The following is a 144,179-nucleotide window of genomic DNA, read 5'->3' as shown; positions in this document are numbered from 1 at the left end:
CAACCAATGATTCAGAAACGTCAAAACGATGTAACAAATACAGACGTTTAATGCAACGCTGCAATCAGTTTCGAAAAGCTGTGTGGGTGGCGAGGGGGGGTCAAGCGTTCATAACGAAATAAACCATGACTACAGTAAAACTAGGCATATTTGTCAGCTACAGAGATTGACCAGCTTTTGCCATAGAGCAGCCCAACTCAATCACACTGGTGAGCCCATTCCATAAACCTGTGGAATACTAAGGAGGAAGTGGGAGAAAGAGAGGCAGGGAACAGAGCAAAGACGGTCTTTGTTTTCCACCTGCAGATTAATTGCACTAAGGGTAAGATGATAAATTAGACTGCTTACCAGTCAAACTGACAGTGTTAATGGATCCATACCACAGCTCATAAAAGTATTTCTCCTCCTCAATTCTCAAGTGGAGCTCTGTGAAAGAGTGAGGGTTGCTACAAAGTGTCGCCACTTTCACAACAAATGGTATTTAGATAGAAACTAAATAAGAAGCTGGTGTGGAAGGACTATTTTTTTCCCCCACAGGACAGGAAAATGTTAAGCGTCAAGAGAGTTGTCTGGTAGCTCACAGAGGGATATGAAGTGTTCGTGGAAGAAATTAGTTTTTCACACAGGCAGGTGGATCCTGTGTGAGGTGGGAATGTCATTTCACTGCTGAGATGCCTGGAGGGGCAGAAGTGGAGCTCAGAGTGGAGTTATGGCCCAGTAGGGTGCTGGGTGGGAAGAGCTAAGCACATGTCTTGGAGCTACGTGGGGATGCACCTCCCCTCAGCAATTTGAACCACAGCACCAAGGTCTTTGAATTTGATGCGTGCCGTCTCTGGGAGGTAAAGGAGGAGTGAAGGGGGAACTGGGGAAAATGCAACACATACTCTTTAATAAGTCAGCATATTATCAGTGGACCAGGAAGCAATGCTGTATTTCAAATAGGATATAGGCAGATTTAGACAGGGTTCTAACAAAAAACAAAAACAAACTGAAGCGACTTTGTCTGAGATACAAGCACTGCATTGTAATCAGTTGCCTAAAATCACAACTGAGATCCTTTGGTAGTCTGTGCAGGTGTTCCTATTGTGCTGTCAGTCCTGATAGAGAGGTCTTGCAGAGGACAGCATTTGTCAGGGCAGGACAATATCTCACTTTTGTCAAGGCTAAGTTCAAGGTGGTGGGCAGTCATTCAGCTGAATACATGTGTGCAGAAAGCAAAGTAACAGAGGAGTAAAAAAAAAAAAAAAAAAAAAGGTGGAGTGTCCTCTGCCAGTGATGAAGTTTTAGGTATTGAGGGTCAAGCAATAAAAGCAAAGGCCTTTTGTAAGAGCCCTGAGGAACACCAAAAGAGGAAATCCTTTCTCGGTATTTTCAATACCCCATAAAATCCCCAGGTTAGCAGGTTTTTCAGACAGTTTCGAAGGTAAAGAAAAGTCTATAGATGAATCAGGCAACACAGTGAACAAGCCTGTTTGACCCACCATCACATAAAAGCAAATTCATCAAGCCCACATGGATGTTCTCCTCCTGGAGCTTCCTAATTTCACTTTCCTTAAAGTATCGCCAGCTGTTCCAAATATCAGAATATCTTTACACGGTTTTCTTGCTTTGTTTTTAACCCATTTTTAAAAAATATTGTAGGAAGTAATATGGCATGTGTGACTGAATTACTGTCAGTGCTCACTTAGTGAAGCACTCCCATGAGTATTCCTGCCATATGTTAATTATAGATTACACTGTTATAACATCCACACCCATGGAAGCAAAACAGCAGTAGATATAAGTAAAAAAGTAAATGCTTTCCTTTGCATTCAAACATTCCAACTGCTGTTATGGTCAATTTAGAAGCACGTGCCAGCATATGTTAATTAACTCATTAAATGCTAATGCAGGCCTGTATGAATGGGTGACACTCATAATCTTCATAATAAGCTCTGATAATACAGTCGTCAGAGCTCAACAAACACACATCGCTGGGAGGAAGCAAGAGAGGACGACATGCACACACACACACACACACACACGTACGCATCACACACTCCAGCGTAATGTCATGATGATCCATCTGCCTCTCTTCATCCCTTGTTCCCTCTTCTCTTTCATCACACCTGCCATCCCTCCGTCCGTCACACATCCTTCCGCCTCGCAACATATCTTTGGCTCACTCGCTCTGTATAGTTCAATCTCTCCATTTCCTGCGGTCTCTCTCTCTCTCGCCCGCCGTCCCTTTTTTTTCTCTCCATCCCTCCATCTGTCACCCCCGTCTCTCCCAATTCTTTAACCCTGCTTCCTTTTCTCATGCCAAGCGATGTAGACTTCGACGCAGGTTTTATACACTCAAAGCCTGGGAACTGCACTGCACACGATGGTCAGCTTTGGGGTTTTTCCAAAGAAGAAGGAGATGCAAGCTTCATATTACAGGAGCTTTTCCAATGAGCCATAAATCCACTGGGGCAGGGTGCCAGAACATGTTCTGCACACCTTGTACCTTTTTTTTTTTTTTTTTTTTTACCCTTTTCACAGTTCTATATTCAAATGTTTCTGTTTTAACAATTTCAAGAAAACCTTAAAATTCTTTTAAAATGCATCATTTTGTCACTGAGTCACTTGAAATGTAACTAAACGATTTAACCCTTTGTGCCTTTTTTGATTTTACAACTTGTAATCATCATCCCTCAGAAGGGCTGGCAAAAGTAGCATTATGAGATAATTACATTCAATAATAATAATAATTAAGTTCAGTCTTCACAGATCGCCGATTTCTGTTCCTTCTCTACAAAAATTAAGCATCACTGCATATATTCAGCGTTTGCCAAATTTACAAAATTCCAAAGTGAGCATGCATTTGCAGCATTGCAGCATTTCTATTAGCTCTAGAAACACGCAAAATATAAATTGCAGGAGTGCAATGGAAACACTTTTTTTTTAGCATTTCCCTGTCACCAGAGATGAGGCAGGGGGTCATGTGACCAATTAATTTGAAGTCCATCTTCTTTAAAGTGAAGTCTCGTGTGACGAGAATTTAAGAGAATTATGGGATATCGTGAGATGAGACTTTAGGTGAGTTGCATCTCACTCTTCAATGAAAACACTTGCAAAGTGCGTTGAAATTTCAGAAATATCGCTTTTATTTTGTGAGAAACTGTAATGGAAATGCAGGTACTGTTGACACTGAACCACCAAATGCATTGCTCAACTCCCCAGATGCCACCAAAATTACAAATTCAGTTTTAAATTGTGATGTGTGAAAAACTTAAAGCCCAAGTGCATTCGTTAAAAATCTCTTCTCTCTGCATTCTGAAACCTTTAAGTTTATAGGTGTGTCTAGCCCATTTGTAGGGGCAGAACTTTGTCCCAGCACTCCTAAAAATAAGATTTTTTTTGTTTCTATTTTTTTTAAAGACCTGTCCATGATAAGATGCCTGTCTTTATTGACCTTCAAAAAGTTTGTTTTGCACTTATTGTTCCTACTCCAACTTCTCCTTTGAATGCAATTTCTTTTCTTTATTTTTTTAAACCAAATGATATCTTTGGGACACAGTAGTCTGACATTAACGCACCACTGAAGCTCTGACCCTAGAAGGGTATTCTACCGTTTTCCCAGGCAGCTGCAGAAAATACAAGGTCAGGTGTAACACATCCATGGCGGGGAAAAAAAGAAAAGAGAGATCAAACAGTTGAAGAAGGAGAAGTCCAACGCAGCGCATGTGACTGCCACATAGTGTTTAATACGGCTAAAGGCTTGTGCGCGTCTGGGTGTGCAACTGCACAGTTTTTACCTAACTATGAAGTTTTAATTATAATCACCCCTGTGGCGTTATCACACTTGTTATCACCTTGCGGGCTCTTTTCTCTCTTTCGGTCTCACACACACTGCTGCACTGCTGATTCCTGTCAGCGCCAGAGGACATGAAGTGCTAATGTCTGTATTCTCAGAAAATTAATTTGCTGGTCTACTCACAAGCTAAAGGTAAACGAGAGATGGACACGAGGACCGAAAGAGGAGAAAAAAAACTGTGAGAAAGAAAAAGAGAGGGCCCTTTATATAACGAAAGGCAGCCTGTTTTGTACGTGAACCAGAAAAATGAATGTTCCGTTGCTGCCGCCTTTTGAATCTTGTGTGCCCGGTGTGGCCTTTTTTTCCTCCCATTCAAAAGATTACGTTTCTTCCAATGTTTGAAATTCTGAACAATGCTTTTACTGTTAAAAGACCCTTTAAAAAAAAACACACACTGCTCCTCGGAAATTTCTAACGGAACATGCAGAGACTTTGTGCACTTTCCACAGCTTATTGTGTCATTTTACCCATTTAAAAGTAAATGTACAATATTATAAAGAATTAACTTAAAAAAAAGAACTGAGGGAATCTGGATGTTTTTCATGAAGTAAATTTGTGCAATTTTTTGCGATGTGTGCGTTCCTGCTGGTATTAACATTAAAATGCTCCATGCTAAATTTGTTGGAAGCCTTCAAGCGGCCAATCAGATCCTCATGCAAAACCTGGCATTTAGAACTAATGGAAAAAGATAGGCATCTCTCTTTATGTGTGAGCACCTGCGATTAGCAACCGGGGCGCTGAACACAGAAAAAAACGAGTAGGCACCTGCGGCGGAGGATTTTTTAATGAACACTAACTCAAGCGGATTACTTGTTGTGAACACAAATTAAGAGAAAATTATGTTCGTCTGTCATGAACTGCTTTGAGATGAATTGATATTTAGAGCTATTGGTGGTGACAAAATGTTTACTGGAAAATTACAGCGGAGGTTTTATAATAAGGCTTTTACACTGGTTACTGCAAACCCGCCGATTCATTCTTTTTTTTTTTCAATTTACAACAATGTGGCCAGCTGAATGTGAGGATGATTGGCAAATTATGTTAAGTTTTGTGTAACTGCGTTTCCACTGTAATTTGCCAATAATCAAAGTGTAACACATTTTACAGCGTTTATTCAGGAAAAATGGTTACCTCCAAAAAGCATGATAAATTTTACACTGGACTATACTAAACTTCAGCAGCAGCCTCAGGCACATCTTTAGCCATAAATTCATTAAAATATGCCAGAATCACAGAAAATGCTCCTCTGCTCTAAACCTGTTCACCATTATGTGACTGTGACAGTAGACCTACACTTCTGTATTGTATAACGATGTCAGCATTTCGCCATTCTAGCAGTGAGAACACCACTGCCACCATCAGGTCAAACTGGCTCTCTAATACAGTTGGTAAAAAAAAATAAAATAAATAAAATTTATGACATAAATGTATGTTTAAGCTAAAGGTACAGTGCCCTTCTGCATATAAAATGACTCGAAATATCAGTGGATATTTGATTATATGTCAGATGTCCTGAAATTAGACACAGAGAACCCAATCAAACAAATGAAAGTGAAACATTATACTTGTATTTTCTTTTATTCAAGAAAGATAATCATTTGTTCACAGCTGTGAGTTGCAAAAGTTTGTGAATCCTTCAGGATTACATTCTGGATTAAGGTTAGAAATTTGACGCGGACATTCCACAACATTGTTTTTTCCTTTTTTTTTTGGAGCGATTTGTGTGCTTGGGGCCCTTGTCTTTCTGCATTACCCATTTATGTTAGCCTCCCTATTACCTTCAAATTTACACTTTTCATCTTTAGGGTCAGTTTGAACCCAGCTATTTAAACTTCCAGAAAAATATAAAAATTTAAATTCTTACCCAAGTTTATGTGTCGGGTATTTTATGTTTGTTCACTACCTATACAGCTCTATACAGCAGTGGGTCCAATCCAAGTCTATCCAACTGTCCCCATATACATTTACACATTACATTTAATTTATGTTTACTCAGTTGTCCCTATTAAATTGGGAAAAATCATGAAGTATTAAACCAAAAAATATATGTTAATCCTATATTTAGAAATGTTAAATAGTGAATGAACAGGTTACAGGAGGGTTAAGATCCAGCTCACGGTCAGATGTCCTGAAAACGTCTTTTGGGTATTTGCTGGTATAATTCAGAATCCATTGGTCTGTCAAAAATCTGACGACGTTATGAGTCATTTTATTTATTTATTTTTTTAACGCAGAAATTAAGTAAATTCTGAGGGGCACAAAAATGCATGACTTCACAGGTGATGTGTTACGTTGATTCTAATACAAACCATATGAAAACGCTGAGCTGCACCTGGTAAATTACAATCAGACTAAAAGATCAGAAAGCTGGGTCAAGATAAAGTAAAATATCTACCTAAGACGATATAAGTTAAGATTTTGCAGCCTTTCTATTTTTCCAGTCCACTTCACTGCTGCTTCTATTTTGCCCGCCTCTATTTGATTTTCTTCATTCCTCCATTTTCCTCCCTATCTTTCATCAGACCTTCTGCTCTCCTTTCGTTTCATCTCCTAAGTATGCTCCTTACAGTTTAACCACATTGAGTTTCTTAAGCTCTGCCTCTCCCTCTCAGTCCCTACCCTCTTAAGCCCATTTTTCAATTTTTCCACTCTCTTCCCATCTCCTTCTTTCCCTCTGAAAGAGCAATATATTTGGTTCTGAATTGAGGGCTGAGCCTCTCTCTCTGTGCGTGACAGGCAAGTTCACGAGGCTACTAGCCGAAAGGTAACCTCATATAGCTGCTCACCTGTCGTTATCGCCTCGACACACACTTCCAAACCCGTGCTTGTTCTTCACTTGTCCCTTCCAGTCACATACTCAGACACTCATGCAAACTGATGCTGAAGAGGGGCCTGTCCTTGTAAGAGTGCTGCTGGCAGAGTATCTGAGGGGGCAAAAGACTTGTTACTGACTGGAGGTTCTGTGGAGAGTGCTAGGAAAATAAAATTTCACAAGGCGAGGAACACAGTCTGGGTTGGATTATTGATCACTGAGCACGTTTATTGAAACGAAAAATGCTCATTTGAACGACTTAGAGTTGGTCAGCGAGCAGAGCAGACTGGACAGTTGGTCCAGTTCAAAACTATCCAAATTAGAAGATTGTGGTTTGAGAGAGACAGGCAGCGGGAATGGGGTTCAGGATTGTCTTTTGTCTCTTCGACTGTCAGACTCTGTAACATCTGTATTTACACGCAATGTTTCAGAGTTTTCTTCTCAACTAAGCAAAGATACTCTGTTAACAATATGTATTCATTTCATTGTGCAAAATAATTGGTCGTTTTTTCAAGTCACATATATATATACGGTATAATGATACGTCCTCATTGTGTCACGTCTGCAGTTTGTTTTCTGAAGAGCAATAATCCTATTCCTGGGGTTTGTCATCATCATGATGTCCATGGAGGTTCATATTTATATCATATTCAACCTCTACCAACTAACTTTACTTACTTAACTTTGGTTGGTTTTTCACCAAACTGTTGTTATTTAGTTACTTAAGGTTGGTACAGCGCATGTAAATGTATTTTATACCCTTACTCTTATTCTGTTTCTTGGCTTACTTGTTTTTTGGGGATCAGTTAAGTCAAAGGACCTTGTCTTAGCAATGTCACACTATACACTGGCTTGGACTTCATACAAATGATGTTTCAATTATCAAATTAGAAAACTGCTGCCGTATATGTGCCACTCACAGTAGCAATAGCATCAAGTTTTTCTTTAATAGACTTAGATAAAATTAAGGAAATATGTTCACACCTGCTCTAGCAGAAGGGAGTCCACAATAAAATATACGAAATAATAAATGAATAAAAAAATCACATTATCTCAGTTGTTTCCCTTGACATTATGTAGTGTTATGCAGGAGCCATCAAAGCTGAAAATGATACAAATGTAAATCATCTATCTATCATGAAGCCGGCAGATGTGGACAAACAATGGGTTGTGCACAGTTTAGTGCATTTTGTAGTATTGAATTGCAATATCTTGTGAATAGCAAACTACTCTTTGCACACACTCACACATCTCCAACGCATGCCCACTTAACATATGTTGAGCACTGCTCTTTCACCTCACATGATTAACTCCACATTATATACAATTTGTACAGGCATTAGCGCCGGGCCTGCACTGGGTTGGAGTAATGAAATGTGCCTATCATCTGTAGCCTCTGGCTTGAAGGACATGCAGCACACTGCTCAGTTTTACTTACGTGCACGTTCTCAGAATTAAATTCTGTCAGAAGGAAAATTTAAATAACATCTGCCAGGTACACAGGATTATTAAGGGGAACATGGAAACATACCGTTGTTTGTGTATTTGCTGTGGACGTACTGCCGTGGACACGTAACATTTATGTAAGGTGTGAATGCATTTATAAGTGGAGATAATGGAAACATATGGCTGCAAGATGGGGTGCTACCAAAGAGAGGGGAGATGAGAGTGTACAGAACGTCATCCAGCTCTTCACCTAGGACTCGTATCGTGTGCGAAACTGTTCTCAGGTCTGAGGTAAGGCACGGACACGTTTTGTGCAAAACTGATTTCAGCACTTAAACTGAGACAGACAGTTCATCTCCTCTTTAATTTATTTCTCTCATGAAGTAAATCACAATGCAAACACCAATGCATACAAGTCTTTGATCTTAGACCGTAGATACTCTGCCCTTAACTAGATACACAGCTGTTAATTGAAACCACTTTTGCATTATGCATTTGTACTTTTAATTTCCATATTTTTGGCCACAGCATGGGGCCCATTACTCATATACACATGTATTTAGATCAATTCAGAAAGCATGCTTGCAGTTGTTATATCTTGTTGTCTGATCTGTGCCAGTACGGTTTTATGAACAATAGTAGCCTACATAGAGCTTCAGATACACACATCCATAATTGATTTCCTCAGATGCTGTGCCAGACCCGATTGTGTGGACACAAATGCTTGGGTCACGTTAACCCAGCCAAAAACATAGAGGGAGAAAAACAGACACATAAAAAAGAATACATAAAACCCAAGCTTAAGGGGAAATGAATTAATAAAATTTAAACCCCAAAAGTTCATTATTTGAATAGTTGATTTGTATGTGATATTCAGTGGGGAAATGTGAGTGAAGAATCACAGCTGTTTCCTTGGCTGGGAAACACTTTCTAAATTAATTGGGAAAATGATAGACAAATAAAGTTTGATGTTTTTTGGAGTAATTTATCAAGTTCTTATCTGTTTTTGCAACACTGTCAACAGAACCAAGTCATAAGTTTAGGTGACACGCAAGTTAAATCTGGGAGCACCTGTGCAAGCTTTTGTCTTATTTTTTCATAGATTTTTATTGAAATAAAGTTCTAATTTTTTATCCTGTCTTAGTGAAGATAAAGAAATATTGTTTCAGTCTAGTTTTGTGGGAAAAAATATTGAACATAAGATTCTCATATTTCTTAAAAGTTACACCGTTCTTATGCTGCTAACAGTTTTTAGCACTTTGATTTGTAAAATCGCTCCACCTCCACATTGTCAGAGAAGAGAGCTGCAGTCACTGTGTAATATCTTGTGGGAAGTGTGTGAATCTCTGAGCAAACTCAGTTTGGGAGTTGTTTTTTTTTGTGAAGAGGCCATTGTGGGCTGCTGCCAAGGTTATGTTTTTTATTATGCACTATTCCTCATGTACTTGTGTTCTCATGTCACGTAGGTTTCCCATTTTTTTTCAGATGCCATTCTCTCGCCATGTTCTCCTCTCTTTCCCTCTTTCCCCTCTTTCTCTGCCTTGCAGTCAACCACATTCACAACTCCGTTTCCGTGGGTATCTGTCTCTTGCTTGTCTTTCTGGATCCTAGGTTTGCTCTTTCCTTGTGAGTTTTGGGGCTGACTTTTGGTGTATCAACCCTGTTTTTAATGTAAAGATATTTTTGAAGCTTAATTGCTTTGCTGGTGCTGTGCCTTTTAGTCCATCTCAGTTGGCGTCAGCTTTTTTCTTCAGAGACCACACTTGTAGCTTCTTTGATTTCAGTGCTGGCTGGCCTGAACGTGCCACAATGCTTATGTTTTTGAGTGTTCCTGTCTGCTCCTCTGGCTATGGGATGGCAGCTCATTAGCAGGAAAATTCTTCTTTTTGGTCTCTTATACACACTGTCCCGTACTCTTAGGTCGTCCTCCCCTGCCACTCAACTCATAATGACCACCATGAGTTTCAGGTCAGTCATTTTCCAGTGAGTGTTCCAGGCAAATTCTCCTGCCTTACATGTGGAAGAAACACTCTTTAAAAACCTTCAAAAGCAGGTGTTTTCCATTCACTTCATTTCAAGATTTTCTTCAAGATTACTATTTATTATTATTATTATACATATCCTGATTGTGACTGGTTTTGCCTACAGCGTGGCCTGCAACATGATAAATCCATTTCCGGAGGACCAGGAGCAGCACTGTGACGCCTGCTTGAGCTGAGCACTCATCCATGGTGAGCATGCATTTGGATGCACTTGGAAGTACTCTCAGACCAAACATGTGAAGTAAGTTGTGGCGGCTTGGCTGAACAACTTCACTGAAATGCATACAGTTGCCCACCAGGAAATCAGGAAGCCATGTCGGAGCAATCAGAGGCAGAAGCAGAGCTGTGTCATGTACCGCTACCAATTCTCAGAGGTGTTTTCATTCTGTACGAGATGTCCCAGACCCTTAACCAGTGTCTCTGTTGGTTCTTCAGTTCATCAAAATAAGGACACTTGATTGATAGGTTTGATCCAGTCTTCTCATCCAGTCCTGTACAGCTGGGAATTGGAGGCCATTTTCCTAAATGGTGTGCTTGTGCACGAGTGCATCAAGTTTATATTGGTAAAGTGATTCACCCCGCAGAGTAAGTAGTGAGATTTTCTTTTCGCAGGTTCAGTGTCTGATTTTCATCTTGCTAGCTACTAGTACTGTTATTTAGGAAGGACCACTACACACATCTGGAGATAGATTAAAGCACAACACAGAGTTTTCTCAGCCTGTGCAAATGTGCCATACAGGTGTAGGGTCATGTCACATGAGATCTCATGTGAAACTCCTGGGCAGATAGGGCTTTTGCCTATAGTTTGGAACGAGTCCACACTCATTTCTAGGGCGTTGAATATTGCTCTTTTGTCTAAACAGCTGGCATCGGACAGACAGGTATATAGGCAAGATGTCCACTGGTGCCATGATGCACAGGGTTGACAGTTGATTACATTGTTAACCCTCCTTTGACAATATTACAAGCCATGAGACTAGCCAGATGTCCTAAGCTGCTGTCGTCTCTGTCACCACTTTGCAGGCACCAATAATTTTCCTATTCAAGCATGCATGCAATAGACTTGCTGAAGACCCGGCACAGCATCACAAAAAAAAAAGGTAAACCACACGTTGTTGAAGTCCATTGGTTCCAGAATTGCTCGAGAAGTCTCAACAGTGTGTTAAAAATGAATTTGCGATGGATAATTTAGGGTAGTTTGTCCAGTTTGTTTGTCATATGCGAACCCTTGATAATAAGGACCTTTGTATAAAAACGGTTGTAGTATATATATGTGTGTGTGTATACACATAAAATATTAGCCCATTTAGTAAATATATTTTGAAACTCCTGCCAGTGACAGGACATGGAGATCTGTCACATTGCCAAGCACCTCTATGTTTTTGTGACCAGTTACATGCTAATTGAAATACCCAAAACAGCTGGGAAATCTGGATGGGAAAAAAAGTGAGTAAGCCTCCCTTATAATATGGTGGTCCACTGCCCAAGGCACCGAATGCCAGCTGCTGATCTACTCACTGGTTAAGGGTAGAAAACTGGTTTCAGTTCAAACATTAGGGATGACAATAATTAGGAAAGAAAATATTACAGAAGTAAACCTACGACATACTATACATGCATGTATATATTATGTTTACATTCTTACTAAATATTAGCAACAGGGGCCTTCTTTAGAGGACATTTAATGGCATATTTCTATTAAAAACAAAACCTGCCAACAACACACCTATGACATGGTGAGGTGAATCATGTTGTTTCACCATTTTGCCCCCAAAAGAGGAACAAACACAGGTCTGTCTTGAAACCAAGCACCGATGGACTCTTTGACTGATGGCCGTTAAAATGTCATTTGTGGGAAGGGGATTGAAAGGGAGACAAAGGCATCGATTTGAAACTGGCAACAAAAGAAGAAAGAGACAATGAGAAATGGAAAATGATGAGAGCACTGAGGTAGGGAGAGGAAGGCTTCCTTTGTTTGTTTAAAAGTCAGCAAATATATAAAAACTTTACAACCGAGTGCAGTTTGAGCAACGACGCCTTCTGTAAATCAAACAGTATTCAGAACAATGCTTCTTTTCTTTTTTTTTTCTTTTTTTTGGGGGGAAAGTGTCGCAAATTATTGGCTTGTTAAATCTTAATGCTGTCATTACTGCAAAGTGTTTCCCCCTGCCTGTTTAAAGATCCAACGCCTTGAAAGAGTAGTTTCTTAGCAACAGCTCCAGGACAGGGATTTAAAGGAAACTCCGCTGTCATTCTAAACCATATAGGGTGAACCCTTTCTGTGGCTCTGAGCTTCACAGAGCAGCCTGTAGAAAGTGATCTCTTCAAATTATACAACAGCAGATTTATCTCAGCACAATAACCCAGCCTGCACTGCAGCATCCCTATATGTGTGCGTGTGTCACTGTTTTTTCAGATTGCTTTGCTGGTAATACAAGCTACACACACACACACACACACACACAAAACCCATACACTCAAAGGAAGCTTTTGGTAGTTGCAGGCTTTACGGAGCAAACAGCCTGATCCAGAGGCCTGAACGCTCATTAGAGCTCAGCTCGATCTCGCTATTACAGATGCACACAAAGCCAACAACGTGCACCAAGATCTGCGCAAGGAAAACTCTACAAATACACGCGGAACAGCATGCACATATCTCCAAAACATAGCATAAATCACGGCAACACACACCCGCCGAAGTGCACGCTTATGTTAAATGGCTGGGACATAGCTTAGCTTGGTGGCCTTTGAAGCCGAGAGCTAAAGCAGATATTAATCTAATAAGCTGATCTCTCGCTCGTTATCAATCTTCCTCTGTCAAACATCACCTGTGCCTGCCAGTCTTATTTGCCTTTGTCTCAACTGTTCCTGTTGTCTTCCCCTCCTACCTCTTTTTTTCCTCGCCTGTCTACCCCTGTCTGTCAAGCACGTTTTCTCCTAATGAGAGTGTCGGGGTTGAATGAACAACAAGGTTCTAGTTTTAAACCTTGTTTTTCATATTAATGACGCAGGCATCATGCATTTTTCATACTCTGTGTTTCATCATGTGTTTCATATTTTGTTTCAGGTCTGATGAGAAAGAGATTTGCATGACTGCTGTCATTTGTTTCACTCTCATCGACTCTGATTTATCTTGGTTTTAGCGAAAGCTGTTTAAATCGGTAAATCTGTCCATAAATTGCTGTTTGTTGGAGTCACAGTGTGAAAGTAACATGAGACAAGACACCAATCTTAAAGAGATACAAAACAACAGAAACAAGCACATTTGTTGTTGTATGAGTGACTGCTGTTGTTTACCATCTCTTTATTTAATTCTTGTTTCTCTGTAGTGGGGACTTGTTAATAGAGGGCACTAGGGCATCTAAGCAGGGAAAAAAACAATAAATAAACAAACATAAATAACCTAATAAAACTAATTATGAGATCTGTTCATTCATACTATGTGTCTGGCAAATGTTTTTTCAGCAGCCCCATTCCACATTGGTTTTATTTGGTTTCTTTGAGTGTGTGTGTAAATACATAAGTTTCAAGGGTGAGGGACACGAACCAAATGAGTGTGTATGTATGTTCTTCAACTTTTGGCTTACACATGACTTCATTCTGGTCTCCAATTGGTCACTTAAAGATTCTCCTCTGGGCCCAGTTCTCTGGCGAATCCAATGATTGATTCGTGACACCTGTCAATCAAAGTCACACACTGAGCTGTTTAGATCCCGTTACTCATACAAACTCGTGGAAGCTCCAGAGTTGGACGTATTTTAAGGAGACTTGGGTCTCCTGACCTTTTTCAGGACCTTTGACCTGACCAACCAGATTTAAATATCCAGCAGCAGGCAGGTGACCATGAATGCAATTCTGTCCAAGGATTCTCCCGCTTGTGTTGCGCCAAACACCACTGGCTAGCTAGATGAGATGTTAGCAATGCTTTTTATTGCTGCTTTACCTGCAAACCGGACGGAAGTTGTCTTTACAATCTTGACAATAGCTTGAAGAGCTTAGCTTGAAGAGTCTGAATGTATGGATCATCATTGGCATCCAAATTTTGTTTTGTTTTTTTATTGTCTGTTTGTGGTGTATTTTTGAATCAGATGTCATTTTGTACATGCTTTAGGTCTATTTTAGGGCCTTTGTAGTTGGATTTGCATGTCTTTATAGTCCTTTTAACGATTTGTGCCATGCAGTCGTTTTTGTAGTAGTTGTTTTGCTCAGCTGTATGCTTTTCAATCATTGAACCAACCGATCAACCCGTCATCAATAAATCAATCATCCAATCAATCAATCAATCTACCAACCAATCAGTGAAACAAAACTCTATGAACACACCAACCAACCAGCCAGTCAATTTCTCATAAATACAGGCATGTTTTCATGCCCCGTCATATTAATTAATCATATTACAATAAATATAATGGAAAGTGCTAAAAAGGATGTGACTGGGGTGGTTTATTCTCTGCAACCACTGCACCAGGCTACATGTTGGTTCATTGTCATACACCTGTGGTTAGCAGAGGTAAAATGTGACTCTTTCAAGGGGATTGTAAAAAATCAAAACATGTTTTTACCTTTGGGCAGAGACTTGAGTTTCAAGCTGCCAGCTCTAGTCGGCTGCATTTGCCATTCAACACAACTGGCAGCATTTGCGACGTGGAGGGACAGAAAAACACATTCTACGACCTTTTATATTATAAAGCTGTTATTAAATTCCAATCCAAATGGTCTGAAGTGCGCTCATTGGTGACTAGTTTCCTTTTTAGCATCTTTGTTCACTTTGTGTACTTATACCTCTCTTGTGGACATGCTTTGCCTCACACAGCATTAGGGTTTTATCTAAAAGCCATAAAGTGGCTTTTAGTGTATTTAATTCCATCAAGAAGTTCGCCTTTGAGCTTGGTATGTTTCCTATGTTTGGATAACCCCTCAAAATGCATTTTCTCCCTCCCCTTGTACAGCTTGAGATTGTTTATTATAGAAGTTTATTCTATATACTCCAGATGCACTATTTTTCCTAAAAAGCATCGAATTCTCTGGTACCCAGTTAATGATGTCATTTGCTATCATCTCTGTACTTACTGGTCATATTTTAGGCAATCTGGTTAAGTATACATTCATTTTTCACTCTTAGAAAAAGAACCGAAATAAACGAGTATGGTAGAGTATATAGACAAGTATGGAAGAAACAACAATGGTTTATTTAAAAAAAAAAATTCTTGTTAATCCTCAAAATGCAGAAAAATAAATAGCGCCAGCATTTGGTTATGTCTATACTGAACTAGACATGACTTTCAGTCAACAGATGGTGTGTTTTTTTTCTTGTTTTTTTTCCCATCTACTCTCAAGGAATAGTACACTGTAATAATCCAAAAAAGGAATACTAACGTGAATGTTTACCTGTAACTGATTCATTGATCCTGGGTCTCATTCTGTCCGCAGTGATGGATTGGGTCTTCTAAGGGGGCAGTGTTTCTCCAAGTTGTCGAGACGGGAACAGATTTGTGTCTGAAAGTAAGAAAAAGTAAGAGTAAGAAAGAAGAAATATGTGAAAACATTGTTGGCGGGTTTAGTTTCATTATTCCTGCCTTGAACAGTACAAAGATTTTTATAGAAACATTGTGTGAAATAATGCATTTTTTTCAGAGTGAGAAGACTAAAGAATAAAGAGGATTCAAACACTTTGAGGGGTGTATCCACTTGTTCAATAGAGGCACATGTCACTAAATGACTCTCGCTGCCATCATGTGGCATTTGGCTAACCAGACTGAGCTCCACCATTTGCTGTTGGTACTGAACTTGGGCTGATTTGGTCTCTGTTTACACAGGACACAGACAGCCTTTGGGCACAACAACAAAGACTGACAGAAGGGTAGAGAGGGAGAGCAGATGCAACAGTAACACTGTGTCAACTGTTTGTCCACAGTCCACTCATAAGCTGTTCAGACCGCTGTGATGTTAGCATGGCAGCCCTTCAAGGTTCCCACTCTGTAGTCAGCCAGCTGCACTCTGAGTCCTCCTGCATTGGCTTTGTGTGTGTGTAGCAACACATTCTCATACAATCTGTCAAAATCCAGTTGGAAAGTCAAACAACGAGACATTATACCATCACATGCTACTTGTAGGTAAAGTGCTATGGTATACTGTATAACAGTTGACAACAGTAAACATATGAATAAGATAAGGTGAGATCATTCATTATTTATCCCACAATGGAGAAATTTGTGTTGCAGCAACACACAGTCCAAAGGACAGTGCACACTAGAGATTGAAAAGTAAAACACTAAACAAACTTAAAATAGCGCATTAAATACAGTAGTAGTTTTACATATGTGGCAGGCTTGGTTGTACAGCCTCGAAGTAGGAAGGAAGAATCTGCGGTAATGTTCCTTCACTCATCATAGGTGTAATAGGTGGATGCTGTTATAGTGCCTGGGCAGCCCAGAACAAAGCCAGAATTCTTCACCAGTCTGTTCAGTCTCTTCTCCAGCAGACCACTTCGTACTGTTTGGCTGCTACTAACAACCAGTCAAAGACAGACCTTAGTAGTACTTCCTGCACTTCAAAGGAACTAAGTGACTTTAGCAGGTAGCGTCTGCTCTGGCCTTTCTCAAAAAGTGCCTTTGCATGGTCAGTCCAGTCCAGTTTCACCAATGTGTGTAGTGTGTGTTTGTTCCTGTGGAAATCCACTACCAGCTCCTTAGTTTTGCCCGCATTCAGCTGAAGGCAGTTTTCCTGGCATGAAAATACAAAGACTTGGATGAGTCGTCTGTATTCTCCATCTTCCTCATCCTGTTGAGTTATCTGAGTATTTCTGCAGATGGCAGCTGGTTGAAAGTTGTCTGAAATCTGTATTGTAGAGCAAGAAAAGGAGGGGAGCCAGGACAGTTCCCTGAGGGGCTCCCATGATGCAGACAACCACATCAGACATAAAGTCCTGTGTCCTTACATACTGTGGTCGCTGGAGCATGATTCTCAGTGCTACCAGCCTATTGCAGGTGAGAGAGAGAGAGATCTCTCTGGAGGTAGATTTTCTACAGGCCGTAATTGTCAGACATGAACTTTATTTTCACAATATTGCAAAGGAACTGTTTGAGTGTGTCCAACACTACCATATTACACCAGACTAATTCATCTTTTGTTACAGGCTATGTGGCAAAGTGTTTTAAGGTTGCTGTAAATAAAAAAATAATAAATATTAGACCCAAGTGACCCATTCAGTTATAGACCAGTATCCAACCTTCCTTTTATTTCTTCTTTCTTTGAGGATGTAAGTTTCAAGTACAACCCCAGCCTCTCGACTGATGACAGCTGGGATAAGTTCCTGAGACCCTAGTGAGGGTAAGTGGTAGTAGAAGAAAACTCTAGAAGTCTATAAGTCTAGAAGTACTCTAAACTCTACTAGTTTAAAGTACATCAGTACAGAAAGGGTATTTGTGAAAGATACTGATGATCTCATCATTGATTCAGACCAAGGACTTCTTGAATATTTTTCCAAGTTTCCTACTTGCTGCTTTTGGGGTAAATAACATGCCACTCCAGGTGTATTTCGTTTAATAGCTGTAGCTTCATATTTGACAGCGAAAAGTGTGGCAGCAATCTTCTCATCCCACTTTCAGAAAAAAAGTCAGTATGTACACTTCCCAACTTCTGAATCTTACTTATGGTAATTCTGATGTCATGTTAACGTAGCATTACACATAAACTATAATTAACATTTCTGTAGATTTCTAGAATATAACTACTAACCTTCCATGGAATCTGATGAGCCATTCAATTCAAGAGTGAAGTCATGCCTTGCACTTTATTATCATTTCACCTTTTTGAAATATTATTTTTTTAATTAATATTACTTATTCCAGGCAGCACAGATGCCTCCAAGTGAAAAGATCAGGCTTCGAGTCCGACTCAGGCATTTCTGGGTGGACTTTTCAGGTTCTCCCTGTGTCTGTGTTGGTTTTCTGCCAGGTACTTCTGGTTTCCTTCAGTTTGCTTCCACCTCCAAAGACATGCTCGTTAGGGTGATTGGTGATTCTAAATTGCCCATAGCTGTGAGTGTCAGTGCGAATGGTTGTTTGTCTCTTAGCCCTGTTATAAACTGCAGTGGTCCTCTCACCCAATGACAGCTGGGAAAGGCTCCCATGATCTTAGTGATGATAAGTGTTAGTAGAAGATGACAGGAGATGAGATTACTGATTAGATCCCAATTTTAGTGATTAACTGGGTTATTGTGCTGTAATGTAATGCAATGCTTTTTCTAAATAAATATAAAACATGCCGTGCATCATATTTGCTGTTAATAAGACTTTGCTAAGCAGAGAGAAAGGTACAAACAGTTTTTGTAGTGAATACTGGAGCTTAAAAGAATTAAACTCATTTTTGCGAGAATCCACTGCCGTTAAAAGAAAAAGTTCAGTCTTGCAACAAACTATTTCATCTAATTTATATATAGAATAATATAATGTAGTATATATTAGCAAGCACATTCAGATTTAAGGTTGGTTAAAAACCACAGTATGAAGGCAAAATTTAATTTAAAAAAACAACTAGCTTATTTTATTTCTTGTATTTAAGTGTGTTGTGTTTTAATCACCACCCCCAGACACTGTTCAATACTTGGCAACGGCAACAGATTAAATGTTTAGTTGTAACCGCATTTGCTTACTTCAGTCTGTATATTTGCAGAGCACATATCACAGCAAATTTGCTTGTTATAGAAAGTAAGATGATTTGGAGTGACTAAGTCACTGCCCCGTGGCGTTGTGTTGATAAAAAAAAAAAGGGCTATCGAACCAAGCATGCCCCTGGGAGCTATACGCTGAGCCCAATAAGGGTTGTTTTAAAGGTCAGGGTGAAGTAGTTAATCTGCGGAGAGCTGAAACAGAGGCAGTAGGAAGGCCAAGGAGAGCGTATACTGGCTCTCTCTCTCTCACACAATCTTTTTTCCTCCTGAAAGAGATGCTGCGTTGTGGACAGTGTGTTTGTGGAAAGCCAAGGCACGATTTCATCTGCACAGCTGAAATAGAGCATTGTCTCGTTCGCCAGCCTGGCCAAAGATACGGTTTTATTTGGTCTGAGTCAGAGAGACAGATGGAATGGAACATGGAGAAATGAGGCAAGCAGGACAGAGTCGGATTAGACTGTCACTGACACAACTAACTAGACACAATGTGAAATATCACTGACAGTCCACATTCCACCCCCAACCTGTCCAGCCTACACCTGGAAAGAATAGGTTGGAACTTTATTGACTGAGAGGACATAATGGTGTCACTGGTGCCAGAGCTTTCAGAGGTTAGGTTTCCTGTTTTGGGGTTGACAGTATTAGCTTTTAGCAGTATTACATTTCCTCTTATTATTATTTTTCCAGCAATCACGCAATGCATGTGACAAGTTAGACTAGTAGTTTCCTGAAAAACATCTTTAGCTTGAGAAACCGATGCATGGGTTTAGGGTTCAGAACGTGACCAGGTGGAAGAAGGACTCTGTGACCAGTGTGTTACTTAAATGCAAAGATAGAAGACAGCTAAGTGAGGCCAGGTACACAGTCACCAGTTCATCACTGAGACTGCTCAAGCTTTGTTTGGTGTTGTCCACATTCAATAAAGCACGTGCTGTATGACTGGAAACACACAAAGAATGAAGAAGCTACTTGGATGAGCAGGATGAGCAAAGTGAAACACAAAAGATCCATTCAATCAGCCATACTGCATTTGTTATTTGTCATGTGACAGTTACAGTATGTGCACATAGCTGTGGTACAACAAGCTGGCCTAATATTTGTAGCATCTTGTTGTTGAACACTACTTGAAATACAATTTCATGAACAAAATAAAAAAAAAGTTGCTTAATGTCAAGTTAAGACAAAAACGCACATTGCAGTTCACAAATGTGTTTCCAAAATCAGATTTGAATAAGGCCACGTTTACACAAATCCAATGGGTTGGGTGAAACCGCATTGGTCCTACAGGGTTCTGCTTTCCATTGGATCCAGTTCTTCCCGAGACTGGAAACACACCCTTTGGAATACAGTTGTGGTTCCTTTTTTTTTTCATTCGTGTGAACACCCTGTTAGTAAACGATGATGGCCACTCTCACCCCTCGTCTCCCAGACCCTCTAGCCCCTGACGTCTCATAACAACAACATTAATGGCGAACTACAGGCTTGCGACGGTGCTGCATCAGATACTGACCCTTGTTGGGTGGCTAGGTCCAATATATACTGTTGCTTCACCACTATGATGAGGTAAAAAAGGATTATGGACTGTTATCCAGCCTGTATGTTTGTACACGGCATGCAAGGTTGATGTGGATTCTCTGCCTCTTTATTTGGCTGAGGTCAAACAGTGCATGGCACTTGCTAATGCAGCACCAGGTAGTACTGGTGCTCAACCCTTTTTTGTACATATGTCTGAAAGAGGTGACAACTAACAAATTTGGCATCTTGGTACATATCATTAATTAATGGGCTCTAATCAAATCTCAGCCTTGGTACAGAATCAAGTAAACAAGTGTTATAGATAAGTGATCTCTCTCTCTCTCTCTCTCTCTCTCTCGTGGTTATGTTTCATGTTTAGAAGTTAGAATTACTGGTCTTTCCTGCCAAGATTGATGAGACTTGAGGTGAAGCATAAAAGACTTCAATATCTTAATGCTGAGACTGTTCTTCTTCTATCACTCAGCGCTTTGAGAAAGTGTGACTAATACTCAGAGTAGAGCAGGTGTTTATTATGGTAATGAAGGCACAGATGAATACAAACAGCAGGCGTATTTAGAATCTGTGTCCACTTGAAAGTGCAGAATCATTGCCAAAAGTGCTTTCCAGTGAAACTAGCGCAGCTATTAGCAGCGGTGTTATGCATTACTTTGCATCTCAATTAATTTCATGTAGAAACATTTACATAAAATAAAGTGAAAATGAGCAGGTTTCTGGAGTACTGTCTCAGCTATCATGACTGGCATGACATTCATTATTTATGCTCATTTAGAAGTTTTAAGTGTCACGATTTTCTTTTTCTTTTCTAAAGCCATTATCTCTGCCTGTACCATAAAATAAATCAGTATTCAAATTTATTAAATTAAATAAAGTATGATACAGACCAGGAACTTAACTCTGTCCTAGACAAATCTTGGTAATCACTGATAGTAAATGAATAGTAGAAACATAATGGAACGGTATTAAAAATAAACAAAGTTTGTCTGAACCTTGAAGAACCAGTCTATGTTGCAGTCAAAATTAATGTAAAGTTGTAAGTGCCCTTTGGTATTTTAACAATTTAGCATTTTGCTCAACAAAAAATATAGAGTTCTGTTTTTTCATGTAGTGCAAAGGTAACTTTAGGACTGATAGATGTAATTTATTGGTGAGATGCTTCATTTTGAATAGATTATTCACACATGAAAGGACAGTGGGTGTCTAGCCTTTTCATGTGTCGGAATAGGAGCCAGAAGGCTAAACCAACATGAAGGCCAGAAAATTGACAGTGACAGAAAAGTCATCTGTAAAAAGAGAAAACTTTATGAACCGCAGCACTGGAAACTGAAAGAGTGGAAAGCTCTGGAGAGAAAAAGAAACCACCAGTCAACTTCAAAATGGATGCAGAAAACAACAGCAAGAAATAACTGCAACTGAGGACAGAAAAGTTGACTAGAGAAGGAGGGTACAGTGAAGGATGCAACCCTCTTGTTGGCGGCAAAGGATGGATTAAAAAAGAAAATATATATATATGGTAGGAGGGTTCTGGAGCAAAGTTTTCTTGACTGATGAGACTAAAATGAACACTGAAAGCTAAAAGTGTAACTTGAGCTGCCTCACTGGTATTTATCGATGATTGAATTGTAAACCATTATTTCTGCAATGTACCAAGCAATTCTTCCACGTTCATTCATCAACTTCATCCTGCAACAAAACAAAGAACCAAAACACACTTGCTGTCAAAGGTAGCGCTTTTATTACTGACAAAAACTTGAAAGTGTCGGACTGAAGTCGGATTTAAATCCCATTTAGCAATTCAACTTTTTGAAGATTTGGAAAACCATTACCATGGTAATGTAAGTAGCTTATAGAGCAGACACCATCATTAGATCAAAAAGCTACTAGGTTTGTTCAGGTAAAAATGAAAATAGAAGCCTACAGTCAGTCTACTTTTGTTTCATTACTGTGTTCTGGCCTCAGGCGCAACTCAAGAATATGTACCAGAAAAACAAAACAAAAGAAACCCAGTCAATCAGTCACAACATTGAAACCACTGAAGGGAGTGAATAACATTGAATATCTTGTGATATTAAAATATTCTACTGGGAAACTTTTAAACCTGGCATTCATGTCGATGTTACCAGACCAGACACCCCCACCACATAACAATGACCCTCCTCGATCGCAGCAATCATCTCCAGCAGGCAACCTGAAAAATCGCACAAGGTGTTGACCTGGCCTCCAAATTCACTAGATCCCAAACTGATCAAGTATCTGTGGGATGATCCACAGAGACCCCTCCCCTCAAAGGCCCCCACTAACAGCATTCTTTTGCCAGATACGACAGGACACCCTCATGCGTAGTTTATACCTCTGGTTAAACTATTATATCAGAAGTTCCCAAGTAAAGCTGTGAAAAGATCCACTATGAACCCCTGGGTTGCACACTAACTGCAGATAAATCTGTGCAGGATTACTAACCAGTAGTTATTGCTCTGATCATAAAGAATCCATTTAAGCCAAGTTTTTTGAGCATCTTAGACCAGGAACTAAGGGGCAAAATGTTATATTTAATAGTTGTACCTCCAAATAAAAAAGCACCTGTAAGAAGCTGCAGAAAGGTACAAGTTTTATTTAAACCGTTGAAATAAGCTCCATTGCCGCATTAAGAGTCCACTGACTTCTCTAACCGTCCAAACAAGAGTACAGAGGAGAGGAATGTCAAGACTGGGTAAGACAGATGAGGAGAAAGAGAAGAGGACAGGGGAGACAGAAAAGGGGGAACACTGCCAAAAAAGAAAAGTGAAAGAGAGTCCAAAGAGTTGATAAATGCAGCCATATGGATTTTTCCTCATGCTCTGGAGGCAAAAAGTGATAGAGTGACAGAGATAGAGGGACTGAGGGACAGAGGGAGAATAACGCGGCGAGGAAGCTAATATAAGTGACAGTATTTTGCTCTGTCTCCAAACAGAATTGGACTTCAACCCTGTCCGGTCTGCTCCCGGAGGAGGGAAATTAACAATCTGTGTGTTCGTTTAGTGACTCGTCGTTTCCTGGCGCCTCCAGGCGCCTGCTAGGAATCTTAACAAGGACCAGACATGGCAGCAAGAGACAGCGATGGAGGGTGACAAAGGAAAACAGAAAGAGACAGAGGATTTAGGAAGAAAGGGAGGGAACACTGGCAAAGTGGTGATAGCCAGGGTCTGCTTTAATTCACCCTCAACCAAATCAAATTGAAAATGTATAATGTGACTACAGTTTCAGCCAAATATGTGTCAACACCCAGCCGATGGGGAGGGGAAGTGCTAATACAAGTAATATACAGTGCTGCCTAGAAGTTGGATGAGTTGTTGGTGCTTATCTGTCTGGAGAAAGTGCACTGTCACCCTGTGGATGACCAACAAAGACACATAAGGCACAAGTCTGAGAGGTCACAAAAGAACGCAGGGTAACTTCTGAGCAACTAAAGGCGTCTCCCACATTGGCTAACGTTAATGTTCAGCGTGGTACAGTGGCAAGAGCAAAGAAAGAACCAAAAGCAACATTTCTGTCTGTCTCTGCAGTTTGCTAAACAACATGTGGACAAGCCAAAACAGTATTCGGAAAATGTTTTGTTCATTGGTTTGTCCTTTTTCTGTAACTCTCCTCTAGAGGGTCACTATCCTAGCTGTCATTGGGTGAGAGGAGGGGTACACCCCAAGCAGGTCGTCAGTCTATCACTAACACAGAGATACAGACAACCATTTACACTCACACCTACAGCCAATAGAATCACCAATTAATCTTAATCTGTTTTGTAGACAGATAATACCAAAGTAGAATTTCTTGGTTTAACTTAAAGGCATCATGTTTGGAGTGTAAACACCACTTCATTTGAGAATCAAATCCTGTCTTATACTGGTGTTGTAATGTCTTTGTTTGTGCCCGTTTTGCTGGATCTGGACCAATGGATTCTGATATTAATTAGATTTTAGTTTCATTTGTTTAGCTGAGTTCTCTTTGTGTACTTTCGTGGACTTTGTTTTACCTTGCTGTACAAGGACACTGAAAACAAAGGTTCCCAAACTTTTGCAGCTCTCAGATATGTAATCTTGGCTCATATTTCTCATTAGAAAAAACAAATAGAATATTTCTGTTTAATTTGTTTGACCTTGTCTTCTCTCAGGACCTGCGGAAATCTGCAGCTCATTTTTAGGCAGCGATATTGAAAATTCTGAAGGGCACATAAACTTTTGAGCAGCACTGTGTATATATTTACAGCATATAAAGACACCCCACCATACGACAGAGCTTATTTCACATTGAGGCCATATAGAGAAACACTGTCATTCACCTGAAGTTATGAAGTTCTGCCGACATGATAAATGTATACCCAATATTCACTCTAGTTCAAGCACTATTTTGATTTTCACCAGCTAACTTCTAAACATACACACAATAGAGCTAAGGGGGCTGTAGATTCGGGTGTATCGTGTGGTGATGGCACTCGATATTTGTCCTTAAAGACCAGGTCCACATCTATAATAATCTGACTCTTGCGAGATATAATACAGTGACCTCAACTCGCTTCAGCACCAAGTAGTTTACTATCCAACTGCAAATGCAGGCTCAACATTAAACCCTCTTTTTGGGGGGAATTGTAAACTCCACAAGATGCCTGGGAGAAGAGAGGAGAAACTGAATTATAGGGAAAGAGTGTTTTATCACCTTTCCCCATTCAAACAACTGGCACAGAGGAGATATTAGAAAATGGATAGGGAGCTGCCAACCTGCTGACACACACTCGCTCTACTAAGTGACCATAGAGAGTGGCTGTGCATGCTAACAGCGGTTTTGTGTGGCAGCAAGAAGCACGAGAGTTTGTTTTCCGTCCGAAAACTTCGGTAACATTGTAACTCTGTTTAGACAAATTGCTCAACCTTTAGAGGCGTTTTATCCATTTAGAGCAAATTACGTTGAGGGGAAAAGTGCATTTTTTTCACATTTGTGAGATATGGCCATTACTATTTTTTATTTAAAACATCCCATCGTCAAATTAAATAACAAAAAGGTCTGCAGGTCTGTCTGTAGAACAAGGTACAAGATACTAGGAACAAGCAGCAGCAGTAGCCATTGTTCTTCCTGTCCAGGACCATGACATGCTGAACATAGCCGATTACTTTTACATTATGCAACACTTTTTAGAGGATAAGATATAACGATTTTTCAAAATAATGTGGTATTTCATGCTTGTACAGTCAGTCAGTGAAGGTCGAAGAGACAGGAGAGAGGGATCAAGTTCAACGCTCTTTGATTCAAGATTTGTATGTCTAGACTGGTGCTCATCACGGTGCTTGCGGGCCTCCTAATACAGCAGCTGAAGTCAGAAAGGTTAACCACTAACCACCATTTATTTTACAGAAATGGTTTAATTATTTTGTCAACCTCATAGAGAATCACTATATACATCTCCAGTCAATGTAAATTCAGTGGGAACTACTGAATCCCAGAACACTGAACCATCAGGCATCATACTGTATTAACTATAACACAGCAATCACCTTACTGTACGACTGCACAAATGCTGAAGACTAACAATGTTAAAAAAAAATTTAAAAAAAAACAGTGCCCCATCTCGCTTGGCTTTTCATGACATTTGTGCTAAAAAATCCATGTCCATATTAAGTAACTGTTAAATTAATTCCTATGTAAAACTTTATGACACAAGACACATTGATCAGCCATAACATTATAACCACCTTTCTAATATTGTGTAGGTTTCCCTTGTGCCTCTAAAACAGTTGTGACTCATCAGAGACTGGACATGGGTCTTCTGAGGGTGTCCTGCGATGTCTGGCAAAACAATGTTGTTAGTGGGGGCCATTGGGTCCTATGGGTTAAGGGATACTTGATCAGTTTATGATCTAGTGTCATGTCTATGAGGTTGCGGTGCCTGGTCTGGTCTAGGTGGGTGGTACATGTCTAAGTAACTTCTGCCTCTTCTTTCCTGATCCCTTCATTTACTTAAAGGCATTTTAAATATATGACAGCATACCGAGCAGTACTCAAACTTTCTAATTACAGTAGCTGTCGATTAACTTAATGCTGTGAAAATACAGTTGGCCGCTGCGGGGTTACTTTCAAGATATAAAGCACCAGAGAGGCTGATAATTATATAGGTCAAACAAAGCTATGTAAAAAATTACTGTTCTAATAACTCAAGGGCTCATACACAAAGGTTCCTCTTTTTAATGCATCATTACAGAAGAAATGAATGTTGGTCCCCTTTAATAATCCTTCTCTTGTTGTTTGTCATGCTTTGGTCATCACCTCTGCCCACTGTCCTCCATCTCAATAAAGAGTAAATGCTGTCAGAAAGTGTCCGAAAAAGAAAGCAACCACTCAATTGAGTTAAATCTAATTGAGTTGTCATATTTCTGGTTCCAGATGTGACCATAAATTCCATATTTGTTGCCGGAGGTGAGTGTTTCTCTTCATTTAAGTTGTTGTTAGTGCTTTTCACTCTGAATTACAACAACCCAAACTCTAGTCCTTGGGTTTTGTGTGTTTCTGTGAATGTGCACATCCCATTAATTATGTGCCACTGGGTCTCATACATGCGTGTCTTCTGCTTGAGTGCTTTCGCCCATTCATTCATGAGGTTGGTGTCTCGCAGCATGTGTTTCATAGCGTCTGTGAGTGTTCTCTTCATCCCTCCTGGGGCTTTAATTAGTTCTCCAGTGGTAATCTGTTCAGGTCTTATTAGTCTTGTCGTCATGGCAGCACCCTCACATACCAACGTCCTCGGAGGAGAGGGAGGGGTGGTGGTGCTGATCAGATGACTTTTGGGCCATGTTAAACTAGTTTATCAGATGGAACAGGTGGACCGTGGTGCCTTGTTAAGAGACCAGAGTACCAAAATACTTGACATCAACTTGGACATGTTTTTTCTTTCAGACATTTAATGTTAGTGATGATGATTCATTTTCTCTTTGTGACATACACCAACAGCCATAACATTGAAACCAATGACAGGAGAAGTGAATAACATTGACCATCTGGTGACAATTAAATGTTCTGCTTGGAAACTTTTGGACATGTGGATGTTACTTATTTACTTATGTCACTAAACCAGACCAGGTACTCCCACCCTATAGCGTGAGGTAGCCTGACACAGATACACACAGACACAAAAACAGTTTAGGAACAACTCAAAAAACATGAATAACAGCACAAGGTGTTAACCTGGCCTCCAAATCCTCTAGTTCCCAAACTGATCAAGTATTTCTGGGATGATCCACAGAGGCCCCTCCCCTCAACCCATAGGACCCAAAGACCCCCACTATCAACATTCTGTTTCCAGACACCACGGGACACCCTCAGAAGGACCATGTCCATTCTCTCACAACTCACAACGGTTTTGGAAGTACAAGAGAGACCTACACAATAAGGTGGTCGTAATGTTATGTCTGATAAGTGTACACCATTCTCCGCGTGTTGTTCAGGAGGCAGAGGGGACAGGTGAACTCAAGATGATGAAGATGCTGTTGTGGTCAAATGGGAGCTTGAACTTCAAAGAGAAGATCTCAGTCTATGGTCAGGAGCTTTGGGTAGTGACCAGTTCACACAGTGTTACATGGAGCTTAGACATTGTGCGGTGACCTTAGAAGAAGACGGCAGGCATCTGGCCAGTATGCTACCTGGATACTTCACCAGCTACCTTTTTTTCTTTGCTTAAACTTAAGCCTTTAGTTAGTGACCTTATTTCAGAAGGAGGCCTGATTCTGGATTTATGGAGCATGACCTTTCAGAAATATCGATGTCGTGTTGGATGCTGACATTTAGGCTTCAATAAACAACTTTGGTGGTATGATCTGTTTCATGTGGGACAGTGCCCTAACCTGACATTTTGACAACAACTATGTTTGCCATCAAATATTTTCAGTCTTCAACTGGCCTGCCTGCCAGCCTGCAGAGATAAGTGATGTGTTGGCAGCTATGGTAATGGATGTAATTATGTTGAGACTGTAACTGCAAATAATTTAAATTGATCTAAAACATTAAACAGAGACAACTAGACTTGTAGAAAGTCCTTTAATGTTATGTAAAGTTTTTGGGACATATCTTGACCTGGATGACTGAGAACCTTCACATGTAAGTTCAATTTACTATCCTATAGGACACGAAAAGTAGCAAAAGCTCACATTTGAGAAGTAGGACTTTGTGAAACTTTGCTGTTTTTATATGAAAAAAAGAATGCTTCAAATGATTAATATTAGCCTTTTATTAAATATAAGAAACCCCTGGATGAACAATCTAAGAAGAACAAAGATGAATTCCTGTGGCGGCTTCTCACTGGTGCATAAAACCCGGGGATATATATCTACTGCAACCACTTTTGTTGAGTAACATAACATATTTTATGTTGTTTACAAGAAAACCTCACAGGATTTGAAGTTGAACATCACAGTTGGTGTAACTCGTGTCTTTGTGGTAGATTACTGGTCACAGTATGCAACAATATGCATAGTAAATTTTTTTGTGTGTGTTTTTTCATCATCCAAGCTACTCTTCACCCCCTGGGGTACCCTGTCTGGAAATCACTGAGCTGAAGAATGGTGGTAAACATCTCCTGGCTTGCAGTAAAACAAGAAAGTTTAGATGAAAAGAATGAATGAAAAACTTTTATAGAATGAAAAACTTTAAAGCACTATAAATAGTTCTCAACTAACATATGTGACACATTTCAGCCTGAAGGGGTTCATTCAGACTGAGAAACATCATGGTCATTTTTGATCTCATGATCTTCACTTGGTCACTCTGCTACCAAGTGCAGGGAGTGTGAGGGTTTGTGGATGCAGAATGTATATTTTGGCCCAGGGAAAGTGGGTGGGGTGTAATTTATGTAATTGTTACTGTCTTTTGTGTTTTCTAAGGAGACACATTGTAACTTTGTTGTATGTGGACATGCAACGACGATAAAAGCATTCTGATTCTGATTCATTGTTGCAAGCCTAACTGAGGGGAGAAACTGTTGATTGCCTTATGCTGCAGACTTTTCTGGCACCAAGCAGCATTCCTTATCTCTGCTTTGTATAATTTATAAGAAGAAAAAAAATTGCTGCCACAATTGGATTCTCAACTTTCGAAGCTTTGGAATTGAAATATCCCCTTTTTGATTACACGGTAGTGCTGAGAATGCTGTAATCAGCACACAATCAGCATACAAACACATTTTCTCAAATGTTTTGCGGTTATTTTGGGTTCACTTGTTTTAGGAACTGTCTAAATTTCTTCAAACACAACTGCTCGGGGTTGCTTACCAATGAGTCATGAAACAATGAATATTTGATTTCAGGCAGACGAAATCAGGCTTCACATTTCTACCCCCAACTGGAATTACAACTGTCAATGACGCTGACTTCCTCAGCTGTAGCAAGGTCAGCTAACATGAAACATCAAACATTAGCTCAAAGATTTGGTTGAAGACATTCTACAATTAAACTTCAAACCCTTTTACCATGAATTGGTGATTTTTATTTGATTAATTGCAAAAGAGTCCAACAAGCCAATCTCTTCTTGCAACTTTCACTTGCAGCTTATGGACATAGGCAGATTGTTTCTTTCTGACAATGTGAAGATGCATTGCCATGGGTGGAAATAAAGAATTTTTTCCATTTCTTTTGATTTTATCAGGGTTAGGGTTGTGCTGGGAAAATTTGAATGTTACTTAGACTTGAACCACCCACCTAGACCAGACCAGGCACCCCCACCCAATAGCAACGCACAAAAACGGTTTAGGAAAAACTAAAAAAACAAACAAACAAACATGAAAAACAGCACAGGGTGTTGGCCTGGCCTCCATATTCACTAGATCTCAAACTGATTAAGTATCTGTGGGATGATCCACAGAGGCCCCTCACTCAACCCAAGGGACCCAAAGGTCAGTGTATTTGCCTTTATGTCCAAAGGTGCTTATAAATGGCATCACATCTGTTGACGATCAACGTGACATTTCAGAGCACCATCTAGTGCTTACTGGTGGTATTGCTATATGAGTTGAACACCAAAAACCTATTGTTCAATGCAATGTGACAATGTCTAGTTATCTCGCTTTTAATCTACATAGTGAATTGTTCACTGGAGCCCTTTGAAGACAAGAGAGATTTATCAGGAGCCACCGCTGCTTTTGAAATTCTCCTAGGAATACACATTTGGGCTGCAAAATAGCTCATGTACAAACAGAACATCATTTTTCATGTCAGATATGAATGTGAGTCTATATATCATCCTAGGCGGCTTTACTTTCCTCTTTGAGGCTTTTGAGTCATGTTCAGCTTAAAAAAAACACAAAACAAAGAAAGGGTAAGCATTATGGGAGAGATGATTAAATGCTTTGGACTTAAAATGTTTTTTTTTTTTTGTGTGTGTAATAGCTAACCATGGAAACAGGGATATTACTACACACAAGATCATTTGCTACTGTTGTAATTCACACAAACACTTTATTGATGCAGATAAGGGATGAATCAGGAAAGGATGATGGAGATGGGTGGATAATGCCTTCCTTAGTTAATACACACCAACCAAAATGACTGCAGAATATAAAATAGGTAGATTAATGATTTTATCATTTTATGTAGAAATTGTCTACCACAGTGTTAGCTTAATTTAATGCTATGAGAATTGTTTTTCCAAAGTCATATCTGAAATCCTGACTCTGAGAAAAACAAACAAAAAGAAAAAGTAGGACAGACAGTCACACTTTTTATTTCACAAAAGTTAAAATTGTGTGTTAGCCTCAATAGATTTGCTATGAATCCAATGTGTTCTTACGTCTACGTCAGTAACTTCAGGTTGACAAGAAAAAAGCTGCTGGAAGGAGTTGATGGATGCTCCCATAACACAGAGTTAGATAAAACTTTGCACTTTTCACATCAGGTCTACAGTCTTTTCTTTTCACAGGTTTTCTATATTTATTCAGCATTTAACGAACTGTAGGGCTTGCCATTTGGCATAGTTATTTTAAAGGATGCATCTTGGTGACTTTGAGAACAAGTCAAGGTATTACCAAACACTACTGTGGCACTGTGTTTTGTAGTTATGAGTAAAAAAAAACCTAGGAAATGTCCCTCAGGATGAATTTAAAATGGCCCTTTCATTCACCCACTAGCGCCATCATCATCAAATTCTAATAATTTGACAATTTCGGCCGACCTCATAACATAGGTCACCACCACAACTTGCAAATCACATCACCTGATGAAAAGAACACCAACTATTAAGCACAGTGATGGAAACACTGGGTTGTATGGCAGCTAAATTTCAGAAAGTTCTGTATTCAAGGGTCAAACACATCAGGATAGTCAAACAGCAAGATACTTTGATTCTTCAACAATGCGACAATTGTCTAAAGACAAATTATCAAAATTCACCATGAACTACTATGAGAAATACAAAGTTGAAATGACCCTTATAATCCTTTGATAAACATGGCATGTCCCATGTTTGACAAAAAGGTGTTTTAAAGTCATATTTTCGGGTGGGTGTTAGTTTATAGCTGAAGTTTTACATACATATATATAAAATACATTCATTAACAAATGAATAGTGCTTCAGTTTCTAGTCTGGTTGGTGTAGGGGTGGTATTCCTTCTTTTACAATAAAATAAAAACTAAATCTTCTGTGTGTTGTTCCTGTGAATGGACCCTTTGTTGGTCTTTTGAATAGTCTGCTGACCACCAACCAGAGAACTCCTTTTCTATGGTACTGTTGCTAGGTTAGAGCTTTTCAAATGCATTGAAGTAGAACAGCATTTAAATGTATTAATTAATTACCAGTTGTAAAAGCAGCTTTGATAAGATAATTGCATATTCAATCACTCAACTAGTTTCATGAAATCACCATCTTGAGCTTTAACAGGAGTGTTCTGTTTTCTTGACATCAACCTTTTTGTTCACCAGCCACTGTGTCTAGTTGTTTTCCAAAGTTACTAGCCACTCAGCATTTTCACTAGCAGCAGTTTTGTTGTTCCCTATCTAATACAGATGCAAAAACTCCATAAAAATAATAATAAATAAATAAATAAAAAATTACAAACTTTTTAAATGTAACTGACCTTTTATATGAAAATATGCAGTCTATAGTAATAAAAAGTTTGGTTTCTTATCACATATTAACCCATAAGGACCCACGGTGACACGGTTGTCTCACGCCCTATCAATGCTCTGGATGGTTCCATGTTAAGTTAATCCTTGATTTTTCACTCATGAAGTCCCAGAGTAACACCTATAGCGCATTTATGATAGGTCATGTGACCAGTGGGGTGATCATGTGTCTCCATACCAACCGACTGAACTTGACTGAAAGTTGCATGTGGAAAAACCAGCTACCTAGCTGATTTGAAGCTGCTCTTTCTGAGGCTAAAAGTTAAGATTGATTCAATTCAAGGATTGCAATGTTTAAATATGATGCTGTTTGTTAAAAATAAACTATTGTTTACACATTTCTTGAAGAACTTTGTATAAAATGATCAAGTAAATATTGGTGTGACACAAATGTCACATCGGGCAATTAGCCTAAAAATGGTTGAAAAAAATTGTTGTGACTTATGTGTCACAATAAGAAAACTAATCATTATGCGATCAGTTTACTTGGCTCATTCAATTATATTTAGTTATATATTGTTTATTCTAGTTTAATTGAACCAATATCAGTTATATAATTTTATTCATGGGTTGCAAAAGGACCTGTTGGGCACCAAGTAGTTAGCTACTAAAATGGCAGGTCTAGGACTACATCATGACATCAGCTGCAAGGCATGTTTACCATTTTTTCTCTCTAGATGAACAGGAAAAAGAGATGGGATTGGGATAAGTATAGCCAGTTGATTCTGGACATGATTCAGAATGGAGATGAAAGTGAGATTGAAGGATTTGGTGGTACCAGCTCAGATGAAGACAATCCTGTTGAAGATCCAGATTACACTCCCTTGAATCAGGAGTCAAGTGAGTCTGAATGTGAGTCAAAAGGGGAAATACCTCAACCAGAAGGGGAAGTGTCTCAACCAAGAGAAGTACCTCAACCAAGTACCCCAACGAAGAAACATCCCACTGGCCAAGAAAATAAGTTCTCTTGGAGAAAGAAACCTTTTGAAGGCCCTGACTGCACTTCCAAAGGAGAGAGTGTAACACCTCTAGACAAGCTTCCCACTCCCCTGCAGTACTTCAGGAGGTTCATTACAAAAGAGATGATAGAGTCAGTGATGGAGCAAACCAATCTGTACAGTGTCCAAACCACTGACATGCTCAAGAATGTGAACATCACAGTCAAGGAGCTCAAAATCCTATAAATATATAAATACTGCCTTATTGGGCTGCGCGTTCCTCTGAAAGACACCATTTGCTCACTGATAGAGTTGTACTCTTCAGGGGTGATCTCAAGACATTGTTTGCGGAACATATCAAGCCATGGACGGATCTTCCAGCATTTGTCCCCTTCTTGCCTGTTTGATGAATCCGTATTGTCAGCGAAGTAAAGAGATGCGAGGAGGGTCTGAAAATGGTTGTGTGACATATTATCAGCTACCATGGCACACCTTGTGTTGTTTTCCCAGTAGGTATGGTTTCCTGGAAGCTGGCAAATACCCATGTGCAGGTACATGCCAACTAGGATTTCCATACCTGCTCTGGCACAGCATCATGCTAGCCCTGGTCAACGCGTGGCTGACCTGCTGCCGTGACTGCAAGCTGCTTGATCAGAGGCCACTAAATCAAAGAAGATTCAAATTCCACAAATGTTGTTGAGCTTTTAGGTTATTCATTGTGGAATTACAAATGTTATGATTCTGGTGAGCTTTGACACCCCGTAAGAGAGTAGAAAAGGATCAATAGTGATCAGTGGTGTGAAATGGAAGGTAGGGAGAGTGTTATTGATATAATTTCCTTCCATAATTATTAAGATAAGCAGCTAAACCTACTCTTTGAGGCATCATGTGTTTTTCATTGTTCAGATGGTACTTTTCTTGTTGTTGATCTAAGAAAATGTCTAGACTAAACCTACAAAGAGTTTTTTTTCATTATTCAGATGGTATTTATGTTGTTGGATGTTGATCTGAGGATATACAAATAAAAAGACAAAGAAATACATTCTCAGGCTGATTTATTTAAAAAAATTTAAGATTAAGGTTTAACCTATAATTTAAATATTTTACGCCCGGAGTGACATCTAAGTCACTTTTGAGATCTTTGCCAGCTAGTGGCAGAATTTTGAAAATTTTGTGAGAAATGTGTTCTATGTGATCTATTTAATCTGTTTTATGGCCCCCTTAATTTTCCTTGCGGTAGAAATGGGTCCGGGTCTTTATGGGTTAAAAGCCTGCAAGGAGATTTTATTCATGTAAAATTAGCTTCCTGGTTATTTTCACCTCTCTTAACTGTTCTGCGCTCTTTTCTTGTAGCCATATATCTAGTGTTTTGTCCTTTCTAAATGAATTAAATGTTATATCAGGAAAGTGCTCCATTTTCCTAGTTATTAAGTGGGTTAAAGTTGGGTGTTGTTGGTTGCCAGGGGCAACAGTGTTTTTCTCATTGCCATGGGCAGCGGAGGTCCATCGAGAAATAATCACTGTTGAATATTGCCGATTCACCAATCAGAATTGAGTATACAAGAGAGCCTTGTTCTAATTTCCGTTAAACAGCTTTCTTTTGTCTTTGTCTCCCCATCCTGCGTTTCATCTTTAGCTATTCTTTTGTTTGTCCCCTCCTCGGGTTTTCTGACACCTTCAATATGCATAAGGCCTCTACATTATCGCTTGATTATTGCTTCGCGAAAATAGTTGTGAAGAGAACACCTGACTACAGTGACATCGGTCACGTATGGACCAATGTGCAAACACTGTGTCGTAGTCTCACTTTGCAATTTCGTTTGTGAAAACATACAATTAAAAAAATGTATATCAAATTCATCCCACCAAAGTGGCTAGTGGGAGTGGCTGTGCTACCCGCCACTGCTGAAATTCACCGGCATTTGGCGGGTTGGTGAGTGTCAATGTCAAGCCCTCCCTGGAGGCTGGTGCTGTGTTTTTGCAGAGTCACCAGCAATGGCACATCCACACATCCCAGATACTCCTCAGTGCTTCAAAATGGGAACCAACTGCCAATACCATTCATTCACCTTCCAACACCCACTAAAGGACAGCAGCTGGAATCTGAAATGTGGACTCATTTCAAAGTCCAGCTTTCCACAAGTCAAATGTCAAGTCCTTGAACTTCTTGGGCCAAGTTATCCAGTTCTTCTTATTGGTCTACTTTGGTATCGTTTTCTTTGCAGCATTTGAACCACCACACATTCTCCTCCCAATAGTTAAATTATAGCATTCATGTAGATTCTAATCAGATCCTATGATCCTCTGCAGCAGAGGAAACACCTTCCAAAGTTCTTGAAAGATGACTGCCCTTCATTTCTTGAAATTCTGAATGGTCCTTGCCATATTCGTTTCATGAGCTCCTTCCAGATGATGAGCTAGATTACATATTGACAATAGGGAGCAAGTCAAATACTGTGATTGGTTTGTTTTGTCCAAATAGCAATGTACCTAAAAAGTGAATAATATTAAGCAAACAAAGCTGTGTTCTTCAAAACCTCTTCACTTCTAACTGTATGACATTTAGCTGCGGTATGAGATCTTTGCTGAGTTTGTTTTTGCAAAATCTGACATTTTCACTGCTCATGCACACCCAATAAATTCTCAAAAAGGAAGCTACTGTATAAAGGACAAGCTGACGCAGATGCGAACACCACCTTAATGCGATACCCACATATCTGACAGCAGTTCCTCGGCTATTTGGACAAAAGAAACTACCTGTATTGGCTCTGTATGTTTTTAGTGCTTGGCATTTAACACTTTATTCTTCATCAGCAATATACAGCACATGCTGAGTAATACCAAGGTCACTGGTTGAGGGTTAATTTCAAGGTTTTTGAAGATGTAACCACTGACTAGTTTACTAGACAAAGCTGAGCTAGCTTGTATAAATTAACAGACAAAGGCTTAGTCTGTGGAAATAGTGGAACACAGATTTTGGTGTGAATACTTAGTTACTGAAAAAACAGTCACTCACTTGATCTCTTCAGGTGCCCTGTACATATTTTATAGAGGATTTCATTATGGGGTCTGGCCATATCAGCATGGTGTTATCCCGCTGAAAAGCCAGATATATTTGTACATTCATTAAGACACCTTGTTTTTTCCCACACTTCACATGTCAAGGTCATGAGATTCTCATTCTCATCTTCTATAACCACTTGTCGCAAGGTTGCTGGAGCCTAGCTGTCATTCGGTGAGAGGCACCAGTCTATTGTAGGGCAAACATCATTCACAATATGGCCAATTTATAATCACCAATTAACCTAATAAGCAAGTCATGATCTTATGCAGACAAAGGGAGAATACGCAAACTCCACACAGTCGGACCAATTGTGCTGCCCAGGCCATGAGACATCCTCCAATTTTCACTGACAAGGTGGAATGGTTTTGTTGATGTCACTGAAATGACCCGTCTTGTGTTTATTTGTAAGTCCACCAGTATTTCTGTCAGTTAGTCCTGAGGTCTTTAAATTGGTGCCTTGTGGCTATAACTGTAGTCTCAACAGATGAAAAGACAACCTTTGAACATAACCTCTATATGCATATGAGGCCAAATTCTTGTTGGCTTTTGATGAAAGCATCGGCTTATTAAATGTCTGCATTACTAGACAGCAGTGTTACAGCCAAATCCTCCTATGCTTCTTTAGGGAGGCTTCTGCCTTCCAAGTGGGATAAGAAGGCATTGTGAGCAGTCAAAATGTTCCATCAAAGTGAAATATTGCTTTAAACCTCAGAGAAAGGAAAAGTGACGAGCAAAAAGTAGCGCTGTGCCACTGTGTATACTGGTATATATGAAAAGCCGTCGTAATAAAGAGCTCCCAGTGACTCAGCGAAAATTAAACAGAAGATGGCAAAGAGCTGTGAGAAGCGGAAGAAAGTGTGACATTTTATTCAGTCAGTGTCGGGAAAAGAACGATACTGCATACAAAACGAGGCCAGTACACGAGCAACTCTGTAACAAAACACCTCCAGCCTGGAGTTCTTCCTCCACAGCATCATAAGAGACACTGATATCTTTCTCAGCATCCTTCCCATTAACGATATCAGATAATCCCAAAAGCCCTACTCTGCCACCACTGCTGTAGATAATGGTTCTTACAGTCTGTGTGGTGTAAAAGTTGCATGGCATTACTTATTAATGAACACATTTGAGAAGAAGTGTGAGAGGTGGCACTTGTATCCACCATATTTCTAGCCCTCATGAGCCTTCAACTTCCGGTATGGACCGTAATCATTATTGGTTGTTATTGTGACTTTAAGCCAGTGGATTACTTCTGTTTTAAGCATTGTGGCATTGAGATAACTGAACAAAAACAAATGTCCTGTTTCATTATTGTCATTGAAAACAAAAGAGTAGCAACGGACTTCAGTGATTTGCTCCTTCTATCCAATGAACTTGGTACCGGGGTGAGCATAATGTTATGTAAATGACTTGCCAGCAAGTACAGTAGGTCATGCAACAGGTTATGTGTGTTCTTATTTGTTTTGTGTTTGTTAATGTCACTAAAAGATCAGGCCAACTTTTAAACCTATGAAAATAACTATCAAAGTGTTTGTTTGTGTTTGAATAGACACAGTTCACAGTCAACAATGCATCACATAGTCACTTGCCTTTTGTCTCCATCTAGTGAGCTATAGATAACAAATACAATATTAGCCATCTTGTATGGAACGCGAACTTTGCAAAATTGTGCAACATAGCTTGTTGGCTCATTTCCTTGAGGATTTGCAGGCATGTACAACTGAAATTTGATGCTGTACAAGCCAAATAAAATGACCACAGTATAAAATCCGTGCATATTGCCTCCTATTGTGGGAATCAGTTGTATTCCGTTGCCATAATCCTTTCAAGAGGTGAGAACCCAATTTGGTCAGTGGGTACTGTGGTTGGCCAAATGGTGAGTTTGCGTCATTTTTCTTTCTTTTTTTTCTTTCTTTTTTTTTTTTACCTGAACCTGTGTAGAATATGTGTTGTTTATATGTACTCTTGCTACAGTTACAATCTATAATCTAATATTTGAGAGATTTTTGGCTATTACTATGACTGATACAGCCACAGTAATAGCAACAATGTCACTAACACTGGGAATCCATTCTTTGGGGTCTTATCTATTCATAGAGACCTGGGTTGTGCGTATGGACCTGAGCTATTCCTGATTACTAGGTTGGAAGAGATTAAATAACTCGGCAATGATGGACTAGCCACCTTGGCATCTCACCAGTTAAGACGATGATATTAAAGCGTGGATGAGATCTCTTACACGCAGTTAAGGTTAATATTGTTAGTAAGTGTTATCAGAACAAGCATTACAGTAAAGGTATAATAATGGTCCAGTGAGGTTGCATACCGAAAACTTTGATAATTGCACCATGTTGTTCTCCGCCTTACCAACTCAGCAAGATCCAGTAGAACTACGAAATGAGTCTGTTTGGGTGCTGTGTGTGTAAATGTGTGTGTGGTGTTGTTTCCCCTTGTGATCTCAGAGGCTGGTAATTGGAGAGATACAGCAAGATTGCTGACACATGACTTGTTCTAGCTGGGAGGGCTGGATTCTGCCTTTCTTCCATCCCTTCATTTCATCCATGTCCACTGGGCAGGGGAGCATATACAGGAGAACAAAGGCTGTTAAATCACACAGCTCCACTTTCTTGCTGTGCCTACTTAACCAGCCTTGGATTGAAATGCCAGTTAGTTCACTTGGCATAATATGACACAGGCTTCAATTCATATAATGATGGGGAAATGGCTTATTTTACTTATTATCAAAGGTAGTTCTGTAAAATGAATGTTAACTAAATACATCTTTTACTTTCCATCTTTCTGTGGAATGTAGTTCCAAGCAGAGGCACAGAAAAAGCCAATACAGAATGACTTTATTTAATCTGAAGTTAAGTTTCTGGCCACCTGACAAATGTCAAGTCCAACATTTACTGTCTTATGGCTATGTCCACTCTCTACCGAGTCCTGGTGGAAATATATGTCCTAGTCTAGCTATTAAATGGTCAAACTTCTTTACTTTACTGGAAAACCTGTCTTGTTGAGGCGGACAATGAAGCACATTTTTCTATTTTAGCTGTAGCATGTAGCTGTTGAACTGTAGTGTATTTGTGCCACTGGTTTTCTACGGTAAATCATAACAATAGTGTGGATATAACAGCATACACTATAACGAACATTATCGAACATATTTCCAATCATGGCTTTTACTCTTCTTTACAGTGTTGATGTTGAGATCTGTGAGAAATCGGTGTTGGCTGTACTAGTCGAACGATCCGGAAAAATAAAACCCAAGAAACCCAAACCCATGTGAAACGTGCTGTTTCACTTCTGAGCAAGCGCAGAGCATGGCAGCGTTTCCAAGTCTCAGAGGCTCACAGTCATTTCTAGGCGAATGTCATAAAGTTTAGGGTTGGAGAAGAGTTGCAGATATTCTCTCTGTCGCTCCGTCTCCGAATGAGTCACCATCCAGGCTGCAGCACACGGCAGATAATATCCCACACGGCCTACCAGGGATCTCATTACAATGAGTTAAATGCATGTCTTCGCCCTACACCACCTCCTCTCTGCCTTCACCCCCATACTACTTGTCTCAACCCCTGCATCCCTCTCCTCCACCCACCTTTAATACATCTTTCCTGCTGCCTCTTACTCATTCCATACTCATATGTGATTCAATATACTTTCTTTCCCTCCCTGGTGCTCCGGTCTCCTCTTCTGAGTCTGATGCCATTGCACATCGAGTCATTTAGCTAGTGAATAAAAGGATCCCAAAAGTCCTGAGACGTTTTCACAGACGACATGTGAATTCACCCTTTTCCATTTGCCTTCTGGATTCTCCCTTTATTCTTCTACTCATCTCCCTGTTCCTGCGCTTTCTCACAAACCCCATTGTCTAACTCTGTCTGATTCATGGCGTCATTGTCTGTCTCCTCTTGAGCCTCACGGCAGACTTGGGAAACATCCCCTTCTCCCTCCCCTCTCCAGCTTCCTGTCTTACTCTTATCTGCCCACCCTCATCTTATTTCTTTCAATGCAAAAGTCTGAACAAAATATGAAACTACTCATGCCCGAAAGGCCTGGATATCTATCTCGATGAATGTCTGCGTTCATAAAGTTTGTGGGGAAGAGCAAGCAGATAAATGCTGTCAAATGAATTAGTGCTTGCATAAAAACATGTAAGAAAAATTATTCTTGTCTGTTTCAGTTGAATCAGTAATAACCTTATTTACATTTTTATCACGTGCATCCCAAGAGGCGTCCTTCCTCAACTTTGCAAAATGACACCTGTACACTACCAACTACACAGCTTTCCGCAGTATAGACAGCATGACACTGCATGACTTCTTCTAATATATATAGCACGATTGGTCCTGACCACCCTGGAGCCCTAAGCAATATTCTGTGAAGGAGCCCTCCTGCTGACCCGTGAGCCTTGTACCACAAACATTTGCCACTGCTACAGTCACACCTGGTACCCTAGTGCTCTCACTACAGTCCAGTCCCCTTTAAATGGTTTACACCATCTGCCAGTCTACAATTAGTAGTACTAGACCTATACAGAAACATGTGGGCTACGAATAAAGAATTTTTATTGAATGTACGATCGATCGAACAACATTACAACCACTGACAGGAGAAGTAAATAGCATCGATCACCTTAAGACAATTCAGTGTTCTGCTGGTAAACATGTGGGTGTTACTTAGACATGTACCGTCCACCTAGACCAGAACAGCTCCATAGCAATGACACTCCTTGATGACAGCAGCCATCCCCAGCAGGATGACACACACACACACACACACACACACACACACACACACACACACACACACAAACCGTTGAGGAACAACAAAAACAAAAATGAAAGACAACCTGTTGTCAAGTATCTGTGGGATGATCCACGGAAGTCCTTCCCCTCAACCCACATCCTGTTTCCAGACACCACAGGAAAACCTCGGAAGACCCGTGTTCATTCTCTCACAACAATTTTGGAGGCACAAGGGAGACCTACACAATCTTAGGAAGTTAGTTATAATGTTATGCCTGGTGGATGTTGTCTATATAAACTTGAGGTAAGTGGATATTAACACAACAAGGGTATTCAATGCAATTTCATTTTGTGCATTTTCAGTCATAAATTACTTTTTGCACCGAGGATGAGCTGAATACCTTAAAGTTTTTGAAGAACATTATGTCAGTATGTCCAGCTAATCAACATTTTGAATTAACCATTGCACTGATAGTCAGTTGCCTGGTCAATGCTTTCCATCTAAACCTCCTTGTCCTGCTATAAATCTATATTACACCCATTTCCATTTTGCACTGGTCCACATTGAGGTTGCTGTCAGAAAGACAGAAGCTCTTTTGTGCATTTGCATATGAATGTCTGCGAGTGACCTGGCTATGTTATATACTATAAGCTTTATCGTTGTATTATACATGTAAGAAAGCCAGCAACACCTTGCATATTGTGTTCTATACATTACACTAGCTAGCGTGTTTTGAAATAATGAGGCCTGAATAATATAACTTTTTTTTATATCAGTTTAAGCTCTTAAGCATTTGGTTAACGGTGAGGTCACCTTCTTATCTATAAATATCAACAGTAGGCTCAGCATGATCACTTAATTTTAGCAGTAAATGTTAAAATGACATATTCCTATGTTGTCTAGGGTTGATGGAAACCTGTGCCAAAGCTTTCCTGTCAACACAGATTTTTTTTTAGAACCAGTTCTTCAGACATGCCATCCGACCATGGCCATTACAAGGGAAGATGTACACTCTTCAGCAAAAAAACAAACAAATAGGGAAACTAATTTGGCTACCACTAATTGCTACATTAGACTGTGAACGTAAAAAAAATGTATAAAAAACAGTGTACTTGAAGTTAAAACATAGCTAGAAAGACCAATACGACACCTGCCTGTGCACAGTCAGAAAGTGCGGTTCAGACAGACTATAAGCGTTCCTATCAACACAGATTGTGAGACTGAGACAGTAACTGTGAGGGAAAGTCCTTCCTTAAGTAGTGTCTTTCCCCTCACCTTTCTGGTACGGCAACTGTGGCTCAGGTGCTAGTGTGGGTTGTCCACTAATAGCAGGTTTGGCAGGGTTCAATCCCCAGTCCCTACAAATGTCATAGTGTTTTTGGGCATGACATGAGCTGACCACTGGTGTGATCAGGTGTTTTAACGCTTACATAGCATTCAACTGATATCCTAATCATGTGTTCTGAAGCAATCAGGTTCTTTGAATGTAATTCCATTGTAGCAACATGGGAACTAACGTGGTAATCAACTCAGATATGGAGTTGCTTTCAAGCTATGATTGATTGGTATTAAGGGGCCTTAAGAAAATATTTCCCCACATCATTACACCACCAGCAGCAACCCGGTCTGTAGACACATAGCAGGTTGTGTCCATGGATTCATGCTGTGGACAGTAAATTCAACAGACATTGAGATTCATTAGACCAGACTGCATATCTCTGCTGTTCAACTGTCTGGTTCTGGTGGGCCTTCACTGCAGCTACAGATTTCTTTTCTTGGCTGACATGTGTACACATTTTGTATTTTGGTGTGTTATATTATGTAGTCCCATCTGCCCGTCTACTCTCATCTTATCACTAATCCAAACTGTTTGTGTCGTAAAATGACAAGCGGAAAGCTTAAAATGCATAACATGACATGTGCCTGAAGGGCTATGCTTTTTATACGCAGCTCCTAGATATTAAGAAACAGACTCAACTCAAATACAGGGCTTGATCAGCAGTGTTAATGCAGCACCTGTTTCGATTTAACTCTTAAACTCTGATCTCATCCTTTGTACAGTAATTAAAAGATGGCGGATTCGGTTAGTTTTTTGGTTGCAACCTTCATTGTTGCTGTGGAGCCGGGAAAGCCAGTCCTCCTGGGTGAAAAAAAAGAACAACATCTAAAGATGCTATGTCATCACTGATCACAAGGTACAGACATCCTTGGCAGCTTTCAATGAGCTCTTCAACTTCTATACATTCATCCAAACCAGAGTTTTTAACATTTATGTGGGAAGTGCCAAGGAAAAGCTGCAGTCAAGGAGCTAAAAAGCAAGATTTTTGCATGAGGCTTGAGGTGATGAATATCCTTGGATGCAAATATGTTTTTTTGTTATGTCTGTAAGGCACACCATAAAAGTTCTGCATTGCTTGGTCATCATTTAAGGTCTATATCCTGTAAATACATTACATTTGAAATGTGGACAGCTGAGATGTTGTTTATCATTTTGCACCTATTCAGGTTTCAAGAAGCATCTTATTAATTGCCATACAGATGTTGCTTTGACTAATACTCCTGACAATGGGCACACTCAGAATGAAGTTGGTCAGCTTTACAGGCAGTCAGTACAGACTCTCCATTAACTACGCAGCACATGTTAAAGCACTGTTAAGCACAGTCCTTACTACACAGTTCTTAGCTGTACTTCAGAAAATTAAAGCACAGATTTGGAAAAGAAGGTGGAAAGTGATTTGACCAACTAGAAAATCTCAACCTTGAACACAAGAGTCAAGTGACACAAGTTCTTTGAGGAAAAGTGAGAAATTTTTGAACCTTGAATATAAAAGGAGAAAAGAAAGAAAAATCACTTGTTTTACCTGTGCAACAGGTGTGTTCATCTTGGTACCTAACATGTTGTACATGGTTGCTTCTTCTCTTCAGTGAAGCTGTTGTCTATATAAAACTGTAAAATCGTACTCTACTCTTGTAAAGTGATTGATCTGCGCTGTTCTGACACTATCCAGTATTTCAGTGTTAGATTGTGTTCTTTCGACAAACATTTACTTCCTTTAACAAGTGTACTGGAAGCTTCAGGTGTGTACTGTACCTTGCATGCTGTCAACCATTTTCTGCCTTTGACACACCATTAGGCAAACACTACATGTACATACCAGACCACTGTTTTAAATACTGCTCACAACCTTTGTCACCTCAGCTCCACCTTCCATGTCACTACTTACTGTTTTTAATTGACCGATGAGGCATAAACACCTTAAAAACAATCTTTGGAAAGTAAACAGTTGCTCTACTTTTAAGCCAAAAGCCTGACAGCAAGCATTAATCACACAGATGAGTCTCAGAGGTTTTAAGATTACTCATCTTGTCTCAGAGAGTCAGCCTCTTTATTTCATAAATCGTGTCCTTTTTCACATCCACACACACACACACACACACGTTTGACTGGCTATCTTTCTGAGGATACTCATTATGCATTCCCTAGCCCCTTACCCTAACCTTCACCCTCTCAACAAAACACTTAACGCTAACCATATTGTAATTGTAACCTTTACCCTAAAACTGAGTTTTATTCCTCAAACATCCTTGTGAAGAAGTGAGGACCAGGCAAAACGTCCTCACTTTGCACAAATGTCTTCAATCTGATGGTGTAAAACAAGTCCTCGGAAAGATAGTTGTACAAGTACACAGCCACACACACCCACCAGGTCCATGGCATAAAATCAATTGTCACTTTTATTTTTATTCCAAATCAATAAATGAAACAGCAGAAAACTGTACTCCCAATATGACAACCTGAGACCAAAGCACAGTCAAAGAAACATACAAATGGCCTCAGTTGTGTATCCTGGCACGCTCTCCATGTCCAATTAGTGTCAGTGTTTGCTTTGGTCTGACTGCAGTTCTATTGGTCCCACTGAGCAAGCCAAAATCCATCAGTTTACCAACTGTTCTGAATCCATTTTGATGTCTCTCTGTACGTCTCCTCTCGATCAATCGCTTTCATGTTTTGAAGAGTTTAGGAGCTTACAAGTTGTTTTTGCTGATATTAGATGAGCGTTTAGTACTATAAAAGGTCACAGCCATGCTGACGCTGAGCTGCCAGATGGAAACAGTGGAGGAGGTTATTACCAAATCTTAACCCTGAGAGGGAACATATCTTTAGTACTTGACCAGAGGAAGGAATAAAGAAAGAAAGCAGCTAAGGCTCTTCAAAGTTCGCACACAAATTGGAGAGAGTATCTTCTTGGCAACAGTGGAAAATTTCCACAGTTTGTCTACTAGTAAATGTTTTTACCACACTCTGTTTAGTCAACATAGAGTTTAGACACCAAAACCATGTCAATTATAAAACTGTCCATTCATTTCATTTGGGATTCTCTAGCCCGATATAGCCTGACTCAGTTCTTAGTCTAATAATCTTCACTTCACAACTGTAGTTCTCTCCAAGCACAAGGCCAATGGGTTGCTCCCCCGCAAGTCTGGGGCTTCACTGGGGCTAACTGCAATATAACATTTCAGTTTATTTTTATCTGCGATATTTCAGTCTCGGTACTTGTGTTCTCGTGAAATGTCATCAGTTGCTACCCAAGTACGCATCTGACCAAGTACAGTTCACATGCCCATGGGTACTTGCCCATCCGTTTTATCGAGGATAGATCTCTTCAAGTCCAACCTACCAAGTCCCTCTGAAGTTCACTAAATGCCCTGACTCTGTTTGCTTTCCATAGTAATACTGGCTGTGGAAGCAGATGATTAATGCACCAACTTTGACAGTTCTACTTTTAACAGAACCACGTTTCATTAGCAGTAGCTACCTACCAGGTACCTGCTCTTTCCACCGACAAACAGCATTTCGTTTACAAGATGATTAGTTGCGGAACCTCGGCAGCATAATCATATTATACGGTTCAAACACTAGAATTAGACATTATTGACCCCAGAGAAAAATTCATGTGTCAATAGCAGCAAGAGTTTCTGTATGTTTTTTTTTTTTTTTTTTTGTATGCGTTTTCTTATCTCCCCTGTGTGCGTTCAGGCGCTGCCTTTCCATCATGCTGCAGCAGGTGATTGAATGCACCTGATGCCACTTGTTTATCAAGGGGACATTGGACTGGCAGAGAGCCATTAGCCAGTGGGCTATTTTTCCCGTGTGTTGCCGAGCTTGGTATCATTGACTTTCTGCACACAGAGATGGGGTGTTGCTGCATTTCATAATACCTTCTATTTTATTTGCAGTCTTAATTTTGATCTTGGTTCTAGTTGGGTTATGGTTTAGTTGATATTTGTTCTATGGCATTTATAACACTGCAAATAAAACAAAAATATCACCATCATCATCATCATCATCATCATCATCATAGTCGTCTAGAATGGTTTATTTGTAATTTTACCACAAAAATAGAATAGAAGACTATGTCAGACGCTGTGCAACTTTAAAAACTAAGTTTGGCCCAGGGAAAGAAACTTCCTTCTTCTTCTTCGTCTTTTTTGTGTTGTTTATAATGCTCTTAATAACACCTCCCAGATGGCAGGAGGGCAAACAGTTCATGTCCGGGGGGGGGTGGTACTATCCTTAATGATGTTATTGGCTCTGCTAAAACATGGAGGGCTGGAAGCTTCCTCCAGGGAATGCAGGGGTCAGTTTCTTCTATTTTTTTGTTTTTTTATTTATTTATTCCCAGACATTTTTATGAGATTTCTGCATTGTCTCCTTGTCTTTAGCCGAGCAGCCAGCGTACCACGCAGTGATGATGCAGCATGTCAGCACACTCTCGACAGAAGAGGGTAGAAGGACACGGGCAGATTCTTCTATCGATTGTTCTTTCAGAGCAGTCGCCTTTGCCTGGGACTTTACTACAGTCGTGGCTTTTGCAGACCAGGAGAGGTCTTGGGAGACGGTGGTCCCAGGAACTTGAAGGTGAAGGGTTGTCTCCGTCTATACAAAGTGGGAGAGAATCTGATCTGATCTGCATCTTTTGAAGTCCAGTATCATCTCTTTTACTAGTTTTCCCTGCTTTTTAGTGCACGCTTCTTCCTTGTTCACCATTTGGACAGTTTGTGGCCTGAGGTAGAGTTTTGTGTTTATTATCTGGACCTTAATCCAATACAAAAAAGTACTATACATGGAACCATCCATCACCTTGAACTGAAAAAAAAAAAACAAACAAAAAAAACAGCTTCTATTGAGTAGTAGTAGACATGCTAACGGGCTTAGTGAATGAAAGATCTCCATACAGTCACTGCAGGTTTCTGTATATGGCCCCTTGCCGTGTTGCTGTCAGCGTCTTCCCCTCCTTTGTTTCCACTTGTGAGCTCTCAGGAGGAATCACAGGGAAACAGATTCAGGATGTTGGAGACAAGGAAAAAAAAGAGTGCAGTCTGTCCAAGCTAAAGATATCTCTGTGTCAGTCTCCTTCTCACTTTTACTGTCACTGTCACTTTCTATATCTGTCTCCCTTTCTTTCCCTTTTGTATCTCCAACCAAATAAAGTTCGGTTCAAGAAACTTCAAGTTTAAATGAAAGTCAGCCGATGTCTTTTGGTTAAAACATCATGCAGAAAGTCAAGAAACTCAAATATATGACACTACTTATACAAACTAGGTTGCAACTGATTAGCATAGCTAATTCATTCCCAATTCCAAGTTATTTTTCATGTCAACATGTCGTCTTTTATTGCTAAAATCTTTCCTTCAGTGCCTCTAAACAAAAGCAGAAGTACTGAAGTGTTGTAGCCAGTAGAATCTCAAACATTGAAGCATTAAAGCTACTTACTGTAAGTGTTGTTTGTCTTAGACTCTGCATGACGTATTAATTGCTTATTAACCCATGATGAACTGACAGCTCATCCATCCTGTTTTAAATAATATGAACACAAATTCTAACATTTATGGAATGGCTCATCTTGTTGAGTATATAAAACATTGTGTGCAGGAATACGGTGGATTAATATAGATGTGTTGAAGTTGTTTCATTTGAGTTTCTGAGAATAGTTTTCCAAATTATTCTGATAGATTTATGTATTGAGGGTAAAGACAGGTCAATGTTTCAGTCTGAATCAGACTGACAAATCAATGTTGCTCTAAAGTGTTTTGAAATTTTGTACAAATATTTGTGGCAGCCAGAGGATGAATCATGCTGACCCCAGTGATCGAAACCTCGAGTGAGAGCAGCAAGTCAAAGTAATCAAAAGTTATATGATGGTTTTATTCATGGCGACTGTTCTAACAAACTTCAGCAAATTGCAGCTGTACTTGTAAGAAGTTGCAACGCATTGCAAATTAATGTATATTAATGTTGGTTATTAGTAAAACTTATTGTCACTACACACACACACAAAAACAACTTAATACTTACTTTCACTGAGTGAAAGAGACTTCACTGCTTGTTCTAACATATGGAACACATGACACACACACACACACACACACACACACACACACACACACACACACACACACACACACACACACACACACACACACACACACACACACACACAACTAACAGCTCTTCTCTTAAGTGCTGTCTGGGGACATGCATTGTAACATCACCGATCACGTGACAGTAACAGTATGGACATCTGAGAGAAGACAGGTGAGGAGTTCAGTGGGTCATTGCAGCAAACTAGCAGCGGTTCATTAGTTGTGTGGAAATACTTCACTAAAGATGAAACCCACACTATCATGACATGCAGAATATTACAACAAAAGTAATGCTGCAATGAACACTCATATTAAAAGGCATCCACTAACGCTAGCAGAGGAACAGCCCAAATACTCTTGACAGCAGTCACTTGACAACTTCACCAAATGCCCCGTGGTAACAGAGAGAAGGAGGCTGCAAATCGTCAACTGGCTGGTGAATTTCACTGTCAAAATGATTAGACCTTTAGCTGCGGTACACAGAAAAGGCTTCAGAGAAATAACCCATTTTTTTTATGTATTTTTTTTTATCCCAGCTATCTGTCCTATCTCACAACATGATGTGAATCACTTTAAAAGTTACTGAATGTAGCAAGATGCTAAACATCTGCAGTGCACAATATTAATAAGCTTGTGTTTTTGCCCAATTCTATTGTGTACTATTAGTTGACATTGTTGCTGTGGTTATAAAGCATGTTTTTTCCTTGATGTCAGTAAATGCACCACACGAGAGACGCAAGTTATGGAAGAGTTGAGAGTTTGCAGAGCAAGAGCTGCATATTGGTGTCAGACTGATATTTATGGTGGTGGCATGGGCTATGTCAGACAGCAGCCCATGTTCAAACTTCAGTTACCTTGCAGAAAACCCTCCATATCTTCCTTTGTGCGAGGCGCTACAATATGTATTCAGGTCAGTAATATAGATATCATTGTTGCAAAGCATTACTGTCTGTGTTTTTATGTATGACGTCATCGACTAGTCAATTTTGACCATTTTCACCACATCTTAGTCGACTTTAAAAAATCTGAAGTCTTTCAACCCATTGTGAATACAGATACTCAAAGCTGCCATCTTGTGATCAGACCACCCAAGATGATAATGTCTGAACAAGGCCTAAGATAAAGCTATCCTTCTGAGGAAATAAGCTTTGACTTAGTTTGTGACTCTGACTTTCTGAATCTTATTATCTGGGTCTGAAAATGAGTAGTGCCTGTCATGCTACATTTTCCATTGAATCAACTGGCTTTATTAAGGTTGAGGCATAAAAGGGAAGAAACTAAGCACTGACGTCCAGTCACAGGGCAATAAAAAAAAAATAGAGCTATGAAGCAAGATGGCTTCCAAGAGACAAAATGTAATGTCACTTAATGTGGATTTATTCAGCAGCTGATAGCATTAAAGTTAACTGTAGACCATAGGTCTATTTTACACTTTACTTTTTATGCTTATTTAAGTGCTTGTCTTGTCTTGTACCACTGAGCAAAGTGACCAGACTCAAATTCCTTATACATGCATGCATGCTTGGCCAGTAAAGCTGATACTGGTTCTACCCTAAGGGGTCAGCGGAGGTATTACATGTGGGACGCAAAATCTTGACTCGACATATATTTTTCCCCATAATTTTCACCCACAAACTTGTTCTTCAAAAACACATCAAGATGAATCCAACATATTTTAGTAAAGGGGTAGATGGAGGTAAAAGACATCATCTTTCAGTCAGCGTACCAAGTGCCACACTAGCCCAGACCTGTCAATCTAAGCCTCCTGTACAGAGCCACTGCTGAGCCAGTAACAAGACCGCATATCACACACTGACTCTGTCAAGTTCTCCACAATTCACAGTCCCGAGGGGTAATCCAGAAGCACGCTGCAATATCAGCAGTAGAGAAGCTAACAGTGCAGCTCGCTACCATCAGCCAACTACTGAGGCCAAAACAGATCGCTTTGTCACTAGAACAAAAAAGTCCAGAAACACAGGAGTCCAGCTCACAAACCGACCGGTCCGGTTACCGATGCCGAAGGACCACCTGCCACTACAGCTGATAAGCAAAAACGAGAGAAGACCCAAAAATATATCTGAAGTTTGGTTCACTTTTCGGGAGACAGATGTCATCAATTTTCCAATGTGTCACACATATGTATGTACTGTATATATATATATACACACACACACAGTATATTTATGTCAGGTACGTTTGCACAGCCACCCTACTGTTGTACATGGTTGAAATGAAAAAGTGAATATTTGTAACTGTGTATTATTTGAATAGCATAATATTGAATGCAAAATGATAATGATAATGTATATTTACGAATAGCACTAGGCCAAGTTCAATATAGAACTTAGACTTAGACTCTAACGATCCGCAAGGGAAATTACTTTGTCACCGTAGCTTTGTTTCATATACAAGCAAACACACAAAAAAAGATAAAATGAGATTAAAGTAAAATAAAAAGTGTAATAAAAAAAATGCAGAATTAGAAATTATGAAAAAACATACAAAAATAGTTAGCAAATCAGTGTCTGAGGTTGTTTGGTCAGTTGCACAGCAACAGCGGCATGGATTGTGTCATCACATGGTGTTCCTCATCAATGGTGTCTCCTTGTTGTCCGTCGAGGGAAGGATGTAAACGCCAACAGAATGTGTCCACCCGTAGAGTCTGAAGCCGGGGACAGATGTACTGTGGTCATATGAACCAGGTCTCCAAAGCTCCTCTCAAGACACACTCCCTCTGGGTCCCATCAAGCGCACACAGTCCATCCATCCCGCTGCCAAAGATCTCACATTCCCCTTGAGGACAGACAGCACCACTGACTCCTTCTCCCTCATCCACCACCGACTCCAGTCTGGAATCCCCAGGACTTCTCATGAAGCTCAGCGGGACTCTCAGGCCTTACTCCGGGCAGCTCCGGGGACATGGACAGTGCTAGCAGGATCGCAGGAACACCAACAGAACACAACGGGCGCTCCGCCAAACTCGTCGACCAACGACCAATGATACAGCCAAAAACAAAATAAACAGCGCAAAAGGACAAAAACAACCAAAAACCATTTGACTGATTCAAGGCACAGAAAAACAACAACATGTCAGACAAAAAACAACCATTAACATGCTCAGAATAACCTAAACAAGTTATTCTTTGCGGAGCTACTGGTGACGTGCAGCCACTTTTTCAGGTGCATTTTTAGTAGGTAGAGGGTCCCTACTTAATCTCTCCATTAATTTGGGGTCCTTGGTCTGAAAAACGTTGAAGACCCCTGGTTCAGACTAACAGTGATGCCCTATACTCTGTATTTCTCAGAAAACCTTGAGGACCAGTTATCAAATGTGCTTTAAAATTAGAATGAATACCAAATTACTCCCAGAAGCTGAAGAATCCCTGCTGTTTGTGGCGTTTTTCCATGCTTCCATTACAGAAAGAGGCCAAATTCCAACTGCTGTTAAAAAAATAAAGCAAGATTAAATGTTTTCTCTCCCATTTGAACCATGTAAGGCTTGCAGGCTTCTACCCTTCAGACCAGATGAACTCATTAGTGAAATCAGCAGGCTGTTAAAATGCCTGCAGACTCAGCAGCTACAGAGCTGATTCCATAAAAAGAGAAACACAGAACTCATTATGATGTTTTGAGAAAGAACACAGGGCAATATGTTTTTCTTTTGCACTTGAATCAATATTTTTACTTTTGTTAATCTAAACATGGGGAGTGTAAGGACACCATCCAAGAAACTGGTTTTCTAACCATTCTGAGGTTAGATGTATAATGGGAATGCAGTTCATAAAATATCTCTTAGAGTTCCCAGAGGCCTGCCTCAAAACAACATTTTAATTTTATGGTAATTTCATTCATTAGCCATTACCATGGTGATCATGTTACAGCTTCGATACAATGTGCACAGTTATAAAGTGCACAGATCAACAATGCAAACCTCCTGTATGGCCTCACAGGGACAGAAATGTGTTAGAAATGTGTAACAACTTTAAATGAGTCATTCCGCATTTTAAATCTGACAGATCCTGCACACTGCATGCATTTTTAGTGTACGATGACACATGCAGGAGCACACCATAGCTAGCCATTTCATTTACGTTAAAGAGGAACAGAGACAGTGTATCGGTGCAGAATGGCATTTGCTAAAACCCTCCATACAACAACTTCCTTTCCCCGGTCATGGCTTGGCAACCATGACCGGGGAAAGGCAAACCAAGGACAATGTTACTTTGCATGCAGCTCTCTCCTTGTGTCTGATTTTCCTACAGGTCTGTCGGGGTCAGATCTAGCTGTGACTGGGCCCCCAGGTCTTTTATGAATATTAATATAAGCATGGGCTCAGCGTTCAGGTTTGATTTTTCATAATTCTGTTGTGGTTCAAGTCCAATTTTGACCGTTAATAATAAATTGTCTGTAAAGGTAAAATCGTAATATTTGTATTTGTCTCACCTAAATGCACCAACAAGTAAAGACTTTTGTCTGAGTTTTTCACAAGGCAACATGTATGAAGTAATCAAAATGACTCTCAACACCTATTTAGCAGAGAGCGACTTTCAACTATTTCATGTTGGTAACATTAATTAAAAAGTTAGCCACTGGCATTCTGTTCAAACCTGAATTTCTGGATCACTAGTAATCGAAGGGGAGAATTTCTTATTATTGGGCATAGATTCAGTGAGCCTAATGCAGCAAGGACCATACATACAAGAGGGAATGATTTTAATTTCATCTAGAGGATGGTATTCAGACAATGTGTTTCCACCTCCGGTTAAACACATTCAATCATTCTAAAAATGCAAAGGCCACCTCAAGCAAGTGTAATTAAATGTGGAGTGCCACACTGTTGCGATCGAACAATTATTATTAATATTTTTTTTTTAATCAAAACTGTCATTTCCTCATGAAATAACCACAATTTTCAATTAATATGTATATTTTATTCTTAACTGATGGTAAATAAATGAGTAAAATACATGTGTCATGTCATGCTTCGTTCCTGTAATTTTATCACTGATGACTTGAGATTAAGCTACAATTGCAGATTTACCGTTGACAGGCATTGATTTTATTAAATGGGAACTGGCTGTACCAAAGGGAAACCTCTATGATTGAGACTCTACTGGATTAAATGCAGCTTTCAGGCCTTCTTCACAGTTTATTTATTCCCTCGCACACCAAGGAAACACACAGACAGACACGAAAGACAAAGAGAGAATAATTCAACAGCAACTATTTTGAAATCAAAGACACGTAAATGGATGACTTTCTAATCTGTCTCCTCCTCTCAGTCAGCCTTGATTAAGGATTAACTGCGCCGTATGGATATACCGTCTCGAGGGAACGGAACGGAGGTAATTAGGAGAACAAAAAGAAGAATGATAATAAAAATGATGGAGAAAAAAAAGATAATCCAGAGATAAAGGAGCACACTTGAGGCAGATATCTATACATCCACTTATACCTCTCGGCTGCAATCAAGTCTTTACGATTAATGTATTTTGCATCATAGCCAGATAACCTGTCTACTGTGTGTTATCGTTACAGTCAACAGGTTCGATTTTTCCTGTGAAAGAAGTCTTTGTGATTTCTAAGGTGGTTGTTCAGAGCAATTTGTACCTGTTGGCCTAGCGACGCAGTGGTACAGCAACAAAATCATGATATTTTACATTCTGTACATTCATAGCAGCCACCTGACACATTTAACACACATACGACCCTTCGTATAGTCCCTGGTGATGCTCTCTCAAATATACACTTCTCACATCCTGTTCTGTGGCCTGTCAGTCTTCAGGCTGTACTAACAACTGCCTTTGACAGCCTTAACACGGTAAGATATTTTTAACAGTCATCACTATCATCTACAATCACATAGTGACTGGATGGTTTATTCCTCATTGACAGGAAACTCTTAACATTCTTAGCAAACTGAATAAAGACAACCATAGCGCTCTGGAGTTTTGTCAAGAACCTACATGCTTTTACATGATTAATCAATGTTGAAGGAGACTTTTCAAGCTTTGTCTACTCACAGCTCCCTATGCGGGCTTTTAGAGAGGATCTAAGATATTTAATGTATGTTCCATAAGAACAAACCAGACATTAAAGGTGTGCTGCTACTGTCACAGTACCAGAGGATATAAAAAGGGTGCGGATGCCAGCTCTTAACGTCTACTGAGCAGTGCTGTGTGCCCCCCGATGTACTTCAAATACGTGCTATGAACAGTCAATGTCAGGCTTTTGTCCATCACTCTCAGTCTGACAAATCTGTCCTTTCCTCCACCCACATGGTTTTCCCCTACCCGTGCACACCCTCAGTCGACAAGTAAGAAGCACCGTAGGAGCACTGACTTTCTGAATTGTGCGGTGCAGCCGATTCACAAACACAACAGGACAGCACTGCTGAAATGTGACATTTATTGGGTGGATCGAGGATGTCATGTAACGTACATCAACCTGGAGATGATTGGAAAATCCAATTTAATTTACATTGTAAATCATTGAGTAAAAACACGCTTGTGCTATAATACCTGTACTTCACTAGCAGGATTCATGCATTCTAGTGGCGGGTTTGAAAAGCTCAACTGTTAGGGCAGGTAGTTTTATTCATGCTGGGGAGAAAGGTAAGTTAACAAGTTAAGCGAGTGGACATGGTTAAAGTGTGTTAGAGAGGCTTTTATCTGACCAGGAGTGTACAAGACAGGCTACGCAGAGGAATATTGTCTTCTCTTCTTTGTGTTTCATTATTTTAGTATTTCCTAGCTTTCTTAAGTCTAGAGTGCAGGATCCCTCTAGTAATGTAATGTGTATAGGTTGTGGATGTGTAGGTGTAGGCTGGTGGCTCAGCTTTAAAGAAAACGTTGTATCATTGATCCGTGGCCACAAATGATAGCTTTCCCAGGATCTTAATGATGTGTTTGTTTGTGTGCTGAATTTTGTGTCAGAGTGTTTATAACGCACAATCAATGTAACAGGAGGGAGGTTTACGCTGTAGGGAACACACTCCTTGATGCATTCAACAATAATTGCAGGACAGACAGCTCCATTAAGCACCAAGTGTGAAAAGTTAGTAATTCCTAGAAAGCAAGAAACATCGCTATTGACTATTACAGTGCCTGTCTTCACCGCCTCAATGCTGAGTTTTAGCTCGTCTCTTAGAAATAACTGAACATTGCTACTTACTTGTGTGTGAGTTGTGTACAGGAAGATCTTTTTCAATAAATGACAGAAATGCAGAATATGGCTGGGGTGGATGATGGATGTGTAAAGTCCTGAACTGGGAAACTGAAACCTAAATTTAAGGTTTATATTGATTAAAAGGTAATTAAAACATATTGAGGTTGCCATTGTGATTATGTATTTGCTCCAAGAGAACCTTTATGTGAAGCCGCTGAGCAGTCTCTGTGGGTTAGTTTCTCGTAAGGATGCCCTCTGGCCGTCCCCCTGTGGAGCTGCTCAAGCGTCATTAATATCGAGGAGACTGTAAATTAGACCGCCTGCCACTTGACTAATATCCATAATTAACAGGTTCAAAATCGCATGTAAAATTTGAATAAGACGTATGAACCATGAGTAAGAATACACTCTTTGATACAGCAAAGCCTTTCCCAGTCGGCAGTCGTGAGTATCTTGCATCAGTGATCCTAAGTCGGGGGAAGTGTGAATTGTCATCAAGGATCTCAAGGATACATCATTTACTCAAATGACTTTTCTCTTCACTGCTTTGCTGTAGTTTTATTAAAAAGTTACCATTGTTTTATTTACTTGGAGTTGGACTTGACCATTGTCTGAAGTAAACAGAGAAGCTCAACATATGTGACTTCTAAATGATTTTGTGGCATAATTATAAAGTGATGCTGACATACTGGTCCACAAGTATGGACACTTATAATAACTAGAGTCAGTTTTGTAGGCTGTGGCATAAGCTTTGCATAAATCTGTGGTAGAAGTATGTACCAACCCTTGATGTTGTGGCCTAACTGGAAGATCAACAGCATATTAGGGGGAGAGGGACTGGTAGATTTAAATTTCTACAAAACTAAACGCAAAAATGTGTGTGTTCAGATACACTTGACACTGTGGGCCTCCCATTAGGTCTAGCAGGGCAGTAGTCATCAGAGATGAAAAGAAAAACAAATACACTCGGATAGTTGCTTCTGTCTCGGGTGTCCTGATAACAAGCTGCCCTAAATACAGATTGACAGACCAGTTATCCCCCGAAGGCTCAGATCAGTGGAGAGCATCACATACAGTACAACTGGGTTGTTAATACTGTCACATAACTGATCACAGAGATACACAAAGACAAGGGAATTGCTTGCAACTTTCGCACTCTACACAACAATGAAAAGTAGTGAAGAATAATCTCCTTTTACCTTTGCTTTGAGGTCTTGATCATAATTAAAAAGTCCTTTCAACAGAAATGTGGCATCTTGTTTTTAACAACATTTGTAGGTTGATATTTGCATGTTTCTATCAGCCTATAAATTCTGAATAAATTATAATGATAAATAAATACACCATTAAATTCAAATATTAATAAGCTAACCAATGTACAATTTACACACCCAAACATTGTTGTTTAAATGAATACCTTTAACAGACATACAAACATGCACAAGCAGTTTTTGTGAGTGGAGTGTGGATCTTTTGGAATACCATATTTTTTGGATCCGTTTCTTGCACATGTATGATGGATTTTCATTTTTCTAATTTGATTGAATGAAACTTGACATGGAAGGTTAGATTTGGGGATGCAATTCAGCCACCTTGCAGAAAATGGCCAATTTGTTCCAGTCATTGAGTACAGATGCAACAGCCCAGTGTTTGCAGTGCATTGAGGTAGTTTCGCCCTACACTGCACTTTCTACGTGCAGTCAGGTTACTAACCTGATCAATTTCATGAATTCGGTCAATGGAGCAGATGTGTCATCTCTTATCTAGTGGGTTGCCAGAGTGAATCACTGAGTGTATTGATGATCCAGTGCTGCTGTTGTTCTGGTTTTCCAGAAAACTAAAGCAACTTTGTTGCACAAGCAGTAACAAGTAGTGCAAAGCAATTATGTACATATACTCAAGTATGATAGTTAAATAAAAGTTAGTATATTATTTTATGCTACTTTAACCTTTGACTACACTATCTACACTATTGTACATTATACTCTACTACATGTGCACCCATCGACAGACACACTAATACTCCCACACAAACCTCAACGTTGTTGATTGTATTTAAATAAATAACCTTTGTTGATAACCTGTGTCTCCCCGTTTTTTTGTCATGGCGGTGGGGGCTCATTCGCTCATCCATTCATGTTCTGTTGCGTCATTGGTCTGCAACTTTTTTGGAATGAAGCACTATGTACTACGGCGTTGTGTTATCTGTGCAATTGATTTAGAAGCTTTGATTAACTGAGTGTGCACATTGGTTGCCGTTGTGGAGATGAGGTGAGTCCTAAAGGTCAGGTAAATTAAGTTGAGTTTAACGTTCGGCTGGAGGTTGGGTGAATGTTGGCTGGTGATCATGGTGCGTGTTGGAGCCTTTTTCTCCTGTCGGACATTAGCAGCGTTGCTCCTTTGGGCTTCGCTGGTTTGTTTGTTTTTTCTCCGGTAGTGTTCGGGTGAAAGCGGTTAGAGCTTTTGTCTCGGGAGCATGGCCGGGGTTATGGGTTTGTCGCCAGTGAATGGTCACTTTTCCTTTGCCAGTGGTCTCCAGTGCATAAATAGCCACTGCAAGTAGCCTCATGAAGACTAGGGGTGAGTAAGTTTGGTTTTGACAGGTAGTTCAGTTAGAGAGGATTGTGTGCTCTGTTTGTGGTCCTGTTTGGCCTTGTGTTGTGTTTACCTTGCATTCACTTTGTCTTGTGTTTAAGGGAGGTAACTGCAGGGTTTTGTTTTTTTCCTCTGATAGGCTTGCCATGGCTGAAGTGGACCACGTAGGCCATGCAAAATATGTCAGGAAGTTCGATTAATTGAAGGGTTATTGGCAGGTTCCCTTATCCAAGCGGGCGCAGGAAATTTCAGTGTTTATAATGACTAAGGGCTTGTTCTCTTACAAGGTCATGCCTTTTGGGTTACAGAATGCTCCGGCAACCTTTCAAAGGTTTAAGATGAGGGTACGGGAGATATGGAAGGGTGTTCAGATGGTCCCAACATCTTGAGTGCGTTCAGGCCTTGTTCAGCCGTTTGGTTGAGGCTCATCTCACCTTCAACCTCACCAAGTGTGAATTTGCCAGGGTGATGCTGATGTACTTGGGTCGGGTGGTTGGTTGAAGTACCTTTCGTCCTTTGAAAGAGAAAGTGCAGGCGATGTTATCCTGCCCCAACCACAAAGACAGAACTTATGCGTTTTCTTGGTTTAGTGGGCTATTATAGGAGTTTTTGTAGGAACATCTCTGAAGTAGTAGCATCCCTTACCGACTTGCTGAGAGCAAAGGTAACTCTTGTCTGATCTCCTGTATGTCAACAAGCTTTTGACTGAGTAAAGAGTATGATGTGCAATGCTCTGGTTTTTGCAGCTCTGCAGTTCCATCGCACATTCTCCTTGCAGGTGGATGCCAATCATGTGGGTGTGGGGCTGTTCTCCTGCAGGATGGTGACTTTGGGGTAGTGAAGCCTGTAAGCTTCTTTTCCAGGAAGTTTAATGCTTACAAGGTAAATTATTCAACCATTGAGAAAGACACACACACTTTGACGTGTATATGGAGGCCGGTGTTGTGCCTGTGGACTACACTGACCACAATCCTCTGACATTAATTCCCTTAAGTGTCTAAATCAGAGATTAATCCGGTGGTTCTTGATGTTGCAATCTTATTGGTTAGACATTCAGCACATTAAGGGCTCCGACAACGTGGTGGCGGATGCGTCGCCCGGAGAACCTTGTCACTAACTTTGAGGTGTAACTGTTTAACTGTCATGACTGATGCAGCTTGTTTAATCCCTTGTGTCCTTGCTTTTCCTCTTTCCTCTCTTAAATCGCTTCCCTTGGTACTAGGTTGCTGAGGGGGGAGGATGTGATGGCAAGCGCAAGAAGTGAATGAAAGCATCCGGTCAGTTGTTGTTTTGAGAAAAAAAATGTTCTCCACTGCTTAAATTTAGGTTAATATGGTTTTGTATTTTGTGTACAATTTGCACAGTTAAGTAAAGGTGGGATTTTCTATGTTCCAGTTATGTACTTTGGTTGGATTCTGGGGTTGGAATCCATTCTTATGAAAGAGGGTGTGGTGGCCGTCTGCTGCTATAGGGCCTATTTTGTGCTTTCCCCCTTGTCTTTGCGTGTTCTCCTGCAGGTTCCTTAGTGGGCGGGTCTTAATTTGGATAACTGGGAGCACCTGGCCAGTCTCCCTGAGAACTTTAAGTTCACATGTAATTAACAGAAATAATGTTTTCTTTCATGCTGTGTAAATTTGGAATAACTCTCATTCTAATGAAAAAACTCAAATTCCTCCCTCCTGTAAATGGATCCAACTGGAGCAGTAAATCCCTCCAGGAATGACTGCTCCTCTCCAAGCATCAGTTGGGCTGGGAGGGGGGAACCACCGGGACAATCCACAATAACTAACGAAGTAGTCCACTCACCAGTGTATTCTTAAAGGCTGTTAATATTTATTTTTCTAGCTAACCCTGTACTAATTTCAGGTCCTATGTTAAAGGTCCCCATTTCTTCTATTGTCCTTTCCCAGTACCCTGCTTCTCCGCCTCCACATCCTCCTTATATTAACTAATTTTCTGGTTACATTAACAATAAATCAACATATACATTACAGAACATATACAGAACAGCTCCCACATATCATACCCCTCATTCTAACCTGTAAAAGAAAACCTGCCATTTTCCTATATTGGCTTTCAATATCCTGCCTTGAGGACAACTCAGTCCAATGTATTTTTCCTGGTGACACCTTGACAACAGCTTGTAAAAGCAGTTTGCACATTAACGTAACAATAATAATGGTGTAAAATTTAAGACCACAATGCAATGAGGCCCCATTCTGGTTTGTACTGAATACCTTAAAACTACATTATAAATATTTCTACTTATACATTTTTATTTTTAAACTGCTGCTGTAAAGAGTTCAGTTTAATAATAATAATGCATTGGTTTATACGGCGCTTTTCCATTTTAGATGCTCATAGCACTTACAATTGAATGCATTATTCATTCACTCACACAGTCACACCCTATTGGTGGAAAAATACCTCAGTAGTCACAGCTGGCCTGGGGCAGGCTTACGGTAACGTGGCTGTCAATTCGCGCCTACGGCCTCTCCGACCACCACCAACATCACTCACTCGCAATCATCCACCAGGGAGCGTAGACCTGGGGGCAAGGTGGGTTAAGAGTCTTGTCCAAGGACACAACAGACAGACTAGGCACAGGGCACCAACCTTTTGGTTACTAGACGACGGCTCTACCTCCTGAGCTACTGTTGCCCTTTGATATATCGATAGTTTGATATTCAGGAATTGGACATGGAGCAAGTGCTGTCAAACAATGGTAAACATGCTAGCCCTCTGGGTTAACATTAGTAAACAGACTGATATTGGCAGATATTTAAACTGAGAGTGGTAATCTTACATTCTTTTTTTATCATATGTTTAGCCTCCTGTTTTTGTTTTTTCACTACAAAGTCTCACAAAGTTCTTCTTGCATCACCACCACCTACAGGACTTGATTTGGAAGGGAGTGCCATTTGGACTTTGTTTTGTTTACTTTGATTAACCTATGAGATCATATGATGGGTGCATTCAACACCTCTTAGCACAATAATATGCCATGCGCCGATATTTCATTTGTGCAGTCTGTGCAAATTTGAGAGTAGAATATCTGCGATGACTCTCCTTAAGACTGTGATGCAACCTGATTTAAAACTTCAGGCACCTCTTCCATCACTCTTCCTGACCTGAGCCCCTATTTCTAATATGTTTAATTTCTCACTTTAATAATTGCTGTAGCAGCACTTCTTTTTGCCAGGTACTCTCCCAGATCTCAAGACAGTAAAACCCTGGGGCTTATAATCCACTTAGCAGCTGTCAGATTAGTGCGTGATCTGAACGCTTCCAAATTAGCCGCGGTGTAATAACAGCTCTTATAAGGTAGCAAACAAAATACCTGGAGCCATTAAAATGCAACTGAAAGGCTGAGTAATGTCAAGTGACTGGCATGTCCAGATTCACTTTGTCAAAAAGCCTCACCCTCAAGTGGAAGTTCTCTGGCTGTGAGGCTATGAGCAGGATCACTTGAAAAACTTTTTACTGATGAAAGGTTTTGTGAGACAGAAAGCCAAAGCTTGGATAAAAACTGCTTCCTACACAAAACCCAACACTAAACTACATGCAAATGATAGAGAGACGGGGGAAAGAGGGAATTAGAAGTTGCCTTGTGGGGATTAAGACAAGGCAGAGAGTAGAGGTAAAGAGAGAGAAACGAGGTAAAAGAGGCAGATGAATGGAAAGGCAGAGAGAGCTGACTCATACAAGGGAAAGTCACAAGGTGAAAACACACACACACACACACTAATCACACTAATGAGGATCCATTTTAATTGAAGCAGGTAATTCATCAGGGTTTGAGTTTAATAATCTGTTTGTACTGCTAATTCAATAGCACACCCATTTGAATAAATATGCCTATTACGGACACACACACACACACAAAGTCCAAAGCAGACGCTGGACCAAATGGATTCCATGATTGCCAAAGCCCCAGAGTGAAAGTCACACCAGCAGCTGCTGGCCTAGATACAACTCAAGTACGTTCAGCAGTAGTTCGTTATACCCTAAGGTCCTGTGTGTAGAATCTAAGGGGGTCTAAATACAGCAATATAATCTAGTTGTTTTTTTTTTTTAGCATAGAATATGATCTTTGATATCTACAGAGGGAGCAGGTCCTCTTCCACAGGGTCTGCCGAGGGCCTGTAAAACCTGAAGTGCCACCATAGATTTTATATGTATGGAATGAGGGCCATCTATTTTATGTCTATAAAGTCTTCAAAACATAGTGTAAACATACACTCCCATACACACGACTTGGACATGATTAACAATATCCATCATAAACAATACAACCTTCAGCTCACTTTCCTTGACCAGTATCCTTTTGACTTCTGGCCTCTGATCATCAGATTTAGAAACATCTGAGTTTTTATCTCTTCATCTGTGAATTTAGGATGTTAACCTATCAATACATACTCAGTATTGGTGTATGCCCATAACTTCATTCAGCAGTAAGAAAGTTCTACAGATAACAGGACGGGCTCTGATCAGATTGCTCCGAAAGAGGTCCATCATATGATCCAACCACCTGTAATACACAGGAGTCAACACGGGCCTCAGAGTAATCAGATCTGACACCACTGCAGAGACTCGATTGCCAGAAAATCCCTCACCTAACACAATGGGCGTAGGGTGGGAAATGCCGCAGCAGAGTACTCTCTGCAGGGGTCGAGATGTGTGTGTGTGTCGTTCACATAAACGCTCAAAACACAAACGTGAAGGTGCAATCTAAAGCTATTAAAAGACGCATGTGCGTGTCACTATCACATTTGCATATTTGATGAAACTTTACAAGGAAAGCATGCACGACAACTTGCTAAAAAGCGTGCATGCCGCCATGGCCGCACACTCTTCATGCTACACTACACAATGTTCCAGTGACAAAAAGGAACACTGAGAAGCTACTGGAAGCCATGTTGTCATCACTGATAAATCATATGAGCCAAAGTCTGTATTTACTGTGTGTGTGTCTGGGGTTGGCGGGTCTCTAAAAAGCCTGGTGAGCTGGCACATGAAAGCACAGAACATAAAGATAATGTGTCCTCAAAAGCCAAATATGGTCAGCTGTCAGGATACTCAAATCAAATGCAGTGCAACACAAAACTGAATAATGCATGCAGTCGAGCACACTAAACACTAAAGGTCTAATGTGACAGTGGTGTTTGCATGTTCTTTATCCTCTATCCGGCTCTTAGGTTTGTGTGACTTTCCCTTTCCATTTCCATATTTAAACTACTTTGGGAAAGAAAATAAAGTGTAAATAATTGCAATGTATGTGCAGTTTCCTGGAAAATATGTTGTTTTACATAAGAACATTTTAGGAAAATTAGTTTCCACAGATACATTTGTTGAATTGCAAAAACTAGAGAGGAGCCTATGTTGAAGCCAGAAGAGAGTCATGTAGAACACACCAATCAAGCATAACATTATGACCGCCTTCCTAATATTGTGTAGGTCTTCTTTGTGCTTTCTTTGTGCCTCCAAAACAGTCATCAGAGAATGGACATGGACGTTCTGAGGGTGTCCTGTCGTGTCCGGTAACAGGATGTTGTCAGTGGGGGTTGCTATGGGTTGAGGGGAGGGGCCTCTGTGGATCATCCCACAGATACTTGATCAGTTTGGGATCTAGTGAATTTGGAGGCCTGGTCAACACCTTGTGATGTTCTGTTAGGCCTCTAACATCATAATCTTGTGGCTGATCGGTGTATATCACATGCCTACAATAGCATTGCACATTTCACTAATTAATACCACTTGTAGACAAGTGACTGGGGATGATATTTAAAAATGCTATTTCCCTAAGTACTGTATACTCCAGCACCTCATATTATCTGAGGCTGACTAGTATTTTCCACTTACAGAGAAGGACTTCAGACTTGTCAATAATCTGGCACCAAATCAATCACACAAAAGCAACTGACTCAGCTAAATTTCTAACCATTGGAGCATATTTATGCAACAGTCACTGCAAATTGCAGCAGTGTGTGCAGTCCGCCTGTGCATGTTTGAGTTACTTTCGCACAATCATAGTAGACTCTCAGACGCACTCTCAGCAAGGCCGTTAGTCATTCTAATCATCAAGAGAGCCTGGGTGTTTATCTGTCAGTTGCAGTGTTAACATTGCTTAACATGCACACAGTTCTTGTCATTGTTTCACACACACACACAGCAAACAGCAAACCCATTTACTGCTGTTTGTAAGTGCAATTTTAGGAAATATTAGACATATTAACACTACAGAGTTATTATTCTCCTATTCTCGACATCTACAAGTTATCATCATCAGTATCATGACAAAAACAAAACTTCATTTTTTGGCAGTGGGGTGGGAGGAGCAGTAAAGGAGCATTCATCTGATCGTCCATGTCAGATTCAACCCCACAGATTTCACAAAAGGCAAATTACTGTGGCAACTACAACTTGACACATACATATATAAACATACGTACATATACACACACACAACGTTTTTTTTTGTTTGTTTGTTTCTTTTTTCATGCAGCAAATATAAATATAAGACATAGCTAACACAAGTGTTATTATCAAGGGAAAACAAAGTCCAAACCAACATGGCCCTGTGTGAAAAAGTGTTCCCAGGAGTGGCCAGCCGACACAAACTACCCCAAGTGAGCAGCAACATCCAAAGAACGGCATCCAAAGAACTGCAGGCCTCACCAGCCTCAGTTAAAGTCAGTGTTCATGACTCCACCATAAGGAACAGACTGGGCTAAAATGGCCTGTATGGAAGAGTTCAAGACCGAAACCACATCAACCATCCATCATCTTAGTTTTGCCAGAAAAATATCATGATGATTGCCAAGACTTTTCAGAAAATACTCTCCTTTACACACCCCTGTATCAGTCTAACTGGAAAGGTTGAAGTGACAGATGGGTTAATTATCTTATAAAGCAGGGGAATAGTGTGTGTACTTTGCGTTTCATAAATGACCTCGCAACTTGGTACTATTAGATTAACATACAAAGTACTGAGGTTTCCCCAGGAGGGTACTGAGAGATGGCCTTGTAATACAGAAGGAAACCAAGGAAAACAGGGTTGTTGGCAGGTATGAAGACATCCAGCATGGATGCAGGCGAATTTCACTTGAGCATGTTAGCAATGTTAGCATGCTGATTTTAGTATTCTGCTGTGCCAAGGCACCATATCTGCTGCTGTGGTTATACACACTTAAAGCACGCTTCATTCTTTGATGGGATTAGCATCATTTAAACACTGGGAAATTATAGAACATGAATATGTAACATTTGGACATTCTGCACAATTATACGCTAAACTGATAAATAGTTAAAATAACAAGCAGCTCATCGTGTTGGCAAAACCTCTTGACAGGATTTAAATTACAAGAGGAACAACATTTTTTTTTTTTTTTTTGTCTTATCTTATTCTCATTCAAAAAGGTTCAGACGTCAATGAAAGTGGAAATGTGTTGAACACAAGATGTCTCTCATTTAAGTCAGTCATCTGTGCCTTTTAATCCTAAAAGCCTGGAAGACTCTTACAGTGATGGCACATATCGAAGGAGTGATTGCTGAGTTGAGTGCCCATTCTAATTGCAAAGAAATGTTTCTGTACCTTAAAGTATTTTTTTTTTCGTGTACAGTACAGATCATTTCAAAATGAGTCATCACCAAAATACAAAACCAGAAAGTGTGTTCAGCCCCCTAACCATGCTCTTGAATTTAAAGTGGTTCGAGGTGAGCTAAAGAAAATCTCCATTTGTCAGATTAGACCAGAACAGGCACTCCTTGATGGCAGCAGCCATCCCCAGCAGGATGAAGCCCGACACAGGCAGCACAAGTTCCAAATTCACTAGATCCCAATACTGATCAAGTATCTGTGGAATTGCCTGTCTGGAATTGCTTCCATGTTCCCAGCTATGGGCCGCAACATAAATGGGAATCTGGAATTGCTTCCATGTTTTCAGCTTTCTCAAGTATTGATTGAATGTTTTTTTTGGTAGAGGTTTTGTGGGAATTCACTCAAAGTGGTTCTTTTCTTCTTGTCAGGGGTCATCTCAACAGCTGTCTCCCAAAAACTTACCTGAGCCCCCACTGCTACCTCAACCTCCAAACTCTCCTGGAATACCCTAGGAAAACTTCGTTCTGAAGTCCCCTAACAATTCACCTCAGGGATCATCTCAAGGTCTGCCACCCAATCTCCCGGCAGAGATTTTTTCTCAGGTGTCAACAACGCCTCTTCAACCTCCAAACACCGAAGTATCATCTTGGGAAAGCTCTCTTCCTGGGTTACCTCAGTGTCTGCTGCCCAATCTCCCAGCAGAGACTGCTTTTCAGGAGTGACCAATGCCTCTAAAACCTCCAAGTTCTGTTGAGTATGGGAGATTCCTCTCAGAAATAACAGAATAAAAGAATAATTTGAATCCTATCATGAGTAGACTGGACAAAGTGGAGGAGAAAGTTTGAAGCCTTTTTACGCCTCCAAACACCCCTTTCCCTCTATCAGGGTCTGTTTTTGACAGATGGCCATATCCTATCTATCTTAACGAGGCTATCAGGTGACCACCGTTGAAAAAAGTGGTCATAAATGTCATAAATTTTTTGTGTCATGTGAAAAATCGCTTGCTGCATGAGAACAAACTCCAGGTAGCTGACATACACAAGATGCTGCGTGAGTTCAAGAGACTGCAGGCGAAGTGGGGAAAAAATACTGGTGTCTCATCGGCAGCAAGTGCTGAGGAAAAACACAGGTAAATGGAATCTGTGTATCATGCAATACTTAATAGAAATCACCTTAGACAAGGATCAGCTGGATGCTGGGCAAATGGTCCATTTCATGGAGATGGCCAAGAAGAGAATGCCTCCTCTGTTCGGTGCATGTAATGTCTCATTCTCTTGTCCCTTCACATGTGTTGCAGCTATTCGTGATGCCAGACTCTGCAGTGCCACAACAGAGTAGTGTGCTACATTTTGGAGTACCTGTCCATTTGACTGGAAAAAAATCAGAATCCTGGTAAGTATTTTCCACAGAATGATCAGCATCGTCGATGAGACGAGTTGGGATGAGTTTAGACACCAAACTGCAGGATCAGAAGTTTTACTCAGTTCCTAACCATGCTTTTGAATGTAAAGTGGTTTGCGGTGAGCTAATGAAAATCTCCATTTTTCAGATCCAGGCACTTCTTGATAGCAGCAGCTATTCCCAGCAGGATAAAGCCTGACACAAGCACACAAAAAAACAAACAAAAAAAAAAAACAGTACAAGGTCCAAATTCATTAGATCCCAAACTGATCAAGTTATCAGAAGGAAATCACAGAGGCCCCTTCCCTCAGCCCATATGTACAGTACAGCAAATCACAATGACAAATTATTAAACAAAACAACAAAAGAGAAGCGACAACAAGATTAACCAAACCAGAAAAGGTAGGTACCAGAAGTCCCAGAAGTTGAGTACCGCCAATAATGCTATTAATTAATATTTTAATGCAGGACATGGAGGACAAGGATATGACATGACACAGGATATGCTGTCGACAGTTCACAACATTAATATGAGTCTGCGTACGTTGAAGAAACATTTAAAAAAGCAGGGTTGTGTAGACGATGCAGCTATTCCCCACTTCCTGAGGTGAGACGTGAAATTGTGACCGACCAGGGCAACTGTTCAGTTATAACTACGGTTCTCCAACAAAAACACAGGCTTCACATTCAATGTGATGTAGTAATGAGGTTATTTGAAAACACGCAGGAGGTTTACAAGATGTATGTATCAATCCCTGGGTCCAAACTACATATGACATGTAGATGCCTATGGTAAACTGAACCCATTTGGCCTGGCCCTCTCAGTACATATAGATGGCGGTGCCAGGGGTATTGTCACACTCTTTCGCATGTATGAACGTACGCATGTAGGAACAGAAAATGATCCTGCACAAGAGGAATTTTTCACCTCTTGTATGAAAGAAGCCACTTTGCATATAATGTATTCCCAGATCTCAGTTTTGGATGGACTTGTTTGGATACCAGTGAGACTCCAATAATGTTCTGCAGCAAGACCTGGATGAGTGTACAGACCTATGGAATAAGCACAAGATTGGACCAAGCATACTTGCATCATAGCCAGGAGGGATTCCAAATGAACTTGATCTCTTGCCTCACATGTAGTAATGATCATATACATGGCAAAATATGCAAGGTGTTATGGTACAGCCTAAACTACGATATATTTTGACTATTGTACATATTGGGGTAATCTAGTCTTTAGAAGCTATCTGTCTATAACATTGTTTCTAAATTTCTGTATATCAGCAAGCAAACAAATCTAAAAATGACCTTGTTCTTTATGTCGCTGTCTCATCTAATTTTGCAGATTAGTTCAAGGGACTGTGGGTTCACTGTTGAAGACAGAGAACTGGATGCGTTTTCTGAGGCAAGTGATTAATTTGTATGGTTGTTAGGGATTTATGTTTTTTCCTCACAGAATGAGAGCAGCCTTCTGAAGAAGCATGAAGTTCTCTAAAATAAGTACGCAGAATTCAGAGTTCTGATTTTTAAGTAAGTTGAGTAAAAATACAACCTGGCAGCAGTGATACTGGATCTTACAGGTACCCAAGCCCACACACAAAGTGTCAGAATGCCTTAACGCATGATCTTAAATACCCTTTGGACTAAACCATCTATAAGATGCAAAAGTTGAAATGCAAACAACCAAACCAAGAAACAACAAATATAAATAAAGCATTTTTAAACCGAACCTTTAAACCTTTTAAATACAATGACTGCAACACAAATGTTTTAATTAATATTAATAGGCTTAAAAGAAAAGAGAATACAAAAGACAGCAATGCCTCTCTCTCCCTCTCTAAGTACTGTATATTGTGTAGTCCAAAGTGGAAACACTTGGTGGATATATGGTGTTCAAGAGTGAACACCGGCTCCACATAGGAAAAACTCGAAAAAGAGAATGAATCAAACACCAATGGAACAAATCTGAGGGGAAATATATTAAGTAAAAGTATTAATCAACTAAACAGAATCATGTTTAAGCAACACAGAACTATTCCGAATAAAAGTGAATGTTCAAACAAATAAACCAGGAGCTGACCTGACAGGTCAGGGAGTGAGTGCAGCTCCCTCACAGCTGGGATCCAGACACTGAGGAATACCTGCAGCAGGCTGTGGAACAAAACAGACTACAAAACAGACAGCCACAAGACTAGAAGACAGACAGAACTGTACATAACTCTGAAGGAAATTGTTAGACTATAGACATGGTCATTTGGAACCTGTGTTTTTTTTTTTTTTTTTTTTTTACCTTTCTTATGTATGCCCCGTAAACACTTAACGGAGACTTAAGACAGTATTTTCCCGATTTAGTGTTTTGCTTTAATGCACCTTAATATGCATCAGTAAATGATTGGTGGACTATACATGCCTGAGTTTTGGAAAACACTTCCCATTCAGAAATTTGATCTGACATTTACAAATTGCTTCAAGGGATAAACTGATAAACAAAAATCAGGGCACACCTCTTAAATATTTATGGGTAAGATCTGCAAGTAGCTAACTGCACAGATTCAAACAATGCATCAAGCCCTCACACAGGTAAACAGTCACTTTGGCCCTTTTTGCATGGGTTTAGTTTTACCTGGGGACCTCTGGTAATTTCTAACACTCACACTGTGATTTTATTACTTAATCCGAATTGTCCATGTCCATGATTTGTAAAGTAAAAATTACACCGCAAATTACGTACCATAATTCTTGTAAGACTGTATCTGATAAAACTAATACAGTGCAAATCAACATCTCTGTGATTTATCTGTGATATATTCTACTTTTTTGAGATTTTTGTTGGATTTGCAGCTTTTTTCTGCCTCTTGTTTCTTGAGAATTATGAAGGATGTGCCATAATTCAAAGTTTGGACAGATGTTAGTCGAGATGGTGCTGAACTATTCTCCTGTTTATACGGATGAAACCATTAAATCAATCAAGGCTCTTACAATGAAAATCTGGGTTGATGTGGCACTTAAAATGTAGCTACTGCCATCTGTGGCACCTGTCTGTTACTACATCTATAACTGGCTGACTAGTGCACCCACCTGTATTTGAGGCCGGCCTTTATTTGTTCGTGTAAACAACGCCCCCGGCCATTATAAGAGACCTGGCTATTAATTGAATACCGGACACTATTAGAGGAAATAGGGTAATATGGTCATTGCACAGAAACCCATTAGTACAGGCAAAAACATATTGGTCACCATAAAACTGACCCTAACATCAGGCTTACTTTTAAGATAGAATAGAATAGAATAGAATAGAATAGAATAGAATAGAATAGAAACTGCATTTGTCTTTAGAAACAAAAAAAAAAAAAAAATAGACGATGTTAACAGCTACTTGACAGTTGTTCATTCTGGACTTTACTAGTTTTCTTTGCTTCCATTCCACAAGAAAACGTTTGCCTCTCTTCTGTTTTTCTCTTTCTATAACCCAGAAAGGTCCCTAGAATAGGAGGTTGAATAGTCTGTGATTGTGCAGGGAAGCACAGGAAATAGTTACATCATATTGACACATAAATACAGCAGTAACCTACAAGATCAAATTAAGACAACACATTCTTTTGCAAAATAGTGGTGCAGTTTTGGGGACACAAACAAATTGAAGCAAGAAGGTAAACAAATGTAAAAACTACACACTTTTTCTTTTTCTGGCCTGCAAATTTCTAAACTAAAGGCTGAGGTTGCTTCATCTATCTCCAGTTTCACTGCCTGTAACGTGCACTCTAATGTTACTGACCACCCAACATACTCTAGCCGCAATAACATGTTTTTATTTACTCGGCAGTGGCTTATAGCAGAAAGACGCAGGATTACAGTTTCATATCTGTGTTTGGTGCAGATCATAAACATCATAAAAATGCAAACGTATTTTGAAGTAATATCTAAAAGAGGTAAACACTGGTGTGAGCTGCCGATGGGTATTTGTTGCCACTGTGCTAATTCCATCAATGCAGCTCAGTTCTTAGTATGAGAATTGATATTTTGCAGTATGCAACTTGCTTTTGCTGAGTCCCCTTCTGATACATTCTGCATCATGTGTTTTTTTCATATTTGTTCAATAAAAACTAAAATATCAACTCTACCTACAAGGCCTCAGCAAATCATTTGAGATGGCCTATGAGACGGCGCATGATTGGTTGAAATGTTTTCTTTCAGCCAGTGTCTGAGTCAGCAAAATGCTAAACAGTCCAATTGATTTATACAACTGAATCTTCACAGAGTTATTATTCTCTTCTGCTAGACCCAGCTGAACTCCATTCTCTTTTGTTCTGCTTGGGGAGTCTGCAGCCTTGTTGACTTTGATTTACGATCAGCTAAATATTCACCATTCACATGGTAATACAGAGAGGAGTGTCTGGAAATGCGTAGATACAAGTTGCACAAGGAATCAGAACTGACTTAAGACACAGCGGAGCTCAAGCATGGACACGCATGCACCTGCAGCACGCATATACACGTAGATTCATAGCCAATTCTGTAGCTGGAGGGCAATAAAAACTCTGATACCATGTATTGAAATTTTACTGAGTGAAAGCACAATTTCACAGTGGAGATCAAATAATTAGTAGCCCTACAGAAATTTAATTAGCTACTATGTTCAGTAACTAATAGTTTACAATCTATTCCATAGCTTATTTTATACTTTATAGCTTTTGGGAATTTCATAGCTGTATACAGTTATTATTTCTAATATTTAACAGGTCAAATCAATAATGAAATTTATATTTGCAACCTTTTAAAACAATAAAATACTACAGGCCATTAGGATAAAGTATGAAAAATAGGCAATGTATGAATTTTGGACCACCAGAAGCGCTACTGAGCATTTATCAATACTGATATGGACTTCCATATTTGGTAGTTTGGACTCGACAAGTCTTGGAGTTTGGAAGGATGCAGTGTGGTCATTCTGTAAAAGGAGAAACAGTGACGAGCTCCTGAAATGCATTCTGGGATGTCATTTGGCTATCCCAAGTACATACAAGTTACGTCTCGATGCTGCCTCAATAAAATGGGCAGAGCAAGAGCTTTTTTGGAGATGTGGACCGTACTTGGTCAGATGTGTACTTTGGATTGGAACAGTGCTTTGGCAGCGAGTTAGTGGGGGTCTTAGGTGTTGAGGGGAGGGGCCACTGTGGATCAGGCTTGTTCCAGTGCATCTGACTAATTCTTGATCTGTTCGAGATCTAGTGATTTTGGAGGCCAGGTCAACACCTTGTGCTGTTTTGAGTTTTTCCTTAACAGTTTTTGTGTGTGTGTGTCAGGCTGCATCCTGCTGGGGGTGGCTGCTGCCATAAAGGAGTGTCTTTGCTATGGGGTGGGGGTGTCTGGTTTGGTCTAGGTGGGAGCTACATGTCTAAGTAACATCCACACGAATGAATACCAGCTACAAAAGTTTCACCAGCAAAAACATTGTATTGTCACAAGATGGCCAATGTTATTTACTTGTCAGTGGTTTTAATGTTGGCTGATCGGTGTAAATGTTCATTTAATATTCCATTGAGAATACAAAATTTTCCATCATTTGCTTTTAAAAAAAAGTGTTCTATATTGGTATGGATAATAGGAAAAGAAACAGGATTAAATTTATAAAGGTGTAAGCTTTAACATGTGTTTTAATGCCTGAACCTAGACATAGTCGCAATCCATGTAATCATCAAAGCATTTGGAGTGAGCTTTTAAAATGTCGTTTAAGAAAAAATAAAATGTGAATTTGTTCAACTGGTTTGGCAATAATAAATTAAGCATGATGTGTGAGTGTGGCAATATAGGCAATGGCTGTGTAATATTCACAGTAAAATACTTGAAGAAGAAACAAAAACTGTTGCCATGTCCTTTTTACAAGAGGAGAATTAGAAGAGAGCTTTGGGTATGTTTTGATTGGGCAAATTGTACAAGTTGCATTTATCTTTCCTTTCTAGTTCATGTTTCATGCTGCCTGAAGACAAAGAAAAGAAATGTAATCATTCAAATGCATGCAGCAAGTTCCCATACAAGAGCAAAGGGAGCCTCATATACAGCTGGAACAATGTCAGCATCATCTTTTCTAGAAGCTGAAGCAGATAATCAGTCATGAGTTCATTAACAAAGAAAAAAGGTGTTTCTATCTCCCAGCAAATACGTGAACGTCAGATGAACAAACAACTTGAACAGAGCATGCTGCTGTCACCGCGGTGCTGCAGCTGGTGGTTTAGTTGAATAAAAAGAACCCCACACGCAAAGACGTACCTGTGGCTACTGCAGTTAGCTTAGATATCTTTCATAAACTAGATCATTTAAGAGCAGATGAGCAGCATGGAATTGTAATTATTGAATCATAATAGTAATTATAATTCATACATTCTGTCTGCAACCAGGGAGGCACAGTGGTGGTTACCACTGATGCTATGAAGTGTGATAGTGAAAGTAAGAGCTTTTCCACACATACAGCATGAAGGGAACTCAAGGGCTTGGGACTGAACAGCTGTGTACCCTTAAGAAAACCACTAATCAGTGAGGCAAACTGGGAAAAAAAGGCTTCAGTTTGCGAGGGAGTATAAAGATTGGACTCTGGAGCAATAGGAGAAGGTCGTGTGGTCTGATGTTTCCAGATTGATCCTGTTCTAGAGTGATGGGGCATCAGGATAAGAAGAGAGACAGATGAAGGGAGGCCCCCATCATGCCTAGTGTCTACTGTACAAGCCTGTGGGGGCAATGCTATGATCTGGTGTTGCTGCAGTTGCCCAAAGAATGAGGTCAGCCGACTACCTGAACATACTGAATGACCAGGTTATTCCATCAATGGAGTTTTTTCCCTGATGCCAAAGGCATATTCCAAGATGACAATGCCAGAATTCATTGGACTCAAACTGTGAAAGAGTGGTTCAGGCAGCATGAGACATAATTGTCACACATGGATTGGCCACCGCAGAGTCCAGACCTTTACCCCATTGAGAATACTTGGGATGTGCTGGAGAAGGCTTTGAGCAGTGGTCAGGCTCTCTCATCATCAATACAATATCATAGTGAAAAATGAATGCAACACTGGATGGAAATAAATCCTGTGACATTGCAGAAGCTTATTGAAACAATGCCACAGCGAAAGCATGCTGTGATCAAAGTTAAAGGCGGGCCAATGAAATATTAGAGTGTGACCTTTTTTTTGGTGGTGACTTTTGCTTTGGCCAGGAAGTATACATTAAAGCTGAGAAAATGAAAAGAGGGCCATGGCTTCCAAAAAGTGATGGATAGTCTAAAACTCAATCGTAATATTGTGTTTTGAATATTCTCTGCAATCCTGTTCAGTTTTCTTTGTGTTTCCTGTTTTTACTTTTAAAGTTTCCTCCTTGGAGTTTTGTGTCTTGCTTCTTGTCTGAGTTTTCCCTCCTCAGTAGTCTGAGCCGTGCCTCCTTATCTCTGTCTTTGTCCCCATCCCCATCCTTTATCAGTTGGCTGTGTCTCTTTGACATTCCCTGCTCGTGTTCTCTGGCTGTGTTTCCTGCATTTTGTGCACCTTGGCATTTTGTTCTTTTCAGATTTCAACTTGTCCTAATTTCTCCCTTGGATTACTTCTTTTGTCAGACTCTTGTTTTTGGCAAACCTGCTCATCACCACGATTCCTTTTGTTATCATACAGTAGGTTTCATTAAAGCGGTTTTGTTTTCTGCTCCTGCTGTCTCCTGTGTCTTGAACTTGGATCCCCCTTCTCTCTGCTAGACGTCGTGTGAAAGTCTTAATTTGTGTTTCTAAATAAGAACCACTTCATCTGGCAACGCTAGCAAGTCGCTGATGAATACCGTGCCTTTTTTCCTCAACCAAAACTCGAGGGAAATATGTGCTCCTTTAACTGGCTAATGCTTCAGAGTCAAAAAGCGGAGAGGATTAGTCTTAAATCAATGTTTGTGAAGAAACCAATTCAAAGGTGGTAATATGATTGTGTGGTATTTCCTGCATGGTCCTGGGTTCTAAATCATCTGAATTATATAGTTATGCTTTAAAAAAAGAGCACATTATTGCAGAGCTAATGCAAAGAGACCATCAGGTGGTGGCACCAGCTTTGATTCCACTGAGTTCTCAGAGTTTACCAGTTCTCAAACTCATAAAGTTTAGTTGCTTTTAACATTGTAACAATAACATGACTAAGGACAAGGTGGTAGGTAGGTAGGTAGGTCAGTGTGTCTTTGTAGAAGTAGCCCACAGGCACCCAAGGGTAGGCACCCTCGATCTACTGAATATGCAGTAGATCAAGTCGAGGAGGACTACATTAACATACATGCTGTAAGTGAGATTTCCACGTGAAGTTGCTGACAACCAAAATGCAGCGTTCATTGGAAAGATATAAATTTGTTTACCAAACCATCCTCTACATCACACACAGCTCATCGCCCAAGGGACTAAGCCGGGAATATTATTTTCGAACAAAGAAGATGAAATCAGTGACCCATGGCTCCTTGGTTTTGTCTCCATTCCACTAGAATTCTGACACTGACCCAGATACAGACAAACTAAATGCCGGCGCTGGGACTATGATTGTGTTCTGAATATATCCCGCAGTTGTGAGAGCTACTTTTCTTCTTTTATTTCCAGTACACTGAAAGCTGAGTTTCACAAGTGTCACGGCAGAGCAGCCATTGATTGGATATAAAAAGTAACAGCTCTTTGTCATGACAACAGACGGGAAGGGAACAAGCACCCTTCATTTCAGAGGGCCTTTCTATTCTGCAGCACAAATCCCTTTCAGTTACGAATGTGACACTGAACATTACGCAGCCTAAAATAACTTGTTTGTCTTAGAAAGTGATAATGTGTGTGATTTTGAGCAATTTGCGACACATTGTATTCGCATCTGTTAATGTATTTTGAGCGGCTTGAAATATACTGTATGCTGCTGTATCCAGCTACACAGAAAGTTCTTTACATAATGTTGCACATTGTGTTCCACATCGCACAAGAGAGGACAGCTTTATTAGCTCTGAGACACATGTCTACCAAACATCATGCTTGTGGTGTCCAGGTTGTTCTTAAGTGAAGCAACTGCTTTTTACTGTAGCACCCTTCAATTTTATTTAACATCCTCTCAGTGTGAGTAAAACCGATTCACAAATGAATAGCGGGTTGCACAAATCCATGTTTCAAATGTTTATCCCTCAGGTGTCTGGAAGCAGTAGTCCCTCTGTGTAAATGTTGTTTTGTGCCATAGACTGTAAAAAAAAGTGGATACCATGACAGCTACTCAAAAGTGAAGCCAAAGCTGTAGAGCTCCTCTGGTGGCTAGCTGGAAGTTAGGTCATAAGCTCCAACCCTTCTATACTAGTGGAAGGGACGTAGGCCAAAAAAAAGTACAAATTAAATGATCATTGTTCTTCAAAGACGGTATGTTTAGTAGTAGTAGCAGTTAATATAATGCTGATGTATGTTCAAATGTAAAAGCCATCAATATGCGAATTACTTTAATGAGTTACAGATACCTGCCCTGAATTTACTGAATGTTTTGGAAATTGTTAGTGGCTGAAATGCTTAATTTGTTGCACCAATAGCAGTCAATTTCTAGATGCCCTCAGTACTTCTAAATTTCTAACCTTCAGCCAAAATCCTTCACGCAAGGAATGTGTCTGCCTTTGAAATCGACCTTGCTAATGCCAAAATGTACATTTACCATGGTCGTAATCTCTGACTAATCTCATAACTGCCATACCTGCGGAAGATGAGAGGGCCAAAAGTGTGATTTTGTGGTCACTGTGAATACTTAATCTGAACTTTTAAAACTTTTAAATATTTATGTAAAGTAGGTATTCTTGGTAGGCATCCCACCATATTGCACTGAAGTCCAGTCTCTAGAAAGGGATTCAACAAAGTCCATGCACATCCGTGTGAGTGTGAACAGTTGTTTGTCTCTTTATGCATCCCCAAAAACCCTTGAAGGATAACAGGTTACAAATAATTCCCCAGAGTGTGGTCAAAAAGGTGTTCCGAGAAAGATAGGACCTTAACACAAACCTTATCACAAATTCTGTTTCTGAGGTGTCTGTAGAGTTTGTTCCCCAAACATTTCACTGTATTTGAGGAAAACAAAGAAAAGTGTAAAATTTCCATCCCAGCAGTACGGCAAAGTTCACAGCTTCAGCAGCTGTTAGAGTGCTGTTAGCACTGTCATGATTGTATTGCCAACAGCTAAACACTGAACATGTTGATGGAGCTGTGTACGTGACTGAGAGGGATTGCCAACTGCTGCATAGTGTAACACAAAACTGAGTTCAATCTCATTTTCAGCCATCATCGGGGAGCATAGTGTGACTTTTTAATTCCAGGTGTATTATCATTCATTCATCTGCAAGTTTACTGATTTGAGTACTGTTAAAGCTGCTTTTGATTCCAATGAAAGCTGTTAATTCTAAAAGCTAGGCAAAAAGGGTCATTCATCAATGGTGAGACTGCTCTCTAGGACTTTATTATTAACAACCTTTTGATCACATCAGATGTTATAGTGTATGGTGTGCGTCTAAATGGGCACTGGAGTGTGGGTATATGAGCACAGAGCAACAGATTCTCTTTCTTGCACACATGTTTTGGCACAGCTTGTGGTTAATTATGCAGTCCCATAGAGCCAGCTTATCATTTTAGTGAAACTCCCTAAATTAACCGTAGTGTTGAGTCAAATTATCGTCCCCACAAAAAACTGGCAATACCACAGATTTATGCAAATGCAATCAATTACTTTCAGTTACTTCTAAAAACAACAAGTGCTGTCACAGCTTAATGTCCATTTTTCTGCAAGTGTTTGTACATAACTGTCAGCAATACAGTTCGGACCAGGGACTGCTAAGCAGGTACTGTAAGCAGTGTGAGAACTATTGTGGTTCCACCAACAGATCTCACCCTTGGACTGTATATAAATATGGACAACGCATACGCACTCCCTTGTGAAAATCACAGGATGGGATACAGCAGGCTTCAACCAGAGTCTGCACAGGGCGGTCGGAGACTGGACTTACATGAGCCTGTAAAATGGTTTGTAGCCGTATCGCCTCTTCAGTCACGGAGCTGTGTTCTCCTCAATGTCCCGTGCTCATCCATCACCATTAAAAGTTTCATATTACTCAGAAATAGTGAAAATTAAACTAGTCTTATTGTTATTTAGTACTGTCATTAGTATTATCATTATAACATTAGCACTATAACCATAATAACTTAATAGTAATCGAGGCAAAGTTGCATGTCAATTAAATGCTATTTTTCTAAGCTTTTAGTCTAGCTAACTAGCTACCACAAGGCTAGCATAAGGCTTGGTTAACCTCAAACTTAATTTGTAAAGTGGTGTTGGTCTTTTTTGAGATCAAAGTACACATTATGATGGTATTTTGCTCATATAAAATCTTAACGAACGTCAAAGAGAGACTTTGACTCCTGTGCTGGAGCTGTAGGCTGAGCACTGTGGCATATTTTAACTTTTAATCCAATTTTATTTTCTGTTTTTGCCTCTTCTCTATGGGTGAATATTGGTTGGGATAGCTCAAACGGTCCATTCCCTAGGTGACCACACTCTCTAATACCTGCTTGGCTTTTCTTTTGAGGAGCTGTTCCATTGTCCATCTTATGATTTTACCTAAAAGATGCATTTAGCTCATGAAATGTTTGCATAAAATGGATGCATCATGTAAATTCTCATGCTGATTTTAGGGCCTTACTCAAGTTGCTTTGCATGAATTGGATAGTTGTTCTTTATTTTAACTGGGCTCTGTATGGAACCATGATTGAACTTCATTCAAAAGTTCAACCAAAATGACAAAATTGCTTTGTATGCTGGATTTTTTTTCCAAGCATAAGTCATGATGTACTAGATGTGTGTGCTTCCACAATTTTGAGCTCACATAGCCTGTGATTTAGTGTCCTTAGTGTCTAATCAGTACAAAATGTGTTAGCAAAGCTGTGTCTGGAATCCCTCCCTATTTATTATGTAATACATTAGTACATTTACTGACCAACACTGTGTGTGTGCGCAACTGGCTTTGAAAATTATTTGCATGCCCTAAAAGGCTCTACAGTGTGAGAAAAATCAATGCCAAGTATATGGATTAATATTCCAAAACTTTAACAGGTTCTGTGCGGTGTCACATTTTTTTTCACTGTTATTAATAACTTATTTCAGTAAGTCTCAGACATTTTTTAAAAAATTTCTGTGAGTTTGAACAGTTTCAAATTATACTGTACAGAATAATTGAACTTTACAGAGAGCTAAAATGACCATGAATGGTATAAAATTTAAAAACATGACTTTTCCAAATGTATATTGAAATGTGAAATGTACCAAACTGATCAGATTTTGCTGTCAAAAGAGTCATTTTGAAAGGTCTGTGATACCCAGAACAAATATAGCAACTCCATTTCGAAAGATTGCAAGATCACATTTGAGAGATCTGATTTCTAAACATATTTGGAGGTCTGGACCATGTGTGCCCACATTCTGTTGGTAGTTTGACCATGTCCCGAGTCCCATTAAAGACCAGCTGTACTCAACAGATGAGCTCCTGCGTCAGTACCGTGTTGCCTTCTTCAATCAGAAAAAAACAAAACACATACTGCTATTACAAATGATGAAAAAGAAAGAGCACCACAGGTGATGTTTGTCTTTATTTACCTTTATTCCCAGAGAATATGGTGTGTTTAGAAACTTCCAGAGTTATAGAGACATAATCTGAATTTTGTGGAGGTCTAACGAACAAATAGTAACTTAACGCGTGTGTCCAAGTCATGATGCACAAATGCACAAACAATGTTGTTCTCAGGAGCAGCGGTACAGATCCAATAGTTGTGTTGAATATGTGTACAGTCAAGTGGAAAGAAATCTCCCTTCTTGGACAAATCAAGTCTAAAACATAAAGCTAGTCAACTGTGATCAGATAGCTCAGAATAGATCTTAATGGAAGGTTTTAACAGGCCCGAGTCTTTTTAAGGCCCCCTAAACCTATGCAGTCCATTTACGTTCAAAGCCATGAAGTAAAAGTTTGAAACAAGTTACCATGTTCCAGTACATGTCATACAGTATAATGGTCAGTCATTTTTAGCCAGTTGAGACAACATGTTTATAGAAAGAAGGTGGACAATGTCTACAGCTTATTTAATGAGATGGGAAGAAACACATGCTAATAACCAGTCCACTACCATCCTGGAAATTCCCCCACTTCAAATGGAACACACTATTAAGTTCATGGATGGATTAGAAGATATGAATATGACGCCACCTTGCAGCCAATGCTCTGCTAGCAGGCATACATGCTGCATTAGAGCTGGAACCATCTTCATTTTGTTAGTGTTTGAATTATGCATTATACGCCTTTGTCCTCTCTCACATATTTATCCCAAACAAGAACGCCACAGTGTGTTTTATTGTACTCCTGGGCTCTGATTCAGTTGCCACTTCTATTAGATGAAATATTATATTGTCCACCACAGACCTATAAATGAGTGCCCACCTACACAGTGATTCAAAGTCAGCTGATAAACCCTGGCATGCTGCATCACATGTGCCTCGTTTGGAGTGGGCTAGGTTTTTGTCATTTGTCACTGAAGCCAGTGCTTGACACGAGGTAAAATAAGAGGGGAGGAGGCAATGCAGGAGATGAGAAGACACTGATGAATACAACAGTAATACACCTCTTTTACAACAACCTATAACCTGCAGCCTGAACGATTGGATTGTAATTGGATAGAGCCAAGACCGATGCAGGTAAATGCATCGCCAGGAGGCAGAGAGGACTGAAGAGCATGTTTCACCAGAGAAATGGATTTAAACCAAATGGAAAAAGGCGGAGAAATCTGATAAAATTACTGCTCAAATGTTATAGTTGGTTATACTCTCTACATGAATAATGGATTTATTTGCTTGAATTTTTCTGTAGGTTTACACTAAATGTTGGCCTGGAGATGCTCTGTTGGAAAACGGTTATGCTCTGTCAAATGGCTCAGATTGGTTGTAGGTCTATCTAATTGCTTGTAGAAGTATTTTTGCCCTGCGTCACTTAAAACACACCCCATAATAAAACCCGAATACTATGTAACCAGACTCCAGACCACCTGACAAGAACTGAGCCTTGCTAGCCTGACTAAGTAAAAACGTTATGCAATGGCAGACTGTTGTTAAAATGCTGTTCTCATCTACAAAGTGTGTGTCAAATTAACACAAGATACATTTTCTTGCTGGATAGGACAAAGATATTCATATGTATTATATATATATTTGATATATATATCAAAAAAATATCCATACTATTAGATATAAGGTGTAAGGAAAGCACATTAAGGGGAGGAAGCAGAATGAACTGAGGGTAAGTGATTAGATGAAATAAGAACAGAGAGAGACAGAGGAAAGTGTGTGAGCAAATGGTGGAAAAAAAATGTAGCAAAGTGCATTCAAGTGGGAGAGGAAAAGACGGAGAATGAGGGGATAACGAGACAAAATGAGAATGGAAAGCAGAATATACAGCGATAAAAGATGCAAGAGATATATTTATGAACATGCAGCAGATTATGATGTTATCGAGAAGAGAAAAAAATGGAGCTAGAGATATGGAGACGGGTGAGAAGAGAGGAGGAAGAGAAACGGGGTCGGGAGGAGATGGAGATGATTATCAGGCGGCGAAGAGGAAAAGGCCACATGATGGTAGAGAGGCAGAGCATTCGGTGGGTAGAGATGAGAAAGGGATGAGAGGGGATGAAAAGGTGGAGTAGGTAGGAGGATTAAAAGAAGATAACTGGAGTGTGTGTGTGTGTGTGTGTGTGTGTGTGTGTGTGCGTGCATGTGGTTCGATGGGGATGATTTGGGAAATGGGAATGAAAGAGGGAATGAAATATACGTTGGAGGGAGTGACAAGATGATGGAGCAGAAAGGAGGATGTAATGAAAGAAAACAGAGAGAGGAAATAAAGAGAGAGGTGGAAGGACGGGTGGATTAGACAGTAAGAAGAGAGGGGAGAAACATTGATTTCCAGCTGATGGATCTTGTCTGTAGGTGCAACACTTGTTCTCTCACATCACATTGAGGGGAAAGAGGCAAATTAAGTGAAGCTGCTTCTACCCAGAGGGACCCGTTTTATCTTCCACTGAACATCCGTTCACAGAAAACAGGCCACAGGGAAGACATGTCAGTGAGTGTCTGGAGAGGGCAATCATTTCATAAATGCAAAAGAAACATAAAAAAAACTGCATAATGAGAAAGATGGGCTGTTTCAGTTGATACTTGACTTTAGAAATATGTGTGATTAGTAATGGGTGAAGCCAGAGTGGCTCTATTTCAACACTGATTTGCAGAAGCAGCTTTTGGATAGAGTAGTCTTTCTGCTAAATTTAGATCTGTCTGTATGAGGGCAGCACTGGGCACGTGCACAAAAAGTCAGTACAGTGTAGACAATAAATCCACAGGGATCCATCTTCATAAAGACCTCCACCTACCAGCAATGTGACGGATGGCTCTACCATCGTCAGCGCCAAGGGCCGAGGATCTACGCGTGGGTGTGTGAAATTCCAATTTTTGGCCAAAGGGACCAACAGGCGTAATACACGCTCTATATGGCTACACACACACACACACACACACACACACACACACACACACACACACACACACACACACACACACACACACACACACACACACACACACACACACACACACACACAAGGTAAGCGACTGTCAAGAGAATCCATTTATTTCAATTGCCCATCCAGTTTGCCAATTCACTCTCCACCTCCCGCGGACACAAAGGCAATAACGGTGTCATATGGAGCCGAACTTCCTGCCTTCGCTCTGCCATGAACCTGTTAGTACAGGCATAAAGCTGGTAACTATGTGTCTTTGTGAATGTACATGGCTACTTAAATGACATTAGAGACAACGGGCTGGTAGTGGTGGTGATGGTGGGGCATCATCTTGACTTCCAAAGCAGGGAAAGCTATCCTAAATAGCATTGGCATCTAAGACTATCTTAAAGCTGGTTGATTGAATGTAGACAAAGGAGCTTGGTGCAGTGCTTCTGCATACACAGGGAGGTAAAATTCAATTGGATGGTGTGTTTTTTGTTATACATACATACAGATTTGCCCAAATCTACAGTACAGAGACAACTTGAGTGCTACTCCAAAACAAGTCATTCCCCAGAGAGTGTTGGGTATGTTCAAATACCCAACATTACAGCTGAAATAAACATGTTTACTGTCTGGTATGAAAACCTGTGTTGGTCTCTGTAGCTAATTTCCCCAATGACAGGGGTATTATTTATATAAATAACCTTTTTTAATTATATCAAGTTTTTAAGTTATATCTCACTAACTGCCTGTTATCAACTGCCCACTTCAACTTAAGGGAGATTTTGCGGAGGCAAACTTACTGCAATGTCCCAGCAATAACATGGCTGTCTATGTGAATATACGCATGTCAATAGGGACTATACGTATGTGTGTGGTTTAAACTGTTCTTCAGTTGCAATAAAGTCCAACAAACTCTGAAATCATAACTCTCCTGTGATTTTCTTTGACAAACTCCACTAACACTCTGCATCTTTGAAGCGAAGCGAGGAGTGAGGTGGAGTCAGGTCTTGGCATCACGGGCCATCATGAGACCATTTTCACCTGACATGAACATATGCATCCAAGTAACTTAAATGAAAAACTTGAGACCAGGATTGGTCAGAGCATCTCAGCCAGGTCTAAGTAATTTCAAGTGCCTAACTGTGCTTCTCCAAACTGAAGAAAGTTCCATAAAAGCTACAGTAATGTTAGATCAGCAATCTAAAAGCTATTAAAACAATTACAAAAGCATTGCTTTCCTTTCCTTGTGGCCACATTCTAGATAATGAGAATGCATTTTAATACAATGTGCATCTGCATAGAGCCATATGGATCTGATGTCAGTACCCAGATGATGCATAAATGTACATGCTGGATACCAGGTGCAAATGGAGCACTAGTACTTTGTTGTGAAATAACAATGTACATGCCTGCATTCATGCGAGGAACAATACAAGTACAGCATATTTTTGAGCAGGGTGAGGGTTTTTGTGCCATAGATGGGAGTGAATTGTGAGACAGTATGCAGAGTCTGTTCCCAGTCATTTATTAAGAACTTGACAGAAAATGTGGTGTCAGAAGGAAAGTTACAGATGAATACTAGTTATCTGCTCCTGTATAACATATCATCATCATAAGTCCACTTTATACCATACGGTTTTTGTCATGTAGAAAGGCATTTGCTGCTCTGATTTTCAGATTATCTATCACATCTTTAGGCTGCAGTTTAAAGAAATTCTCATTCCAACGGCGCAATCCTCTGAAATTCACTTGTGGACCCACCAACTGGGTGAGCAAGTTTTATAAATGTTATTCCAATAGTCTAATGTAATCTACAAGTATTTCATTGCTTTTCCATAGCTGACAGTCTGTGTCAGTTGACATTTTGTGCAAACACGAAAAAACACTGACTCAACATTGAATGTGGGAAGAAATGACACCCACTTACATCATCCTTTACTTTGATTTACACATTCATACAAATTGCCACGGAAGTGTGTAGCTCCTCTTTGACAACAGCAAGGAAATGAGTGGTCAACTGAAACAGCACACACACAAAATAACAAATGAATGTACAGGACTACACACCATACAATTATTTTTCACATGCGGATTATGGAAAGCGCTGAGTTCCAGATACTGCAATTATTAAAATGTACACTAAAATATTGAAATGGTGAACTCTGTCTTTAGTGTGTTTAAAACAAACAATAAAAAAATAACTATGAATGTCTGAAAAGTTTGAAAAAGTTGCAGGTGTTCCCTCTGCTGCTTGGGCCTTTTTTTTCAGCATTCTTGAATAGACAGACTAGCTCAATGGTTAATGAAGCCATATGGAAGAGGTCAAAAACATTGGCATCATGTCTAGACAAGAAATGAGTGAAGGAGACAGAGGGGAGAGAGAGAGAGAGAGAGAGAGATGTATAAGAGAGGCTTAGCTCTGCAGCAGTACCCCTACAGAAGGTGAGTATCCCTGAAGGATGTTGTTTTACCCTTAGGAGTCCTCCTGAATGTCACCAAAAGTTCCTAGCTAAGAGATTCCTTACAAAGTTCCTGAGAGCAACTTTTTGTAAGGAACAAAAACCTCCCCTAAGATAAGACAAGGCAGTGGTCAGACATGTTTGCACAGGATGGCATGTTTCAAGAGTCAATTTCCTCACAATGTTTAGTGGTTGGTTGTTGTGTTGATGGCATGTTGGGTGGGAGGGTGGTTGGAGAAACTGAAATATTGCTGGTATTGTCTAAATACCACTACTACACCACATCTCTAGCCTTCGGCAGATGGGTCCGTCCATATGAGCTGAGTTCTGCTCAAGGTTTCTTCCTGTTAAAAGGGAGTTTTGCCTTGCCACCGTCGCCCTCAGGCTTGCTCTGGAGGTTGCAGGCTGGTTTTTGTGAAGCGTCTTGAGACGATTTGTACTGTTATTGGCGCTATATAAATAAAACTGAATTGAATTGAATTGAATTGAATTGAATTGAATTGAATTGAATCTCAGACTGCATATATTACATTAAACCACACAGTCTAAATCTTAATCTAGTTTTGAATGAGGTAACACAATGGTGACCAAACCTACAGTTCACTAATGGATTCATTGCACTATTGACTATGTATCAACACTGTTACAGACTGGATGTCTGTGGTGTCAAAATGCTGTACTAAGTTATTGTTAATATAATATCTATAAACATAACCGAAAGGGACAGAAAAATGCTAAAATGCCATCAAATGGTAGCTGATGGATTCAGAGACTGCTGCTAATGCAAACCAAACAGACAGCAGTCTGCACACTGTTGACCTCTGTGATGTAACCAGCTCCTTTCACTGTGCCCTGCTGTTCACAGACTCATGCCATATATCCTATGAAATCAGACCACGATGGTTCACAGCATTATGAAATAAGGCCAATTATTGCATTTTTGCATTAAAACAGTTCAGTATGCAAAGCCTAAAATCCAGTTATGTGTATTCCACCAAATTTGTTGTGATGTCCAAATACTAGGGTATTGCCAAATCAGCCAGGACAGAAAAGGTTGATTTATGCAACAAAGCGCTGTATCGGTCATAAACATGCAACATTTTTTTTCCAGTCAGAGATTGAATACCAAGCCCCAACAGATCCCAGATACCAGCCTCAATAAAGAGCTGCTGACCTGAGAAACCCTGAGAGACCTCAGAAGCAAGATCATGACCCAACTAACCCCCGACAAATACCAAAGCTGAGTTGTCAAGTACCTTCAGAAGAATGAATGCTGCACTAATGACAATGCCTATGGGGACCATCACTGACACGAATGAGCTGATGTACAGTACAGCAACAGCAATCCTAGAGATGCTTAGGTACAACATGGGCTCAGAGCATAACAGGCAGTACCATGGAAGATGTGGTTAGAGGCCAAGATAAAAGCAACGTGGAATTATTCAGTTAACAGGGCTGTAGAACATGGTGAATAAAGGGGTACCCAAGAAGTACAACAAGTTCTCCATATTGGAAGAACTTGAAACTGTCAAACAGAGACTAAAAGCTGTGGCCACCCGGTTGAAGAGATACACCGAGGAGGTCAGAGGCCAGCTAACTGCTCTCCATGAGCGCCTGGGAGCACAGATGTACCAACTTCTGAGGGATGCCCCTACATGGCATGTACCGCCGTCAAATTGAAGAAGTGGCTGATATCAAGAAAACCTACCAATGGCTGGAGAGCGCTGGACTAACAGACAGCACAAGAGCAGGCCCTAAGTACAAGAGTCATAGGGGTCATGGTCTACCAGAGTAGATCAGACCCAAGGTGCAGACTGTGCAAAGATGCTCCTTAGACCGTCCAGCACATAGATGCTAGTCAGCTCATTGTACATGGAGAGGCACAACTAAGTGGGCGGGATAGTGTACAGGAACATCTGTACCTAGAATTGAATAGAACCAAGAAGTCCCAATGGGCTATACCGCAGAAGATGGTCGATAACAACAGGGCCAAGGTTCTGTGGGACTTCAGGTTCCAGACTGACAAACAGGCCCTGGCCAACCAACCAGATATTGTGGTAGCGGACAAAGAGTAGAGGAGGGTGGTGGTGGTGATTGATGCCCCAAGGTTTACTACTTGTAGTAACTATTTATAGATATTAATGAATATTTCCCTCAATCATTAATATTAATTGCCAAAAAACAAATTGCGCCCCCTACTGGAACCCAATATAAATGACTGTGGATGAGATCAACTGCTCTGCAAACTGTAGTTTGCAATTTGTAGTCAAAGTATTATTTTGACGGTGATGGTACCCATTTTTGCCTATGGTTCTCTCTGATATACACTCATTTATCTGCCTGCTTGCATTAAACTAAACTAAACCCATAATGCGAGCGGTGTTACAGAGTCCTTTGTTGACCATAACCTAACCTTACCGAAGCAGACATACAGATCAGAAGTAAATGGTCTTGCTCTTATATAGCGCTTTTCTACCTAATCAAAGGTACTCAAAGCGCTTTTACAGTCAGAGACACATCCACCCATTCGCTCACACAAGCACACACACATTCACACACGGGGGTTCAGTATCTTGCTCAAGGACACTTCGGCATGTGGCACATTCAGGGGATCGAACCGCTAACCCTTCGGTTCATGGACAATCCGCTCTACCTACTGAGCCATAGCCGTCCCCTAGTCATTGCTTGATTAGACGAATACAGCAATAGATCATAATCTAAGTTAGGTGCTTACTTCACTATAGTTTTTCTCCTTTATTTTATCCCACAGTGTGGAAATTTGCCACAGTGACAAAACAAGGCTGTATTGTTACAAACCAAAGTTGCCAAAGTTCTAGTATCATGACATGACATTTTAGTATCACCCTGGGAGGAGCTGGTTATAGCCTCAGGGTGTTTTGTGAATGCAGCCCCCTGACCTACTGATATAGTCCTTAGGCTGTTTCCTGTTTGTACGACACATAGTACTGGAAAGGACATTTGTGTGTGTCACTGACAGTTGGATTCTTGAACTGTTGTGATACAGTACATTCCCATACTTCATTTGCCACAAAATGATTACTTCTAAAAACATCACCACTCACTTTTCATGTAGCATGGTTTCTATAAAAACTGTTCTACAGAGACAGGTTCTATTCCCAGTTATTTATTCATACAGACCACAGGGTGTTACAAATTGACATGCCGAGTTTGTAGGATTTATGAACAGAAGCAAACTGCATGGAGAAGCCCAACCTGCATTGTATCACTATATCAGAACGAACACCTAATTTTAATTTTTACTGCACATAAATTCTTGACTTTTTTTCTTTGCACACTGGCACAAAGCTGCAGGACATAGTCCAACCTGAATTTATGAACACAGGCCTGTTTAAATAAGGTGCAGCGTTTGTGACATGTCCTTGAAAAATATGCTAAATAGTGTCAGACACTACACTGTTTAATAAAAATAAATAAAAACAATAAAATATACAAATAGTTTCTTTGTCTTGTAGTGAACTCACATATTTTAATGAAACCAAGACAAAACAGCTTGTAACTGTCTACACATGAATCTTTCCAATATTAGCATTCAGATGGCACAATGTATCCATCATCTATAGAGGTTTGAAGGTCACTATCAATCAATCAATCAAATTTAAACTATCAGTTTCACAGTAAAGCTACAAAATCCTCAGATTGTTTTTTTTTTCGCCTCATGCTACGATTTTTTATGCTATCCAATGAATGAGTCCTTTATAAAATATATTTTTCTTTTAGGATAATATTGCTACAACCATACAGATAATATGAATGCATGTATTTGACTGGACCATTTGCTTGAACAAAAAAAACACAAGTTTAAAAGTATTTTTCTTCTCTACATTTGCACATACATTGCATTGTATCCGCAAATGCATGAACTGAAACGTCAGTTGAAAATCCCTGGCCTCTCCCTAACTGATCTCTCACATATACTTCCTCTTACATTGACTATACTAGAAACAGTTAAGGAAGAACTTTGTAGGAGTTCCCTTTATCAACGTACAATAGAGCAGAAGAAACAGCTATCTAGTGGACAAATCAGAAATGGCAGTTACTTTTATTGAAAAATTGCAGTTAATGTCTTCAATGCAATTTTCGCACTTCGCAAACTCATCCCGCTGGCCAGACTAGACTCGCTGGGAGGCCTGCCCTGGATGATCATATTATTTTCTCCTCTCTTGAGTTTCCTTTAGATCTCTTTCAGGGAAATAAAGAAAAATAGGCATAACATACAAAGTGTGAAAAATAAAATTAAGCCAGAAGGTGACTAGGTATCCAAGACCTTACTACTTTGTATGTAACGGTAGATATCAGGTGTCCTGGGTATGTGCAGAACTGTATTAAACAGGTACCCTACCCCACTTGATTCTCTGTGTATCATTCTAAACAAAACAAGAACAATAGCACCCCCTTAAATCTCCATGAAAAGAACATAATACAAGAACTTTCTATTTTTGACTTTCTTTTCCAATCCAGAAAACCCACTACATGCAGATCCCATTTCTAACAAGGTCTGGTGGGAAAGAAATATTACCAAATTTTTGTCAAAGAATATAATTTAATTCAGTCAAATAAAACTGCATTATGAATTAAAAATGAAAACTGCATTAGAAAGAGGGCTGGAGTGGAGCAAATTTTTCGAAGTGTTGCAAAAACTAAGGTCACAGTGGGAAAGAGACCCTGTAATACATCTCACTATGGACTGGTTTGGTTCATACAGAACACTGTAGCTTTCTCAATGAATTGAAGGAAATCGTGTGTCAGAAAAACTGGTGCCATTTGCTTTGGCACTGCCTTCACGTGAAAACATTTTGGGCAAAGGCCGTATGTTCATTATGAGTAGGTTATCAATTCATGTAGTGTGCCTCTTTTGCAGAAGGGTAAACTGGATATAGGAGGGAAGTGATGAAAACAGTCTGTCCCAGCTTAGAGTACTGATCTCGCAAAATTAAGGACATCAACAGATTAAGAGGTTAAAGCTCTTCTGGAGTTTAATGGTAGCCTTGCTGACAGTTATATTATTTTTTATTAGACAGATGCATGTTTCTGAAGATTTCAAATCCTGCAAAAACAAGTTCTATATGGTCCATAACATAACAAAGCACAACACCTCAAAGAGCTGCACGGTTGTTTTATCCCAATTACACCAGAAAAGAACAGGAAGTCAACCGGTTCATGCTCTCTCCTGGCTCCAATCGGAGAAAGATGCTAATGAGTATGCAGTATGGGCTCAAGATTATGGAAATGTGCAGAAAATCCATGTACCTCATGAAGAAAGCTTGGAAAATGTAATCCAACATTCACCTCTTGATACATTCATGATCTCTCCTCCTTTTTTTTCCTTCCTTTAAATATGGTGAGGGGAGAAGCTGAATATGAAAGCGCAGCTTAAGGAATCACTTGGGAAAAGAAAGAACCACGGTAAACCGGGTTATCTGAATTTAGGTGGAACGATTACTTCAGGGTCGTCTTAGGAGTTGTTCAAAACTAGCTCCATAAACTAATGAAGAGCAAAAAGATGAAGCCTGTAGCGAATATCAACTCAGATACAATGCATACAACCTAATAAGTAACAATGAGAGTCACCGACATATTCATTCAAATAATTCAAAGATGTATGTGAAGATGGTTGGAAATAAAGAAATTTTAAGTTGACATGATGCATGAGATTGAATGACTGATCCAGGTCTGTCATACTGCACAAAAAGCCAATAAGGTTTATCATCAAGGGTGTTTTGCTGAAACATATTGTCTCCTCACGGCATGTTAGCAAATTCTTTTCAGTTCGGCACTGGAAAATGAGGCCCTGCACTCTAAACCAAAGGAAAAATAGTGCACAGGTTCCATTACTTTCTAGTCACACTGACTTATAAGAAAAACAAAGACAGAGACAGGTATCCCACACTGCTCCAGGGGCCAGATATCCTACATTTACACAAGGAAAAGTTGAAGACCAGTTATCCATTGACTTTTAGAATTCTATCCAGGGAGTAACAAACAGAGTCAAGTGGACCCAGAACATATGGCATTTAATTCGACATCAAAATGGGAATTTGTCATTTGAACGCTGATTCTTAATTAACAATTAGCAGGTGAATTTGCTGGAAAAAATGTATGCATTTTTTTTTTTTTTTTAGATCTTAGAGTTTAATTAGCATAGCATTATCACAGTTTTATGTGGATTGTTCAGCTGCACAACACTGTGGTGCTAAAACCGGAGCAAAGATACTGAGCCGGCACAGGAAGACACATTAAATGAGATTTACGTCTGTGAGTCCATTGTTCCAGTGCACCTGCCTCATGTAACCACAATCATTAACACCAATCAAGAGCCAATCAGGAAAGATAACTCCATCCCAGATGAACACATTATTTCTCCATTCAAAAAGCTAATGGGATGAGAATTAACAGGATTTATTCTGGACTGGATCAGATACTTAGAAAGAAGGCCAAAAATGTGAGAAAAATACAATGCACATGCAAATAAATCATATTTTCTGGAAGATAATGGCAACGCTAACAATGCAAATGTCCAATTTACCTGATAAACTCACCTGTTTGGAATGACCCGTAGGTTCACATGGCAGATTTCCTATTTTAAGAATCTTTCTCTGAGGACATTCTGCAACACTGCAGTGGCTTTAACTTTACAAGAAAATAATTTAATGCAAATGGGGTTTCTCTGGCTGCCAAAACACACACTCACACACACACTCCATTTTTCAAACATTTACTCACAGCCAATACTGTAATACCTGTCAAAATGAAATTAAAAAACACACACACATACTAGGGCACATTGCTCATGCAATGCAAAAACAACCTGTCAAAGACAAAGAAGCGTGCGCACGGTCCACACACTCGCAGACCTGTCAAAGAGTCATACCTCGACACAAATACAAATTCACACACACAAATCGAAACCACGTTGCTGCCTCTCGCAGGCAATGATATACACGCACACGAGCACACACACTCAAAACCAAAAATCACGGACGGTTTCACAGTATCTGGCTCTCATCGACGAGGAGTGTCTGTGTGTGCTTGGTAAATATCAGAGGAAATTTGTTGTCCAGCCATGACAATCAGGCCATCTGTCTCTCTGAGCAGAAATAAATCAAATAGTACGAGACGGAATAGATGGAGATATAAGAGCTGTAGCTAATAGGAAAATAAACAGTGGGAGAGGTTGGTTATATCAGGAGAAAAGATGAAGGAAAAATGCAGGGTAAAGAGTACACAGTCTGTGAATGGTTTGAAGGGTTCAAAATAACAGAAAGATTGACATGGATTTCTGCAACTACAGCACCTTGACAGATTCAACTTTTGTATTGATCCTGAAATGTTGTAAGCAATATAAGTTATTAAAAATGAATCAGGGCAACAAAAATAAAGCAAAAATCCAATTATCCCCAACACTGGCAGGAGGTGACTAGAGGTTGAACAGCTGGGTTAAAAGTGACTACCACTGGAGACACAATCTGTGAAGTCATCTTTAATGGTCTCACTCATTAGTTTTATCTCAAACCGTGTATTTAGCAAAACCTCTTCATTGTCACAAGCAGTCATTTTACTTACCATTTATTTCACATTTCTCTTCACTTAAGTTTTGTTTGCTTTTCGTAAAACAAAAACATTCATGATGGACAATGCCAAGGTGGTCTGGTGTTTTTTCTTTTTCCTTTTTCTGAAACTAGCTACACCAAACAAGTTGTAGGAGAAAGATGCAACTGCAGCAGACTAGCCTTTTACACACAGACAGGAACGGAAAAGATACTGGAAATCCAACAAAAAGCTATCAAATCCAGCATGGGAGCGGAAAGAGAAAAAAAAATAGATAACTAAAAGTAAATGCAGTTTTTGGACCACTTTGTGTTCAAGGGAAGACTAGAGGTTTATTTAAAAGTAAGTTGTTACCAGAACCAGCTGGGATCTACTGAACTTTTCTTGGAGAAATCCATGGTTGGAATTAATCCCCAGAGTTGATTTGAATGAACAATCTCTCTCCTTCTCTTATACCCTCTTCTTCATGTTCACATCTCAATCCATCTTCTACCTTCCAAGGGCATGAAGGCTCCTCATATAGGCTGAATTGAACTGCATTAATTCTAAACTAGATACAAACCATTTTCTTCCCATTCCCATCCCATGTGTTCCCTTACTCATTTATTTTTTCTCTGTAGAATGTTAAAGGTTGTCAGGTTTTCACAAGCTGATGTAACCGTCAAGCTGATTATTTTGATAGAATATTTTTTTTTTTTTTTTTTTTTTTTTGACATTTTTAGGACTTCAGTGTGGGCTGTTTCACCATTAACCATAACTATTAGATTTAATAGTTATGTGGCTTGAATACATCTGATGAAGTTTACCAAACTGAACTGAAATTGGTTGTGTTTTCCTTTGTTTGCATTTTTATAGCACAGACACAATTTAATAACTAGGACTCTGTCCTAGTTATTAAATTAAAAATGCCTCGTTGAGAATCATCAGGTCTCCCGTCTGGTCATGCCATAGAAGTATGAAAGATATGTAAAGTTTAGCTTGAACCATACTTGATAAAATACTTTGCACCATTAGACAAAAGTCACTTTTACCACATAGGGTGCTTTGCTAACAGAACTTGCAAGCCTTTAACTTGAAAAACGAAGCACAGCTATTATTTTATACATTTTAGCATGCCCTCGCAGTAAAAAGCACCTTTTAATAACATTAACGTCATACAGATGTATTCTTCAGGAATAAATTAATCTGTAAACACATTTTAAAGTGATTATACTAAATCAATATTTGCTGCTCTCAGACAGAACTCATAAGCTTGTGGTTACGGTACTGTACTCAAGAACTTACTGAATTACTTCCCACTTAAAAGATTGTGTACACTACAAGAAGGGGCCGATATTACGGAGATTACTCATAAACCTGGTAACTAAGACACCATTCAAAGACAGCGATTTGTTGAATCATTGGCTTTTAACCCATTACTGTTGCTCTAATAATGCCGTGATGGAGTCTTTTCTCCTTTGTCAGCATTGTTTAGTGGTAAGCCCGCTGTGTTTCCTCACCAAAATGGAGTCTGGTATTCCTAGGAGGTATGGTTTAGAACCCTTGCAGCCACAGAAGAGCAAAGTATGAGTCTATGATATTAAAGATGATTCACCCAAAGTTCCTGTAGAAGCAAATGTTGACTAGCTTGTATTTATGTCCTGGTACTGTTGTCCTTAATGTTAAGTAAAACTGGAAAAACTTTATTCCACACGTGTCATCATTTATTCATTAAATTGTTTGTCTCATGACAAAAAGCAATACAGGGCAGGACATGATAAGAAAAGCGTGTGTCCACCGCTAGTCTGGGATTCACTACTCAGGTTAACAATACCACCTGAGCCAGAGTGCCAGACAGCTGCCTCTTAAAGCTACAGTACCTCAGTATTAAACTTACTTATCAACGACTATTACCAATAACTTCAAATCCAAAAGTCACAGTATAAAATATATGTAAAGAAGCTCATTCTTGCCTCATACAGTTCCCATCACTCTTTCCAAAATTTCTTCAAAAATGTTATGTGGAAATTATGTCGAGTTATTTTGTACTACATTTTGCCTACACAGCTTGAACAGTAAATGGTCTTGGTTTTCTATAGTACTTTTCTATCTGTTGGTACTCAAAGCAATTTACACTCACAGACACATCTACCCATTCTTTGGCACAAGCACACACACATTCACACTCCAGTCCTACACACCGGGAGCAACTGGGGGTTCAGTGTCTTGCACAAGGACTCTTCTGCATGTGCTACATTCCGGGAATCGATCCAGTCTACACAGCTACATTAACACAACCATGCCCCCAACCATGCATTTGCACCTAATGTGATAGCCCGGAAAGCTGCTTGGTTTTAGCTCTTTCAAGTTGCATGACAAACTGTTATCCGGGTCTTTTCCAGCAGAAGAGGTACTAATCTATTTGAGATTAAATCAAGGTTGCATTACTTCAGCTCATAAACTGAGAGGTCCCAGGAGTTTGTCTGGAAACCCAGCGTATCCAAACCTATAGCAGTCACACTGGTGTTCCTCTCTCCCATGGGATCAACAGAGTCATTTTTGTGGAAAACTGGAGGCAAGGAAGCCATAGCTTTTTTTTTTTTTTACCTGAAAGTCATTGTGAAAAGCAGTTCCTCGGTTATGTTTAAGAGTCATTAGTGGTAGCTACTAAAGATCATTAAAGCAACGAGAAAAGTAATCAATTGGACAATTACGGTAAAAGCAGTCCTGAACAATCGAATTGCAAATGGGCAGCTTAAGGTACAGGACGCATTTGAGATCCGTTCACTCAACCCACATTAGGAGCGGCTCTGGGCTCTGGACCTTCTTTCACAAGTGTGAACATACAATGTATGAATGCAATCCTGGGTCATATTAAAGACCCACTTGTTCAACTGACATCCTCTTTTGACCATTTCATTCAGAAAAGTCACTTTTGTATCTGATTAAGTTGGGGTATGCACCAATTTCACTGACTGAAGTGAATGGATAATCTAATGCATGTGTCAGCTGAGACACAGTATAAATGGTGTGTGGAAGCCGCATGCTCTGCACCACACTTGGCTTGGTGCTTTAAAGATGCAGAAACACACAAAAATGAGAACTCCATCTTGCCCCGAGGCCTAAGATTAACAGATTGCACACTTCAGCTATTCTCGGTAAAAACTCATGACCCATCTCAGACTGCTGACAAAGTTTCAGAGAACCCACTTGAAATGTGCAACACAATGGAACTGGTGCGTTTTCTGAAGGATTTAAGGGATTTGTTATTGTAGAAATGTTTTACAGTCAAATAAACCCATAAAGGCTAAGGCAGGAAGTTGCACACATCAAAGATCAGGGTACTTACAAACAGAAATGGCTCCAAACCCATGGACAGGAAACCACATGGACAGTGAGGCCTGCAGGTGCTCATGGAGGAGCTAGGTCAGGTGACTGGTCGGGGGAGGGTGCCCAGTCGGGAACTCAAAGGCGGCAACTGGTGGACATATGTCAAATAGCAGGCTCTGGAAAGTTTCACAATGCATGCGAGGCCAAATGAAGAATGTCAGTATAGTCATATTGGGCTTATTCTAAAATTTTTTGTGGGTAAATTTGCATCTTACTTTTACTCAAATAGAATGTGCCATTAAAGATAAAACCAGTGGTTTACAACCTTTGTCAGAGGTTGAGGTTCATTGTGTAATTCCAAATGTTTTGGCAGCAGTTCCAGCACAGAGATATCTATTTTAATTTTTTACATGAGTTCCTTTAACTACTATCAGCAACAGTAAGGTATTTCACGAACACAGAAAAAACAGCAATTAATTAATTAGGAATTTGAGCAGAACTCCACAATTTGGCAACATAAATGTGTTTTTTTTTTTTTTTTTTTTTTCAAATTACAAATTCCAGACAACAGTTATGTCTTTGGAGGTCACCTGTTCCCTAGCTCCCTTGGTAAATTAGTTAATAAAACTGAAAATTGATGCTGGTAGCCTTTGAGCTCTCAGACGTTAGACGAAGAGAGATCATTTAAGCATTTTGTACATTCCCAAAAGTCCAAGGCATCAGGTAGGATAATAAATCATGTGGTAAGTGCGCTGTCATCTGTTTGTTCCACACAGTTTTCACATAAAATCTGCTTTTTGTAAACAAACACACTGTCGGGACACATTTTTCATTGAGTTTTCATTGTGTGAAAAGTGAAGAAAAATGTTTGAAGTGATACTTTTTTGTTGTTTTCTTTTGGCCATTTTAGATAAATCTATGCATTTCTTCTACTGTCAAATATTGTTGCCATGTTTCTAGGGGTGGCAGTAGTTCAGTCTGTCTGTTGTGTCCTTGGGCAAGACACTTAACCCACTTGCTGCTAGTGTGAACTCCACTGAGCGAGTGATGTCATAGAGGCCCTGTCGGCAGCCACATTTCCGTCAGTCTGCCCCAGGGCAGCTGTGACTACCACCACTGTGACTGTGTGAGTGAATGAATAATGCGTTCAATTGTAAGTGCTTTGAGCATCTAATGATAAGGTGCTATATAAAACCAATGCATTATTATGATTATTATCTGGCTATTGTGCCCCTGTCACCTCTATTTTGGAGATACAATACACGAGGAGTCACATGAGGTGTAAGCAGGATGTGATTAATGGCATGTTGCAGGCAAACTTTCAGAGTGATGATGCTTTTGTAACGTCAATGTCAGCTCCTCCAATCATTTGAAGCCAAACTCAGCAAGTGTTGGATTATTCACACACTATTAGGGTACTGTGACGCATTTCAAACTAAACTTTTTTAAATACAGGATTTGTAATAGAGTACTTTCACATTTTGGTATTGGTGCATTTACTCCCTGAAATTAACTTCTTCCACCACTGATCTTCTCTACTTAAAGTGTAGTGGCAGGTTAGTGGGATCATACTGTAACAGTAATTGGTGAGATGGAGGAGTGGACTGGGACTTTGTGCCTGTAACTGGGGCAGTTCATCAGTGCTTCATCCTTCCCCATCTTCATCCTAGAATTCTACAGTACCTGACAGACTGACTCACTATACGTGAGTATAGATACATTGCTTTAAAAATTCAGTCACAATTTACAATGTCGAAGCCACAGTCAATACTGCACCACAAACACTATAACTTTCTTTTTCTTTTCAGTTTATTTCAAAGGGAGCCTTTATAATACACTTTGCCTATGCAGAGAATATACTTTTTTCTTACGCCAGGCATTTTCTACTCAGTGGTACACAACAACTTGAAGTTAAAGCTAGTATGCACACTGGCAAGTAGTTACAAAGAAGTAGCTGAGGGTGACGTTAGAGCATCCACCTTAAAATTACTAACATCTTCCAACATTAACATTACTCTATTTAAGCTAACGTTTCATGTCCATAGAGGAGCTTTGTGACAGCGAACAGTTCTAACTTCTCTAACTTCTGCTCAGAACTTCATTGACAAGATGTGGAAATGCCACCGATAATTAGAGTTTTGCTCGATGTCTCTTTTGTTCCTGTCTTTTTGAGCACATTTCCTCTTGGTCTAATGACGAACTCTGCATAGTTATGATAGATGAAAAATGTCACTGCTGCATCTCCAATTTTTCTATTTCGAAACCCCTCACCCACAAGCACACACACACAGTTCCTCTCTCTTCCTTGATGATGAGAGTTAGAGTAGACCAGTGCTGGAACCACTCTCCTGTTCTGTCACTCATTAGTATCCCCTTGCTACTTGGTGTCTAGATTTTTCTCACGTCATGATAGATGGGTCAGGGCAGAGCGACTGCTTGCTAATCAATCTGCCTGTCAATAAAACCTGCGGGGTGCATGCAGTGCTGCCTGTGAAAGATGGGTGTCGGTGAAAAGAAATAGGAAACTGAGTATATTATTGTGGATGATCTTAAAGGCTGCATTGCTGCATTGAAGGTATAGAAGTAATTTATACGTTTGCTATGCCTGGTCCCTTCTAAGCCTGTAGGACAGATGCAGATGCCAGCACTACCATCAGTCATGCACACGCAAAGGTAAAAAAATTAAAAGTTTTAATTCATCAAAGTATCACTTTTTGAGACTTTGAACTCAAAACATGTAAATAGATAGATAGAAATTTCAATTTTGCTGCAGCAATGTAAAAGCACTCAGCATACCACACATAATTTATATATAGAGAAAATGACTGTCATGATCTACATTAAATGTATACAAAAGGCTTGGTGTTCAATTAGTAATGCCAGTCATAAGTTCTTACGATAATTACTAGACAACCGTCGGCATCCAGAAGTGTCTGAGTCAAGTTTAGCAAGCTAATACAGGGTAACAGGCATAATGAACAACTCCAAGTCCGAGGTGCTGCGGAAAATGGTGGATTGTCCCGGTGGGTTGGGGGTGAGTTCCTGAGTTTAAATATGCCAGGGTGCTGTTCACAAGTGATGGTACAATGGAGAGAAAGATGGACAGGTGGTGTTGGTGTGGAGGCTGCAGTAGTAAGCTCAGCTGTAAGGCAAAACCTTCAACTGTAGTCATGAACTGTTGTTGAAGCCATGAAAGAATAGCAGCGTGGATACAAGCAGCTGAAGACAGGGTCCTCTGTAGGGTGGCTGGGCTCTACCTTATACCTGTTTCACATCAAAAATACGGTGTTAACACGAGATTTTCAAACCCAGGTCAACCCACCTTAGGTGTGTTTTCACATCGCCAACAGTCCCCGGTCTGATGTTCTGCTGTGAAAGCTGCATGCCTGTTTTTTCCTCTCTGTCATACGTCATCTCATCGACAACATCATTACACATTTAAGTGCACCAAATCTCCTTTTCTCCATGGATGCAGAGCGGCTCACGGATCTCACGGTCTTGCCAGTGAGCTGCCATGATTGATAAAAAGTGTGTCATATCGCTGTACAAGCTGTATATAAACAAAGTCACACACATGCAGTTCACATCAAGCTTCCCTGGTGCGATTTCCTGATCATAACGTAGGGCTTATTCACCTATGTCCATTAATGATCGTGTAACAATACATTTGATTCGTTTAATTAAAAAAATGGACAAAAATCTCTGCCCTTCACAGATCGGTCTCCTATGGGAGTGGACCAAAACTTTGCTCTGTTTTTGAGCTGCTCGCAGCCCTGGAGCTTCTACAATGACACAGTCTGACAGGCAGTGACAAAATCAGAATGTGACAGGCAGGTACATCAATTTCGTTCAATTTCTAAGTTGAGGTGGTTGAGGCATCCAGTGAGGATGACACGTGGGCACCTTTATTTGGAACCAGTCATGATCAGTAGGAAGAAAACACTAGGGTACAATTTGAAGGAGTGATTATATATCTTGTCTGGGCTTGGAATATCTTGGGATGATGACAATGTTTTGCCAAGGAGTAGGACGTCCTTCCTTAGCCTGTTCCCACCACGACCTGACTTTGGATACGCAGAAGAGATTGAATGGAAAACTATGTAGAAAGCTCTATACAACTAAATTACAATATAATAATTAACCACTGGACCTTACCTTGCTTATACTCGGTCTCTACTGTTTTTAAATACTCCTTCTTTGCCAGATTCTGTAGCTTTCTAAAGAAGTCATGGCCAAGGTTTAGTGGGTACTAAGTTTTTAGATTAAACTTTGATATTTAATGTACCATTACGTATAAACTGTTCCTTTTTATCAATTACTTGGGGTCATTTAAATAAAACAAACTTGCCCAATAAATAGGGATGATTGAATACTCAAAAAACACACAGACGTTAAAAAATGTAAATAGTGGTCTTTACATGTTCATATTTTGCCATATAATTTCAATTTCGTTGAATTTCACAGGATAAACAAAAAGATTTAAGGATCAGAAAGTAACTTCAGGGGGTTTTGCAGTTATTTTAACTTAGGTTTTGGGTCAACCTTCAAATTGCTCTCTTTTCTTTCCCTCCTTGTTTTTTTACTCTTTCATTACAGGAACTAGAGGGATAAGAAGTCAATGCTTCCTTGGACAGTCCACCACCCTTAGTCCCATTTCCTGGGTTTGCAAGAGTCTAGACGACATCTTCACTCTGCACTTCACCTCTTTTACTCTTTTCATCCCTCCATCCATTTCCCTGTCTGCCAGTAAACGTCCTTGCATCAATGAACTATTTCACTGTTTTTGTTATTGAAATGATATCTTGGATGTGAGTTGCTAGAGGCAACCCTCAGCAGATCCCTTTAAACTTATAATGGAGTGTTGTGGTTCCCCTCTTGCTCCATCTGTCTTGTTCCGCTAAATACCTGCAACGTGTCTTGATCATTTTTTAATTTCAAAGATTAAACATGTTTTACAACCCTACACTGAACATACCTTTGAAGAATGATCTTCAAAGGTTAGCATTTCATCAGATTCCACCATTCAATTTATTTTACAAGACGGCATCTTCAAAGCTCTGAATGCTGGAGTATTTACTGCAGGAACTGTAGACAAATTGTAGAGAAATTGGACCATGAGACGAGTCCTGATCTTGTAAACATCCAATGATCAAAGCTGATGTTATTCGGTAAAGCAAGAACTTTTATGCTTTGACACATCTATATTTGTCTCACACCTGAAGTTATACTTTGCTGAATAAGGCTTTGCATGGGAAAGTGATAAATGATCCTGTCCCGAAGACTGAATATTGTTCATTGTATCAATATAGAATAGAATTTGGTCCTGCAATTCAGTGTACCTTAATTCAAGCTCAGAAATCATGTACAAGCCCAATTTAGATGGCAGAAGATTTACGAGCCCATCCACAGATTGTGACTGCACAGTAGATCAGGCTGCATTGCCATAAATCTGTAGGACCTTCAAAAACGCAGTATCATTTAGCCTCCACCTAAATGTTACAGTAAAATTGTGAATAACTGGGGACCTCCCAGTCATTTCTGGCCTTACACCACTGATCCCTGTCATTGTAGATAAACAATTAGACTTGTCACTGGTGTCACTGCACTGTTTCCAGGTTTTTTAAATCCCTGCTGACTCCATCAGCAGCACCCATATGAGAAGTCTGACACTTTCTTGCGACCTCAAACATCTTAACTTCAACATTTTCAGGATTATGTGAAAAAGCACACACCAGAGGTCATTCACTACTCTGTATCTGTGAGCCAGTGTATTATCCATCTAAAGACTTAACAATCCACCTATATTCTGCTGATGGACAAGCACATCAACTCCTACTACTGCTGTAAAATCCGGCTGCTGGTTTGACCTAACAGAAGAGCTTGCTTCGTCACCCATTGCTAGTGTGTAGACTTTTGTTCATGTTGTGTTGACTGACCTTGCAAGAAAAATCAGCATTACTTCAACCAGGATTTTTATTTAATAACATGCACAATAAAAAAAATGTTAAAGGCTTTGTCAATTAGACATAAATCGACATACATATAGTGGACTTGTACAAGTACCTGGGTGTTCACCTGAACAAAAAACTGGCCTGTACTGACGATACTAGGGCACTTTATAAGAAAGGCCACAGCAGGTTCTCCCTGCTAAGGAAACTTGGGTCCTTCTATGGTCTGGAATGACCAAGCTTTCACAGAATTCTGTGACGTGGTCTACTGGAGCAGCAGCATCTAACCAGCAGACAAGAAGAGACTGAACAGACTGGTTATGTAGGCCAGCTCTGTTTACATGGACGTTAAAATTAATGATTAGGATATAAGTGTTCATGCCCCAAAACATAATTCAAAATGAAAGTTCTCTGACGTGCACAAAGTGATTCTGCTGGAGCAGAAGAATACTTTCTCCAACTTATTAATAACATTGAAATAATATAACATAAAAAGAACACAGAGACGGGGCTACGTTTCTGCCCACATCAATTCTAGCCATGTTCATCCTTTATTATACTTATTTTATAACTCATTCTTCATGATTCTGTCCCTCCTTTATCACATTTACCACAGTTGCGACAAACGTACACAGAAAAAATGTATTTGTTCCATCTAGAAAGACATGATGGGAACAACCCATGGTTGCTAGGTGCTAATGGTTTCCAATTAAATAGATTATGGAGGGGTCGCACCATGAAAGATGGAAAAATAAGTTTAAACACATTTTACTAGAGGTAACAAGTTCTTTTTTGGAAAAAGAAACAGCCTTAAGTGTAGGTGAGGGTGTAAATGAAAGATGACAATTTTTAACAAGCTCATTGTCTTCAGCCAGACTGTCTGTGACACAGCTCTCTAATGTGATACAATTCTCCTGCTGCCATTTTCCTGTTGAAACATGTGAATCCAGTTTTCTCATACGGGCACTGTCTGTTAAAAAGATTAAAGCAGTAGATTAATAGTATATTAATGTCATGTTTTGCAGTAACAGATAGAGAACTAAACACTACAAATTGATGAACAAAGGGAAAGGGTGTGGAGTACAATTAGAGATGAACAATAGGAGTGCAGGAGGAGAACCAGGGTGCAGTGGGAGTGAACTTTGACTACAACTTCACGCTCCACTCCTGTAGGTTTAAAGAGAGCTGTCCTGCAGGTTTTCAGTGTGAGCTTCAGTTCAGTGTGATTTATTGGCATGAATAAATCAATCGGCTGCATGCACTGAAATCAAGAAAATAGGAATTCATCTAACAGGAATAATGGTCATAAATAAGACGTGAAATTATTCCATAATCGGGTACATTTAGCTGCATGTCAAAAAAATGTCATTACATAGCTACCCTGACATATTTAGCATAGAATTTTCAATACCTGGGATTAAACTTTATTTCATTAATTTTTCTTCCAAGAATACATCAATATGCGACATATTTGCATAGGTTATACTAAAATATGGATTTAATATAATAATTAATATCTTAATTAGTACAGCAGCAACTACGACTTGGTTCCTATCCTTCGTTTTAAAGAGTTGGTCAATACATTTGGTACGTTTGCAAACGCCACAACTCTAGACAGACTAAGAAGAAAAATCTCACACACTGGAGAATATTTGTCAGGCTTCTGTTTTTACACACTGGCTTTTTTTGTACAAATCGGCAAACAGCACAGCCAGATTCTGAAACGAAAAGAAAAACAAAATAAAATCTTTCTGCCATGAGGCTCTGGCCGAGGCTGGAAATCCACTTCCCACCACTGAGGTCCCATAATGAATACAGAGGCAGGGCGATGAAAACAAGGGCTAAAATAACAATAGAAAAAAGGGCAAATGTTAAATCCCAGGAAGAAAATGCTTTTCAGCGTGTCATGGCAGAATGCGTATGTTGGGTGTATGTGTTTTGTATGCCGAGCGCCTGAGGGGGATTGATGGAGTCAGCGAAGTGTTTCATCTAAATGGTACATTTTTCACCTGTTATCCCACGTGGATTAGGTTGTGTGCACAGATATACATGCAGGCCTTCCCTGGAATTCTCTGTCCAGTTTCTACTCCAGGTAGCTGTGTGTTAGCGCAATTAAACTTTGACATCGTTCTGCCTTCCTTTCCCCTCTCTCCTCCCTGGTTTTCTACTGTGCAACTGCAAAAAAGACATACAAGTAAAGAAATAACAGTTAGGAATGCATGAGTAAATGTAAGACAACATTATCTCACAGTTTTATTTTATCCTCTTCATCACACAATAGCAACGTTTCAGACAATTTTAAGCAAAGTACCATTAAAACAGATTACTTTGTGCCTTTTTAATAATTTGATAGGTCTTCAAGTTTGACAATATTGTAGATAGATAGATAGATAGATAGATAGATAGATAGATAGATAGATAGATAGATAGATAGAATACTTTATTCATCCCCGAAGGGGATGAATAAAGTATAAAGGGTAATGATGTAAAGCACTTTTGTTCAGTTGCTGTGGGCTTCAGAGTGGCTTCATGTGCCTTGCCTCGTGTTTTGCAGAGGGGAGAGGTGTTGGTTGACGCGTAGTTGCATATCCCATTACGTCTTACCTACTGCTGTTGGCTAGGCTAGTCAGTTGGTGTCTTCTTGTTGGTAGCTTTTTTTTTGGTAGTAGTTTTTCAGTTGGACTGGGCTTCTAAATGTTTTTTGCCTTGGATCTTGGCACAAGGGACTGTAACGTCTCGTCCTGTGTAATAATCAATGCTACAATATCACAATATCACATATCCTCTTGTGCAATACTACATCTTGGGCAATACTACTTTGACACTTTAACTACAATGACACTTTAATTTTTTGTTTGTTTTTTTTAACCACGCCTCACTTTATTTATTTGTCATACCTTATCTGCTGTTGGTCTTGATATTATTTTCCACAATCCATCTCTCTTCTGTTCATTTTCTTTGTTTGTTTTTTTGTTTTTGTTTTTTTTTTGTTTGTTTTTTTGCCCACTTTTGCAATATCTATTTTTTGTTATCTTATTCTCTTGCTCTTATTTTATGTACCACTCTTCGCCCTCCTAATTGCCCTTCAGGCATTAAGTTTTTTCTGATTCTGATTCTTACAATGCCGTTCATCAGCTGATTTAAAAACAGAAAAAGATTAGGAATCCATTCAGAGCATGTTGTCTGAACATTGAAAATGTGTGTCCACAATAGAGCCTTTTTAAAGATGGAGGATCACATCTACTTCCTGAGCCCTATTAGTACAAACGTACAAGTTGACTTACAAACCAAATGTCAAAATTAGTTAGCCAGAAGACATCACAAATGCACTCTCCTGGAAAACATTGGCCTTCAGTTGCTGGCAGCCATGACTATTAATTTTGCCTTATGAAGCTGGAGCAACTGTATTGAAATACTGACTTTATTTTGTTTAAAGTTAACTTTTATTTATTTTGTAAATCCCTTAAAGGTCAAGGGCAGGGACAGTAAGGATATGAGAGAAGAATGAGAATGGAAAAAACAAGCACAGCAGGCGAGGAAAATAAGGAAAGAGAAAAATACTGGCAAGAGGCACAGAGAGTCAAATTAAAGGGATTAGACAGCTCATTCCCCCTTAATTCCCTTATCACCTCCTCCCACAGTGGATTGGGTTGCCACGGCAATGTTTACATGACCCCATATCCTGCTGATGCCAAAACAGGCATGGCCCACATATGCTAAATCTCCCATTTACCTGGCATAATCCTTCGCAGAAAAACAGTCTGCAGCCTGCTACCTGGAAGCCGACTGCCTGATGAGGTTGTGGGCCGTTTCCTGTGGGAGAGGAGATGGTCAGCACTGGTTATTTGACTCTGCTTTGTAGCCATGCTCCCAAACAGGAATTTATATGATACAGTTCACTTCATTTTGTTCTTTAAATCAATAATGTGATATTTATTTTTTCAGATCAGGTACAGTGAAAATGTGTAGAATTTTCACTGTTTGGGAAGAGGAGATGATTTTCACAAGGTATGGGAATGAAGAAGTATGTATGGCGCTTTAATCATTATTATTACTATTATTATTCACTAGATCCCAAACTGATTGATTGCAACATTGAAACAATATTTATCAGTTACTCCTTGTGATGTTCAATACCACTGATTTTCGTTTCGATCTGATACTGAGTAAAATTCAGGCTGATATTGGCGATACCGATCCGATGCCAATACGTTGTGCAAATATACCCTAATGTGTCTGGCAAATCTAAAAAAAAAAAAAAAAAGTTTCAAACTATAACTTCATAAAGACATAAGACACAATTGTATAAAATCTGTGAAAATGCTGTTTCAAACATTAAAATGAATAAGTGAAATAATGATACCATTAAAATCAACTATTGTTTAACTATTAAGAACTACAATAAAATTTGTTGTGTTGCCACAACTCAATAGTTTAGTTACTTTCCACTGTGTTCCTCTTAATGATATACATTACCTTGAATCACTGAAGTTTGATTTGAGAGACGATTTTAACGCATAAAGACCTGGTATCGGAAGTACTGATATTTCAGTATTGATGCACACATTAACAATTACTCCCTGAATCAGAATGAAATAAAAGTACGTGCACATAAAAGAAATAAAAGAACCACTAGTCTTGTATCTGATTCTGCTGAACGGGACATTGTTATTCTCTAAATCGCAATGAATAGAGGCCACAAACAGCGGCACAATTTTGTCACATCGATTTGTTAGGTAAGGCCTTATTCACGCTTAGTATTTACATACATCCTGTGAAAATCCTGTGTCAACATGGTATGTTCAATGTGAAAGGGGTAAAACAGAGGCCAGAAGATAAGCCAAAAACTGAGAAGTCAGTATAGAAAACGAAGCAGGGAACTCAAGGAATCCAGAAGGGAAACTGCAAGAAAACACAGGTACCATAGCGCTGACAAGGGAGCACAGCAGGTAACATCTGGGAAAACAGAGCAGAAGAGCTGACAAGGTGGAGAGCCAGGGCTGTATGCACACACGTGTGTGCTGATGGGTAAGAAGAACTGGGTGAATCTAGGAGCACACACACAAGAGATAAGGCAAGACAGGCGTTATCAATCACATGGGAGGGAAAAAGACAAAGACAGGAAGTACAGCTGGCTAAAAGACAAGGTCCAGTATTGAAAGAGATAAATAATAACTAATGAAGCCCAGTCTTGTAGTTCTGTTCCTTTATGGCTCAGTTCACCAGTCAGTGGCTTGGTGGTGGCTTGTCCATTTACACCAACATGTTTGTGGACACACTCCCTTTGTTCCTGTGGAGTGTTGCAATCAGAGTGATAACAAAAACGACTGCTTGAATTTCAATCTTTAGTTGCTTCACAGCTGTGTGATAAATGCTCCAACAGTGTGATGCTCAGTGTTGCGTTGCAGATTCCAAGCATGCTGCATCCTGTAAAAGGTAAAACCACACTGCCACTGTCAGATATTACCATATGACCACACAAAACATTTTCACAAAGAATTATTATATTATATTATATTATATTATTATGGATCACCACAAGGACAGAGTTGTAGATGACTCCTGTGCGTGAGAAAGACGTTTGATTTAACAGTACGTCGAGAGTTGTGCATCTTGAAGAGCCTGTGTTGCATGGTGAGCGTGGAAACGAATTTAGCTGATAGGAGAAGCACCGAGTGTTTAAATGAGCCCCGTGCCTGTGAGGGATACTCTTTCAACTGTGTGGAGATGGCACATTCAAAAGACTTTAACCCAGCAGGGTTCCTGAAGCTAGATTGATAGTTGAGTGGTTAGATGTATCCCCCCAGGGTGCCTCCTAAAGGATAGGAGTCCCAGCACAGTGTTTTTTCTCGCATTCATCTCCTTTTAAATGCAATTCCCCCACTGCTCTCCGGTGTAATGCCAGATTCACACTACATGATATTTGTGTCTGATAAGATTAGGTGATTATGAAGTTGGAAATAATTGGAGTGTTTTGGCCAGTCACAGCTTGAGCCCCGCAAGGAAATGCAAAGAAATAAAGCAAAGAAACACTGGTGGCTGAAGCAATGTGCATAGGACTGGCTATGCTTTTGCTGTGTTCTGAAAATCCTGTAAGTAGATCGAATAAAACTACTTCAGGTAATTCAGTGCCTAATCCCCATTTTTTGGTTCACCTAGTCTTGGGTTGGGCTATTATGCAGTCAGTCTGGTTCACCCCACAAGATATCAGCATAATTAATGAATAATAATTAAAGACTGATAATATGTTAGAAGATGTGTCCAGTAATGTTTGAATTAAACTCATCTACCAGATCATTTAGCACCATATTTATAAAGAGGGGCCTCTTACATAGAAAAGGAAGGGTTTATAGTTAAACACGTATACTGAAGAAAATTGAAAGGAGATGAGAGGGCAGAAGTACTGAGAAAACAGAAAGAGATTTACAGTGTATAAAAGCCTTGAAAAGCTATTTACAATTCAACAGAGGAAAACCCAGGTGGTTATATACAAAATGCCATGTTTATTAAAATACATAAGACAACAGTTTTGACATTGACCCTGTTGCAGCAATATTTTAAAGAATCCATCACTGTAAATAAATGAGATGTTTAAAATTCCCCTTGGGCCACTCTGTGTGAGGCCTCGGAGTGGAGGTGGAGAAGGCCTGTATAGATGGCACGTAATGAAGTGAAAGAGAACTTGACCTTGAGATGAGAGCTCCATTTGAAACGGCAAAAAAGGAGGAGATGAAGAGAATGATGCAAAGGAGGAGGGAAAAACGGATGAAAGGAAATAATAATATAGATGGCACTTAGGTTGACTGGAGAGGAGGAGGGAGCTGGGTGTGAAGAAACACGTTGTAAAGGGAACCTTTTGATTATATTACATGTGTACTAGGAGAGACGGAGGGAGAGGTGTTGAGAAATATTAGCAAGGGTTTTAGGACAATTTCTTTTATACCCACAAATAACAACAGAAGATATGTTGCAAACCCTACCATCCCCACCGAGGATAACACATGGTTGGTGTTTGGCTTGTTAGAATCAACACCTCAGAGGTTATACATGATCACACAGTGGAGCACAACAACTGCAGGATTATGCAAGACAGCTTCAAAGACACTCACAGCGAGCAAAAAGATTACAACAACAAATTGACGCACAACTGTCAGCAGATTGAAATTCAACCTACCACAAGTAAGTAAACACAAAACGACGAAGTAGCGGTACAGAACTACCTCAAAGAAGCGTAACATTACTACAAAAAGATGAAAAGCTGAGTGCAAAGCGAGAAAACACTATCAAAGTGATGCAAAATCGTTACAAAAAGACACAGATGCTTATATGGAAGCGATATGTTATGGGTGGTGTGTCCTAACTAATAGACTGTAGATAAACAGAGAACTTGACATACTTGATGACACCACTATATATATGTCATTTTTAAATAGATAAAAGACAGAACTTCTACTGATCTTCTACAGAAAATGCAAAACAAGAACCGGACCATAACCCTTCACTTATACTTGTCATCACACGTTTTATCACAGCAAAACATACACACTTCGACAGGTCACAAATGTAGCAGATAAATCTGATTATCCTCATGAGAATGGCGAAGGTCTGGGATATATTAAACGCTAAGTGAACTGAGCTAAACTGATGGTTCAGGTTGTTGAAGGAAACGAGTGGGTTTAATGACCCGAGTGACTTTGACAATGGCCAAATCATTACGGATAATGACTGGGTGTTGTGGGGGGTATGTTAAAAAAAAGTCTGAAACACAGCAGCTTCAGCTCACAACTTGCAGCACTTAAAGCAGCTGCTGCTAATGTCTTGCTGCCAGAAACCACAGGCCAGCTTCAAAGGTCTTGCTGAGTCCATGCTGTGGCAAGTCATTTCTGCAATGGACCCACAGCAAATAGGAAAATGTGGGCATAATGATTTGGCCCATCATTGCATTTGGTGTAGGGACATTTGAACTTTAAGAATATAAATTATGCTCTCCACATTTAAGCATATGACTAAAATTGTGTGTAACCCAGAGCAGTCAAAGTTAACTACTAAAGTTACTATGACTATCTGTGCTCTGTGCAGTAGTGACTCCGTGGAAAGTAAGCAGAACCTAAAGTGTGTCACAGTAAAAAATTGTACCCTGCGGAGGGCAGTGCTACACCCTGTAGCGTCAAAACTGTCAAATATCCAAAACGAGGCACAAGGGTAAGCAAATAGAGCCGAACAAGTTGTAATTGCTGATGATATGGGTTTTTTGAACGGCAAGTTCAGCTTCAAAACCCTGCCAGATGGTTCAAGACCAAAGTCATCCACATTTCCTGGCAATATGAATGGAGTTATGAACTGAGCAGGGTGCTGATATGTTAAGAACAGTGATATTAAGTCTAGATATATTTAGAACAGATATAAAAATGTGTGATTAATTTGTGCTAACATGCGTAAACTACGGAAATCAAACAAGATTAATCGCAATTAAATAATCACGATCAAAACTGAATCTATTGTACAGCCCTGGTTTAAACTATTTTTGTGACTGCTAACCAGAAATATGCCTCACGGGTCAGATTTGGAGAGAAATCACCTTAAAACTATATAAACAGTCCGATTTATTATGTTCTTTTATTACTTTCTTAATTAAATTAAATAATGCACTGGGTTTATATTGCGCCTTTCTAGATGCTCAAAGCGCTTATAATTGTATTGTAAGTAATTGTATTGCTCACACCTACCTCCTGAGCTACTGTCACCCATAAAGTTTGTGTAATGTCAAGGAGTCATCTAAAATGCTCAGTGTGATATTTTTATATAGTTGATCCTAAATCCAGGCGGATATTGAAGATTTTCTTCAGAATAATATGTGCGTGTGGGTATGTATGTAGTTTGTTATTTATTTTTTACTTTATGTCATTCTTGAGTGAAATCAGCAAAGACAACGCCAACACATGTCACCACAACTTGTTGCCAAAACAGTGCATGTTGTGAAGAGTACACCGTGAGGGCTACTTCAGATGTATACACAGAGGTGTCTTTCAAATACATCTCGAGTACATCCTCATAAACGAGAGGTTTCATGTATCAGGGACAGACAGGGAGAAGCGTGATCGGAATAATGTTATTTTGTTGCAAAAAAGAAAAAGGGGCAGAGCAGACGCGAGGAGAGGGAGAGCGAAAAGGGAGACTGGTGTGATGAGAATATTAATTGCGCAACACTGTGGGTATCTTAAAGTCCATTACTGCCGAAGAGCTGTCACAAAACTATTAATGAGAGCATGATGGAGGGAGAGGCTGAGAAAATGAGAACTGCGCAGACTGAGCGAGAGCGAATGGAGGAAGGAAGGGGTCATGTTCCTGATTTGCCGTGCTAATATGATCCCGAGGCGAACAGTGAAGAGAGAATCAAACTGCAATTAAAAGCTGATTAACAAAGAGTCACACTGCCAAAGCAAGACAGAGTAGGAAGTATACTACGATGTATAGTACACCAGGTATACCAAGAAAATAAAGCCTTGTATGACACCTTAATACTAATTGGAGTGAATGTTGTTTCAGGCTAATGCAGTTATGGTAGGAGCTAATGTTCGCTAATTAAAAGGCGGTGGGAGATTGCTTCTTCCCAAAGACAGATACCACAAATGCCTACAGAATTTAACCTGGTTGAACAGTGCCTATTTGTTCAAGCTAAAACCAACACCAAAGTTCTTCCAGTGCCTCAGAGTAACAGCAAAGACTGAAGACTCAGACACTCTCTAAGCTAAATTAAACTCCCGTGTGGGGTCTGTGGATTCACGCAGTTCATGCTAAATTCTGAACCTAATATCTGCATTATCAGCAAATTAATTGGATTCAACTGTTGAGTTCTGGGACCAATTTCTTTTGTTGGGAGCAGGGTTGGTTTTGATGAGTTCTTCTGCTGTTGTATCCCATCGTACTCAGCACTAGATGCATTGCGCTTTACTATATCTATTTATATAGTAGAAAGCAATATGTGGTCTTGTGTTTGTTTCAAAGCGCTGTACAGTCACACTGTCCCACTCGTTCCCACAAACCCACACACGTTCAGCAACGTGGGGTTCAGGGTCCTCCTCGAGAACACTCCACTAACCCTCTGTGACGTGGACAACCCGCTTTACCCACAAGTGACTCTTTCAATTGTTTCAATCGGTGAAAATAACATAGGGTTAGCGGAACTGAATGGCAACTTTAACAATGCTCTTAAAGTTTGCTAAAAATAAATCTTTGTTGTGCAGGCAAAGTCACGCACATACCCACTCTACGTATGACATAATCAGACAGCAACATCCAACAAGGAAAACAATGGCCATACGTGCATAAATATTTAATCTGAGAGAGAAGAGACGGATAAAAATAATTCAGTTTGTGATCGATGCATTCTTCTGGTGTGTGTGTCTTTCTGTGGCTATACTCTATGGGAGAGGTACAGAGCTTTATACAGCTCATGGGGGAGTATACATTGTTAACACACTTAACTCTGGTCTGGTCTTTGCAATCACTAGACCACAAACTTTTTTCTTTTTGTGTGATGACCACCTGCCTACTTTTCTTCAAGAGAAGACTCAGTAATGACTTTAGCAGTGACTGCTTTTGGCATTCAGAGCGCCAACACTCAAAGCTGAAATTATTTTAAATTGCTGGAGGATTGTGCTCTCGAAGTGTCTGCTCAGTGGTTTGACTGCGATGGTACTTATCCCTATTGTCTGATAAGTGCTTTCAAAAAAGGACAGTAGTCTGATTTGGCCAGTGGTGTCATTTAAAATCCCACCTCTCTATTTTTATCCATCATTTGCATTTATATTAATGCTTCCAGCTCCTAGCTGAACGCCTTAACCATGTCTGTCACTGAACTTGTCACCAATATTACATTCTCTTCTCCTGACCTCATAAAAAAAGAATAGACAAAAGCTTAAGCCTTTGTATATTAGCCAACTCCCTCAGCGCCTGCTGCAACCCTTTCATTTTACAGAAATCCACATGACAGTGTTTTCCCCATCTCGTTCTGTGCAGATTTCACCTCTCACCCCAAGAGCCAATCTAATAAAAAAAAGATACTTGCTCTCTTGTCAAGAGGCAGGCCTTCTGGGCTTGTTAAGATCCCAGTAGGAAGCCCATTATTCTGGTAAATAAACCTCCACAGGTTCCTCTCAACATCTTTCTCAGTTTTTATTTATTTTTTTATTTCTTGTCTCTTTCAGGTTTTATTTCTTACTTGCGACAATCTGTTTTGTCTTCTGTGTGTATGTGCTGGTTTTCATTAGTTTTGTGGCGAGCACTGTGGTAGGGCTGGAGGACACTAACTGATGACAAATATGATGACGATTATTAATTTACTCAACCTCCCCATTTAGTTAACCTACCCAACTCTATTTTCAAAATAAAATTGTCCAATTAGGCATGAAACCTGGCAACCCTGGGGGCTAACCACATGGCAGGTATCACCAGGGAAGGGTCAATCCAATCACATGTGAACACGCAAATACGGGGTACGTAGTGAGGGAGATACCACCCACCACAGTGGCCCAACCACCACCCCTCTAGGGTCTCAGCTTCTGAAACACGACAGACTATTGCAATGGACTCTTGACTGGGATTCCTGGCAAGTACATCCAGAAGCTGCAATCTGTCCAAAATAGTGCTGCCAGGGTTCTGATGAGAGTCCGTAAATATGAGCTCTGCACTGGCTCCCTGTCCCATTTCGGATCAATTACAAAATTCTGCTGCTCACCCACAAATACGTCAATGGACACACAACCCCCTACCCCCCTACAAGAACTCATCACTCCACAATCCTCAGCTCTGCAGGCAGCCTTCTCCTCCGAGTTCCTAGCACCAAGCTCTCCACCGTGGGTGACAGAGCCTTCTGCTTGGCTGCACATCGCCTGTGGAACTGTCTCCCCATCCAGCTGAGAGCTGAGCATAGCCTGGACTCTTTTAAAGATGGCCTAAAGTCCTTTTTATTCAAAAAGGCCTTTGACTGCTGACTGCTGACATGATAGTGATCTATGTATTATATATATATACATAGTTTTCTTATATTACGCTCTTATTCCTTTAACTTGGTGCCTTTAACCTTTAGCTCTCTGAGACACCTGGATGAAAAGTGATATAAATAAAATGTATTATTATCATTAATAATGGTAGGCAGTATTTGGGCTTGTGAGAGATAAAGTCTGTGGGAACATGCACAACAACAGCACAACAACAACAAGGAGCGGTCGTACCAGTAGCAGTTTTTGACAAACCAGTCTCCCCAGGAATGGACCCACAAGGAGAATCTACAAGGGGCCACTGTAATTAACACATGAACATTAGTGGTGGTAAACACGGCTCATTTCATGGACAGGGGTCACTCTCTAAGGTAATCCGGTTCACTTGAGTCACTGTTGAGTCACAAACATAAATGCATAAATGATGCAAGTGCTTCCACCTGTATGTTGGCATTTAAAAATACCAACTCATGCATTTTGGAAGTGCTGAGGCGGCTCCTCCTGTTAGTGATGATTGGCCCAGTTTTAGAAAAAGAAAAACACACTCAGAAGGCACAGATGTGGCCACAACGGAGTCTGCTCTTCATCACTGTGGTCAAGTTTTAATAGCCTGGTGCGCGAATCCTCCCGAATGGGCGTACAAGCTGCTCTGACAAAAACCCTTTTATTTCCAGCATAGTCTCAGTGTAGGTGTGAAATTACTAGTTGTTCATTAATTCAATAAATGGTTTGCATTTTGTTCTTCTTGAGATCCAGCCCGCTACTTTATGTGGTGAGGTGTTGTAGTGGTCTCCTACTGTAATTACAGTATATTCAAATGCTTTAAACCTTTCAGTTATGTGTGTTTATTTGTGTGTCTCCAGTCCTATATACATGGACTCTTCTGTCCAATCTATCCGAAGCATCCAAAGCAAATATCTGGCTTGATGACTGTCTGGGTTGCCTTACTTGTTGGAGTGCTGCTGCTGTTCTTTCAGTATTGGTTGACACCCCAACATCTGTGCTTGCAGGTGCAGATGTTGTTGCTGTCTGATGTTGTTTCTGCTGCTGCTGCCTCCTGTCTGTCTGGCACAGGGACAGTAGGGTGCTTACCTTTAAAAAGTTTTATGCGCTTCCTCCATTTGTAGATATCAGTTTTTCGCAGTACTGAGATCTTGACTGATTACAGCATCTGAATGCATCCAAATATCCCTTTTCTTCCGTGCGCTCATCTTCTGTAAATAGCTTCTTCTCTCATAATCCTCTTTTTAATTCCTCACACTCCTCTTGTCACTTGATTATAGGGTCTCATAGACTGTGCATAAAGATGGACAATGGAACAGCTCCTTTAAACAGAAGTCTGAACTGAAACATGTGGAGCTACTCCTGGTGGCTGGCTCCAGCATAGGTCATAATCTCCACCCACTCCATGTTGGGCAATGGGCCAAAGCAAATCATTAAAATACAAGTAATTTGTGTGGTTTATGTCATTTTAGGTAGTTAATTTAAAATAAATAATGCAGTTGTATGTTTAAGTGTAACTTTTTCAAATAAGTTTTGTAAGTCCTAAAATAGCAAATATGCAGCCAGCCAAGACTCATGGGATCAAAGTTAATAGAGACCTCAGCCTGTGATTGCCAATTCAGTCTGATCATTTACCCGGGTGATTCAGGAACCAACCAGCTCTAGCGAACACTAAGTTATGCGCACTGAATAACTAAGAAAGCACTGTGTACTGTTATTTTGAAAAGAGCTATATGAATAAAGTTATTATTCTCTCTGTATTTTGTTAATGTATGTGAGAAGAGTTTGATGTGTCAAGTTAATCCCCACAGTTATCCCATGAATTTTGTCATGTAAACATTAGACAGGCATGTCATCAAAAGATGCATTTTTGCACACAGCTCTATTGTGAATTTGATATCAAATGTGTAAAGCATTTTCCCTCATCAGTCTACACTTAATGAACAATGGACAAAATATTTCAGATTCTTAAATACTGGAATCTCAAGAATTTCAGCAGCATCAATTGCAACTCTTGGGTCTGTATTTCTATCTAAGTTTCTACCCTGACCTTATCAGACTGTTGGCGAGCCGTCAGGGTTTGGCTGGGCCTCTCAGGACAGTCAGAGACTTGTCCCCGAGCATCCCCACTGTTGTCTTGACTGTATTCTTTGCCTCATTGTCATTCTGAAAGGTGACCCATCATCCCGGTCACTGCACTCGGGAGGGTTTGTGTCTTTTTGATTGCACTCATCCTTTCCTCACTTTTGACCAATTTCCCTGCCCCAGCAGTGTCAGGAGGTGTACCAACACTGGAACTCTAAAAGCAACGCTGGAAAAGTTTCTCTTTCAAGGCTTTTACTTTCTTGTTAACTTGAGGTTAATGGAAACTGCAGTGAATTTCTAATGCTTCTTGCTCTCCGGCCTAACAGTGCATGACAGTCTGACCGAAGGAGGCTTTCGATTTTTGAGAAAGAGATGTGAGACCACGGTCATTTTCTAAGAAAAAACATGCCTATTATTAATCATTAAAAACCCCATAAAACCCCATAAGACACAAGCAAAAAGCATCAACAGACTGAAGCAACTAATTAGCCCTTTTAACTCTAAATAAAACAAAATGTTTCAACATTGAATACATATTCCTATGGATACATCAGTAGCACAAATACTCAACCTAATTACATGAATCAGCACTGGTTTGGTTTCTGTTGTCCCTCGTCTTATCATAATGGTTTGCTCCATGCATTCTTAAGTAGATGAGGCTAAGGAGACTACACCGGTCAGCCACAACATTACAATCACTGACAGGAGAAGTAAAAAACAACATTGAGCATCTTGTGACAATTTACTGTTCTGCTGGGAAACTTTTGCGTTTGTGTGTATGTTGCTTAGACATTAGCATCCTCCTAGACCAGACCAGGCCCCCCACCCCAAATCAATGACACTCCTCGATGGCAGCAGTCATTCCCAGCAGGATGTGGCCTGACACAGACACACACAAAACGCTTTTGGAACTCAAAAATCATGAAGAACATCTCAAGGTGTTGACCTGGCCTCCAAATTCACTAGATCCCAAACCGAGGCCCCTCCCCTCATCCCATAGGACCCAAAGACCCCCACTAACAACATTCTGTTACCAGACACCACAGGACACCCTCAGAAGGCCCATGTCCATTCTCTGATGAGTCACAACTGTTCTCGAGGCACAAGGGAGACCTAGACAATATTGGGAAGATGATCATAATGTTATGCCTGATCAGTGTACACAAGAAGAAGGCAAGCACTGACAGTGAAAGTTGCTGAGCATGTAATGATTTAAAACTTTGGTGAAAGGGAAAATAAATTAAACCAACAAATAAAATACTTAATAGTAATAAAGGTTTTCTTTTCACACAGGCTAGGTCCCCTCTTCTTCCTCATTCACCATTTTCACCTTGGCTGTAAATTCAGCACATGTACATAAATATTCATTTCATCTCAGTGTTCCTTGAGTTCATGAATGAATATTGTACATATCCAACAATGGGACCCTCGCTCTCTGTTACAGTGCAATGTAAGAAATTCATCTGTGTATGAGTCACTCCTTTGTGCTGAAGTAACTCTGACGGACCTTAGATAAAATGATAGAATGAAGTGAAACATTTATACAAATTGGAACCACATGTCTACATCACATTCTTATCTGGAGAACATGAAAACTCAGCGGCCTAACCCTGACATGAGCCACTCAGTAGGCCTTACATTATGTAAAATGAATAGTAACGGAGAACAAGATTTTCTTTAGTGTCATATTACTCATAATGTTATAGTTTATAAGATGTTATAAGCTCATCTTTAAAGCTGCTTTAAAGGAGCTATATAAACTTTACAAATCAATTCTTTGCTGTTTACAACTTATTGTACTGCCCTCAAGTGATGAAAACATAGGTTCATGCAATTTAAATAATACATAAAAATGTGGAACCCTCCAAGTTATCCATGTCTTATCCAAGGTGAGTGCCACCTAATAGCTCACATCGCTACTGAAAAATCTTCAGTTGTTTCCAAGGTGCGTTAATACCCTGGCAGAAGTCTCTTTTGTAATTCATCTCACCCAAGATTATGGCCCACATCCTTAGCAAAATATGCAAGTACAATTGTGCATGTGGTGGCTATGTCTTCACCCTGCTGGGGAAGTTGAAGTAAAGTTCAGCATGTGCTGAGAGCGGATGTACACGATGTAGATGTAAATGACGGCGCCGTTATTCATGAGGGAACATGTTTTTGCAGTTGGTACAATCTGGATGTTGAATATTTATTTGCCTTTCATTCAGGTTCTGTAACACTGCTCAGACAAGACAGCGTTACCTTTAGTGGGGTCACAGTTTAAAAATCAAGTGAATGTAATTCTGTCTCTGGCCCTAGAGTCAAGAGGATAGACAAGACAAGAACTTCTGCTTTTGCTGACAGGCAGTGTTTCAATTTAGGATGCTAGCATTCCCCTGCCTAATAATTACCTTGTGTTATCAGCAGACATATTTGGGAAGGATGCCCAACTGATCAATTGTTTCTGGTGTGGTTGTCTCTGTTTCTTAGGGTTCAAATGATCTCCCAAGCCTGAATCTTACTGCAGCAGTTTTTAATTGCTCCTTGAGTCACCAAATAGAGGCACATTAGATTAGTGCCTTCCATCAGATTTTGTCAGAGTGGCACATGCAGGACAATTTTGTTGCTAATTTACCTTTGAGCCATATAATTGCCTCCTCCGAGACAACAGCGGTGAGACTGCAGCGTTTGATTAGAACAGCTATTCCTCTCCCTCCTCTAAGTGGGATCATTTCTAGTAAATTTCATTACAGAGAAATTAAACCATTCTTCACCTTGCCGGGATTACCCCTCAGGTACACGAACGCTGCATTTAAGAAACACAGGCGCATTAGTCTTGCCACTTAACTTAAACCTCCTTGTCTTTTCCTACTTGTGGAAATCTGCCCTCAGTTTCTGTGTGCAGCAAGCAAACACTCCCACCGGTGTACCTGAGCTCATCGACATGTAATCCAGGGACTCCCATGATGCCTCGATGTGCCTCGAGGATCCGTCTTGTATTCTCTCTGTTTGCAAACTGAAATGTTCCAGATGTGCAGATGTCTGGAAAAAAATGCCTAGGGAAGAGCTTAACGGTCGCAGCATTGTGTGACAAGAAGAGTGTCCTTGCTTTTAGAGATTTCTCTCTTCCTGTTCAGTTTTTTTGGATGTGTGCCCTCTTTCTTCCCTCCAGCACCCCCACTGGTTGACCTTCCTCATTGTGTGAGCTTGCCTCGTCGCCGAACCACTGTCTTGTGCCGAGAGGTTGATGCCAAAGCCAAACTTTCTCAGCTTTCATTTCTTACTCACCGAGCACAACATGAGTCCACAGCACTCCTGAATGAATATTGTACAGTCGTTGTTATTGTCGTCTTCTGTTCTGATTGTTTGAACAGATGGTGGTTCAGATGTTTTCAATCTGCATACAGCAAACAGGATGCGCCAGCTCCAGTTTATGCTGTATTTAAGCACACATCTTTAGTACCTGTAGTTTTACCAGCCACTTTGCACAAATATGATTCTCGGATATACACATGGACACACACTTGCCAGTTAATTAGGTATGGGTTCCAATGCAATAGTCCTGCACTAAGTCTTGGCTTCATATAGGATGTTACATTCAGCATTTGTTTGAAACAACTGAGAGCTGTTGATTCAACTGTGCATATTATTGTGGAGGCTGTGGTTTGTAGTGTTATTGAACTGTATTGTGCTGTACGACCACATGGTTTATTTTGGCCACTGTAGTAAGTATCAGAGTATTGGAGTATCAGAAACGCTTCAGTGTTTAGTTTCATATACAGTGGCACAAACTACATCATCTAGAATGATCAGACAGTCAAATTTCCACCTTTGTGACACTGTTTCAACATAAACTGATCTCTAGTCACGAAGTGGGATTTAGTTCAGGATTGCTATATCAGATTGCATTTCTCATACATCAGTTAGTTAATTTACAGAATTTAAAAAAACAGGTTTTAATGGAGAATAGGACCATTTGATTTAATTAATGGTAGCTTTACTGATTTCACTCTGGGCTCTGGGAAACTGTATTGACATTTCACTGTTGACGTTGAGATCGATCAAGAAAATAACCATTAGTTGGAGTAATTTACAAAACAAAAAATGACTTTATTTCAACCAACTGCTGCTGATAAATTTTCTATGCGCAACTGATCATTTCTGACTGGCACAACTACCCATCAAAAGTAATTTACTGGGTGATTATAGAGTAGTCAGAGAAAACTCAGTGTGTGTCATGGGCTTAGCATTAACTGCTATTGTTGAGAAATTTACAAAACAAGACGAGAAATAGACATTTTTGTCTGCAGATCAGTTTGAAATATTGCAGGAAGAAGTGGAACGATGCCACTATAGCGGCCTGTTAGATGAAGAGCTGGAGGCAACAAATCCTGCTTGCACACAGAATCATAGAAAAAGCCCAAACAGTGCCTGACTCCTTTACTAAAATGATAACAGTTCATTTTGTTGTCCCCTTGAATTCTGTAAACTGTAGTATTGAACCACATTTGCTGTTAACACCAATAGCTACAGTTGTCGCCAAATCAACCACAAATCAGCAAATTTAAGTAGCCTAACTGTGGTAAAATTGTTATTCTGAATATATACACAAAACCTATAATTAATGATGTCAAACAATTAAATTTTAATCAGATTAATCACAGGGTTGCTGTAGATTAATTTCGATTAATTGTGATTAATTTTGCATGTGCAAACTCATGAAAGAAGGTAACATATATGCGCTTAGCGTGTTTATTAAACACCTTCAGTAGTTTCAACAAAACAACTTGAATCAATTTTTTGTGTCTTTTTAAAACATTTATCCACATTAATGTGGTCCTATTGCTCATCTTTCAGCAGCTACTAACACAAACTAACTTGTTGACATTGTCCAAGTGGAGAGCTGACTACTTGTTATTTATAATGTTGCCTGCATTAACTTGGTATTTTAAGCTGAAAGTGCTTTTGTGTAAAGAAAACTCCTTCCTGCAGAGTGCTGCAGATGAGTTAATTGTTTTAATATTTTTAATCAGATTAATCATGATGATGGATTAATCGGCATTAATGCATACATTTTAAGAGCTCTACTTAAAATATATCAAAATCCACCAGTTCGATTTTATGTGAAGACCATGGTTAGTGGATGTATGAAAGGAGAGGACACTCTCTCAGTCATGTGGGAAGAAATATGTCCAAACGTTCTCAGTCACCAAGTCCATTGTATATCCAAAAAAACTGGATGAAATAAGGGCAAATGAACTTTGGGGTTTATTTGAGAAAATGTTCCTGAAGGGTTTCCTGCAACTTCAGCCACCCTTGTTTCATCTTATTTGGATAAGAAGAAATATCTTTATGGTAATACAGACTCTCACCCCATTCCATCAACCAGATGACAAGCTTCCCATGTGAGAATATGCGTACACAGTATTTCATACAGCTTGACAGATCGCAGCATCATACTAAGTGCGAAGTCCTCAACGTGATAGATTGTAAAATAACGCCTTACAGTGTGTTTATGTCATAGAGTGAGCTTTGACAGTCTAAAATATGATCAATTAAACTGAGACACCAAGTGAGACAGGCACACACTGAGCCCGGCCGTCAGATACTTGGGCCTGTGTTAACTGGAGCAGTAGCAGTTCATATTACCCTCCGTTACTTAGTCTGTACTATTCTTCCATAGCTGTGAGCAAACTGACAGAGATATGCTGCTTGCTGTCCCATCTGTCTGCGTTTGGATGAGTCTGGATTAACTCAGCGTAAATGCCAACAGCATCAGTCAAACTGAAGGTCAGACTCCTACACTGGCCTTTAAACCCTCGTCAACCTCAGTGTCTGTAACACTTCCTCCTGACTTCCCCTCCCAAGCTTGCCTTTTTCTCTCCATTTTGTCTTTATTTAATCACTCTATTTACCCTTGTTTTTTTTTCATGTGTCAGTTCTATATATACTGCATATATTACATTAAAGCAGAACTCTAACCCTAACATGAACAACACCATTGACCAGTTTGCCCCCCCCCCCGCACAACACCCACTAACTTTGCCAGACTCCTCCTTTCTATTGACTTCAGTTCTGCTTTTAACACATTTCAATGCCACCAGATGATCAGAAAACTCCTCCATCTCACCATCTCCCAATTTCTCATCCACTGAGTACACAGTGTTCTCAGCAACAGACCACAACGAGTCTGAGTGGGTACTATAACATCCTCACCAACACCTGAGTCCCACAAGGTGCTGAGCCCCTTCCTGTCCACTCTCTACACACTAATGACTGTATCAGCCCCACCATCACCATATACAATATACAAATATTCATAAGATACCATCATAATTGCTCTCCTTGATGGCAATAATCCTGTCCTGGGCCATCAAGATTCCATCCCCAGCTTCACACAGTGGTGCATGGACAATTGCATGCAGCTGAATGTAGCAAAGACAAAAGAACTGGTCATTAACAACTCCAGGACACACAGCACAATCACAAGTCACAAGATGGTCGATGTATTCATTTCATCTGTCAGTGATCATCATATGAGGCTGTGGCAATAAAGTTCCTTAAAGGATAATAAAGGATCTATCTATCTAAACTGAAAACAGCATCAAATATTAAGCTTAGCCATTTCTGTATGTAAAAATATAAGCATCCACCATCTCTAAAGCTTGTAATTTTCTTGAGATGTGTAGATTCTGTGCCAGACGATGTTGAATGGAAACAATCATTTTACTTATTAATTACATTCACAGACAGACTTGAGAGTGGTATTGATCTCGTTCGCAAGCAGCAATGAAGCAAATAAGTGTTTGTTTTTTTCCGCAGTGTCAACCTATTCCTTTGAATTGCCGTCCCGCTTTGTAAAATGACACTTATCCCCTTGGCTCTTTCTCACTCGTCTTTCCCTCTCTCAACGATGCACATGGTGTTTTGTCTCACAGCTCCGGTGAGACAGATGTATGACCAATACAGATGAGAAGAGGAGATATTCTTCCCAGACAGTCTATCAAGTGTTTCCTGGAAGGAGACGGTAACAAGGGGCGAACTGGATCCCGGCAACCCCACTTTACACAAACCTTTCATCGATCACACTGACCGATGGTTTAGGTTTCCCACTGCTACTCGTTCTTTTTCTTCGTCGCACTCTCTGCACTTGGGCCTTCTTCAATTTACTGTCTTTCTTTGCAGCCCTTTTTTACATAGATGTATGTGGATGTATTAATCGATGTACTCTGATGTCAGTCAAAGCAAAAAATGTTGACCCTATGGTGCACTTTGAGTGGCAGCTGATGCTATTTGCATAGTGAAGCAGAAATGTAAAGGAGTGGATGTAAAGGGAAAATAATTCAGAAATAAATAAATCGATAAACAAATGGATATATTTAAAATACTGGATAAGAGATAAAACAGTGAATTGACAAGGACACACAAAAATACAAGTGCATATGTTGACCAAAATAACAAGTGCAATGCACTACCCAGACGTTGTAAATTTCAAAAAAAAAAAAAAAAAATCCCTCTGTTTAAATGAAGAGACACTCCCTGAATTAGAAGGCAGTCCAAATACAGGGAGCACTGTCTGACAGGAGCAGTCGGATAATGCAGACGAATGAAAAAGGGAATAATTACATAATAAACAAAATGTCATATATTCATTATGTAACCTTTCCCGGAACAAACAAGCAAAAACCAAAATAGAACAGACCTTCTGCAGCGTCGTTGAAATCTGGTTCTGCATTGTCAAAGATAAGTAAAGTTTGGAAAACTTATTAGGAGCAAAAAAACATGTGGCATACAATATAAATGCGCACACATTAATGGTCCCATGAAAGTAGGTGACAATATTGCGTTTTCTAGCAATTTTGAATCCTCGTGATTCTTTTTAGTAGTTAGATCTCAATCAGTTTTTAATTGTCCTGCATCTTGTTGAGCTAAGTTCTGGTAGCCCAGTCCTCAGCTAAAGCCATGCTGTATGTATTAACATGACGCCAAGCGGTTGATTGTGTAACTGGAGACAGACCATCTCACACATGGGGTGTTATATTGTAACGCATCAGCTACTCAGACTGCTCACATCACATGGAGGCAGGAGGCAGTGGGTTCTGTTATCATGACCAAAGTGTTTGCTCTGGCAAAGTACTTCTTTTTCATCAAGGATTTTCTGTCAATTGTTTCTGTTTGTGTCCCAGATTGATGACTCACAGTAGAAGAAGACTGTTGAAGGATAGAAGTGAGGTAGAGGACAAGGCATGGATGTGTCAGTGTTAGTGGATTCACATGTACCACTGAAATGTAACAAAGGATGGATTAGAGACTGTACTTTTTTGTTGTTGTTGTTTTTACACAGTCTCACAGTCCCAGTGTGAGAACTTGTATGAAAAACTTTTATGAAAACAATGAAATGATTGAAAGCATTCTTGAAAAAAAAATATTTGACTTGTATTTTAGTGTTTTAGTTTGGCCCAAGTGCTATCCACTAACATGGAGGAGGTGGAGCTTATGACCTATACTGCAACCAGTCACCAGGGGGAGCTCTACTTCGTTTGGCTTCACTTCTGAGGAGCAGTTCCACGTCCACATTTATACAGTCCATACTATTAGGTACTGACTCAGACTTAAGACATAAAAAAGTACTAAAGAAAAAGAATCTGGCAGCACATACTTGGACACCCATAAGAAAATACTCAAGTCTGTCTAGTTGAGGCAGTTCTGCATGCAGCGTGTAGTTCTGATGCTTTTATTTTGATAGTTAAGAACAGAAATGGTGGTTGGGCAAAGAGGTTCAATTGACTGGGTGGCCACAAACGGAAATGTTAGCGCTTCGATTCCCTGTTGCATGAACCACATTAGACTGTCAAAGTGTCAGTTTGCACTTTCCCCATGGGAACATGTGTTTAACCAACATGTTTTCATTTTCAGAGTGAGCAGCACATTGAAGCATCCACGCCCAACAATTTACATGCATTTCCTTTCTGTTTCTACACATGTTTGTTGTGTATTACAGCTCTGCAAGTAGAGTTCTATAAACCCTTAGCCCATAGTGAGCTTCAGCATACCATATGTTCCCATCCTCGATTGTCAGAATTTATCTCTGTCCCCTGTGACCCTCAAACACCTACTGCTGACTATTAATCATGCGTGGTGTGCCTGAAGAACATAATTACTGGACAAACATTATATGCAACACTAACGGTGGTTAAACTAACCATTTTACACCTTCCTGGATCATGTTTTTAACAATATCTTTAAGCATTTTCAATTCATGTCTCTGTGAAGACATTGTCCTGGTGTTCGCTTGTGTGAATGAGGTAGTAGATGTGTCATTGACACCTTGAGATGGGATAGGTCGAAATATGAGACCATTTACCCAAACTCCAAAGCAGTGGTGGTGTTATACTTAAGGACTGGACCACAGTTAACAGTTTTTCACAATGTAATCACCAAATTCTTGAAGCATTCACATTCCCAGTACACATTTAACGAATTGGATCCAGCTTATTTTAGCCTAGTCATTCATAGATTTCTGAACACTGATCTACAGATTCATGTACAATACTATACATTTGCAGATTTCTTGCACAAACACACTGATCACTCACATACAAGTTCACTATCCTACACAAACATTTTAAACAAATAAAAAAATATTGCTACTATAAAGTCCTCATATCTCCCCAAATATGAGTTATCCATTAGAATGAAGAGGTGGCTCATCCATCTTCTTATCGGTCTTCAGAGCTATTAGACCAACCACAGTCTCTTGGTAAGTGGTGTAAAATGTTATAGTGAGTGGGCTGCACCTGCTTAGAGTTGTCATTGGTGCTGGAAGCAGATTTGGATAGAGAAGCATATAAAGTTAATGTACTGTATCTTCAGAGCTGTGCTGAATGGTCTGTCTGGCAGCTTGTGTCCAGTGCTGACTGTGAAACTTAAAATGTTTTCTCTTTCCTTTCAAAACATTTTGGTTTATTTACTGTGCATATGCAGAATGTGGCTGGCTGCATTAAAAGTGAAGAACTGCAGGATGGCCGAGACTTTTCGTTTGTTTTGTGGGACAAATAATCATTTCTTAAGAATTGTTATTCAAAAGCTGGTTGCAGGAGTGACAGAAGCAGATTGGTCAAAGCAGTCAACTATGCTAATCCAGTGATGTAACCAACAGCAATACCAATGACAACACTGGTTCCAAGTCACTAATCACATTCATTTTTTACTGTGTCCTCACATACACTCCTGTTGTTGCACAGCCAAAAAATTGGTTGACAAAAAACATTAAGATAGCTCATTTAGAGCTGACACACATCAAAGTGCAGTGACACTTTGCTCGCTGAAAGGCAATGTTTTTTTTCTTTTTGCATTTGTTCAGTAATTTTGTGTAAAGTGGGGTTGCCCTCCCCTCCATTTCTAAACAAGTATATGCAAGAGGGAGCATGTTAACTCAGAGTTATGATGAGGGATAGCAGTAAACAACGTGTCCCTGGCAGCAGAGTGAGCAGGTGAGTGGCTAAGCTAATCTCTCAGTTGAAAGTCCCACGGTTGCGTGGTGGCAGCATGGAGGAGGGTAACTCAGGATGCTGGAACTCGCTGTTGGCTTGACATTTAACCACAGATTCAGAAATATTTAAGGGTTAGGCTTAACCCTAACCCTGATATAGGTTTTCGGATCATCGTGAATACTGAGAAATGCCCTTTTATTAATACAAACAATATTCAGTTGCATGACCTTTATCCTGCCATGTGCCTTTTAAAACAGCAGGGAGTAGATACGCTCCTGTATGGCAGACCAACTAACTAACTAAGAGTCAGGGATTTCATTCAGGCATCATCAATCTAGTGTTGTTCCATGTCCAAACATGTTGTAGTCAATGTGTTTGTGATGTACACAGATATCATTATGTCCAACTAATACCTAATTCTGTGATGAGGCAGGGATTCCACTAGACAGATAAGGGATCTGCTGCTAATGTCTTGGTGCCAAGAAACAGATAGGTCCAAGCAGTCAACCATGCTAATCAAGTGATGTAACCAACCAGATACCACAGTAAGTTGCGAGGTGGTGCTTCGTAGATGTCATATGCATCCAGCGTGTCTCAAAGATGCACAACTGGCCTGACAATCTGGGTAATTTAGAGGCCAAGTCAACATTTTGAACTCATTGTGTTCCTCAAATCATTCCTGAAAGGTTTTTGTTTTGTCCCAGGGTGTATTATCTGGCTGAATGTTCATGGAAATTGTTCATGAAATGATATATATGGTCTGGAACAACACTTACGTAGGTGGTAGATATCAACATAACATGCACGTGAGTGCAAGGACTCGAGGTCTCCTAGCAGAACATTGTCCAAAGGTCCTTATCGAAGTTTTGTTGTAAAAATAAGTTGTTTGAGTAACTGAACACCTTGAGCTTGTTATGTTCTTCAAACCATTCCTGACAGACTTTTGATTTCAAGCAGGGCATATTATCTTGCTGAAAAGGGTCATTGATATCAGGGAATTCTCTTTACATGAAGTGGTGTATATGGTCTGCAACAATGCTTAGGTAGGAGGTGGATGTAAAAATAAAAGCCATATGAGTGGCAGGAAACCAAGCAAACCAAGACGAGAACGCAAGGAACTGAATGAGACAAAACAGGGTAACATCACAGACGACTTGACAGAGAACGTAGGGGAAGGCAGAGCAGTTAACAAGACACAGGGGAAACGAATGAGGACGGAGCACACAAGGCAAGAAACACCAAGGAAGAACTTTAGAAACTAAAAATAGGAAACACAAAGAAAACCAAACAGGGTCACATAAAACATTCAAAATTCAAAACCATGAAACTCCTAGCACAAAAGCCCAAAGCTTTACACTGCTTCCACCAGCTACCAAAGTGCATTCTGGTGCCATGTGTTTCCCCAGGTAAGCAACACTTATCACATGATTGTCAGTCATACTAGAGAGAGTATGTACACTACTGGTCAAACGTTTTAGAACACTCCAATATTTTTTTCTTTTTTGTTGAAATGTTTGCATTTTAATGTCTCATTTACTCTGAATGGAAAGGAGAGACCAAATAAACAACTAAAGTTTTTTTTTTTTTTTTAAAAAATCATGGAATCAGTACAAAACCCTAAATATATTCTAAACTTTTGACTCATCAAAATGACCACCTTTGGCTGATATAACACGTAAACACACTTGTGACATTCTTTGTTTTTAAAAATGAAAATAAAATATTTTTCAGAGAGTTCTTCACAATTTTGTTGTAGAAGTTTCCAGAAAGGTGTGGCACTTTAGTCCTTCTGTCCAGTTCATCTCAAACCAGCTCCGTGGGGTTAGAGTGTAGAGACCGTACCGTCCACTCCATGTTTTCAAGCTTTCTATCCTGGGTCATTATCTTGCTGTAGGATGAAGCCCTGACCAAAGTGTTAGATGGTTGGTAGTATCCTTTCTATATTAAGAGCAGGAGTAACTGTGTAGCATAAAGCAAACGAGACACAATAAAAAGTCTGAAAATTTCAGTCGCCCATTGTTTTGAGTCATTATGCAAAGCTAGGCATTGAATCAAGCTTCTTAAAGAGTGTAAGACTGTTACCAATTCCCGTTTATTGTTTCTGATCATTTCCTTTTTATCCAGTTCATCTGCATTGTTCATTCTGCCTGTGATTGTGTATTCGCCATGGATTTTTTTTTTCTCCTTCAACCGAAATGCGTCTGGTTTAGAAATGGCCTATATAATGATTTTTTTTTTTTGTATTCACAGCATATTGGTTACAGATACCTCCGTGTGAGCTCGCACTCAGTTTATCCTGCCAGATTCTTAAGTAGCCTCCATCACTGGACCAGCCAGAGGAAAGAAATCAAGTGCCCCTTGTGTCTATTCAAGCATTCAAAATTACTTAGTCACTGATGTTTCTGTCTGTGTGCACAGAGGTATTGTAATTCTGCCCCCTGTCTCCAATCTAATCTCATGAATACACAGCCAGGATAGAAAGGACACACTGATAATGCCCTCTATCCATTATGCATGTGTTTGTGAGTCTGCATCCATGACTGCGTGGTTTTTGGTGTGTGTCTTGTATACATATTTAAACGGAAATAGGCCGGTGCTGTATTTGAATGGTAATGGCTCAATTTCCCTTCTGTCTGCCATTTTATGTCTTAATAGACAGATTCCTCTTATACGTTAATGTACCCTTTTGCTTGTTTTAACAACCCAGCAGAAAACCCCACAACTCCGCTCTCTGTGGATATGGAATCAAGTAGTAATTCCATATGTGTAGCAGATTTTTATAATATTGGAAATTCTTATGGTTTTATCGAGCACCTACTCGCAACTTTGTTCTAAAGCAGTTACATCACAATGACAGTCACCGGAGGCACCATCACCCTTTGTGTATTTAGAAAATGGTCTGGTCAGTACCTCAGTGCTCGAGACAATGCCGCAGCTGCAAACAAAATAAAAATGGCTGCCATATTAAGATCATGGACTGATTCTTTTGCTGTGTGCCAAATTTCCTTGCAATTGACTGCCAAACAGATGGGTTTGCAAAAGCAAACTCACTTGGCTCATGAATTACTGATAATTCAATTTCTTCTTTTAATTGGCATTTTATGAATGACTCTTTGGTCAAGGTACTTTGGGCCATGTATTGGTGGTACTGGAGTCTTTTAGTAGAGTACACAATGCTGCAGCTGTCTCAGGCTGTCTTTTTCTCACAATGGAAACTCTAACATAGTTTAGCACTTGCGAATACCAGGCAGTCCATTGAACACAAAGCAAACAGTGAGACGGATGGGAGTGTTTCCCTAGAAAGGTGGCATCGATAGACCTCTACTGGTGGGTGCACCATGAACTGAGGTTACGTCCCCAATGCTACAGCTCAGGTTAATGTCCAGCTTTGGCCAGCATTGCCTGCATGTTATCCCCACACCCATAACTTCCTGTATCTCTTCACTGCTCTGTAAAATAAATACACAAAAGCCCCAAAAAGTCTCATCCAATACAGTAGTATTACGACTGTCCCATATCAATCAAAACCTTAAATGGAACCTCATGATGGCGCTAAGAATTATTAAAAATGTATGCATGTCTGAAAGAATATAAGAAAATTATCCATCCACATCATTTTCCTGTAGCATCTTTAAACTGGCTCCCTCCTTGTCTATATTAGAATTCATTTGTACATTTAATTACCTGCACACAAGGCTCTGAATAGTTTATAGAGATGTTATAAGTGACAGAAAACCCACTTAACAAATAGAAATATATGCAATGCAGATTTGTTGAGACTGATGATTGTACTTATTGTTATTCTGTTCTAATTGCGTTCATAATGTGAAGTTGTATGACATTTGCTCAAGCGCCCTGGTGAGTCAGGTTATGACGCTCTGAACAGTATGAAGGTATTCTTGTTAGACCTTGTACTGAGTAGTAGAAGTAAAACATGTGGGCGAAATAGTTTTTAAACAGTGTTTAACCTCATTCAGGGCCAAAGCTTATTGACTTTGAAGTCTTTTTTGATGTGTGCAGGTGATGCTAAACTCTTAGCAGACTGTTCATCCTTGGATACTCCCACATGCTACCGTACGTCATCAAATACTACAGATCAAATACCAAACTTTTTTTATTTTTTATAAAGATGAAAGTTTCTTTAGGATATCAACATCTGAGGATTGAGAATGTACACAACTTTGAAAATGTATTGCATAGACGTACTAAAAAGTTTGACTTGCTGGTTGCACTTAGGATTCACCTGATGAGGATCTGTACCAAATCTGATTGTAATCCAAAAAGGCCGAAACTCTCATTCCTAGAGTATTATTGCTTGCATGCCTAAAAGCACAGGTTCAACTGAAACAATGAATACTGTCTGGTGCCATCTCCCAGCTTTAATTGTATTATTTGCACTTATTATAGAGTTACATGTGAAAATGTGCTTTCTGGGGAAAAAAGGCTGCAGTCAGTGATTCAAAGTCAAAACAGCTGAAGAATCTGGAAAAAAAAAAGGATTTGAGCATCAGCGTCTGTTTCCTTTCTGTAATCAGTTGCTACCCCAGAGAGCAGTAAAGCTCATGCAAAACATATGTTACATATTTATGAAAAAAACGAATGCCTGTAAAATCTCATTTCACTGTCACGTGTACTCTGATATTTTCTCAATCTCCATGCCTGCGTTCCGCCCTATCCTTGTCCTTTCACTGCCTCCTAGGTTTCTCCATCCCTCACCTCTCTTTCTTTCCCGCTTTCTTTTCTTATTTCATGCTTATGCTGGCTTTCCTCTTGATTTATGACTAGTTGCCATGCTCATATGCTCATGTTGTCTTCAGGCGGATAGTATTTCATCTGAGGGCTCGGAGGTTTCACACAAACACACACAAACAACATAAGTAGATCCACAATATGAGGCACACAGGACACTGCATACTCACAGGTTACTGCTTTAAATACACACAAAAAAGAACATGTACTGTTTCTCCTTTTAACCTGATATTAACCTGTCATTAACCTGTGCATATACTTCCTATGCACTGACTCATCCCAATCACCTTTTCACTGTGTGCTTCCATACAGGGTGCTACCCTTACATGAACAAAAATAGCAGGTATATACTTACTGATCTTGCATCAGTGACACATTTCCACGCAACCTGATTCTCTCCCATTCTTCCTCGCTCTTCTCAAAGTTTCACGTATATTTTATTTCAAAGAAATGAACTTGTAAATATGGAGATAGCCAAATTTAGAATTTGTCAGAAACCAATTTTCAGGTATGCGTTCAAGAGCTGCAGGTGTGGAGCTAAAATGGGAGAGAAGCATTACTTACTGTGCATCCGGAGAGTATTCACGGCGCTTCACTTTTTCCACATTTTGTTATGTTACAGTGTGCTGCTCTCAGAGTTGAATATTAAAGGGTTAATTGATACGTGCTGGCACCTAATAGCCAGTCGAGTGCGCACAAAGTCTTCAGAGTTTATGTTGTTGGTGAGTTTTGTTACACTTTGGCCTTGTAGACTATTTGTCTGTTAGTAATACAGCGAAATGATTGTGGTACACTTAATTTAGTGAGAAAACATCATTATGTACGTATCTGTTTGAGTAAACATGTGCACCGCTAGCTAGCACTTGCAGCTGTAGCTGCAGTTCATTCAGTCTAACTCGTAGCTAATGGTAATTCTGTGGTACAGCTGGTGCTTATGCTAAAATGTTCGACTCATATTGTATACATATTGAAATGTGAATGGATGTATATGTTATTTACTATCCTCAGCATTTTCTGTAATGTTTCAGTTTTGCAAAAAAAACAGAGAAAGAAAAGAAGATAAAGGAAACGCGTTGTGAGGGCAGTGCATACAACCTTATTTCAGAATGGATTAAATTAATTTTCTCTTAAAATTCTGCACATAACATAATGACAATGTTAAAAATGTTTTTCTGACATTTTTATTACATGTACAATCTTTCCCATGAAGCTTAAATTTGAGCTCAGGTGCATCTTGTTTTCACTGATCTTCCTTGAGATGTTTGTACAGCTTAGTTGGAGTCCACCTGTGGTAAATTCAGCTGATTGGACATGATATTGGAAAGGCATGCACCTGTCTGTATAAGGTCCCACAGTTGACAGTGCATGTCAGAGCACAAACCAAGCATGAGGTCAAAAGAACTGTCTGTAGGCCTCCAAGGCAGGATTGTCTTGAGGCACAAATCTGGGGATGGGTACAAAAAGATTTCTGCTGCTTCAAAAGTCCCAATGTGCACAGTGCCCTCCATCATCTGTAAAAAACAGTTTAGAAGCACCAGAACTCTACCTAGAGTTGGCCGGCCATCTAAACTGAGTGACTGGGGAAGAAGGGCTCTGGTCAGAGGGGTTGACTAACAATAATTCCAGCATTCCTCTGTGGAGAACCTTAAAGAAAGACCATCTCTCCAGCAATCCACTAATCAGGCCTGTATGCTAGTGGCCAGACAGAAGCCACTCCTCAGGAAAAGGCACATGGCAGCCTGCCTGGAGTTTGCCAAAAGTCACCTGAAGGACTCTCCGAAATAAAATTCTCTGGTCTGATGAGACAAAGATTGAACACTGGCATGAATACCAGTCGTGATGTGTGGAGGAAATCAGGCACTGTCATCACCGGCCCCCTACAGTGAAGCATGGTGGCAGCATCATGCTGTGGGGATGTTTTTTTAGTGACAGGAACTGGAAGACTAGTCAGGATAGAGGGAAAGATGAATACAGCAATGTACAGCAGGACGACGGCACTAAGCACACAGCCAAAGGATATCAAAGGAGCAGCTTCAAGACAACATCACTGAATGTCCTTGAGTGGCCCAGTCAGAGCCCAGACTTAAATATGATTGAACATCTCTGGAGAGATCTGAAAATAGCTATGGACACCGTAACAGCTCAAAGATAGGTGTGCCAAGCTTGTGGCATCATTTGCAAAAATCTCAAACCCTTTTCATGTTGACATGATGGGTGTTGTGTGTAGAATTTTGGGGGGAAAATTTTATTTAATCCATTTTGGAATATAAAATGTGGAAAAAGTGAAGTGCTGTGGATGCTTGACGTTTGAATGGCGGATAAGAAATTGTTTAAATGGTGGCTTTGGAAACTGCTGACCGGAATCTGTCCACCCTGCGCTGTTATGGTGGAATTCATCCTAAAACGACACTTTTTGAACACAGCCTGACAAGCCCAATCCCTGCAACTTTACAGCTATGGCCATTCTGAATAGAGCCTCGGTCTGCTCCACATGGCTTTTGTTTGCAATGTGTCCCTTAAAAGTCGTTATTTCAGCATTTAGCATGACTGTTTCCACATTCAGACACAAACAGGAATTAGATACAAATAAAATTGAGTGGTGCGAACAGAAGAGACAAAGTGATGAGAAACAATATTTTCTTCTTCTAGGTGGACAGAGGTGCTCAGAGAAAAATAAATAATACAATAAATAATCGGGAAACTTGAATTGAATCTTGAATAATACATCTCATGTCTCTCTATTTTTTTCATCAGTGGGTGTATGAGGAAAGGTATATGCTGGGGAAACAAATGATGAGCCAGTAAGTTGGAGATTTTTATTTGCACATTCAGAGAAACTCATATTTAAGGGTATCGCAAAGTCTGCGGAGAGCACCTGTCAGACAGGTCTGTGCTGCACTGTACCAATACAATGGTATAATGGAGGCTTACAGTGAAGAGGCAGCAGATGATTCAGAGGCAGTAGGTAGGGCACACGGCTGATTGAAAACAAATCAGTAGGGAAATGTTGTTCACCATCTTTTGTGTGCTTTGGATACAACAGAATAGTTTGATGCTCTCAATGGGTCCCCCAGAGCATGCCACTGGGTAGAATAGATGGGTTGCTTTCTGCTGTTGCTTATGTGAAAGAGAGTTTCCAAACTGTTTACAGCAAGTAAACAAAGATGTGCGAAAAACTTCCATTTCACTCCAATTACTTCTCCACGCACCTCTAATCCACCTTAGCTTTTCACCTGCTGTGCTCCAGCCCGTGTTCATGTATTCACCTTCTGAGTGCTGCAGACAGGAATTCTACAAAGTCGTCGCTGTTACGCAGCTCAGAGGAAGATTAAAATGATCAGGAAACCTCTTGACTGTAGATTTACATTAATAAAAATGCCTGGAAATACATGGAAATGACTCCAGAAGTCCGTGGTCACTATGACGGTGTTAAAATACTTGTTAGATTGCTCCTAGATGTTATGGATTGTAATTCTGCTGAAGCTGAAAAAGGTTTCAGAATTCTCCAGAGACTGAAAACATGACTTCACACTCTCACTTTATCACAAATATGGATTGATGGTGTATCTATGCCGGGCACAAAATCAAAGACTAGACAAGTAGGACAGAAAACAAATATTTCTAAACAACGTGGTGAGAAAAGAAAGTATCTTTCTTCTTAAAGTGAACATGGCCAAGATAAATTGAGGTGGTTGTTTTTTCTTTTTTTTTCAAATTTTGCTAGCTTTTTGTGTGTATATTTAGAATAAACCAATTTGTTTTATACCACATGAAACTGGCACCAATATTTAATAGTGGGACATGCTGACGAATGTAGCAAGGGAGGTAGAACACCACACCACACCACCACTGGGTTCATCCAGATACTACAAGCCCGCTACCATGATGACTTTGAAGGAGCTAAAGTTGTGCAGTTTTTGCTCTCACTAAAGCTTTTGGTGAACTTTGTTTTTGCGTCATATCTCAGTCAACTATACAAGTCTATGACTGGTCGTCTTTTCAATTGCTCTGCCTCAGAGTTGGGATTGGTTGCTTGGTACCCACTCGTTTGGCATTGCCAAAAAGTAGCAAACACAGCCGAAATAAAATGAATTGGTTGGTATTTTAATGTCATTTTCAAAAGTTGCTAGCTTTGTATCTGAATTTTCATAGCAAAACGATGAAAACATTCCATATTTGCACTTTTTTTTTTTTTTTTTTTTAAATAAATCTTAAGTTGCTACATGACACCCAATATGCAGTAGGTTAGTAATGTAACTGTGTCACATACAAACGGAATACAACTCAAATTTTACATTTGCTGAATATCTTCCCTACAAATCTATGGTGACTGCAGACAATTTAATTTTAAATGTGCTCAATATTTCTTTGATCCTTTCTGAGCTACTGTGGAATAAAGTTGGTGCATGTAAAGAGGAGCCACTCCCCTGTGTAGATATAGAGCTTCAGAAAACACAGTGGTTCTCATTTCCAGTTAATTAGACAGTATTAAAATGGTATTACTAAATGTGTTCAATTTCAGCAATGGACCTCCTTCATCCTACACAGTGGACCTTTAAACCGCTATTAAAATTAGAATTCATAAGAGTCAGACAGAGATGCAGAGGAGTCGTTCACCAGGCCAAACAAGAGAAGAAATCACCTCGAAGACTTAATTGATTTCTTTACAAGGTGGTGTTAATTTTGTGTGTGACAGGAGGCTCGTTAAACACGGGGCACAGCTGACAGCTTTCTGAGAGTGGAATCATGTCGCGGGGGAGTAACTGTCAGGCCTTGACAGCTCGAAGCAACAACAAAGCCAAAGTGTTCAATATGAAGCTGTCATGTTGCCTTTTGGAGATAATTTCATCTTGTTCCCTCAGATGTTTTATGCTGAGTGATACGTTTGAGTGCAAACAACGTCACGTTTAAGATGTTTGCACTCAAACATATCACTCTCCTAAATGCAAAGGTTTGTATGGCAGAACTACATGTAAGCCTCCACAGTGCTCTCTGCTACCGCACTCCGTTGAGGTGTATTCAGTGGTCATTCGTTGTAACTGCAAGTAAATTTTCTCTGAATCCAGCATGGTCACCATACAGCAACGCCTGTTATATATATATAGTCTTTCAATTTAGAAAAAAATATTTAGTAGTAAATTACAATAAACCACATGAACACTGAAGTGGATGCCACGCTGTCAGTGGTCATATTGTTGTGGCTGATTAGTGTACACTTGCATGCATTGCTGTGTGCCACTGTGCCCTGGATGCTTTGCTAATTTTCATGCAGCCTTGGTTTAATGCACTGAGGATTTTATTGAGGTTTATTTCAAAAGTTGTGTTCGAAGCTGCAGGGACTAATTTATCATTTCTTGTTGTCTAAATCATATAACACTATTATAATGGCATGGTAATACCATTCCTGCTTCCTTAATGAACAATGGAGACTCACTTTAATGTTCTTGTTGTTGGAGATGCTTTGAAACATAGCTTAGGTGTGATTTTCACAGTAGTGAAGTCTCAATTGTATCCTTATTGAGGCCTAAACAATAGGCCTATACAGTATTAAAATGTGTGAAAATAGTGTTTTAAAACATAAGAGGAAATAATTGTGTATGGATTTACCATAAAGCACTACTTGAATGAATTTTATGTTTATATTGTTTTTATATTGAGTGCTCAGGCGCATGTAGTCCACTGGAGTGGACATATCTGTGACTAATTAAAAAGAAAACACTAAAGAAATAATCTTGACATGAATCTTGACTTTAATGGTCCATACGTCACAGGGCTAAGTGAAGTTCTAGTAACTGAAGTTCAGGAACAAGACGATGCCACACACTCACTTATAAAGTTCCCTGTCTGTGCTCTGTGCTCTCCTTGGCTCATTTCTCAAACCCCATTCTTCTCCTTTACAATCTGGTTGCAGGAACCGGGGGGACACGCAGCCGAAGGTTCCAGAGATATGCCCCCACCCTGAATCTCACTCCCTGGGTTCCTCCATCCGAACATCACAGGACCACCATCAGTCTCTACATTAGCAGTCATTCCCTTGGCCCCTTACATCCCATCACATACCTTTCCCTCCCCTTAATCTGGCCAAAACAAACTTCTTTGTACATGCTGAGGCGTGGTTTTGTTTGTGAACTTTTCCCCTTGGAGCCGATACTTCCCAGAACAACTCACATCTTGTCTACCAATAAACTCCTGCAGTATATTGATAATACTGCTCTTTATTTAGGTATATGATGAAGGGTGATGACCTTTTTTGTTGAGAGATGAAGCTCAGTCTTTTATCATTAATCCAGGAACATAAATTCATCCTTAGAAATTAAATAACTCTTTCATTTTGCAATTAATTTGGAGAAAACACTACAAAGTCAAAGTGAAGACAAACCAGTTACTCACAAAGTCAGCATTAGCGAGCTAGAGTAGAATGAGTATGTTTCAAGTAACAAAACTGGTCGACTGTTTTAAAAATAACCTTATTGTGCAATACAACAACTCCAACGCTTCGAGGATAGGAAAACTGGATTAGTGTTATGCAGACAAATGTGACATAGGATAATAACAAGGAAATGTTCCAAACAGCAGATTATTAACAGCGCAGGGATGTAACATTGTTAGCTGTAGCTGCTTTCATGAGAAACACCGCGTGAGTCAGCAACACCTCTCTGCTTTATTGATCTCATTTCCTCTCATCATTACATGAGCTGGTGAAAGACGACACCGAGAAGTTTCTGTGAACGCGAACAAAGTCCAGACAGGGGTGCATAGCAAACTTAAGTGTGTCGCCGCAAATCAGCGAGAGTTGTGAAGTCAATGAGCCGTTAACAGAGAAAAGAGAAGCCATGGATAGGACAAAAAAAAATACATTTTAATCATTCAACTTCACTGTCCCTGCACACATAGCAGCACCTCATTATTTTGACCTAGCAACTACTACCGTTAAGTGCAAATATCTTGTGGTTGATATAAAATAATATTTATGTGTGTATAGCCTACATAATACACACGTCAGGCCACAGTTCAAGACACATTTAAGTACAGAAAATGACTAATTTCAGGTTATAAAGTAACCCTCCCTTGCTTCCTCAGGTTTTTATTTTTGTTGTATTTGTTGTGTGTATTAATTGGATTGGATTTTTTTTTTTTAATTTGTCTCTGTCTTTTTGTAATTTTAGCATAAATTGTCCAGAAACATGACTCATACAAATTTAATATCCTGACAATTCAATTATCCAGTTAGCTTCTAATTGTTTAAACTATGTTTAAACTATTGTTGCCTCTAAGCTTTAATAAATGAATGCACTTTAACTACCATCTCCACTAATAGTGTTCATACTATAGAAAAGATAGGACCATGAAGTACAGGTAAATATTAGAGGCTCAGACTGACACTGGTTGCAGACTGATACAGCACCTTTAAAAACAGATGTTACTGTGCTATATACAGGTGACAGTAGAAAGCTGCATTTTCCTAATTTGGTTGGCTGTTGATGTTTGTGGACGGATGACCAATACACTCACATGTGTACATGCTGCATAAATTAGACCACAAATCCCCTGGAACCTTCTGAAACAATGGATAGTATTTGCGCACACCTATGAGAGATGCACATACTTTCGCTCATTAACCTTATATTCCACATGCATTTGTGTTCTCCATCTTGCTAGCCTACAGTAAATACCAACTGCTTGGTCATTAAGGAAACATTACTGAACTTTAATTGACTCTAAATGGCCCTTAATGATACTCTTTAACCAGCCTGGTATCACCCAACGGCACACAAGTCACGTTACATGCTATCTGCATATGTTTATTAGTTATTTGATGCATGTCAACTACACGTTTTTAGCCATAGATGAATTATCTTGTGTTTCGTTCATGATAAAATAACACATGAAAAGTTGTGAAGGAAGTAGAGCGACATGTGAAATATGCCTGCAGTGATGTGCTGTTTAAATAAAACTTAACGATATCACATATCGTTAGGTTGTGCAAGTTAAAACTGGATCATCCCAGTTCACACATCCTACTATATATTTCTCAGCCGTGAGGAATGTATTATGACAGACATTATGTGTACTGATGCAGATATTAGATTAAAACAGAGCTATATGAAACATTTGGAGTGACTAAATGAGTCTACATTGGGACTCTACAACCACACTAACTACTTATTCTATATAAGTATATATACCTTATACAATATACTTTGAAAATATATGAGTCCAGTTTTGTTTTACAAAGTTTCAAAAAAGAGGCTTTGTTTACATTGCTGTGGTAACAATTATAATGACTGACGTTTGTTTGGTTGTAACTGTTGAATGAGCGAAGGAACACAATAGGTCTGGTACTGTCCCACCAGAAACCAGGTTGTGTGGAAGTCTTGTGAATGCCTCAAAAATTATTACTACCTGGCACTTTTTACATCACTAAAGAATTCCATACTTGTCTTGTCTATGAGTAATTTGTAGAAGTTTTGTCCATTACTGTTTCTAAACTGTGTTCAGTGAAACCGAATTATGACTACTACAACCACACTGGCAAATAACTCTCTCTGAGGTAAGGTCTGTTACAAGTTAGAAGTATTCGTATTGTTGTTAAAATGTACATCTGAGGAGGAACACTTTTCTTCAAAGCAGCCTATCAGGACTATCTCTCAGGTATATGGGCACCCTTTGTGAAGACAGTACCCTAAAACTTTGTTTTAACCTTCAAAACAGTCAAAAGGGCCAAAAAAATGTGAGGACCAGCCAAAATGTGCACAAATTGCACAAATGTCCTCAATCTGATGGTATAAAACTTAAACTGGTTCTCGGAAAGATAGCTGTAAAAGTACACACACACTCACCGCTTACATTCCCATGTCAGTGGTCTGATACTGTGTATGATTTGACACCTCTTTTGATTAAAAGAGTTTCCTGCAGTGCAGATGCTGCAGGTGCTTGCTCCCTGTGGAGTCGAATCCCAACGCATTGCATCCACCCTGTATGTGTATGAAGAAGAGGAAATTGTTCTGTTTTTTAGTTTTTTCCCAAGATGAGCACTTCAATCAGTCCAAAGTCAGGTGGAAGTGCAGTTATGAGTGGTTCCTGATGGAAGCAAACAGCTGGATCTATCGCTGTGTCTGCTGAGCAGGGAGGCTGCTGACGTTGTCAGTCTCTAGGTGAAATCCCACATATGTCTGACGGAGTGCAGGGCAGTTGTATATATTTAGACTTCTTCTTCTTGCACTGTTTCATCTGAGGAAAGCAGAGAACACTGGGTTGCAAAGGCTAACCCTCCACAAGGGTTTCTCGCTACCTGCTCTGCATTCGCATAGCAAATACTCATCCAGTTACACAACTGATTATCATGAGTAATGATCCTGCTTCGGTTTGTTAGTCTCCTGACTACCTGGTTCCTTTGTCAAATGGGGTAAGTGAAAACATTTTACTTCTTTTTTTTTTAAAGTGGCCTCTTGTGCCTTTCTTGCATAACCATCGGTGATGAGAATCATGGCAGATGGCAGCAAGACTTGTCTCATTGATGACTTCATCTAGTAAAATGTTGGAATGCATGCTAGAGATATATTAGATAGAAGATGGAGGATATAAGAAAGATTAGCGAAGGCCAGAGAAGGCAGACGCACAGGGTGAAAGGGACTCATGTGTTATATTGATATTCACCAGTCCAGCCTGAAGGCAGGACTGGTGAGACTGGTCATGACTGCCGGGAGTAACAGTCTCGGCTGTAATTTGAGGGTATTTACATCCAAGTTGGAGAAAGGCTTTAGGAAATAATACTATTTCATATGTAGCTGCCCCTTTTTCAAGGGGCCAAAAGTAATCGGACAGTTGACTCAACAGCAATTTCATGGGCTGCATGGGCTATTCCCTCGTTAATCCATTATCATTTAAGCAGGTTAAAGATCTGGAGTTGATTCCAGGTGTGGCATTAGTATTTGGAAGCTGTTGCTGTGAACCCACAACATGCAGATAAAGGAGATCTCAATGGAAGTGAAATAGACCATCTTTAGGTTGAACAGAGAGATAGCGGAAATTTTAGGATTGGCCAAATCATCAGTTTGGTATTCTGAGTAAAAAAGAGTGCACTGTTGAGCACAGGATCTCAAAAAGGCCTGGACGTCTATGGAAAACAACAGTGGTGGATGACCACAGGATCCTTTCCATGATTAAGTAAAACCCCTCACAATATTAACAGCAAGAACATTCTCCAGGAAGTGGGTGTATCATTATCTAAGTCTGCCATAAACAGAAGACTTTGTGAGAGTAAATGATTTATGCATAAATGTGCAAGTGAGTTCCAGGCTCGAACGATGGCAGTATGTAACTTTAAGAACTAGTCCAATCTGGGGACCAATCAGCTACTGTCTGATGACTTAGTCTTTGAGGTATCAGCACAGATCTGGACAGTCTCCCTGTTCTGTGTGCTGGTTATTTCCTGGTCAAAGGAGATCAACAGACAACCTCATGTTTGAGAGTGGAGTTTAGAAAGAGTACGACCAAATGGTTTGCGCTGTATTAGGAATTTTAAATCATAACTACTGTTTAAATTATTCACAACCAAAGTTCATCTAAATGTGAATCCTCAAAACCACTCTCACTCCAAACAGACTGCAAAGTAAACGCTTCTGCTACCTAAATTATTAAATCATATGCAGTCATCGATCATCAATTGTTCATACATCATCTAATTTAAGCTAAACTGAGTCCTAGTTAACTGACCAAAACACTTTGACTATCCTAGAGCTACGAGCTGCCACATCTGTTCAGAGTGGGTGTATTCCCATCTGTTTGTGTTTGCACATTTGGTCGTCGTGCCCAATAAAGTTTCACAATGTAAATTTGAATTTACAGAATGCAGTAGAACTACAGTGTTGACAGCACTGGCACCCAAATAAAGGCTTGTTAAAACATGTTGCTCACAATTTCATTTTTAATCATCAACAAGTTACACTTTAAAAATACTCTTGATAGATTAAGGATAAAATGACCTTCAGCTAGAATGAGAAATAAAGTTTCATTTCATTATCGCCCTATTATCTGATTCTCCCTGGGAATTTGAGCAGAAATAGTAATTATCTCCAGATGCCTGTTAAAATGCAGAATATGTGATTTGTTTTCTGCATGTGTTGGAAAAATAAAGAAGGAATACACAACTACATACTATGACAGTTTACTTTCATCTACATTTGAGTATGTGATACTTGTGTTTTTGTAACAGTGCACAGTGCAGAAGAGGATTTATTTGAACACACATGCACTCAGTACTTCTTTAAAACACTCTTCACTACTGGCAGCAGTCTTGAGAAAAAAAAAAATTCAACTGATACATAAGTTGGTACAACTAAATAAAAAGAAGTGGAAAGAAGTGGAAGTGAGCTGCTACTGTATGTCTTAACCACACATAAACTATCCCCCTCACAATATACCACAGTCATTAAACACAAAATGATGCCATTAAAATAGTGACCTGTATCAATAGAAATATTCAATGTACGTGAGCTAGTTCCTGGTTCTTGGTATGCCTACTTAATGGGACACTGGATGGAACCTTAGACTCTACGGATATTCTGTTTAATTCATATGAGACAAAAAAGGTTAATCTTCATCACCTGAGCTAGAACCAGAAGCTTCCCTGTCATCAACACCACATGGCATGTTTTGTACTGTTTTAACACTACTGTGCTTTATACCGTTAGCACCCTTTTTAATGAGATTCCATTCACTTCAACTCAAGTATCCTAGGTAACAAATCATTTTCTATTTTCTATATTTTTATTCTATAATTGACTGTTATACAAAACATCTTTCATAGATTAGCTGTAAGTAGGCTTCATGGAAACTATACATCACCAACAAGACAATGATTAATGGTGACACAGTTTCAGATCAGCAATTCATTTAAGGTATTCAGCATCAGGATCAGGACCTACCTGCGTTTCTGTAACCTGGCAGCAGCCCCACATGTGTTTTGATTTATTTGGTCTGATTGCACTTCTCTTCAGGTTGAGCTACTAGGTAAATGCAGAGCACCACATTCCTTGTGCTAATTAAAATGAGAAAGGTGCAATTTTCAACCCTGTGAGGTGCAACAAATGCTTTCTTCAGGAGGGAATGGTAAGCATGCAATTAAAACATGTAAAAAAAAAGTCATGTTCATGCTTGCGATACATTGTGAGAACACCAACAACACTAGAGAGTTTGTACCTACAAGCTGCCAATGTTTGACAAGGTAGCAATTGTGTAACATAATAATGCATAATGTCTAATGAAGCCTCCTCAGACACACATATACAATCGAAAACTATCTATGACAAAATAACATCTTATTAACTTACTATTCACAGTAAAATGAACTTCCATAACCTCTGCCATTTCTGAAAATATCAAACACATCACAACTTGTGATCTTTGAGCTTTCAGAGACTGTTCAAGCTTAACCCTACCATGAGAGCGCCTCACATTTTGTTACAGGTCTTCCATCTGATCCTTCCAGTCACTACCCAAATTCATGGTAAACCTTAGCTCAGCTCTTTTCACACCACAACAGTTCAGTGCAACAGCA

Source organism: Mugil cephalus, chromosome 17 (genome assembly GCF_022458985.1).
Source record: "Mugil cephalus isolate CIBA_MC_2020 chromosome 17, CIBA_Mcephalus_1.1, whole genome shotgun sequence".
In the NCBI taxonomy this organism is placed as follows: domain Eukaryota; kingdom Metazoa; phylum Chordata; class Actinopteri; order Mugiliformes; family Mugilidae; genus Mugil; species Mugil cephalus.
This window is presented reverse-complemented; position numbering follows the sequence as displayed.